This window comes from Miscanthus floridulus, chromosome 1, assembly GCF_019320115.1.
Source record: "Miscanthus floridulus cultivar M001 chromosome 1, ASM1932011v1, whole genome shotgun sequence".
NCBI lineage: Eukaryota > Viridiplantae > Streptophyta > Magnoliopsida > Poales > Poaceae > Miscanthus > Miscanthus floridulus.
In genome coordinates, this window is record NC_089580.1 from 55,468,543 (window position 1) to 55,608,479 (window position 139,937).

General features: G+C 46.5%; 11 protein-coding genes and 2 pseudogenes across 21 annotated transcripts; 8 read left to right on the forward strand and 5 right to left on the reverse strand.

Annotated features, from left to right (window-relative positions):
- Positions 1-14,707: 14,707 nt before the first annotated feature.
- Positions 14,708-16,398, reverse strand: LOC136484333 (small ribosomal subunit protein uS3x-like). The gene is made up of 2 exons (XM_066481586.1): positions 16,251-16,398; positions 14,708-16,161 (listed from the first exon to the last, which is right to left on the reverse strand). Exons 1-2 carry the CDS (start codon positions 16,278-16,280, stop codon positions 15,703-15,705), a joined length of 489 nt encoding a protein of 162 aa, XP_066337683.1. The 5' UTR covers positions 16,281-16,398; the 3' UTR covers positions 14,708-15,702.
- Positions 16,399-16,659: 261 nt separating this feature from the next.
- On the forward strand, positions 16,660-19,922 carry LOC136521942 (AUGMIN subunit 7-like). Of its 2 annotated transcripts, none has more exons than XM_066515813.1 (9): positions 16,660-16,924; positions 17,067-17,152; positions 17,244-17,305; positions 17,471-17,562; positions 17,790-17,915; positions 18,086-18,176; positions 18,580-18,687; positions 18,831-18,929; positions 19,021-19,342. In XM_066515813.1, the coding sequence occupies exons 1-9, from the start codon at positions 16,791-16,793 to the stop codon at positions 19,075-19,077; spliced, it is 855 nt and encodes a 284-aa protein (XP_066371910.1). In that variant the 5' UTR covers positions 16,660-16,790; the 3' UTR covers positions 19,078-19,342. The 2 variants fall into 2 exon arrangements, with proteins under 2 accessions (XP_066371910.1, XP_066371856.1); XM_066515759.1 differs by lacking the exon at positions 19,021-19,342 and adding an exon at positions 19,376-19,922 and having other exon boundaries at positions 16,664-16,924.
- Positions 19,923-28,196: 8,274 nt separating this feature from the next.
- On the forward strand, positions 28,197-37,833 carry LOC136521511 (uncharacterized). Of its 8 annotated transcripts, none has more exons than XR_010775683.1 (13): positions 28,197-28,896; positions 29,090-29,138; positions 30,324-30,432; positions 30,514-30,607; positions 31,347-32,385; positions 32,988-33,072; positions 33,363-33,474; positions 34,215-34,327; positions 35,181-35,278; positions 35,402-35,478; positions 36,017-36,206; positions 36,657-36,719; positions 37,381-37,456. XR_010775683.1 is itself a non-coding variant. In XM_066515290.1 (13 exons), exons 1-13 carry the CDS (start codon positions 28,862-28,864, stop codon positions 37,565-37,567), a joined length of 2,136 nt encoding a protein of 711 aa, XP_066371387.1. In that variant the 5' UTR covers positions 28,197-28,861; the 3' UTR covers positions 37,568-37,833. The 8 variants fall into 8 exon arrangements, 6 of the variants coding, with proteins under 6 accessions (XP_066371387.1, XP_066371453.1, XP_066371583.1 ...); XR_010775712.1 differs by lacking the exon at positions 37,381-37,456 and adding an exon at positions 35,626-35,713 and having other exon boundaries at positions 36,017-36,091; positions 36,657-36,704; XM_066515290.1 differs by having other exon boundaries at positions 36,017-36,091; positions 37,381-37,833.
- A 2,803-nt stretch (positions 37,834-40,636) lies between these two features.
- Positions 40,637-46,395, forward strand: LOC136522082 (AUGMIN subunit 7-like). Of its 2 annotated transcripts, none has more exons than XM_066515965.1 (8): positions 40,637-41,557; positions 41,649-41,710; positions 41,876-41,967; positions 42,195-42,320; positions 42,491-42,581; positions 42,989-43,096; positions 43,240-43,338; positions 43,430-43,726. In XM_066515965.1, the coding sequence occupies exons 1-8, from the start codon at positions 40,945-40,947 to the stop codon at positions 43,484-43,486; spliced, it is 1,248 nt and encodes a 415-aa protein (XP_066372062.1). In that variant the 5' UTR covers positions 40,637-40,944; the 3' UTR covers positions 43,487-43,726. The 2 variants fall into 2 exon arrangements, with proteins under 2 accessions (XP_066372062.1, XP_066371998.1); XM_066515901.1 differs by lacking the exon at positions 43,430-43,726 and adding an exon at positions 43,769-46,395 and having other exon boundaries at positions 40,639-41,557.
- Positions 46,396-47,110: 715 nt separating this feature from the next.
- LOC136522233 (MOB kinase activator-like 1A) lies at positions 47,111-51,337 on the forward strand (annotated as a pseudogene).
- Positions 51,338-51,656: 319 nt separating this feature from the next.
- Positions 51,657-53,038, reverse strand: LOC136484340 (uncharacterized). The gene is made up of 2 exons (XM_066481594.1): positions 52,500-53,038; positions 51,657-52,404 (listed from the first exon to the last, which is right to left on the reverse strand). Exons 1-2 carry the CDS (start codon positions 52,669-52,671, stop codon positions 52,184-52,186), a joined length of 393 nt encoding a protein of 130 aa, XP_066337691.1. The 5' UTR covers positions 52,672-53,038; the 3' UTR covers positions 51,657-52,183.
- Positions 53,039-57,228: 4,190 nt separating this feature from the next.
- On the reverse strand, positions 57,229-66,661 carry LOC136522303 (uncharacterized; annotated as a pseudogene).
- Positions 66,662-69,423: 2,762 nt separating this feature from the next.
- On the forward strand, positions 69,424-73,110 carry LOC136522395 (RNA polymerase sigma factor sigA-like). 2 transcript variants are annotated; one of them, XM_066516244.1, is made up of 10 exons: positions 69,424-69,762; positions 69,899-70,544; positions 70,885-71,083; positions 71,201-71,293; positions 71,382-71,510; positions 71,709-71,762; positions 71,839-71,916; positions 72,004-72,066; positions 72,343-72,455; positions 72,696-73,110. In XM_066516244.1, the coding sequence occupies exons 2-10, from the start codon at positions 69,913-69,915 to the stop codon at positions 72,802-72,804; spliced, it is 1,470 nt and encodes a 489-aa protein (XP_066372341.1). In that variant the 5' UTR covers positions 69,424-69,762; positions 69,899-69,912; the 3' UTR covers positions 72,805-73,110. The 2 variants fall into 2 exon arrangements, with proteins under 2 accessions (XP_066372341.1, XP_066372396.1); XM_066516299.1 differs by lacking the exon at positions 69,424-69,762 and having other exon boundaries at positions 69,769-70,544.
- Positions 73,111-96,614: 23,504 nt separating this feature from the next.
- On the reverse strand, positions 96,615-107,161 carry LOC136522637 (protein HLB1-like). The gene is made up of 14 exons (XM_066516478.1): positions 106,604-107,161; positions 105,727-105,849; positions 105,542-105,611; positions 105,232-105,342; positions 104,907-104,990; positions 99,488-99,538; positions 98,931-98,960; positions 98,752-98,814; positions 98,579-98,644; positions 98,296-98,412; positions 98,150-98,185; positions 97,660-97,779; positions 97,353-97,523; positions 96,615-97,073 (listed from the first exon to the last, which is right to left on the reverse strand). The coding sequence occupies exons 1-14, from the start codon at positions 106,912-106,914 to the stop codon at positions 96,963-96,965; spliced, it is 1,464 nt and encodes a 487-aa protein (XP_066372575.1). The 5' UTR covers positions 106,915-107,161; the 3' UTR covers positions 96,615-96,962.
- Positions 99,547-104,899, forward strand: LOC136522827 (uncharacterized). Its single transcript, XM_066516655.1, has one exon. It carries the CDS (start codon positions 100,234-100,236, stop codon positions 101,233-101,235), a length of 1,002 nt encoding a protein of 333 aa, XP_066372752.1. The 5' UTR covers positions 99,547-100,233; the 3' UTR covers positions 101,236-104,899.
- Positions 107,162-107,578: 417 nt separating the features above from the next.
- On the forward strand, positions 107,579-114,881 carry LOC136522923 (cytochrome b5-like). Its single transcript, XM_066516749.1, has 4 exons — positions 107,579-107,735; positions 107,873-107,976; positions 109,527-109,593; positions 114,460-114,881. The coding sequence occupies exons 2-4, from the start codon at positions 107,890-107,892 to the stop codon at positions 114,708-114,710; spliced, it is 405 nt and encodes a 134-aa protein (XP_066372846.1). The 5' UTR covers positions 107,579-107,735; positions 107,873-107,889; the 3' UTR covers positions 114,711-114,881.
- A 666-nt stretch (positions 114,882-115,547) lies between these two features.
- Positions 115,548-118,625, reverse strand: LOC136522551 (rab GTPase-activating protein 22-like). The gene is made up of 5 exons (XM_066516388.1): positions 118,152-118,625; positions 117,932-118,067; positions 117,803-117,852; positions 117,294-117,347; positions 115,548-117,054 (listed from the first exon to the last, which is right to left on the reverse strand). Exons 1-5 carry the CDS (start codon positions 118,298-118,300, stop codon positions 115,764-115,766), a joined length of 1,680 nt encoding a protein of 559 aa, XP_066372485.1. The 5' UTR covers positions 118,301-118,625; the 3' UTR covers positions 115,548-115,763.
- Positions 118,626-121,840: 3,215 nt separating this feature from the next.
- Positions 121,841-122,832, forward strand: LOC136484349 (uncharacterized). The gene has a single exon (XM_066481600.1). It carries the CDS (start codon positions 121,938-121,940, stop codon positions 122,487-122,489), a length of 552 nt encoding a protein of 183 aa, XP_066337697.1. The 5' UTR covers positions 121,841-121,937; the 3' UTR covers positions 122,490-122,832.
- The last annotated feature ends 17,105 nt before the right edge of the window (positions 122,833-139,937 follow it).

Genomic DNA, 139,937 nt, shown 5'->3' on the forward strand with positions numbered 1-139,937 from the left:
CTCAAGTCTATGCAGGTCAGGACCCCTGAGATGGTTACAGAGTACAAGGGTGCCACCATAGAGTTTCTAGCATATAACATGGCACAAAGGATCAGGCATAGCACTCCACAAGCACCCGCTCAGCCTAGCCATAGTCCAGATGTTCCAGAGTCAGCAGCTCAGCAGGACGAGATCATAAGAGGCATAGCCGCTACTGAGAAGGAGTAGTTTGAGGCACAGCAGGAGGCGATAGAGTCTAGTGATAGCTCGGATGACGACTATCTGTCGGTTCCTCAGATGCCTCTATGCAGACATGATGCAGAGGCCGGTAGTTCTAGCTCAGCTCCTCCTGCACCACAGACGGACCCCGCCTTGATTGCTATTCTTGAGTGGATGCAGCAGGATTAGGCACGATAGGCTCAGGAGACCGCTGTCAACTTTACACAGTTTCAGGCTCGTCAGGATGAGTTCTAGTGGCAGCAGCCGCTCCTTCAGTAGTAGCAGCAGCAGATGCATCAGCAGCAGATACATATGCAGTAGCAGCTCATGGGATTTATGCAGCATGTAGTAACAACTCTTGGGGCCCCACAGCCACAGCTTTCGCCCAGCTTGCTCAGCCTGCCACCACCACGACGACTCCAGCAGTACAGCCCAGTGGGCTTTAGAGTTAGGGACAGCCTCCAGCTCCTTTTGCTTCACCCACAGTTCAGGTGTCCCAGTGGTTGTTCTCACTAGTGGTAGCCCCGCAGTTCACTCCATATCATACGGGCTTCTCACCGGATCAGTCTTCCTCGCTTTTTGTGCCTGACACTTCAGTCTCCAGGAGTCTTGGAGCATCCTTCAGTGAGTTGACCGGCATGCCTACACCGCCTCATATGCATGCCGCCGGTCCTTCTACAGCAGCTCCAGTTGTCATGACTACTCAGAGGCTCTCCTCGTCTGTCGCCTCATCAGATCCTACGACAGACGTCCTAGCAGCATCACAGGCAGCACCTGCCCTAGCTCAGACCCAGACCGCTTCAGCGACACTTCCTGCCATAGAGGGTCAGTCAGTACAGAGCTCAGGGTCAGATGATGATGGCACCCAGTTTCATCTTGCTCCACGTACTTCAGTGCCCGGCTCATCCGCTGCAGCCCCGCCGACCGACCCTTAGGTTTTGGTGTTTGACGCCAAAGGGGGAGAGGATTCGAGTATGTAGACTCAGGGGGAGCGACATTTGGGGGCGCTAGTTATCTAGTATTAGCTTATTATATATATTTAGAGTTTTATCTGTGTGATACACTATTACTATTATGCATTCGTGTGTTACTTTCATGCATATTATTATATCTATGTGATAGTGATATCTACGTGATTGTGATATATGACATGTGTGCTCTCTACTTTACATTATTTATATGTCATATCACTTGTGTTATGCTCATTTGCCTTTGCTTTCATGTTTATACTCCGATGCAAATGAGCTTTGTTACTCGTACTCATGCTTAATTCATATCCTTTGAGTACATTGTGTTGGCTTGGGTCATATAAGCATGACTAACACTTTTGTTCTTATCAACAAAAGCTTATATGAACCAAGCCCGTCAAAAAAACCTCACTCTTTCACATACTCGAGGTGGTATTGTCATCAATCACCAAAAAGGGGGAGATTGAAAGCATCTAGGCCCCTAGTTGGGTTTCAGTGATTAATGACAATACAAGATTACTATGACTAACGTGTGTTTTGCAGAGACAATTAAGTTAGGTCATGGTAATGGAGATCAATTGGGCAATCAATGTTGTCATGCCCCTACGATGGAAATCGTTTTGATTTTCAAAGGATGGACGACAAGGTTAAGGATGACTAGTTTTAAGTGTCGATTGGAGTCGGAGAGACACTTAGAGTAGTTTAGGACTTTATTTTTTCTTTGTCCGTACTATTAAGGAGGGTATGGATGGGTAGCTTGACCTAGGTGAGTCTAGTGAGTTAGGTGTGGTGCACACTTGTTAAAACTAGCTCTAGGTAGCTCCTACGAATGCCTAAGATCCTTTGGAGCAAACTTTATTCACATATGATCGAGAGTTGGAAGTGAATGGAGGGTCAAATGCTGACCGGACGCTGGCTCCGGTGTGATCGGACGCTGGCCGCAGGGTCCGGTCAGTTCATTTGATCATCAGACTGCGTTCGGTGTGACCGGATGCTGGAGAGGTCAAGTGACCGGACGCTGAGAGGCAGCGTCCGGTCAACTCCAGTAAGGTTCCAGAGAAGGGAATCTGTGACCGGACGCGTCCGGTCAGTACTGACCGGACCCTGGGGGTTCAGCGTCCGGTCGAGTACAGTAAGGGTTTAATGCAACCGGACGCGTCCGGTCAGTAGTGATCGGACCCTGCCAGTGTCCGGTCAATACATTTTCACTGGTTCGCGGGTTGAACTGACCGGAGCGTCCAGTCAGTACGACCGGAGCGTCTGGTCACCCCGCAGAAGCTCATAACGGTTCGTTTTTCAGGCTGCCTTATAAATAGAAGCTTCACTCGTGTGTGGAGTTACTTTTGCTCATTCGAACAGCTGAGAAACATGTTTATGAGTGCCAAGAAGGGCAAGGTCCTAGTGAGGTGATTGAGATTTGAGAATCCAAGAGAGTAGCCTCATTAGTGAATCAAGAGTAGCAAAGTGTGCATCAATCTTCTCATTAGGCTTCGAATGGTCAAGTGAAAGTTCGTGCTTGTTACTCTTGGTGATCGCCATCATCTAGACGGCTTGGTGGTGATTGGGAGCTTGGTGATCACCCGACGGAGCTTGTGGGTGACCAAACTCAAGTTGTGAGCGGCTTTGGGTGATTCGCCGCGACGGAGTGTCGAAGAATCAACCCGTAGAGAGCACTTGATCCTTGCGCGGATCAAGGGGGAGCTACACCCTTGCGCGGGTGCTCCAACGAGGACTAGTGGGGAGTGACGACTCTCCGATATCTCGGCAAAACATCGCCGCGTTCCTCTCTCTTCATTTACTTTGAGTATTTACTTTGAGCAATTCAATACTTGTCTTTACATTCATAGAATTGCCATGCTAGAGTAAGTTTGGAACATAGGTTGCAAGTCCGTTGTGCGTTAGTTTGATAGAAACACTTTTCTAGGCACAAGGGATTAATTGGGCTATCCGTAGGATTTGATTATTGTAGAAAAATTTAGAATTAGCCCAATTCACCCCCCCCCCTCTTGGACATCTTGATCCTTTCAGTTGAAAAATCGGGACTAAAGGGGTTTCCTAACTGGAAGTACAGCTTGTTTCTATACTAGTGGTACGTATACGTACGTAAAATGATGCGTCGAATTAAAGTGGTTTGGTTTTTGTTGGAGGGAACTACTAGCTAGGGAATTGAAGCATGCATGCATATGTATGATGGCTTCCTTTTATAGTTCGTTACCCCATATGTAATGTGTTGTCTGAAAAAGTACAGTAACACAACTAAGGACCACTACCGGAAATAGCAGATTTGCCGAGTGCAAACGTATTTTGTTCTCAGTTGAAGCCAAGCTACGTTACGTTGTTTTTAAATTTTAACTGTCGTTGATCACCGCGGTCCATATTTGAGTTCAATGCAATTTCCAAAGTTTGAAGTCGATGCAATTGTTCTAACGAAAGCTTATATATATGAACTAAAATTATAAGGTGCCTAGTGAGCTAGACCATGTCATATGAACATCCATAACTACTCTGGTCCGACCGTGAAACATTGGTTTAATTTCCGCCTTTCACTACGAACGAGTCCCACGGAAATGGTTCAGATAGATACTCATGCATTGCCATGTTGTTTGGGTCAAAAATTGTGAATTCTCAGTCGATCTCGGCTACTGGTTGGACCGGTTCATTCGTGAATGTTTTGTACCTTTGAACGGTTCGGGTCGTATATAGTGATGAGTCCCCGCGGACTGATGATATTGATCCATCAATACAAGTTTATATATTATATGCGGCGGGCTTATAAGTTATATATATGCTGCTCTGATTTAAATTATTTATATTATTGTGGTATATATGTACGTAGCTTCCTAGAACATAGACTCTGGTTTTGTCTCCTTTATGTGAGTATATAAGCGTAAAGTGTGAGCACCATTTCTTAGTTTTGGACATTGAGGTCTTTTTTTAGACGAAAGAAGTATTATATTAGATTATAGTTAGATACATCATTACGTTACAAACACTCTGTAATACACTATATGTCCAGAAACTGATTTTCATCTAAATTGTACCCACATTGTGCATAGCTCCAAATCTCAAATCCAAACCTGCATAACGCTTCGATGGTTGTATAGGCAAACACTAGTCAAAAAGACTGAGAACAGATGCCCAACGAACGACGGCCAACGTTCCTGCAGGCGAACTTAGAAGGTTCTTCTTTCTTGTGTATTCGTTGTTCTTCCTTCTGCCACCGAAAAATGAGGAAGACTGATCTGAAACTTATTCTCCCTAGTCCTTCATCATGGCCAGATCTAACCACAATAAAACGGAGAAGAGACCGGAGAAAATTATTCTATGGCGGCGACATCATCTCCGCCTTGATGTCACTGTTTGGAAAGAAAAGTCTCCATGTTGTCATGCCTAGGAAGTTGTTGACACCGTAGTTGTCGCCCTCATCTTCAACAGAGCTGCCATGGAGAAAACGAATCCATCATGTCTCCTCGCCGTCGTTGAAGAGGAGGAGATAAATCCCCAATACCAAGAAATTTTATAGATTCTGGACCACGGGAACTCTTTCTTTTAATCTGTATCTTTTTACCAGTAATAGGAATTGGTATTTATCCAGATTTAGTTCTCTCTCTATCCGTTGATAGGGTAGAGGTTCTATTATCCAATTATTATACTAAATAGGATTTTCTTTTTTAACCAGTCCGCTCTATATTCCAGAGTGGAAAAATAAAAAATTCAGAAAAAAGTAAAAAAGTCAACTTGGTATGAAGAGACTCTAACCCTAAGGACTCGATCTAATAGAAAAACTTATTAAAAAACAATGGTTCGCCCACTTCCTTCGGCCTCTAGCGAGATACTGGAGGGGAAGCGAGGGGGACCAGCGGTGATGGAGGCGTGGGGGGGGAGGCTAGAGGTGGCTCAGTTTTGGACATTGAGATCTAACCATAGTTTTGGACATTGATTTCATCAAACTATACATGTTACAAATACGGACATGTTTATGAATTTAATATTGAAACGAGAAAATCTTTTTCCTAGGATTTTCGTCTGTTGCCTAGCCCACTTATCAGCCTAATCACCGCCTTGCCTTTTTTCAATGTCCGTCAACCCAGCCTCCCGCTCGCCCTTTCTTCTTCGGTTCTTCCATTGGCACACTCCTAGAGCTGCGGTCGGATAAGCACAACATGCCCAACCAATGCAGCCTCTCATGTCTTACTATTAGGGTGTGTTAGGGTTGAACTGGGTTAGTTGGATCAGGCCCTTTTTTAGAGGTGTTTGGTTTGGATTCCAAATTAAGGGTTGAGTTCATCCCAGTAGGGAAAATGCCCTTAATATGCGGGTTCGTCTGATTCCTCCAAAATGGAGAAACCGATCCAACCCACTTCGTTTTCCTCAAACATATGGGTAGGTGCTTTAGGCCTGAGCTACGAGGTCGAGGTCGAGGCAGAGTTCCGGAGGCGATAGCGGTCGGAGTTCGGCGGCAAGGTCGGGCGGAGCTCCGGTGGCGAGGGCGCAGCGGATCACCCCAGGCGGTGTATGGGAGCGAGCTCATGGTGGAGCGGCGACGGTGGTGCTCGGAGCCATAGTGTCGGGGATGAAGCAGGCAGCACGTCATCTGGGCGGAGCGGTATCGGGCGAGGAGCCGGCGGCTTTTGTGTGATTGCGTCGGGAGAGAAGAAAGGTAGGGGAAGAAGGAAGAGAAAGAGAAAGGCAGGGCCCACATGCCAGAATCCGCAACCCACATCCATTTGCCTTCAAACCAAATAGAAATCTAGGATAACTCCATCCCTCTAACCAAACATGAGATGGATACAACCTAACCCAAAAAGGTGAGGTGAAACCAACCCATTCCACTTGGTTCCAAACCAAACAATGAAAAACAAGGCGTGTTTCCGCGCTCGCCTAGGCACGCCTAGGCGCAAGGTGAAGCCTTCCCACGGGGCCTAGGGGTGAGGCGCACCTCTAGGCGTTGGGCGCGCCTCCGCGGCGCCTGGGCGGCGAGTAGGCGGCGCCCAGGCGGCGGGAGTGCGAGCGTGTTTTGGCGGGCGGGAGCAGGCGGGAGCGCACGCGCGAGAAGCCAGGTACGCGGGAAAGGAAGCGCCCGCACAGGAAGAAAAGAGCACGAGTGGTAGAGAGGATTAGAGAGAGATACACACAGTGAGAGAGTCAAGACCCGAGCTCGCTCGCCGGCCCCTTGCCTCCGACCCCTTGCCTCCGACCCCATCCACCCCGTCCGCCGGCCCCGTCTGCCTCGTCCGCTGGCCCGCCGTCGCCCCTGGAGCTCCCGTGTGGCCCCTCCTCGCCGGGCCGCCACCGGTGGTGACCTTCTCGCTACCCCTAGTCCCACCGCTCGGGAACCCCAAGGTAAGGTGAGGCCGTGAGGTCCGCCCGCCCCCTGCTCCTCTCTCCTCTGCTCGGCTGTGCTCGTAGTTAGTTAACTGGGTTGCAGCCCTGCTGGGCGTCCGCTCAAGTCTCAGCTTGAGGCTCTACCAACTGAGCTATTGCTTCAACACAGCCAAGTTTTTTCATAAACTAGAGCACTGATGTTGTTTTACTTGTATATTCTGTATAAATGACGAGAGTGTTTAGCTGAACTTGGTGTGCTACCATGACCTGGTTATCAATCTTAGGAGTACAAGTTATCTTCTAAACTGCTGGATTAGAGAGTTTTCATGAGAAGGGGAATGAAATACTCAGTGGCTTTTTATCAGTGGCTTTTTATCTAAATTTATAAGTAGTGCTGCAGGACTAATTTCGCATGCCTCTGCTGCTCTTCATGTAGAATGTCGGTCCAACAATGTGCTCCTCAAACTGAAACTGGTGTTACATCTCGGGAGGAGATGAATGTCCTGAAAAGGAATTCAGATGATGTTGGATGGAAGTATGGGTTTCTAGTGGATGCAAACAACAAGGACAAGGTGGAGTGCAAATTCTGTGGTCATCGGAGCCAAGGAGGGGTCCATCGGTTGAAGGAACATGTGGCCAATGTTGGAACAAATACGAAGAAATGCAGGAAGAGCACACAGGAGGCTAAAGACAAGTGCAAGAAATCACTAGAAGATTCAAAAAGGAAGAGGAAGGAGCAGGTTGTTCGTGAACTAGAGCTTAGAGAAGACGTGAATGTTTCTCGGGTTGGAACAGAGGATGATGAAGTGGACTTGTGTTGGAAGTTCAGAGCCTCACAAATTAGGACCCATTGATAAGTGGACACGTGCTATTGATCCTAAAGCAACAAAATCTGAGTCTTTGAAGCAACAGAAGCTGAACAAGGAACTTTGGAAACAAAGAACACATGAGGTGCATAAATATATTGCAAGATGGGCATATACACATGGTAATTTCATATTATGCATTTCTGTTTTACATTTCAAATTTGAATACATGCCTGAACTACACACTAATTAGTTAATTACACTTTTTTGTATCATATGTAGCCATACCATTCAATGCTTGTGACAATGATGAGTTCAAGCAAATGTGTGAAGCAATTGGACAGTTTGGTTCTGGACTTGAACCTCCATCTCTACGTGATCTGCGAGAGAGTTTTCTAGATGAAGAATATGCAAGAACCAAGAGTTTGCTACAAGAACGTGAGGCTGAGAAGGTGAAGAATGGGTGCTCTGTCATGACTGATGCTTGGTCAGATAGAAAGAGGAGAAGTATAATGAACCTGTGCACTAACTGTGCTGATGGATCTAGTTTTGTCAGCTCAAAAGAGATGTCAGATGTGTCACACACAAGTGAAGTCATATTTGAACTAGTGGACAAAGCAATTGAAGACATTGGTCCGGATGATGTGGTGCAAGTAGTGACTAGACAATGCTTCTAACAACATGGGAGCAAAGAAGCTATTGCTTGAGAAGAGACCAAACATCTTTTGGACCTCTTGTGCAACTCACACAATCAATTTGATGCTCCAAGAAATTGGCAACATGCCACGGTTCAAGAAGGTGATTGACCAAGCAAAGGCATTAACCATATTTGTCTATGGGCACACAAGAACATTGGAGTGCTTGAGACACTTCACAGAGGGGAGAGAGATAATAAGGCCAGGAGTGACTAGGTTTGCTTCATCTTTTCTCACTTTGAACAACATACTAGAGAAGAAGGACCAACTAAGAAAGATGGTGGTTCATAATAGGTGGGACACATTGAAGGATGTGAAGTCAAAAAAAGGGAAAAAATGCAACAGCAACAATATTGAGTCCAACCTTTTGGAAGGATGTGAAGCTGTGTTTGAGTGTTTTTGAGCCATTGGTCAAAGTTCTTCGTTTGGTTGATGGGGATGTGAAGCCATCAATGGGTTTCATATATAGAGAACTACTGAAGGCAAAGAGAGAATCAAGGAAGCCTATGGCAATGTTCAGTCCCGCTACAACGAAGTTATTGCTATTATTGACAAGAAGATGAAAGGAAGACTTGATTCTCCATTGCATTTGACTGCCTATCTGCTGAATCCATACTACAGCTATGGCAACCCATCAATCTTTGATGATGCCACAATAACAGTAGGTTTTATGAGCTGTGTAGAGATTTTTTATCATCATGATGAGGACAAGCAAGATCAGGCTGTCAACACTGAACTACAGAAGTTTCAAAATAGAGAAGAACCATTTAACAAGAAGCTTGCAAAGACTTGTGAAAAATTTGAGTACAACCTAGGTAACTCATATTACATGGCTGTTATAGAGTTGCTGCTATCATTATCATTATCTAGTGCTATTACATGGCTGTTATATAGTTTCTGCTCATTTATTTCAGCATCTTGGTGGCGGCTGTATGGAACTGAAACGCCCGCTTTACAGAAGTTGGCAACAAGGATCCTATCTCTGACATCAAGCTCTTCTGGTTGTGAAAGAAATTGGAGTACATTTGAAATGGTTAGTCCCTATCTACTGTCCTAGATTTCAGCAGTAAACTTACAGGAATGAAAATAGTTATATGCTCTCATGTTTAATTTGTAGATACACACTAAGAAGAGAAATAGGCTTACTACAACCCGGCTCAACAAATTGGTCTTTATTCAATTCAACTCCAAGTTGATTAATAAGAAAGAAAGGATAGCGTCAAAGAAAACCACTGATGTTCTCTTGTCTAGTGAGACAACTGAAGCTCAAGGTTTTCTGTATGAGGATGGAGATGATTGTGCAATAGTTGTCTATAGAGATGAGGAAGATGAGGAGATGGAAGGTACAGGGATACCTTGGTCTGTTATTGGAGAAGCAGTAGGAGCAGACCAACAACTTGAGCTGCTGTAGAAGTGCAAGAGTGAGGCAGCTTTATGAAGGAGAAGAATTTGACTCCGAAGAAGAAGAGTTTGATGAAGATGAGGATGAATATATGGAACCCTATTGAAGAAGATATGGCAGTGGGGCTTTATCATGTCATGTTTATCTTTTAATTGTATCTTTAACTTATGAACTTGAAACTCCTACAGTCTGTGTGCCTGTGTTCTGTATTTTAAGAACTGAATTATGTGTTGTTCTGTACCATTTAATTTTCCTTGCTGCTACTGTTATCCCTACATGTTTGTGGTTTCAAATGGCTATCATTTGCTGCTGATAATGTCTGATGGATAGGAAAGGGCTAAGATCATTGAGATAAGTACCTAACCCTACTCTTTCCTATTTTTGTATAACTTGTATTGTTCATATGGTCTGCTGTCCATTTATATTTAACTACTGATATGGTTTGTTCTCCACTTGTATTGCTGCAGGACATCACATTTGTATTGTATCAACTATCAACTATGAACTAAGCATGAACATCGCTTTTCTATCAACTAAGATATGTCTATTGGACCTTTTCTCTTTTTATAAAATTCACTCGGCTACTATATTTATATAATTTATTTAGCTATATATGCTGAGATAAAAAAAATGTCAAAACGCCTAGAAAACGGGCTGCCTAGGCGTTAGGCGCTAGGCGATGAGTCACCGTCTAAAAACCGCCTGCCGCCTAAAAAAACATTGAAACCAAACACATGCTAACTGAGCTGCGAGCTCCATGGGCCAACTAGTCTCTCTGGGTCGCGCGCAGATGACATGATGGCATTAACGGTAGGCACTTCACTTGAGAGAGGGTTTTAGATGTATTCTTTTTCTATCGTAGTCCTACGAGGATAAACATGCATGCTCTATTAGAGCCTGCAATTATTAATAGTAAGGAAAAGAAACAGAGACAACGAAATATCATCTTTTTCAATAAAGACATTAAATATTTGGAGAAAGAATACAATCATAGGTGCAATTGGGACCTTTATATATTATTGTAAGCCTAAAATCTAAGTTGTTGCCTTGTATCACCAAGCTAATAACTGACGGTGCAACAACTTGCTGATTGCAAGTCGATCTATGTCAGAGGTTGCTTTATTCTCGCAAATTGTCTGTTCTAACTAAACCAAATATCTTATCGTCAGCGATGTTCTGCGTGTCTTTGGCTTGATATTTTACACAACTTCCTTTTCTTTTGCAGAAGAAGGCCGTAGCAACCTCACATTGTTCCCAGCCCAACACGATCGAGTATGACTTGGCCTTAGAATGGATGCTTCTTCGGGAAAGGCAAGACCAAAGTTTCAGAATACTTCACAAGGTAGACAGTTCTGTTAAAGATTTGTATCAGGAATAAAAAGCACTGATCAGGACGATTGCTGCATCAGAAGCTAAAATCAGCAGAATTCCTCAACAACGCGGGGCATGTTGGGTTGCAAGGGATTAATTCCCCAAGTGGAACCAATCCAGGGTGGGATTGAGCCATGGGTATCTGCTTTCCATGCAGAGTAAATGCGCAGCCAATCTTATCTTACAGGGGAATGCAGACCAGGCCTCCCATGCATGCCATCTTGTAGATTTCAGGCAGGATTTGGTTCCACGACTCACTCTAGAGAAGTGGCTTGATTCCAGGCGGCGGTGAGGGGGCTTCACAGGGAGCTGGTGGAGAAGTGGTCTAACTGAACACGCCGGGAGAAGTGGGCTAACTGAACTCGCATTTTAGGGAGGAAACCCAAAACCAAGGTGGAAAAACAAGGGTTCAGCAGAGCGGAATAGGACTCCCCACAGTGGCACTAGCATGGCCGTGATTGCTGAACGCAGAATATCCCCTAATTAGGGCCGATCCCCAGCTAGAGCAGCGGATCAAGCTGGGGAGGGAGTTCCCCGATCCCGCAAACCCCGCGCGTGCGAGATCTCAATTCCAGCAGCAACGGCCTGGATCCCGCCGTCCCGAACCCACGGGCGCCAAGCCAGGGACGAGGGGGGTAAAAAAAGCAAAGCGAGCAGAGCGAAGAAGCATGTGTACGATACGATCGAGATCGCGCGAGCGCTCACCGCCCAAGCCCGAAGAGACTCATCCCTCCTCCTCCGCCTGCCCTCGTTCGATCAGGCGCGCGGCGGAGCAGTGGCGGAGAGTGGAGACGGCGACGGCTGGACCTGCTGCTGCTGCTGCTGCTGCTTTTGGCGAACGCAGCGAGGGACTGCGAGGAGCCGAGAGGACGGAGCCCGAGGTGGGAGGGCTGGGTTGCTCCTGACGAGAGCGATTTTTTTTTTAATTTTAACCCTTTTTTAATATAATTTTAAATCTAACATTGATGATTTTTTAAAAAAAAACTAACACTTTTAGCCGCGCCTATTGCCCTGACGCGGTCAAATGCCTATGCCGCGTCATGAATGGTGGCGTGGTACAGGGCTGACGTGGCGTGGGGCGGCCGGGGGGCCGCTGACGTGGCCGGTCCTGCCGCGCCACCCATCATGGCGCGGCAGTGCCGCGCCGTGTTGCGTGGCGCGGCTGGACCAAAGATACCGCACGAGCACCCACACCTGCCGCTGCGCCCGCCGCCGGCCCGGACTACCTGGATGGCAGAATCGAAACGCGTCGCGCCAGTATATTGTTGAGTTTTTTCACGGCCGAATAGAGAATTTGATAAGCCAATGATTAGTTTTTTGTCTTTCATAATACTGTTACGCACCATTTTAACTAATCAATTACGAAAAATTGCCACCGGTGTCTAGATACGCCGGGACTGCCGGTTCCCGAACGCAGGGTACTTAATCTCGCCGGCAGTGCTGCGGCGACTCAACGAAACGAATAAGAAGCAAGTTGACAAGATGTCACATAATATATTCATTGTTTTGACATAAGTTTGACATAAAATAACCAAATAAACCAATAAGATTCGGATGTCACTATTTGATTGACCAAAACAAACTAATACCCAGGACTGTAAGGATCCCTCGAACACCTCTGTCTCTTCGGATTTGTTGGCAACACATTGGGAGTGTAGCCAACGTCGGTATGGTCACGTCGACGGTGCGTACGGCTCGTACCCTGCAGGTATATGATACGCACGATTACTTATAATTCTTTATGATCGTTAGTTTATGGAGCCTACGTACTGAAACAAACTATCTTTGTTAGTACCTGTGAGGCTCCTTGGGTGCCAAACGGGGCATCACCTAGCTGAGACATGCCGATCTCGTCCTGCGGTCATTCGTCCCACTGGCCGTGCTGTCCTTGGAAGCCCGGGGGTTCATCGTCGTCGTCATCGTCGTCCTCCTCATCCTCGGCTGCAGGGTCCTTCCCAGCGCTAAGATGTGGTGGTGTACGCACCGTGGAAGTGGCACCCTGCGTCATCGTCTGAGAAGAGCCGGCTGGTGTCCTCAAAGAGGCTGAAGACGTGCCACCCGACCACCCGGGGAGTGGCGGTTACTCATAAGGGGTGTCCATACAGCTCAACTTCTGAGCTAGCTTCCTGCAGCTCTTCTTCACCTTCTGCATAAATAGACGTTAAAGTTAGTTCATTAGCCAAACGCATATACAATAAAGAAATATTTTCGAAACGGACAGGTTTATATTTACCTCCACAAAAGCCGCGAGAATGTCTGGCCCTTGCCCTCTAGACTCATGAAGCCAGAACGCTGCTTCGTTAGACAGCCTTGACAATTGTGTCACCTGGGTACAGAAACGCGGTAGGACAGTTTTAGTATACATACTTAATACCAAAAGGATAACAAATTGTACCATTCAAGTATCTTACCACGTATCTTTGAAGCGGGGCTCTCTGTAGCTGTGTGTCCTCCCTAGTGGTGACGTCGTACATATCTTCGATGACATCTTTCTCCGAGTCCTCGTCAATCGCCACATCAGTGTACGGGGGCTTGATATATGTCCTCGTAGACCTATGAAGCCACCGCAGGTACTAGTCGAAGGTGTGCTGGTCGTGTGGAGAACCCTCAAGGACCGCATGTGGTACCCTGGTCTGCCACAAATAGATGTACAAGCTGTGTGTCACGCGCCAATCCTTGGTCTTATACCTCTTCCTGCGATCAAACCTACAACAAAACGATGTTAGTTGTACCAAACACACCTCTAATTGTAGCATTGTTATTAATCGATAACGCACCCGTGCAATTCTTGATTGGTGGAGTACAGCGGTGGTGGGCACCATGTCATTCTTCCGAACTGTCTGCAGACCCGGATGGGCAAGTGAATCTCGACCACATGGAAGAAAATAAGAGGGATGTCGCAGCGGTACTCGTGTGACTCGTCCCTAGTGATAGGACTCAGATAGTCCTGGAGCTCCGGAGAATCCCAAGAACACCAAAACATCTGAAAATTCGTAATTGTGTTAGGTTGTGATATAGTGTACATCGAAGAAGACACTGCTACGATAGTATAGAGAGCATAACCTGGTGCTGTGTCAGGACGTCGAGACCGTCCGTATACTCCATGTACTTACGCCACGCATTCTCTCTAACTAGCTATGCTTCGGTCCAGATATACAGAGCTGTAGGGAGTGTATCATGCCCGTTCCATTGCTGCATTGAATACGATAGCTGTGAAATGATTGGGCTCGCTCGTTAGAGGTGGCGTGGGCCGACGCAGCGAGGCGCGGCGGGAGCGCCGTCGAATGGAGGGGACTGAACGGCGGATGGAGGCCGCCTAGCTGGCATCCATCATCCCCCAGGCCCTCGAGTCAGATCAAGATCCACTACTCCTGCAGTCCTACGTCGCTGTTGCAGCTCGCCACCGCGTGAGTCACGGCTCCTGCCACGTGCTCTATGCTCTCTAGGCTCCCTCCTCCCACTGTAGCACACTCGTGCACGGGTGCACCATGAACATGGACCATTACCTTTTTTTTCCAACCCCCTTCCGCGCCTCCCAATTACTATCGCTCTCTGATGCCTTCAATCCTCATGTACGAAACTTTTGGCCTGATGGTCAAATAATATGCACCGGATGCCCAACCTATTTGGTTGTATACTCAAGGGCATATTGTTTCAAAAAAAATATACTCAAGGGCATGTGTTGGTTGCACTGGGGCAACTTGCCACTGCCAAAAAAGTCCGGCAACTTTGGCCGCTGCTCGGTTGTCGTGTAAATTTGAGCCGCCAGCTCCCGTGGCTTGTCGTTTTGTCCGTAACGAAGGTGAGACATGCGGCGGTCATTCTTCCCTGCCACACAATTGTGGCGCTGCTGAAATGACGTGGCTAGCCATGGCGTGTAACCAAACACGTCATCAATCTTATCTTGATCCATTGTATTATATTCTAGACACATATATAGACACTAGTATTTCTGTCTAATGAATAGAAATGGGGTTAATCTCGGATCGAAAAAAATACTTCTAGATACATGTAAAGATATCTATGTATACTCTAAATATCACCCGCGACTATAGTAACAGTGTTGCAAAAAACAATAATTTTATGGTCGGATATGAAGTCATAGGCCAAAAAAAACAATAGAACCACATTTGTCATAGCTCAATCTATAAGGAATTTTGTATATATCTTGGAACGGAATATTCCTATATCAAAGTATTCCAAGGTTGTATGGTTGAGCTGTTTTTTCTATTATAATAGATAAAGAAAATCAAGTTTTTATTCTAATCATATAATAAAATTCAGAAGCTTAGAGCTACTCCTCCGTACTGTAGTATAGTGTATTATAGCTTTTAAATTTTTTACTGAAATATAAAGCACTCTATGTGGTGCCCATACTCAAGTCTAGCAAAGTTTTTAAAAAAAAGGAAACCATAATTTGATGATAAAGGCCCCGTTCGCTTCGCTGAAAAAATAAGCCGAAACATTGTTCCGCCTGATTTGTTGTGAGAGAAAAACACTGTTCCAGCTGAAAAAACAAGCTGAAAAGTACGGATTATAAGAGAAACGAACAGGGCCAAACTCCTTAACCAGGTTTAATGCATGGGTACAATGCGTCATTGAGTGTTCGTTTAATAAGTTATCTTAAATGTTTTAGAATGCATTGTGCTATATAACGGGTGGGTATATATGTCGTATTAAATGTTTTGGAATACACTACCTTATAAAACAGAGGGAGTAAGTGTATTCGCTTCTGCAATGCTATTTCTGGTCCCCTACTGCCCTCTACCTCTTTACTCTCTCTCTCTCTCACTTAGTCATTGCTTTCACCAAGTGCTACTACGTAGGCACCGTTGGTTGGCTCTTTGCCTTGCCTGAGCACGGGCAAGCCCTTGAAGATGTGACGTAATTATGGAGCACTTTATTCGCTTCAACGCTCTCCTCAGAGGCTACCTCAATCAGGCGAGGGCATCTTTGTCTCTGCAAGCATACCTAACGTCCTGCGAGATTACCACCAAGTGATATGACATGGTTGCCGAACGCAGACGCGAAAGTTGGGGCGGTACGCGAGGGTGAAGCATAGGTAAGCCCTCAGACCTCCGGACGGCAAGGCCTCCGAGGAGCTTGTAGCGGAGGGACTCAGCCTGCGCGATGGCGCAGAGGCCGCGGTTGACGACCTTCTCGGCGTAGAGCTTGACGCCGTTCTCGGGGAAGTTGAACCTCTTTTGGAAGACGGAGGTGAGCTCCCTGATCCTACGTCCCTTCTCGCCAAGCACATTCTGCGTGCGCGTGGCGTGGATGATGATCTCCGTGCGCATCGGCGTGACGCGCACCTCCACGCCGAAGTAGCCGTCCTCCGCCAGCTCCCGCATCAGCATCTCGTTGAGCTCGGCGTAGAACACACCGTCGCTGACGAACTACGCACACGAGCACCGCGGTCGGTCAGATCCATCGACGCAGAGGGGAGACGGGAGGGTAGCGCAACAGTTAGGAGGAGCTCGCGTACCTTCTTTTTCTTGCTGAACTGGGTCGCCATGGTTGACGGAGGAAGATGGGGAGCTCGCTCCGGCGGCGGCGGCGAGCGGGCGAGAGCGCTAGGGTTTTGGGCAAGTGGTCGGGAGGGGAGTGGCGGCGCGAGAGGAGGCGGCGAAGGGGGAGGATGTCATTTATAGGTGGGCGCGGGGGTAGGGTTTGGATGCGCCTTCTGGCTGGGAGAGGCAAGCGGAGAGCGGTAGGCTTTGAGGCCCATTTGCGGATAATGGGTCTGACTGCGTGCCTTGCACCTTGAGGCCCATCATTGTAAGGCCCATCATTGTGAATTTTAGCCCAATTAGCGGGTTCCTTATGAATCCTGACAAGTGGGATCCGGATGAAACTAATTGCGACAACCCTTTCGTCGAATTTTGAAAGGGATCGGGAGGAAAAATAACATTTGGGGAATTATCAAACGTCTCGCTCGTTGGTGAGTCGCCGTCTGCCCAGTACCCACCATCCCCACCAACGGCCGGACGCCGCGGCGGAGCGGAGCAGAGCAGAGCGAGCCCCCATGGCGTCGAAGCAGATGGAGGAGATCCAGCGGAAGCTATCCCTGCTGGAGTACCCGCGGTCGAACGCCCCCGCGCAATCCCTCCTCTTCGCCGGCGTCGAGCGCTACCGCCTCCTCGAGTGGCTCTTCTTCCGGTACGCGCCCGCTCACCCGCGCCGCATTTCCTTTCCTCTCCGCTCGTCTGGGAGCTGTGATCTCTCTGCTGGGTTTGGGCTTCGATTTCGGGATTCGGGCCGGGAACTGACGGTCTGCTCGTTTGGTGTGTGCGTTCCGGAGGCTCCTAGGCGACAGATCGCCCTTCACGCAGCAGAACTGGCAGGGGGATAGCCTGGACCGCGACGAGGAGAACAACAGGATTCAACGTAAGGTTTTGGTTTCATCATTAGGCTAAAATGCTTTCCATTCCTGGGATCGCGCGTGGTGCTGATCTCGCGGTGGCGTGTGGTTCTGCAGACCTGGCGGAGATAGCTAACTTCCTGGGCATCACACCTTCGGTGGACACCGAGGCGATTCAGGTGATAGAAATGGCTGGCCTGTGTGTGTTATGTGTTACATTTGCTGGATTTTATGGTGCTATAGTCATGCAAGATGCCAAGATGTCAAGCACAGCACAATGGCAATTGCAAACTGAGATGTATGGTGTGTCATCTTTCATCGGTTCATAACGGTCGTTGTTGCAGGGTCGAGGTAGCTATGAGGAGCGGGTGGAACTGCTCCATCTTATTGTCGACCTCGTGGAAGCTAGTTGCTACGCTGACAATCCAGAATGGAGGTTGGGTTTACACACAATTATTTGTATCTGAAATAAAATGTACCTACTATGTTGATTATACAATAGATATTATACATAAAACTTGTGCAGCTTGTGATAAAACTTTCTTCCAAAATCGTAATGTATGATGCCAAATGAAATCTGTTTACACAGAAAAGTATTGTGTTAATTTGCATATGAGGTGGGTACCTAACATAAAGTACTGAGAACAATTTGTACTGTTGTAGTGTTGATAAGCAATTGGAGAAGGATGTGCAACTCGTAGATTCTATTGCTGAGAAACAAGCCCAAATTTTTTCAGAGGAGTGCAAACTTTTCCCTGCAGATGTCCAAATACAATCAATTTACCCCTTGTAAGTACTTCCAATTTAAATCCATGCCAAATGTACTGTCTAGCTGCTCCATGTGCCTGCAGAATTGCTCCAATGGTCTGAATCTTTGTGGACGCCCTGTGATCCTCAAATAACGAAATTGTTCAAATCACCTCAAATTTTCTAATATGAATTCAATTCGGGTTTCGTAGGCCTGATATCGCTGAATTAGAGTTGAAGCTCTCGGAGTATACCAAAAAGATGTCCAATCTGCAGCAAATGGTTCAGGAATTAGCATCGAAGGTATAATAGAATATACAACTGTACATATGTTTCAAGTTCAGGAATTAATGCTGGTTTATGTTTGAATGGAAACTTGGAGAAACTTTTTCTGCACTAGCTTCACAGTTTTCTTCCTTTTGAATTTTATAAAGGTTGAGCATTAATTATCAAAGGCAGAGCTAATTGTGACCTCTTGTCCGTTTCTTCACACCCCAACCTGCATGCTAAAGTTTTTTTTTTTGATATTTTCACAGTTGTATGTTATCTTTCAGAGCATGCAACCATTTAGCTTAATTTTTATAATGAATTACTTTCTGATACAATACATTCTGATTTTTTCTGTGTATATGATGCTGTTTGTTGTTCTTCCCTTAGTAGTCAGTATCATGCTATTTTAAGTTAACTGTGTAGTTGCTTGTGACAGTATGATTATAATCCAAATGAAGACTATGCCGAGACAGAGTTGAAGTTGAGGGAACACTTGAAATCATTTTTGGAAACGGTTGAATCCTTCAACACAATATATACTAAGGTGAATATCTTATGCAGCAATTCCTATTTTCCCCATATCTTGTTTATATACACTGGATATGTATAATATTTTCTGTTGGTGATTATTAATTTTAAGTGCTGAATATCTGTATAATAAAGGTGATTTGAATTACCATGATATAGGAAATCCATCCTTGGACCCACATGATGGAAGTGCCACAATTGCATGGCTTCGGTCCAGCTGCTAACCGCCTCTTGGAGGCATACAATACCCTTTTAAAGGTAATTTTGGAATGTCCACTTCACTAATTGGTCATGTTGTTCATTTCTTGGTACTTTACTATCACTGACCTGCATACTGTGACATGGTTAGCCGATGGACAGTGTAACCAACAGGAATAAAACAGAATGTGTTTCTGCTGGAAATTGAGAACTAATTTGACCTGCTTTGAATAACTACAGCTCCTGTGCAGTTAGTGAGCATTGAGCACCATATCTCTACAATACTATATCTCTTGAAATGCCCTGCCTTGGAATTGTATGACCTCGTGTAATTCTGCTCCATCTTGACAATACCGTATCTCTTTACCGTTAGTGGGCATCTTCTCAGGATCTTTCATTCCATGCTCTCTCCAATTAGATAGCGCACTGTGTTGTGTCTTTTGGGTGCCTGTTTCTAACCCACAGAACATGCCTTTTGACCTAGTTATTTATCTGTGACTTTTCAGTTCCTGGGAAATCTGAGGAGTCTCCGAGATTCATACACTGCAATGGCTGCTGGTTCACTGTCGGCTTCTAATGAGCCTTCATCTGTGACCAAGATTATTTCAGACTGCGAATCTGCACTGACCTTCTTGAATCACAGCCTTTCCATCCTTTCCACTTCTGTGGCACGTGAGCAGGGGGAAACACTATGAGTATACAGTATTTGGATACCAAGATATAGTTTCGAGGAATTTATGTATGTAACCTTGCAGTGATTCAGTTGTTTGCTTCCTATTAAAAAAATCAGTCATTTGCATTTTAGTTTCTTCTGATGCATACACCCTCCATTCCAAATCATAACTAGTTCTGCCTTTTCTAGATACATTGTTTTTACTATGCATCTATAGGCTATGTCTAGATACATAATAAAAGTTATTTATCTAGAAAAAAACAAAAATGACTTATAGTTTGAAACGGAGGGACTAGTAAAGCTTTTGACCTCTTGCGAGTCTAGTTTGTAACACTTACTAAACATCATCCTTGATAAGTTGTATCTAGAGTTCTTCTCGAGTTTGTGCCGTTTCTGTATATGTATGTGCTTTTATCCTTGATAAGTTCTCTTGTTGATCGAATATTCTGGATTTAAAGAGAATTCCATATATTATATTTCTAGTGAAATTCACTTTGTCTAGGAACACTCCGAAACATAATATTGCAGTTGTTCAAGATTTTAAGGCCGCTTATATGTGGCTCACAGGCTTAGCAAATACAGTCCGACGTTTCAAGCAGTTTGGTTTACAGTTTTCACCTAAATGTGACACGCACTAGTCTAGCCAAATTTTGGCAAATTTTGGTCACCAGACTATGGTTTTGATCAACTTAGGCCACCAAAATGATTTAAGATGGCCAAATGGAAAAACTACCAAGCTAAATTTTGGCATCAAACTCAATGGAATCCCATTTTGGTCAAAGTAGCCAAATTTTGGTTTGTATCCTTGGGTACATATGGGTAACCAACCACACGCACCCGAGCATGTCCCGCCTACGGGGCCATTTGAGGCTTGCACTATTGTTTACGATTATTATGCTTATAATATAGTTATACTCCCTTGGTCCTCAAATAAACCAATTCCTAAAATTCGTGCCAGTCGAATTATCTTAAGTTTGACTAACTTTATATAAATTAGTAATAACATCTATGACATAAAATGAGCATGTTATGAAAATATATTCTATGGTATATCTAATGATACGAGTTTTTCTAGAAATTTGGTCAAAGTTTTAAAAAATAATTTAAGACCACTCTACGAATATATTTATTCACGAACAGAGCGAAGTATTAGAACATCGTCCCCGTCTAGGCACAGATAGAGGAATCCGAAACGGACGCACATTTACACAAGTTTGTCCTTAGACATTACATCGACATCATAGGTTGTACTAACTTTAATCCGGTGAGCGGCTCATGTCTGAGGGCTTACCTATGCTTCACCCTCGCGTACCGCCCCAACTTTCGCGTCTGCGTTCGGCAACCATGTCATATCACTTGATAATCTCGCAGGACGTTAGGTATGCTTGCAGAGACAAAGATGCCCTCACCTGATTGAGGTAGCCTCTGAGGAGAGCGTTGAAGCGAATAAAGTGCTCCACAATGACGTCACATCTTCAAGGGCTTGCCCGTGCTCAGGCAAGGCAAAGAGCCAACCAACGGTGCCTACGTAGTAGCACTTGGTGAAAGCAATGACTAAGTGAGAGAGAGAGAGTAAAGAGGTAGAGGGCAGTAGGGGACCAGAAATAGCATTGCAGAAGCGAACACACTTACTCCCTCTGTTTTACAAGGTAGTGTATTCCAAAACATTTAATATGGCATATATACCCACCCGTTATATAGCACAATGCATTCTAAAACGTTTAAGATAACTTATTAAACGAACACTCAATGATGCATTGTACCCATGCATTAAACCTGGTTAAGGAGTTTGGCCCTGTTCGTTTCTCTTATAATCCGTACTTTTCAGCTTGTTTTTTCAGCCGGAACAGTGTTTTTCTCTCACAACAAATCAGGCGGAACAATGTTTCGGCTTGTTTTTTCAGCGAAGCGAACGGGGCCTTTATCATCAAATTATGGTTTTCTTTTAAAAAAAACTTTGCTAGACTTGAGTATGGGCACCACATAGAGTGCTTTATATTTCAGTAAATATTTTAAAAGCTATAATACACTATACTACAGTACGGAGGAGTAGCTCTAAGCTTCTGGATTTTATTATATGATTAGAATAAAAACTTGATTTTCTTTATCTATTATAATAGAAAAAACAGCTCAACCATACAACCTTGGAATACTTTGATATAGGAATATTCCGTTCCAAGATATATACAAAATTCCTTATAGATTGAGCTATGACAAATGTGGTTCTATTGTTTTTTTTTGGCCTATGACTTCATATCCGACCATAAAATTATTGTTTTTTGCAACACTGTTACTATTGTCGCGGGTGATATTTAGAGTATACATAGATATCTTTACATGTATCTAGAATTATTTTTTTCGATCCGAGATTAACCCCATTTCTATTCATTAGACAGAAATACTAGTGTCTATATATATATGTGCAGAATATAATACAACGGATCAAGATAAGATTGATGACGTGTTTGGTTACACGCCATGGCTAGCCACGCCGTTTCAGCAGCGCTACAATTGCGTGGCGGGAAGAATGACCGCCACATGTCTCACCTTCGTTACGGACAAAACGACAAGCCACGGGAGCTGGCGGCTAAAATTTACACGGCAACCAAGCAGCGGCCAAAGTTGCCGGACTTTTTTGGCGTGGCAAGTTGCCCCATGCAACCAACACATGCCCTTGAGTATATTTTTTTGAAACAATATGCCATTTAGTACACAACCAAATAGGTTGGGCATCCGGTGCATATTATTTGACCATCGGCCAAAAGTTTCGTACATGAGGATTGAGGCATCGGAGAGCGATAGGAATTGGGAGGCACGGAAGGGGGTTGGAAAAAAAGGTAATGGTCCATGTGCACGGTGCACCCGTGCACGAGTGTGCTACAGTGGGATGAGGGATCCTGGAGAGCGTAGAGCACGTGGCAGGAGCCGCGACCCGCGCGGTGGCGAGCTGCGACGCGACGTAGGACTGCAGGAGTAGTGGATCTTGATCTGACCCGGGGCCCGGGGGAGGATGGATGCCAGCCTGGCGGCCTCCATCCGCCGTCCGTCCCCTCCATCCGACGGTGCTCCCGCCGCGCCTCGCTACATCGGCCCATGCCGCCTCTGACGAGCGAGCCCAATCATTTCACATCTGGCTCTCGTCAGGAGCAACTAAAGATGTGCATGCAGCCCGTGGGCCAAAGGCCCGGCCTAAAGCACGGTTATTGGGCCCGACCCGAGCACGGCACGGCCCGAACCCTAATCGGGCCCGTGCCGGCCCAAAGCCCGTAGCAGGCCGAGCTTGGGTTGAGGCCTCGGCCCGCCGGGCGGCACGGCCCGACCTGTTTTACAATGGCCGGCCCGGTGGAGGCTCGGCAGCTGGAGGGGCTATATAAGCCCCCCCGCCCCGGCGGACCCCCACGATCCCCACCTCACTCCGCCCGCAGCCGTTCCCCCTCACTCCGCCTGCGCCCCATAGCCATTCGCCCACCACCCTTGCCTCTGAGCTCTGAAACCCTAACCCTAATCCTCACCTCGCCTCGCCTCTCGCCGCCGGTCGCCGCCCACCGTCGACCACCTCCCAGGCTACCGCTGCCGTCGTCCTGCACTCTAGTGAGGTCTCCACCGCCGGATCTTGGAGATACCTCGCCGAATCCCACCACTGCTGTCTCCTTCATCTTCATCTTCCCCGTCTCCGACGATGATGGTGACCGCCAACACCGGATGTTGAGATCTCCTCTTCTCTGATCTCTCCCCCCTCCTCGTCTCACTTCTTCCTCGCTACCTCTCTGACTAGTTCGACTCTCTGTCTCTCTCTAACCAGATCTTGGGATCTCCTTTTGTCTCCCCCCTCTTCTCCGTCTCGTCTTCGTCTTCTTTTCCATTTCTCCGGCGCCGGGCTCCGTCTCCATGCAGGCAAGTACCTCTAACCCTAACCCTAACCCTAGATCTAGTAGGCAATCACACGAACCCTAATCCATTTCTCGATGTTTTTGGTTCGCAGGTCGCCGGTGTGTAGCTGGTGCCACAGGAGGCGTTGAGGGACGGTGCCGGTTGGGTGGGTGCCATCTGCCATGGCCGGCTCTGAGTCCACTGATGGTGACGATGGTCCAACCATCAACGACGAGCTCAGGGCCACAAGGCAGATCCCCGATGACGAAGACGACATGGAAGATGCTGCTCATCTCTTGTTCGGTAGGAGTGCTGCTCCGACCAACCGAGACGATGCAGCGGCTAGTGCTGCGGCCACCAGCGATGCAGCATCTCTAGCTTCGTCCACCACTAGTAAGCGCCGATCCCCTGTCTGGGCTAACTTTGATGAAATCATAGAGACAGTGGACGGTGAGGTACGTGTTGTTGCTATTTGTAAGCTATGTAAGTCTCGTTTGTCTGGTAAATCTGCTAATGGCACTGGTCATTTGAAAAGACATATGCTCTCATGCAAGAAGAAAACAGAACATGCTAATTTGGTTCAAACTAGGCTTGCTTTGAATCCTCATGGGTCTTATAGGAACTGGGAATATAGTCCTGATGTTGCTAGAGCTGAGCTTTGCCGTTTGATTGCTAGATTAGATCTGCCTTTATCTATTGCTGACAATGATACTTGGGATGATTACATTCAGCGTGCTCACAATCCTAGATACAAGAGAGTGTCTAGATTCACCACATCTAGAGATCTTTCTAAGCTTTTTAATGAAAAACTGCATCACCTAAAAAATGAAGTAATGTATGGTGTGTCTTCTATTTATTTGACATCTGATATCTGGTCTGGCAATGCTAAGGAAGATTATATCACTGTTGTTGCTCACTACATTACTTCTGAGTGGGAACTTAAAAAGCTGTTATTGGCTTTAAACTGATTAAAGTGACTCATAGTGGTATTAACATTGCTGAAATTATTACTGGTGTGCTTGGAGATTGGGGCCTACTTAACAAAGTTTTCTCTGTTAGCCTTGATAATGCATCTGCTAATACATCTGCTATGCTTACTTTGAGTCCTCTGCTTGCTGGTTACTTGGGTTATGATATTGATCCATTGAATCCTAGTAAAAAGATCTATCATGTTGTGCATCAGAGATGTGCTTGCCATATAATTAATTTGATTGTTAAATCTGGTTTGAAAAGGCTTAAACCACACATAGAGGTTTTTAGGACTGCAATTAACTTTCTGAATTCATCTAATCATCGCATTGCACAATTCAAAAACTGCTGCATTGCTAAGGGTATGAGGCCTCGTAAATTTGCTTTGGATATGGATGTTAGATGGAACTCAACCTACCTTATGCTAAAACATCTCATACCATATAGATCTGTGTTTTCTGTGTTCATCAATTCTCAGTCTGGCTATCCTCTATTGAATGAACAACATTGGTACATTGCTGACAAGGTGTTGCAGTTCCTTGAGTTGTTCTATGATTCAACTGTTGTACTTTTCTGGTGTTTATTACCCCACTAGTCCTTTGGTACTGCATCACATACTTGAGATTGCATCCCATCTGCATGAATTTGAACATGATAATACTCTTGCTGCTGTAGTTGTGCCAATGAAGAATAAATTTCTTAAGTATTGGAAGAATATACCACTGTTATACTCTTTTGCATTTATTCTGGACCCAAGGGCTAAGTTGAAAGGTTTGGGAAATGTGCTTGACTTGCTTGCTCTAAGTAATAATATGAGTTACATTGATTACTTTGCTGAGGTTAAATCTGAGTTGCATAAACTCTATGACAAGTATGAATCTAAGTTTGGTGCTGCTAGGCCAGCTAGAACCACCCATCCATCTGGACTGACAGGTAAGAGAAAGCAGACATGGGGCAAAATTTTTGGAGGATCAGTTTCTTCTGGTCCTTCAAGTGCATCTGCAGGATCTACTATGCCTCATGGTGAAAGCTCTAGTTTGGTTTTGGTGAATTGATGAAACCGTAAGTGCTAACTTAGTTTATCAAGTGCTCATAACATAGGTAGCACACTTCAAGTAGAAGAAGCTAATGAAGATCATAGCATGACAATGATGATGGCATGGCGATGATCAAGGGCTTAAACTTGAAATGAAGAAAGAGAAAAATAAAAAGCTCAAGGCAAAGGTATAAATCATAGGAGCTATTCTGTTTTAGTGATCAAGACACTTAGAGAGTGTGATCACATTTAGGTTTGATAGCCGTACTATTAAGAGGGGTGAAACTCGTATCGGAATGCGGTTATCAAAGTGCCACTAGATGCTCTAACTCATTGCATATGTATTTATGATCTAGTGGAGTGCTAACACCCTTGATAACATTTGTGAAAATATGCTAACACATGTACACAAGGTGTTTGCAGGGTTGAGATGGGTTTGGGATTCGGTGCTTTTAGAAAAATGAAATATCTATTTTCTATTGCGCCGGATGCAAAATTCTTGGTGGTTGGCACATTTGAGCAAGGGTGAAGAAGTTAGAGTTGAAATGGAGTTGGTCGAAATGATGCTGGCGTCGGTCTACTGACCGGACGCTGGGTCACTCAGCGACCGAACGCTGAAAGGCTGCGTCCGGTCGAGCTGTCAGACGGCATAGTGTGTAGGGTTGAGCACCGGACGCTGATCTGCGTCCGGTCAAGGTGGACCGGACGCGTCCGGTCAAAAAAACATGCCTCGGGGAGCTTACTAGAAACGACCGGACGCTGGGGCTTCAGCGTCCGGTCAGCTTCGTAGCCGTTGGAATCTGATGAACAACGTTTAAAGCTGGTGACGCGTGGCGTCCATCGGGCGACCGGACGCTGAGGGCCAGCGTCCGGTCAGTATGACCGGAGCGTCCGGTCAGAGCGCGTTTTGCCCAGTGAAGAGGTATAACGACTCTATTTGATGGGGGCTCTATTTATAGCCCCATGGCCGGCTCAAGGGATAACTCTTGCACATTTTCATTGACATAGCAACCTTGTGAGCCTAGCCAAAGGACTCCCACTCATCTACATCATTGATTCATCATCATAGTGAGATTAGGAGTGATCCAAGTGCATTGCTTGAGTGATTGCATCTAGAGGCACTTAGTGATCGTGGTTCGCTGCGGATTTCACTTGTTACTCTTGGTGGTTGCCGCCACCTAGATGGCTTGGAGCAGCGAGGATCGTCGAGGTGAGATGGTGATTGTCTCCGGCTCCGATCGTGGTGATTGTGAGGGGTTCTTGACCTTTCCCCGGCGGAGCGTCAAAAGGTACTCTAGTGGATTGCTCGTGGCTTGTGTGATCCTCATCTTATGTTGGTTGTGTGGCACCCTATTGAGGGTTTGGCGTGTGAAGCCAATTAGCGCGTGAACCTCCAAGTGAGTGAATCGCCACAACGAGGACTAGCTTGCCGGCAAGCAAGTGAACCTCGGTAAAAAATCATTGTGTTCATCATTGATTCCGAGGTGATTGGTCATCATTGTTATTCATCTTCGTGATTGATTATTCATTCATCTACACGGCGGTATAACCCTCTTGATCACTCCTTTTACTTTACCGCAAACTAGTTGACAAGCTCTTTAGTGTAGCTAGTTGTGAGAGCTTACATGCTTGGTTGGTGTGGCTCTTTAGTTAGACTTTGAGAGCACACTAACATAGGGTAGTGTCATTGCTCTTATGTGAATTGACACTATCTAAACTAGAATTGTGGTAGGTGGCTTGCATTTTGAGTAGGCTAGCGCAACACTCGCTTCGCATCATAATTGTCTAACCATTTGGTTAAGTGTTGTTGTAGAAATTTTTATTAGACTATTCACCCCCCTCTAGCCATTATGACCTTTCACATGGTCTCTTTGAGCTCACTGTTTACATTGACAGTGACAATATTGTGGCATATGATGATAACTTTGATATCATCGATTGGTGGTATGAGCATAAACTAACCTATCCAGTGCTCTGTACCTTGGCTAAAGATATTATGACTGTTCCTGTATCAACTACTTCTTCGGAGTCTACCTTTAGTCTTACTGGCAGGATCATTGAGGAGCGGCGACGACGATTGGGCGCAGACAACGTGGAGATGCTAATCTATGTCAAAGACTGGGAGCTAGGTGAAGCTGGTGGACAGCACACTGTGGAGGACAAAGAGCTAGAAGAGTACTTCAAAGAGCAGTACCTTGATGATGAAGCTGCTGGATCATCTACTGCTGCCCTGCTGGCGATGGTTGACTGCTGAGAGCTGAGAGCCTGAGAGGCTGTGAGTGCGACTTTAGTTGTGAGAGTTGAGACATTTGAGCTAGCTGGTTTGTAATAACTTTGAACATTTTGAACATTTTAATTTATTGAGCTGGCCGTACTCTTTTCCTTTCTAGGGTTTTATCTTACGAGATGTGAGTTTTATCTAGAAAGGTTTTTAATGAGGCGGCATTGCACAAACAGCTTAAATCTTTTGTCATCTGGTGTTTCTGTGATTGTTGAATATGAATATGTGAACCTGTGATTGTGCTGTTTGAAATATAGTGTTTACTGTGTAACATGCTATGGGCTAGCCCGATGTACCAGTGGGCCGCGGGCTTCACGGGCTGGCACGGCCCGATATTCGGCCCACGGACCGTGCCTGGGCCATCCACCAGACACGGTGGACTATTCAGGCACGGCCCGGTGGCCCGACGGGCCAAAAGGGCCCAAGCCCGATCAGGCCGTGCCTGGCCCAGGCTCGGGCCGTGCCGGGCGTGCTGGCCCGTTGCTCATCTTTAGGAGCAACCCAGCCCTCCCACCTCGGGCCCCGTCCTCTCGGCTTCTCGCAGTCCCTCGCTGCGTTCGCCAAAAGCAGCAGCAGCAGCAGCAGGTCCAGCCGTCGCCGTCTCCACTCTCCGCCACTGCTCCACCGCGCGCCGGATCGAGAGAGGGCAGGCGGAGGAGGAGGGATGAGTCTCTTCGGGCTTGGGCAGTGAGCGCACGCGCGATCTCGATCGTATCGTACACATGCTGCTTCGCTCTGCTTTTTTTACCCCCCTCGTCCCTGGCTTGGCGCCCGTGGGTTCGGGACGGCGGGATCCAGGCCGTTGCTGCTGGAATTGAGATCTCGCACGCGCGGGGTTTGCGGGATCGGGGAACTCCCTCCCCAGCCTGATCCGCTGCTCTAGCTGGGGATCGGCCCTAATTAGGGGATATTCTGCGTTCAGCAATCACGGCCATGCTAGTGCCACTGTGGGGAGTCCTATTCCGCTCTGCTGAACCCTTGTTTTTCCACCTTGGTTTTGGGTTTCCTCCCTAAAATGCGAGTTCAGTTAGCCCACTTCTCCCGGCGTGTTCAGTTAGACCACTTCTCCACCAGCTCCCTGTGAAGCCCCCTCACCGCCGCCTGGAATCAAGCCACTTCTCTAGAGTGAGTCGTGGAACCAAATCCTGCCTGAAATCTACAAGATGGCATGCATGGGAGGCCTGGTCTGCATTCCCCTGTAAGATAAGATTGGCTGCACATTTACTCTGCATGGAAAGCAGATACCCATGGCTCAATCCCACCCTGGATTGGTTCCACTTGGGGAATTAATCCCTTGCAACCCAACATGCCCCGCGTTGTTGAGGAATTGTGCTGATTTTAGCTTCTGATGCAGCAATCGTCCTGATCAGTGCTTTTTATTCCTCTGGCAGGAACCAGAAGACATTCCGTCCCAAGAAGAGTGCTCCATCAGGCAGCAAGGTAAGAATTTCGACTTCCCAGTTCCCTCTTTAAGTACTAGTTATTACTAGGTACCAGCAACAACTGCCTGTACTTGTGCCCATTGTTTGGCGTGCTGCGTAGCATGCAGAGTGCGTTTCATGTGTGGTGGCCGTTGCCTTGCTGCTCTGGATCATCAATCAAAATTTGATGTGTCCAGGTGATCATGCATCAGAGCCACCTGGCTAAGCACTATTGTTGGGTAGGACCATGATTGATGACTGAACATGCGAGCAATGTATCTAGGTGCCAATTTGTTGCAATCTCTAGTGATTTGTTTGGCCATGCTACATCCAGGATTTTAATCAGTTGTCATGAACTGTTTAGGGGGCATGCAGATGCAGGCTATTCTTGTCACTGAAAAGTATGCGATATAGCTTGTCTGCTAGTGCAATTAGTCTGGTTAGAACTTTGGGTTAAACTTCAGGAGTATGAATTGGTGATCGATCTTATCAGAGTGTTCAGGAAGTAGACAGACTTTAAGTTATCTGTTTTGGCTTTAGTCTTTCTGTTCTGGCCATGTCCAGAACTAAAGGATATCTTGCTCGGTTGACATTCTTATTGGCTATTGCGAAGAGCTCTGTTTATCACTGCACATTTGTTAACATAAGTGACACAAGCAGTTTTGTTGGATTGCTTTATTCTTCCATCTATTCCAAGACACTCTGTACTAAACATTTTGAAACATTGATAACAAGATTCCCTTTGCTGCTTATCATGTGTCAATTAAATCCAGTACACAAATACTTTCAGTGAAAGGTCTAACAAACATTGCTGTCCCACATCTATGGTGGTAGTATTTATATAGCCAATGAATCCTTTGCGAAACTATGTAGGATGCTTATTTAGCATTGAGTGGTGTTAATGAAAAATTTGCAGCAGTTATTTCTAGCACATTCAATCTTCAGTACATGCCATGGCTCTTAAATCACCTGTGATGAGCAAACTTTCTAGATTTTCCTATACACTGTCTTCAAATCTTGCACTGTCTTCAAATCCTGAACCTTGATTGCTTCTGCTGGGTTTCAACTCTAGCCTACCCCAACTTGTTTGGGACTTAAAGGCTTTGTTGTTGTTGTTGTTGTTGTAGAAATAAGCAGGCATCGAGTCATAAATTACAATGTGAATAGTGTGATGCTTAACTTGACCTTTTCTTTCTGTTTGCAGGGAGCGCAGCTCCGAAAGCACATAGATGCCACTCTCGGCAGTGGAAACCTTAGGGAAGCTGTGAGGTTGCCTCCTGGAGAGGATATCAATGAATGGCTTGCTGTGAATAGTAATATTCTTCCCTTTCGTTTGCAGTTTTCACCTAACTCGGTTGTTCCATTGAAGCTAGCATGTTTGCTTTGCTTTGCAGCTGTGGATTTCTTTAACCAAGTTAATCTGCTGTATGGCACACTCACAGAATTCTGCACACCAGAGAGCTGCCCGACAATGACAGCTGGCCCAAAGTGAGCCTTTACAAGTTTTCATACATTCTATTCTTTTGGATTGTCAAAATACAACATGGTGAAAATTATCCAAAAAGTTTGTCAGTGACTAGTTTATTTGAATAATTGTAATTTTGTGTACGGTGAACTGTTTCACCAAGGCTGCTATTGAATGATGACTCTTAGAGGCTAAGTGTCTCCTTGCTAAGTTGCTATTTGCTATTATATCTTGACTAGTGACTCATTTTTCTGGCTTCATAGGGACATGAAGTCTTTGAAACCAATTAATCTCTTTTTGTAGAAGACTAGAAGCTATACATAACTATCAATTGTTAGGGTGTCAGAGCTTAGAATTATGATGATGTACTAGCTCAAAAGTTCAATATTAGTGTACCTAAAAAATGTATGCCTCATGGTTACCTTTTCTTAATTGCACTTGTATTTCTCTGCAATGCAAGGCCATGCTCATTTTCACATGCTGTTCTAGTGTAATATGAATCTTGATAATGGATAGTCCAGGTTATGCCTCTTTTTGAGAGAAGAAAATTTTGAAAAAGGACTTTGTTTGTGGCCATGCCTATTGTGGTGCTAAGCATTTAACAAGTTAGCATATTCTTGGAAACTAGTTTTTATTTAGATCATATCATGACAGACAGACAGAGCAAACATGAGGTTTATGCAGGAGGTCCACCACTGGTGCTACTTGAGTGAAACCTCACCGAATACTAATATTGGTCAATTTCCTGGTGTTTTTGGGCAGCAGCAAAGAGGCAATGGAGAGGGTTTCCGGCACAGAGTGCAGAGTGGGCAAGGCTGTTATGAGCAACAAGGAGGAGGAGAAAGAATGCCAAATAACCAAAGAAGAGAAGGGACGGAAGAAGGGGAAGAAACATAAGGACAAGGGTCGGGGTGGCGATTGTGAGGGCAAGGCTGTTATGAGCAACAAGGAGGAGAAAGACTGCCAAATAACCAAAGAAGAGAAGGGACGGAAGAAGGGGAAGAAGCATAAGGACAAGGGTCGTGGCGGCGATTGTGATAGCTCAATTCATTCTGGTGACAGGAACCATAGCATTGAGATGGAGCAAGCTGATGTGTCAGCCACGATGGCTGAAAACCCCTGCTTGGAGCATGCAGAGGGTGCTATGAGCAAAAGCTCTGTGAAGAAACATAGGAAGAAAAAGAAGAAAGATAAAGAGGTTGAAACTAATGGCCAGACTCAGGTACTTGATGCTGATGAAAATGTTGTGTCAGAAGATGCGGAGAGGAACAACGGAGAAAGAGAACATGATAGGAAGTCGAAGAAGCGCAAACGAAAGCATCAGGATGATGAGACTGCCTCGAGTGGTTCTTCTGGTAATAAAATTGTTTTAGGGAAAGATAAGAGGAGGAAAAAGGAGTGTTTGGTTACCTTGGACTTGGAAGAGGGCAATAAATCTGACATGTCAAAGATTGGGAAGAAGACAGAGAGCAAGAAAAAGAGGAGAAAGGAGAGAAATAATATTGGTGTTGACCTAAGACAAAATGCACCAGCTGGAGAGGGTAAGAATGGTAAGGGTATCAAAGAGAAAAAAGTGTGTGAGGATGAGAATGATGGCGATGAAAGAGAAAAAGAAAACATGGCAAAGCGAAAGGACAAGGGTAGACGAGTGAGCTTCACTGATGATGTGGAGGTGTTTAATATAGGTGGCAGTGATGATGTAGAGGATGATGGGAGTGGTGAAACTGAACTTGTGCATGGACGACGGTTTACCTCTGAGGAAGATGCGAAGCTAATGGAAGCCATGGTGAAATATGCAGAGGTTTCTTCTCTTGCTTTATAGTTTATATATTGCTGGGTTTCACAAATTATATGCATTCTATTTAGTGCCTTTGCTTGCTTATAAGTGTATGTGGATTACTATTATTTGTTACTAAGTGATGTGGATTATTATTCTTTAACTTACAAAGATGGACGTTGACAATTCTTTTCCCAATTTTAATGTATGTACTACCCGATTACTGTCTGTTGTCTACTGAAATGTTTAACATATTGATGAAATGAACTTTTCATTTTGTACTTGTATTTTCATGTACTGTTTGTATAAGATACTTCAACTCAGTATTTTCAACATTCATGTAATAGCTATTGTTGTACTTTTTATCTCTCCTTTTTTGCATTAACTTTAATGGGAGAGTTCAGAATGTTCTTTACATAGGCTTAACCTATATTTTTAGGTATTCTCATGTTCTATATTTTATTAGTAACCAGTATTACATATATTAATTATTTTTGGAGTTTCGGTGCTATATCATGTTTCTACTTGTTCTGTTTACCAAATAAATAAATCGGTGGTTGGTGGCTATAGTTTACGTGCTCACCATGGTTCACACTTCACTTCTTTTAATGCTTTCCTCAATATAGATGAAGCAATTAGGAGAGAAAGGGTTAGAGATGATTGGAGATTGTATTAAACATCCAGAGCTCAGGGGTTGCTGGGTTGAAATAGGTAAGCCATAAACATTTGGAGCTATCTATTTTACATTCCCCCTCTTATACCGGCTTTCCCTTTTGTAATTAGTATATCAGTTACACATGTAAACTTGTAAGCACAAATTGAAATCAGTCTTTAGGCTCATATGCTGAAATCAATAGTTTGATTGCAAATTTTATTCTTGCCGAATATGCACTTAGCTGATAATTTAGGAATTTGGCTTGTGAATACTGTAAAATGAATCTTGTCAAAGTCTATGTTTTCCTGATCTAGTTAGCAGATGGCTTACTAAGTATTTGTTGCAGCAAAATCATTACCTCATAGACCCGCAAAAGCCGTATACAAACGTGCACGGATCTTACTTCAAAGGAGTGCTGAACGTAAATGGACTGAAGAGGAGTACGAGATAGTTCGACGGTAACATAAAATCCTCCTACTGAGAATTTTGAATTTTAGTTTAGTTTTCCATTATATATACTAAGTTTACTTCACATTTCTACATTTTAGTTTTAGTTGTAGAGCTCAACCAAAAGGTTGGATTACATGGAACACTAGTCCTTAATTCTATCTTGATTCTGTGTAGTATATTAATAAATGTGCTAAGAGATGACGAGATAGCTACTAGCATCCCTGCATTACTGAAGTTAGATTAACTACTCCCTCCGTTCCAAATTGTAAGTCATTTTGGCTTTTCTAGGTACATAGCTTTTGCTATGCATCTAGTTTAGATATAAACTAGTAATAACTATGAATCTAGAAAAGCCAAAACGACTTACAATTTTGGAATGGAGGAGGGAGTATGATAGCATATTAACTGTAATGTGCTATATCGTTCTGATGCTCTCTGCCTCCCCCATTTCTAGCCTTAAAGACATTATTGACAAACTTAGCAAAAAATGCAATATTTAGTTTGATACTGTGTTTAAGATTAGTAATTTCCTTTAAGTAGAATTTTCTTTGTAACTGATGATTTTTTCTTGGATATGATATCCTATCTCTTTGCGTCACTGTATATCCTATACTTGCTGCGTAATATAAAGCCTAGCTGTCATTCACATCGCAGCATACTTTCTTGGCATTTATTGTGAGAAGTAATGTTAGGATCTTATTTTATGATGACTGGCTTCAGGTGATTAAGATTGCCATGCATGACACAGATTTGTTGAAAAGAATGGCAGAAATTGGAGGGTATTAGCAAAAGAACTTGGAAAGAATGAAATCCATGTAAAAGATACTTGGAGACGAATCAAGCCCAAAAATTTGAAAAGAGGTGTCTTCCACTGTATAGCCTTTAAGTTTATCACAAGTTAGCTAATTCATTAGCCAATATGCATTTTCATCATTACAACTGTACCTCCTTTTTCATTGTTGTGTTTGGTGTACAATCTATCAGAATGTTTTTTCTTGCATTAGTTTAATGGCACTCATTTGGGTTAATAAAAAACAAGATTATGGGGATATAAAATAGACTTTTACTTTAGTTTATTTCAGTTTTGTTCCGTAACTTATGTTATATTCCGCAGAGATATTTGCATAGCATGTGTTCATGCTTTGTCATATATCTAATTTGAAACTCGGTATGAGCCATACAGGGTTCACAATAGTTACACCTTCATCTTTAGAGTAGGTACCCCTTATTTTGGGTGCAGATGGTTAATTTGAGCACACTGTTAAAAAGTAGAGGCATGGCAAATGGCAACAACCACGAATTTCATTTGGTTTGTGTCAACTTTGAATGACAGGCACCTGTTTGGAGAAAATGTCAAAGCATTAGTACTTCTGTATAACATGGCTAGACTGCATGTGTATTTGTATCTTCAGTTACAATGTGTTGAGTCAGTTAAATTTAACCAGGTTATAGTTTCAAAGGATGTACAAATTAGATTTTGTGAAAGACCATAAGTTTTAAAGGATTTACTAATTAGATTTTGATGTAAACAGGGTTTCACAATGCAAAGGATGTGTCCTAAGTTTTTTCTACCGTGAATTGATGTTTCATTATGTAATATAGAAAGATAATACTTTGGTGTGCTAACTTGTCCATTGTGTTTCGGTCCTCCTCCCCCCCCCCCCCCCCCCCCCCCCCCCCCCCCCCCCCCCCTCTTAATTGGTGAAATGTTCAGGGCATTGGACTCAGGATGAGTACCAAAACTTATTTGATTTGGTAAATTTGGACTTGCGTGTGAAAGCCCATCAAAACTTCGATCCTGGTCACCGTCGGGTGTGTAGTTCTTTATCCTTGTGCATATTTTATATCAGTTTTATGTTTACCATCTTCCATTAGTGCTCTTTCACATTGATGTATCCTTTATTCCATATAATCAAGTGTACTCATTTGTGACAGATAAAAGATAACATTTCTTGGGAGGCTATCAGTGATAAATTAACCACTCGTAATAACCACGACTGCTGCAAGAAGTGGTTAGTGTTGCCAGCCATTTAATGCATAACATAATTTCCTCCTTGAATATGGGCCTAATTCTGTATATTTCAAGTTTTTCTGCATTTTCTTTTTTGTTGGTCTGCCTTGTCGTCCTCAAACTGATTGGGTATCAGTTCTGTTCGTAGAAGTGCAGTGCGTGGACGCGTGGTATCTCTTTGGCATATTTATTGTTAAGACATTTTCTAGTGAGGCTGGTGCTGATACCTGGCATTGGTACAGACTCTATTGCAATGTGAATTATTTTTCACATTGTCTAAATCTATTGCAATATGAATTATTTTTCACATTGTCTAAACTAACATGGTTTGGTTGTATCGAAACTCTTGTAAAATGATTAATAGCTTCAAAAATGTTTGAGATTTTATTATAGTGTCGGTTTGGCATGCTTTGATCACTGAAACCCAATCCTTTGTATTGCTAATTTTGGTTTGTTTGTCCTAAATTTTCAGCTTATGTATGAAGATACTATCTTCGGACATATGTAGTCATTAAATGAAATTTATTCATACATAACAGGTACCAGCAATTAGCATCACCACTGGTTAAAGAAGGAATCTGGGCAGATACAGATGATTATCTGTTAGTGGAAGCGTAAGTTTCTATGGGTTACCTATCAAATATTGTAATATTGTCATAACAAAATGTCATCTGCTTGTCGTTGGGGTTATGATTGTGATATGGCCTGAAAGTGCCTCCGAACTTTGAGGTATAAATCTATTATTTCAATAAGGAAAATTTGTGTATTTGATCCCTCTGCTTTTGAGTTAATGCAACTTACCCCTTATACTTTTAAAACCAGACAAATTATCCTTTCTTCTTCTATACCAATTCAAAATAGGTCTAATATCAGACATGGAATTTTATTACCCTTCCTTTTAATTTACTCTTGTTTTCATGCACAAAATCTGAACGAATAGAATGAAATGCAAGTTCTTTTAGATGAAGGAGGTGTGTACCTGAACAATATTTACCATGTTCACCATGATAAACTGATAATGTGTGGCTGATATGTTTGAATTTTAGGCAATATGCCTCCTGTTAATGTTGCTTGGTATAGCATTGTCTTGTTGTTTCTTGGTAGCATTTTTCTTTTCTTTCTTTGTTATAACGATACATTATTTGTTGCCTGCACTAAATTTTCTTAACAATAAACCAGGCTTCAAAATGTTGATGCTGTTTGTGTTGAAGATGTTGACTGGGAGAACCTTCTTGAGCATAGGTGAGTGTTGATTGCTGATTGCTGACTTAGCTTCAATCTTTCAACATAGCTTGTTGCTAGAATTTTGTAGTTTTGGTATATGGCTCCCATTTTCATTGTTTTTTTAACATGAAATTTAATTGAGTTGATCCAGTCCTCTGTGATTTCAGCGAACTACAGATCATTTAGTGCTATTCCATCTGATCCGATGAATGTTAGATTGCCTCTTCCTTTCTGAGGGGGAAAAAACATTTGTTCTGAAAGGGCATTAGCATTACAACACTTAACAGAGAACCTTTGAGCTCTTGGGGACCATAGAGTGACTGCCTAGTTCATATGCCATTAATTCTTTCTTGCTGAGGTCCTTGCTTGTGTTGCCTTGTATTTTCCTGTGCTTGAAATTTGAAAACCTTGCAGATGACCTAGATCTTCCTTTTAGTAAAGATTCCAGCATTATGGAGATTGTTTTTTCCTACCAAGACTACTGTGTAGCAAATCGCCTATTCGGCTAAACTTGCAATATTCTGTTTAATAGATAGATAGATTATAAAATTAGTAACAAACTGTACTCATTAAGCGAATTTTTTCAAAAAGAATGGAATGCTTTCCATATATCAAAGCTAAGTGTCATCGGACCACTTTGGTTAGTGGTTACAGTAACAGGGTGTTTTCTCTTACTTAGGTCTGGGGAGCTCTGCCGTCAAAGATGGAACCAGATGGTCCGCGTGATCGGTGGCCACAGAGATAAGCCTTTCATTGAGCAAGTGGAAGTGCTTGCAAGGCGGTACTGCCCAGAAATGCTTCCGTACAGGAAATCAAAAGCAGGTGACTTATCGGCCGACGAACTTGTTGGAGTCTCTGACTTGTAATGGCTAGCATAACCCCTCAGCATGTGCTGTTGTAAAATTGTTTAGCTTTTGTAATACGGTACAGTATGGGGATCTGTAGAAATGTTAGCAGCATATATATGGTTCTAAAGCTTCAGTCAGACCTTCAGTGCACACTGCCAAGGTGTCAGCACTGTGACCTCCACAAACTCTGGTATTGTCGAGGGCTTCTGTATCTGGATTTGAAATGTTGTTGCTCCACTGAATTTAGTTCTCAATGCTGAAATGACGGATGTTTTGTCGTCCAACTAATCACGATTAAGGGTTAATTGGTCCCCTGACCTTTGATTAGGCACTAAGACTCAGATTAGACCGACTAATTGTCTGATTGGGTGGTGGATGACTAGTGATGCAATATGAGCTTGTGCCCTGTTTGCTTGGTTTATAAGCTGTACTTTTTTAGTCAACGAACAATATTTTTCTCTCATAATAAATCAGCCAACAATACTTTTAGCCATGGTTTATCAGTAAGTGAACAGGGCATTGGCAGTTGTGCAGTGTGCACTTCCATTTGTCCTTGAGTGAAAATCTTGCCGTCTTCCCTTCTCCCTTCACAGCTACCGGCGGCCGCCGCCTCGCCCCTTCCCAGCTGATGCCACCTCCAGCTCCGCGGGATGTTTAGTGTTGTCCTCCTCCTACATCATCCTGTCTTTGCTCTACTACTGCTCTGGGATGGATTCGACAGTTCTGGACCAAAACCAACTATACAACAGTACAGTACTATATAGCTAGGCATTTAGGCCGGACGACTGTGCTGCCCACTAGGACCAACTAGGCCCGACTAATCGAGTTGGTCCACAACTAATCATTATTAGTCGATTTTGGTACCATGGCGACTAGGGGCGATTAGACAAGTACTGTAGAAAACTTTGGTGCTGGTGATACAACATGTTGGAAGTGTTGGTGGATTTTGAGAGATAGATGTAAATGTTTTATCATTTTGGTGCCGATTGAATTGCTTTTTTAGAAGGGGGTAATATAGAATTTCCTACTCATCTGCCATAATTTCAGGCTTGGCCGCCCATTCTGTACTGTGTACGGACAGACTATGGAGCCAGGAGCCATGCATCCACGCTGGCATAAAACACAGAAAATCCAGTGGATGAGCTTGCCAGTTCGGCTGATACATAAGCTGACTGATAAGCCGGTTGAAGCTGTTTTGTTATGAGAGAAAAATAATGTAGATTCTAGCTATTATATGGTGTCAGAAATGGTGAGTGTGTTAGATCCAATAGACAATAATTTTATTACATGGAATGGAACGCAAAGGAAACGGAGGGTAATGAAAAGAGACATGCAATCTCAAGAAACTGCGACATGCCATCCCAATCAGTTATATACACTATTCATTGGTGACCTTCAAGCACAATAATTTTTTTTACACACAAACACTCATGTACGCATGTACACTCTTCTTGTAGTAAGCATCTGCATCATGAATTTGTCCAAGTTACCAAGTACACTATCCAAATTATGGCCATGTTTGAAACACCTTAAGCTTTACAATAAGCTAGCTTTTTTGACAGCTGCCCATACATATGGTTTGTTGGAGAAGCTCATGCTAGATGCAGTATTTAGGCTTTTTTACTACTTTTTTCAAGGAGCATATCTGTAAAGATCCGTATGTCAAAAGGCCACCATGCCTGAAGTGAGAGGGGCGCCATCATCGCTAGGAAAGGAGGGCCCTTAACATCCTTGTTTCGGAAAGAGAACGAGAACATGGAACAAGAACGGAAACATGGAGCTACACATTATAATGTAATTGTACTATGTGATGTTCTTGGAATGGGAACATAATTGTTTCTGGAAAGGAATCATGACTATTCTTTAAACAAGGAACGTCGCTATGTTTCACGTTTCCACCTGCTAAAAGAGAGGGCCTCCGTCGCAAGGAAGAAGGGGCGTCGCTCATTGGCAGAGGCCTCATTATCTCCATCCTCCATCTCCATGTTAAGATCAATCTCTGTTGGATCCATAGTGACCTGGCAAGCACAAGGGGTTCAAGCGGCCTAGGGGCACAAGGTCACCGTTGGCTGATTGGAGTAGTGGGCAATGCCGCAATGGTGAAGCTGCAGCAAAGAGGACATTTACCTTATGACTTCATAGACTTTGTATCATATAGGGATACATATATGATGGAAATTTAGTTGAATTCATTTTTTATTTTTAAGGGGTGCATATGTTACTCCATTTGTCCGAGATGCAGAGGCGAACGTGAAAAATAGACTATACGAGATGTGCCTATGTGTTTGGCATGGCATTAGTTTTTTTAATGAGACGCAGGTGAAGAAGACTAGTGATGTAAGGCAGGTTACCCGTAAACCCACAAATAGGTTAAATTTTTGCAGGTTACTTGCAAATCAGCAAAAATTTAGCTTATTTGCATGTTCATGAACAACTCTCCTTGCATCTCTAAAAAAGACTTCTCGTACACGAAGCGCTAGCGCGTTTAGGCATGACATTAGTTTATTTATCAATGAAGTAGAAAAAAATACCATTAAATTATGGTCCATAATACTAGACCACTTCTTTATAACACTTTGTTTTTTTACTTTGAATTGAATTATGTGGAGTATTGGCGTTTTTTTTATGACTGTCGGCTTGGCACCCTTCTCCTAGCTAGATCTGATCAAACATCATGTTAGACTGAGAAAAATGGTCAGGTCCAAATCTTTACCCCGAGCTTGATCTAACATGCTGGCAGGTCGGGCCATGCTATTTCTCAAGGTTTTTTAAGATTTCACACTGTGTGTCAGGTTTTTTAGGTTATATCATGCCATAAAAAAATCATGACCCCTATTCCGTCATCCTCCCCTAATAATGTTAACTTTTATACCAAAGGAAAAATATGCCCTTGTGATTTTGCCCCTGGTTTTTAGGGCTATTTGTGATTTTACCCCTAACTTGGAATAAGACACATATATTGTATTTTGAAAAATTATTTGCTTATTGTGATGGAATATAATACACTTTTGTTTTTTATTTTCTTTTTCTCCTTTTCTTTTTTAATTTATTTTCTTTCTCACTTATTTTTTTTTCTTTCTCCTCAATCCAATCCGGCTGGGCAGCTTCTCCACGGGTTCCTCTGAAAAATATCTCCACAGGAGCGGGAGCCTTATCCACTGCACGCAGCTTCTCGCTGCAATGGCCTGGGCAAGTCCGTCCCGCCTGCACGCCGGGCCAAGCGGCGCCGCCGCACTGCACGCATCGCCTCAACCAACGCGCGATGGAGTCCGTCCGCGTGCCTCCGTGCCCGCGCGTCCGGCTGCGGCAAGCCGAGCGCCGAGGAGACAAAGCACAACAGAGCCCAAGAACAAGAAAGTGTATTTCATTCCCACATCCCAATCGATCGAATACAGATGAGAAGCGGGAAGCTGCTCCGCAATCTCCTTCCGTCCCTGCCCAAATTTACCGATACCCCCCGCCCAAATCCGCCAGAGATCACACCTTTCCACCAAATCCGGCCAGGATGCGGCGCAATCGGCGGCCACGGACCCAGCTCGCACGGCCGCAGCGCCCGGCCAGCCGCGCCCCCGACGCGGCCGCCGCACCCACCGCAGCGCCTGCCTTGCCGCGCCCGCCCAGCAGCGCGCCTGCGCACCCACCGCGCAGCGCGCCCGCCGGCCATGCCGCGACGCCTGCCCAGCGGCACCCGCCGCGCCGCGAGCTCGCACGGCCGCAGCGCCCGCCCAGCCGCGCCCCCGTCGCGGCCGCCGCACCCACCGCAGCGCCCGCCTTGCCGCGAACCCGCCGGCCGTGCCTCCTCGCACGCCCTGCCCAATAGGCACCGGTGGACACGGTGCGGATGGGATAACTGTGATAAGGGCATTTCAGTCATTTCGCATATGATTTTATGTGTTTTATTTTTTGGTGCGTGCGTTCCGGAGGCCCTAGGTGACAGATCGCCCTTCACGCAGCAGAACTGGCAGGGGGATAGCCTGGACCGCGACGAGGAGAACAACAGGATTCAACGTAAGGTTTTGGTTTCATCATTAGGCTAAAATGCTTTCCATTCCTGGGATCGCGCGTGGTGCTGATCTCGCGGTGGCGTGTGGTGCTGCAGACCTGGCGGAGATAGCTAACTTCCTGGGCATCACACCTTCGGTGGACACCGAGGCGATTCAGGTGATAGAAATGGCTGGCCTGTGTGTGTTATGTGTTACATTTGCTGGATTTTATGGTGCTATAGTCATGCAAGATGCCAAGATGTCAAGCACAGCACAATGGCAATTGCAAACTGAGATGTATGGTGTGTCATCTTTCATCGGTTCATAACGGTCGTTGTTGCAGGGTCGAGGTAGCTATGAGGAGCGGGTGGAACTGCTCCATCTTATTGTCGACCTAGTGGAAGCTAGTTGCTACGCTGACAATCCAGAATGGAGGTTGGGTTTACACACAATTATTTGTATCTGAAATAAAATGTACCTACTATGTTGATTATACAATAGATATTATACATAAAACTTGTGCAGCTTGTGATAAAACTTTCTTCCAACATCGTAATGTATGATGCCAAATGAAATCTGTTTACACAGAAAAGTATTGTGTTAATTTGCATATGAGGTGGGTACCTAACATAAAGTACTGAGAACAATTTGTACTGTTGTAGTGTTGATAAGCAATTGGAGAAGGATGTGCAACTCGTAGATTCTATTGCTGAGAAACAAGCCCAAATTTTTTCAGAGGAGTGCAAACTTTTCCCTGCAGATGTCCAAATACAATCAATTTACCCCTTGTAAGTACTTCCAATTTAAATCCATGCCAAATGTACTGTCTAGCTGCTCCATGTGCCTGCAGAATTGCTCCAATGGTCTGAATCTTTGTGGACGCCCTGTGATCCTCAAATAACGAAATTGTTCAAATCACCTCAAATTTTCTAATATGAATTCAATTCTGGTTTCGTAGGCCTGATATCGTTGAATTAGAGTTGAAGCTCTCGGAGTATACCAAAAAGATGTCCAATCTGCAGCAAATGGTTCAGGAATTAGCATCGAAGGTATAATAGAATATACAACTGTACATATGTTTCTAGTTCAGGAATTAATGCTGGTTTATGTTTGAATGGAAACTTGGAGAAACTTTTTCTGCACTAGCTTCACAGTTTTCTTCCTTTTGAATTTTATAAAGGTTGTGCATTAATTATCAAAGGCAGAGCTAATTGTGACCTCTTGTCCGTTTCTTCACACCCCAACCTGCATGCTAAAGTTTTTTTTTTTTTTTGATATTTTCACAGTTGTATGTTATCTTTCAGAGCATGCAACCATTTAGCTTAATTTTTATAATGAATTACTTTCTGATACAATACATTCTGATTTTTTCTGTGTATATGATGCTGTTTGTTGTTCTTCCCTTAGTAGTCAGTATCATGCTATTTTAAGTTAACTGTGTAGTTGCTTGTGACAGTATGATTATAATCCAAATGAAGACTATGCCGAGACAGAGTTGAAGTTGAGGGAACACTTGAAATCATTTTTGGAAACGGTTAAATCCTTCAACACAATATATACTAAGGTGAATATCTTATGCAGCAATTCCTATTTTCCCCATATCTTGTTTATATACACTGGATATGTATAATATTTTCTGTTGGTGATTATTAATTTTAAGTGCTGAATATCTGTATAATAAAGGTGATTTGAATTACCATGATATAGGAAATCCATCCTTGGACCCACATGATGGAAGTGCCACAATTGCATGGCTTCGGTCCAGCTGCTAACCGCCTCTTGGAGGCATACAATACCCTTTTAAAGGTAATTTTGGAATGTCCACTTCACTAATTGGTCATGTTGTTCATTTCTTGGTACTTTACTATCACTGGCCTGCATACTGTGACATGGTTAGCCGATGGACAGTGTAACCAACAGGAATAAAACAGAATGTGTTTCTGCTGGAAATTGAGAACTAATTTGACCTGCTTTGAATAACTACAGCTCCTGTGCAGTTAGTGAGCATTGAACACCATATCTCTTGAAATGCCCTGCCTTGGAATTGTATGACCTCGTGTAATTCTGCTCCATCTTGACAATACCATATCTCTTTACCGTTAGTGGGCATCTTCTCAGGATCTTTCATTCCATGCTCTCTCCAATTAGATAGCGCACTGTGTTGTGTCTTTTGGGTGCCTGTTTCTAACCCACAGAACATGCCTTTTGACCTGGTTATTTATCTGTGACTTTTCAGTTCCTGGGAAATCTGAGGAGTCTCCGAGATTCATACACTGCAATGGCTGCTGGTTCACTGTCGGCTTCTAATGAGCCTTCATCTGTGACCAAGATTATTTCAGACTGCGAATCTGCACTGACCTTCTTGAATCACAGCCTTTCCATCCTTTCCACTTCTGTGGCACGTGAGCAGGGGGAAACACTATGAGTTTACAGCATTTGTATACCAAGATATAGTTTCGAGGAATTTATGTATGTAACCTTGCCGTGATTCAGTTGTTTGCTTCCTATTAAAAAAATCAGTCATTTGCATTTTAGTTTCTTCTGATGCATACACCCTCCATTCCAAATCATAACTAGTTCTGCCTTTTCTAGATACATTGTTTTTACTATGCATCTATATGCTATGTCTAGATACATAATAAAAGTTATTTATCTAGAAAAAAACAAAAATGACTTATAGTTTGAAACGGAGGGACTAGTAAAGCTTTTGACCTCTTGCGAGTCTAGTTTGTAACACTTACTAAACATCATACTTGATAAGTTGTATCTAGAGTTCTTCTCGAGTTTGTGCCATTTCTGTATATGTATGTGCTTTTATCCTTGATAAGTTCTCTTGTTGATCGAATATTCTGGATTTAAAGAGAATTCCATATATTATATTTCTAGTGAAATTCACTTTGTCGACGAACACTCCGAAACATAATATTGCAGTTGTTCAAGATTTTAAGGCCGCTTATATGTGGCTCACAGGCTTAGCAAATACAGTCCGACGTTTCAAGCAGTTTGGTTTACAGTTTTCACCTAAATGTGACATGCACTAGTCTAGCCAAATTTTGGCAAATTTTGGTCACCAGACTATGGTTTTGATCAACTTAGGCCACCAAAATGATTTAAGATGGTCAAATGGAAAAACTACCAAGCTAAATTTTGGCATCAAACTCAATGGAAGCCCATTTTGGTCAAAGTAGCCAAATTTTGGTTTGTATCCTTGGGTACACATGGGTAACCAACCACACGCACCCGAGCATGTCCCGCCTACGGGGCCATTTGAGGCTTGCACTATTGTTTACGATTATTATGCCTATAATATAGTTATACTCCCTTGGTCCTCAAATAAACCAATTCCTAAAATTCGTGTCCATCGAATTATCTTAAGTTTAACTAATTTTATATAAATGAGTAATAACATCTATGACATAAAATGAGCATGTTATGAAAATATATTCTATGGTATATCTAATGATACGAGTTTTCCTAGAAATTTGGTCAAAGTTTTAAAAAATAATTTAAGACCACTCTACGAATATATTTATTCACGAACAGAGCGAAGTATTAGAACATCGTCCCCGTCTAGGCACAGATAGAGGAATCCGAAACGGACCCATATTTACACAAGTTTGTTCTTAGACATTACATCGACATCATAGGTTGTACTAACTTTAATCCGGTGAGCGGCTCATGTTTGAGGGCTTACCTATGCTTCACCCTTGCGTACCGCCCCAACTTTCGCGTCTGCGTTCAACAACCATGTCATATCACTTGGTGGTAATCTCGTAGGACGTTAGGTATGGTTGCAGAGACAAAGATGCCCTCGCCTGATTGAGGTAGCCTCTGAGGAGAGCGTTGAAGCGAATAAAGTGCTCCACAATGACGTCACATCTTCAAGGGCTTGCCCGTGCTTAGGCAAGGCAAAGAGCCAACCAACGGTGCCTACATAGTAGCACTTGGTGAAAGCAATGACTAAGTGAGAGAGAGAGAGTAAAGAGGTAGAGGGCAGTAGGGGACTAGAAATAGCATTGCAGAAGCGAACACACTTACTCCCTCTGTTTTATAAGGTAGTGTATTCCAAAACATTTAATACGGCATATATACCCACCCGTTATATAGCACAATGCATTCTAAAACGTTTAAGATAACTTATTAAACGAACACTCAATGACGCATTGTACCCCTGCATTAAACCTGGTTAAGGAGTTTGGCCCTGTTCGTTTCTCTTATAATCCGTATTTTTCAGCTTGTTTTTTCAGCCGGAACAGTGTTTTTCTCTCACAACAAATCAGGCGGAACAATGTTTCGGCATGTTTTTTCAGCGAAGCGAACGGGGCCTTTATCACCAAATTATGGTTTTCTTTTTAAAAAAAACTTTGCTAGACTTGAGTATGGGCACCACATAGAGTGCTTTATATTTCAGTAAAAATTTTAAAAGCTATAATACACTATACTACAGTACGGAGGAGTAGCTCTAAGCTTCTGGATTTTATTATATGATTAGAATAAAAACTTGATTTTCTTTATCTATTATAATAGAATAAACAGCTCAACCATACAACCTTGAAATACTTTGATATAGGAATATTCCGTTCCAAGATATATACAAAATTCCTTATAGATTGAGCTATGACAAATGTGGTTCTATTGTTTTTTTTTGGCCTATGACTTCATATCCGACCATAAAATTATTGTTTTTTGCAACACTGTTACTATAGTCGCGGGTGATATTTAGAATATACATAGATATCTTTACATGTATCTAGAAGTATTTTTTTCGATCCGAGATTAACCCCATTTCTATTCATTAGACAGAAATACTAGTGTCTATATATATATATATATATATATATATATATATATATATATATATATATATATATATATATATATATATATATATATATATATATATATATATATATATATATATATATATATATATATAGAACTACTGTTCTGTAGCTGGCCATAGAATAACTTATTCTGTAGCCACTTTGAGTTACGATAACTACTATGTTAATTTACTAAGTGGTTTACTATAACGTTATGGTAAATATCTCCATGTGTTATAGTAACCCAACTATCGTAAATATGTATTGACATTATCGTAAATTAGTGTATAAAATTATAGTAAATGGAGGTGGCTATAGAATAACTTATTTTGTAGCCGGCTACTGAATAGTCTCTCCCTATATATATATATGTCCAGAATATAATACAACGGATCAAGATAAGATTGATGACATGTTTGGTTACACGCCATGGCTAACCACGCCGTTTTAGCAGCGCTACAATTGCGTGGCGGGAAGAATGACCGCCGCATGTCTCACCTTCGTTACGGACAAAACGACAAGCCACGGGAGCTGGCGGCTAAAATTTACACGGCAATCAAGCAGCGGCCAAAGTTGCCGGACTTTTTTGGCGTGGCAAGTTGCCCCGTGCAACCAACACATGCCCTTGAGTATATTTTTTTGAAACAATATGCCATTTAGTATACAACCAAATAGGTTGGGTATCCGGTGCATATTATTTGACCATCGGCCAAAAGTTTCGTAATTGAGGCATCGGAGAGCGATAGGAATTGGGAGGCGCAGAAGGGGGTTGGAAAAAAAAGTAATGGTCCATGTGCACGGTGCATCCGTGCACGAGTGTGCTACAGTGGGAGGAGGGATCCTGGAGAGCGTAGAGCACGTGGCAGGAGCCGCGACCCGCGCGGTGGCGAGCTGCGACGCGACGCAGGACTGCAGGAGTAGTGGATCTTGATCTGACCCGGGGCCCGGGGGAGGATGGATGCCAGCCAGGCGGCCTCCATCCGCCGTCCGTCCCCTCCATCCGACGGCGCTCCCGCCGCGCCTCGCTGCGCCGGCCCACGCCGCCTCTGACGAGCGAGCCCAATCATTTCACATCTGGCTCTCGTCAGGAGCAACCCAGCCCTCCCACCTCGGGCCCCGTCCTCTAGGCTCCTCGCAGTCCCTCGCCGCGTTCGCCAAAAGCAGCAGCAGGTCCAGCCGTCGCCGTCTCCACTCTCCGCCACTGCTCCGCCGCGCGCCGGATCGAGGGAGGGCAGGCGGAGGAGGAGGGATGAGTCTCTTCGGGCTTGGGCGGTGAGCGCTCGCGCGATCTCGATCGTATCGTACACATGCTTCTTCGCTCTGCTCGCTTTGCTTTTTTTACCCCCCTCGTCCCTGGCTTGGCGCCCGTGGGTTCGGGACGGCGGGATCCAGGCCGTTGCTGCTGGAATTGAGATCTCGCACGCGCGGGGTTTGCGGGATCGGGGAACTCCCTCCCCAGCTTGATCCGCTGCTCTAGCTGGGGATCGGCCCTAATTAGGGGATATTCTGCGTTGAGCAATCACGGCCATGCTAGTGCCACTGTGGGGAGTCCTATTCCGCTCTGCTGAACCCTTGTTTTTCCACCTTGGTTTTGGGTTTCCTCCCTAAAATGCGAGTTCAGTTAGCCCACTTCTCCCGGCGTGTTCAGTTAGACCACTTCTCCACCAGCTCCCTGTGAAGCCCCCTCACCGCCGCCTGGAATCAAGCCACTTCTCTAGAGTGAGTCGTGGAACCAAATCCTGCCTGAAATCTACAAGATGGCATGCATGGGAGGCCTGGTCTGCATTCCCCTGTAAGATAAGATTGGCTGCGCATTTACTCTGCATGGAAAGCAGATACCCATGGCTCAATCCCACCCTGGATTGGTTCCACTTGGGGAATTAATCCCTTGCAACCCAACATGCCCCGCGTTGTTGAGGAATTGTGCTGATTTTAGCTTCTGATGCAGCAATCGTCCTTATCAGTGCTTTTTATTCCTCTGGCAGGAACCAGAAGACATTCCGTCCCAAGAAGAGTGCTCCATCAGGCAGCAAGGTAAGAATTTTGACTTCCCAGTTCCCTCTTTAAGTACTAGTTATTACTAGGTACCAGCAACAACTGCCTGTACTTGTGCCCATTGTTTGGCGTGCTGCGTAGCATGCAAAGTGCGTTTCATGTGTGGTGGCCGTTGCCTTGCTGCTCTGGATCATCAATCAAAATTTGATGTGTCCAGGTGATCATGCATCAGAGCCACCTGGCTAAGCACTATTGTTGCAACCGGTAGGACCATGATTGATGACTGAACATGCGAGCAATGTATCTAGGTGCCAATTTGTTGCAATCTCTAGTGATTTGTTTGGCCATGCTACATCCAGGATTTTAATCAGTTGTCATGAACTGTTTAGGGGGCATGCAGATGCAGGCTATTCTTGTCACTGAAAAGTATGCGATATAGCTTGTCTGCTAGTGCAATTAGTCTGGTTAGAACTTTGGGTTAAACTTCAGGAGTATGAATTGGTGATCGATCTTATCAGAGTGTTCAGGAAGTAGACAGACTTTAAGTTATCTGTTTTGGCTTTAGTCTTTCTGTTCTGGCCATGTCCAGAACTAAAGGATATCTTGCTCGGTTGACATTCTTGTTGGCTATTGCGAAGAGCTCTGTTTATCACTGCACATTTGTTAACATAAGTGACACAAGCAGTTTTGTTGGATTGCTTTATTCTTCCATCTATTCCAAGACACTCTGTACTAAACATTTTGAAACACTGATAACAAGATTCCCTTTGCTTCTTATCATGTGTCAATTAAATCCAGTACACAAATACTTTCAGTGAAAGGTCTAACAAACATTGCTGTCCCACATCTATGGTGGTAGTATTTATATAGCCAATGAATCCTTTGCGAAACTATGTAGGATGCTTATTTAGCATTGAGTGGTGTTAATGAAAGACTTGCGGCAGTTATTTCTAGCACATTCAATCTTCAGTACATGCCATGGCTCTTAAATCACCTGTGATGAGCAAACTTTCTAGATTTTCCTATACACTGTCTTCAAATCTTGCATGTTTTATTTGCCACTAGAAATAAGCAGGCATCGAGTCATAAATTACAATGTGAATAGTGTGATGCTTAACTTGACCTTTTCTTTCTGTCTGCAGGGAGCGCAGCTCCGAAAGCACATAGATGCCACTCTCGGCAGTGGAAACCTTAGGGAAGCTGTGAGGTTGCCTCCTGGAGAGGATATCAATGAATGGCTTGCTGTGAATAGTAATATTCTTCCCTTTCGTTTGCAGTTTTCACCTAACTCGGTTGTTCCATTGAAGCTAGCATGTTTGTTTTGCTTTGCAGCTGTGGATTTCTTTAACCAAGTTAATCTGCTGTATGGCACACTCACAGAATTCTGCACACCTGAGAGCTGCCCGACAATGACAGCTGGCCCAAAGTGAGCCTTTACAAGTTTTCATACATTCTATTCTTTTGGATTGTCAAAATACAACATGGTGAAAATTATCCAAAAAGTTTGTCAGTGACTAGTTTATTTGAATAATTGTAATTTTGTGTACGGTGAACTGTTTCACCAAGGCTGCTATTGAATGATGACTCTTAGAGGCTGAGTGTCTCCTTGCTAAGTTGCTATTTGCTATTATGTCTTGACTAGTGACTCATTTTTCTGGCTTCATAGGGACATGAAGTCTTTGAAACCAATTAATCTCTTTTTGTAGAAGACTAGAAGCTATACATAACTATCAATTGTTAGGGTGTCAGAGCTTAGAATTATGATGATGTACTAGCTCAAAAGTTCAATATTAGTGTACCTAAAAAATGTATGCCTCATGGTTACCTTTTCTTAATTGCACTTGTATTTCTCTGCAATGCAAGGCCATGCTCATTTTCACATGCTGTTCTAGTGTAATATGAATCTTGATAATGGATAGTCCAGGTTATGCCTCTTTTTGAGAGAAGAAAATTTTGAAAAAGGACTTTGTTTGTGGGCATGCCTATTGTGGTGCTAAGCATTTAACAAGTTAGCATATTCTTGGAAACTAGTTTTTATTTAGATCATATCATGACAGACAGACAGAGCAAACATGAGGTTTATGCAGGTATGAGTACAGATGGGCTGATGGTGTGCAGATAAAGAAACCCATAGAGGTATCCGCACCAAAATATGTGGAGTATCTGATGGATTGGATTGAAGGCCAGCTTGATGATGAATCCATATTCCCTCAAAAACTTGGTATGTTGCTTTTTATTGTGGAATCGTGGAGCTCTCTTAGTTTCTTGTGAACACCTGACATCGGATGCAATCGAGCATGTTATCTGATTTGGATTTCGTTTCCCCTCTGTCAAGGCACACCATTCCCGCCAAACTTCAAGGAAGTAGTAAAGACAATATTCAAGCGCTTGTTTCGTGTCTATGCCCACATCTACCACTCTCATTTCCAGAAGATTGTTAGCCTTAAAGAGGAGGCCCATCTCAATACCTGTTTCAAGCACTTCATTCTGTTTACAAATGTAGGTCCCATCATTCATGGCAATTGCTTTTTATACAACACAATTACATACCTACATTCTTGGCCAGGAAAAAAGGAAAATGGCAGCAGTTAACGTTCTTTGGTGTTTGTGCTGCAGGAGTTTGGCCTGATTGACAAGAAGGAGCTGGCTCCACTACAGGAGCTCATCGAATCCATCATCGTTCCTTACTGAGAATACGCTGTACTAAACATGGATACAGAGCTCTCAATGCTGATGGCTGTGAAATTTAGTCTGTTTGCGACAATACTTCACTGCATAGAGCTTATTGTTCCAGTTATTAGACATAAAAGGGCATGTGACATTGCTAATGTTATATATGTGTTTGTACCTGTGTGTTTCTTCCTGATCATGTATTGGCCATGTAAGTGTGCCTGTTATCAGCTATAGAACGGTGGTGATGATGTACTGCAGAAAGAAAAACACAAGAAAGCTGTGTTGGATTAATGTATGCAGTGTTTGTTTCCTCCTGGTTATGTGTTACCGTCAGTTTGTCAACTTATTTCCAAAAACTCCCACTGGCTAAATTGTAGACCGTTTCAATTTTGTCCGAAGTCAAAACTTCTTCAATTTGGAGTTCATGGACAAATATTGTTGACATTTACAAAACCATATAAATAAATTGTCAATGCATATTTCAAATTTGATTTAATGAAACTTTTTTGATGTGCTAGATGTTGATCAGATTATGTTAGTTTGGTTTAGGAGAAAAATAAAATGACATCTGATTCGGATCTAAAACTTCCTCAGAACTATAAACTTCTCAATTTGGAACTATTAAGCAAGTATGTATCGTTTCCATAATCTGAACCTTCATCTCTGGTAGAGAATCCAATGAAAAACGACATGGAAGCTGACAATCTAATGAAAAATGACATGGATACTGCAATAGAACACATGAAAGAAATGCCATGTTGCTGTAACAAGACATGCCATTTCTGCTCTGATCACAAACATGTCATTTCTGCTCTGATCACAATAACACAAACATTAGGAAGACATTAGGATGATCACAATAACACAAACATTAGGAAGACATGTCATTTCTGCTCTGATCACAATAACACAAAAATTAGGAAGACATGCCATTCTGATCTGATCAAAATAACACAGCAGACACCAAGGTTCATACTAGAGGCAATAACACAACACATGGCATGGCACCACAGAAGCTTCGATTGGTGCAGATGGTACTACTGGTGCTACCACGAGGTGCGGTAGGCGGGAGCAGAACGGACGAACGCGACGCTGCTTCTCCTCCTGCTGAACACAAAAACTACTGATGGAGCATGGCGGCGAAGCACGGGGCAGGGGCACTAGACGCGGCCCTCCCAGAGGCAGGGCTGGTCATCGGTGCAGAGGGCGAGGAGCGCCGGCGGCGGCGCGAGGCCGAGCGAGGAGGCGCGGCGCCAGCGCTGGGCGCGGGTGACGCCGAGGCACGGCCCGTAGCGCATGTCCATGTCGAACTCGCGGGCCGCCCGCTCCCGCTCCTCCTGCTGGAGCCTCGTCGAGTCGGCGCCGGCGCCGGCGCCGTGATCTGCGGTGACGAGAGACGAGTCAAATCGATCGATCTGACAGTGGTGCCGCGGAAGAGGAACAGCGATCGGGGGGATTCGGGACCGGGAATAGTACCTGGTGCCGGGTGGACGTGAACGGCGGGAGCGGCCTTCTGGTGGTGTTGCGCCGCCGCCGCCGCCGCCTTCATGGAGACGCCGCCGGTGGGCTTGGTTGCGGCCCCGGCGCCGGCGTGCGCCTTCTGCTGACGGAAGAAAGACTTCATGTCGCCTCCGCCGCCCCTCGTCATGGCTCCGACGGGCGATCTCTCTCCTGCGGAGCTGGTGGTGGGGTTGGGATGAATGGGGATTGGAATGCGGCGGCAGAGGAATGAATGGGGGATGACTGGATGGTGAGGGGGTTGCTGTTTATATACGGGATGCGAATGGCTACACGAGACGGCGCTGCGGCCGTTGTGAAAGGCGATTCGAATTTTTTTGAATTTTTGAAACGGGCGTGCGGGCGTCGTGCCATACGGTTCCTTCTCCGAGAATCCACTCACATCCGGCCGGCCGTCCGTGCATCGTGGGCTCGTGGCTGCAAAGTGGAACCACCTGCTCGCTGCTGCTCCAAGAGAATCCTGTTCATACTGTTCCTAGTTTCTGTCGACATTGTACATTGTTCAGCTCATACAATACTCTATCTGTTATTCGATAAATTGATTTTTAGAGTTATTTTAAAGAAATATTTAAAATTTAACCGAATTTTTAAAAAACATACAAAGATTTATGATACTAAATTAGTATCATAAAATATACCATAAAATATTTTTATTTGATGTTACTTCTTCTATAAATTTAGCCAAATCTTAAAAGTTGACTTTAGATAATGGGAAAATGGTGTTTTTGTCCCTGTCCAGAAGTTCAATTATGATTTTACTTTTATTTTTTCAACTTTGTGATTTTACCCCTGTTATTTTGAAAACGAAGGAGCAGTTTGTTCCTGATTTCGATGTCCGTTATTTAGAGGCTGATTAAACGATTTAAAAAAATAAAACATATAAAATCAGATGCGAAATGGCTGAAATGCCCTTATCACAGTTATATCCGCACCGTGTCCACCGGTGCCTATTGGGCAGGGCGCGCGAGGAGGCACGGCCGGCGGGTTCGGCCTTGCGAGCTCGCGGCGCGGCGGGTGCCGCTGGGCAGGCGTCGCGGCATGGCCGGCGGGCGCGCTGCGCGGTGGGTGCGCAGGCGCGCTGCTGGGCGGGCGCGGCAAGGCAGGCGCTGCGGTGGGTGCGGCGGCCGCGTCGGGGGCGCGGCTGGGCGGGCGCTGCGGCCGTGCGAGCTGGGTCCGTGGCCGCCGATTGCGCCGCATCCTGGCCGGATTTGGTGGAAAGGTGTGATCTCTGGCGGATTTGGGCAGGGGTATCGGTAAATTTGGGCAGGGACGAAAGGAGATTGCGGAGCAGCTTCCCGCTTCTCATCTGTATTCGATCGATTGGGATGTGGGAATGAAATACACTTTCTTGTTCTTGGGCTCTGCTGTGCTTTGTCTCCTCGGCGCTCGGCTTGCCGCAGCCGGACGCGCGGGCACGGAGGCACGCGGACGGACTCCATCGCGCGTTGGTTGAGGCGATGCGTGCAGTGCGGCGGCGCCGCTTGGCCCGGCGTGCAGGCGGGACGGACTTGCCCAGGCCATTGCAGCAAGAAGCTGCGTGCAGTGGATAAGGCTCCCGCTCCTGTGGAGATATTTTTCAGAGGAACCCGTGGAGAAGTTGCCCAGCCGGATTGGATTGAGGAGAAAGAAAAAAAATAAGTGAGAAAGAAAATAAATTAAAAAAGAAAAGGAGAAAAAGAAAAGAAAAAACAAAAGTGTATTACATTCCATCACAATAAGCAAATAATTTTTCAAAATACAGTATATGTGTCTTATTCCAAGTTAGGCGTAAAATCACAAATAGCCCTAAAAACCAGGGACAAAATCACAAGGGCATATTTGTCCTTTAGTATAAAAGTTAACACCATTAGGGGAGGATGACGGAATAGGAGCAAAGTGGTGCTTCGTTTTGAATAAGCAGGGGTAAATTCACAAAGTTAAAAAAACAGGGATAAAATCATAATATCGATATAAAATAGGGGTATGGATGCAAGAGCCCCCTAAATAATTATAGAAATTGATTTATTCGAAGAGAGTGGCTAGGAGTAGGCTTACTCATGGACCTGACTGTGGGCCATGATTCTTTCTATGGCATGATATAACCTAAAAAACCTGACACATAGTGTGAAATCTTAAAAAACCTTGAGAAATAGCGTGGCCCGACCTGCCAGCATGTTAGATCAAGCTCGGGGTAAAGATTTTGACCTGACCATTTTTCTCAGTCTAACATGATGTTTGATCAGATCTAGCTAGGAGAAGGGTGCCAAGCCGACAGTCATAAAAAAATGTCAGTACTCCACATAATTCAATTCAAAGTAAAAAAACAAAGTGTTATAAAGAAGTGGTCTAGTATTATGGACCATAATTTAATGGTATTTTTTCTACTTCATTGATAAATAAACTAATGTCATGCCTAAACGCGCTAGCACTTCGTGTACAAGAAGTCTTTTTTTAGAGATGCAAGGAGGGTTGTTCATGAACATGCAAATAAGCTAAATTTTTGCCGATTTGCAAGTAACCTACAAAAATTTAGCCTATTTGTGGGTTTACGGGTAACCTGCCTTGCATCACTAGTCTTCTTCACCCGCTTCTCATTAAAAAAAACTAATGCCATGCCAAACACATAGGCACATCTCGTATAGTCTATTTTTCACGTTCGCCTCTGCATCTCGGACAAATGGAGTAACATATGCATCCCTTAAAAATAAAAAATGAATTCAACTAAATTTCCATCATATATGTATCCCTATATGATACAAAGTCTACGAAGTCACAAGGTAAATGTCCTCTTTGCTGCAGCTTCACCATTGCGGCATTGCCCACTACTCCAATTAGCCAACGGTGACCTTGTGCCCCTAGGCCGCTTGAACCCCTTGTGCTTGCCAGGTCACTATGGATCCAACAGAGATTGACCTTAACATGGAGATGGAGGATGGAGATAATGAGGCCTCTGCCAATGAGCGACGCCCCTTCTTCCTTGCGACGGAGGCCCTCTCTTTTAGCAGGTGGAAACGTGAAACATAGCGACGTTCCTCGTTTAAAGAATAGTCATGATTCCTTTCCAGAAACAATTATGTTCCCATTCCGAGAACATCACACAATACAATTACATTATAATGTGTAGCTCCATGTTTCCGTTCTTGTTCCATGTTCTCGTTCTCTTTCCGAAACAAGGATGTTAAGGGCCCTCCTCTCCTAGCGATGATGGTGCCCCTCTCACTTCAGGCATGGTGGCCTTTTGACATACGGATCTTTACAGATATGCTCCTTGAAAAAAGTAGTAAAAAAGCCTAAATACTACATCTAGCATGAGCTTCTCCAACAAACCATATGTATGGGCAACTGTCAAAATAGCTAGCTTATTGTAAAGCTTAAGGTGTTTCAAACATGGCCATAATTTGGTTAGTGTACTTGGTAACTTGGACAAATTCATGATGCAAATGCTTACTACAAGAAGAGTGTACATGCGTACATGAGTGTTTGTGTCTAAAAAAAATTATTGTGCTTGAAGGTCACCAATGAATAGTGTCTATAACTGATTGGGATGGCATGTCGCAGTTTCTTGAGATTGCATGTCTCGTTTCATTACCCTCCATTTTCTTTGCGTTCCATTCCATGTAATAAAATTATTGTCTATTAGATCTAACACACTCACCATTCTGACACCATATAACAGCTAGAATCTACAGTATTTTTCTCTCACAACAAAATAGCTTCAACCGACTTATCAGTCAGCTTATGTATCAGCCGAACTGGCAAGCTCATCCACTGGATTTTCTGTGTTTTATGCCAGCGTGGATGTATGGCTCCTGGCTCCATAGTCCGTCCGTACACAGTACAGAATGGGCACCAAAATGATGGCAGATGAGTAGGAAATTCTATATTACCTCCTTCTAAAAAAGCAATTGAATCGGCACCAAAATGATAAAACATTTACATCTATCTCTCAAAATCCATCAACACTTCAACATGTTGTATCACCAGCACCAAAGTTTTCTACTGTACTTGTCTAAACGACCCTAGTCGCCATGGTACCAAAATCGACTAATAATGATTAGTTGTGGACCAACTCGATTAGTCGAGCCTAGTTGGTCCTAGTGGGCAGCACAGTCGTCCGGCCTAAATGCCTAGCTATATAGTACTGTACTACTGTATAGTTGGTCTTGGTCCAGAACTGCCGAATCCATCCCAGAGCAGTAGTAGAGCAAAGACAGGATGATGTAGGAGGAGGACAACACTAAACATTGGAGGAGTTTACCTTCGTAATCCCGCGGAGCTGTAGGTGGTAGCAGCTGGGAAGGGGCGAGGCGGCGGCCGCCGGCAGCTGTGAAAGGGAGAAGGGAAGACGGCAAGATTTTCACTTAAGGACAAATGGAAGTGCACACTGCACAACTGCCAATGCCCTATTCGCTTGGCTGATAAGCCATAGCTGAAAATACTGATGGCTAATTTATTGTGAGAGAAAAATATTATTCGTCGGCTAAAAAAGTACAGCTTATAAGCCAAGCGAACAGGGCACAAGCTCAGATTGCATCACTAGTCATCCACCACCCAATCAGACAATTAGTCGGTCTAATCTGAGTCTTAGTGCCTAATCAAAGGTCACGGGACCAATTAACCCTTAATCGTGATTAGTTGGACGACAAAACATCCGTCATTTCAGCATTGAGAACTAAATTCAGTGGAGCAACAACATTTCAAATCCAGATACAGAAGCCCTCGACAATACCAGTTTGTGGAGGTCACAGTGCTGACACCTTGGCAGTGTGCACTGAAGGTCTGACTGAAGCTTTAGAACCATATATATGCTGCTAACATTTCTACAGATCCCCATACTGTACCATATTACAAAAGCTAAACAATTTTACAACAGCACATGCTGCGGGGTTATGCTAGCCATTACAAGTCAGAGACTCCAACAAGTTCGTCGGCCGATAAGTCACATGCTTTTGATTTCCTGTACGGAAGCATTTCTGGGCAGTATCGCCTTGCAAGCACATCCACTTGCTCAATGAAAGGCTTATCTCTGTGGCCACCGATCACGCGGACCATCTGGTTCCATCTTTGACGACAAAGCTCCCCAGACCTAAGTAAGAGAAAACACCCTGTTACTGTAACCACTAACCAAAGTGGCCCGATGACACTTAGCATTGATATATGGAAAGCATTCCATTCTTTTTGAAAAAATTCGCTTAATGAGTACAGTTTGTTACTAATTTTATAATCTATCTATCTATTAAACAGAATATCGCAAGTTTAGCCGAATAGGCGATTTGCTACACAGTAGTCTTGGTAGGAAAAAACAATCTCCATAATGCTGGAATCTTTACTAAAAGGAAGACCTACGTCATATGCAAGGTTTTCAAATTTCAAGCACAGGAAAATGCAAGGCAACACAAGCAAGGACCTCAGCAAGAAAGAATTAATGGCATATGAACTAGGCAGTCACTCTATGGTCCCCAAGAGCTCAAAGGTTCTCTGTTAAGTGTTGTAATGCTAATGCCCTTTCAGAACAAATGTTTTTTCCCCTCAGAAAGAAAGAGGCAATCTAACATTCATCGGATCAGATGGAATAGCACTAAATGATCTGTAGTTCGCTGAAATCACAGAGGACTGGATCAACTCAATTAAATTTCATGTTAAAAAAACAATGAAAATGGGAGCCATATACCAAAACTACTAAATTCTAGCAACAAGCTATGTTGAAAGATTGAAGCTAAGTCAACAATCAGCAATCAACACTCACCTATGCTCAAGAAGGTTCTCCCAGTCAACATCTTCAACACAAACAACATCAACATTTTGAAGCCTGGTTTATTGTTAAGAAAATTTAGTGCAGGCAACAAATAATGTATCGTGATAACAAAGACAGAAGAAAAATGCTACCAAGAAACAACAATACAATGCTATACCAAGCAACATTAACAGGAGGCATATTGCCTAAAATTCAAACATATCAGCCACACATTATCAGTTTATCATGGTGAACATGGTAAATATTGTTCAGGTACACACCTCCTTCATCTAAAAGAACTTGCATTTCATTCTATTCGTTCAGATTTTGTGCATGAAAAGAAGAGTAAATTAAAAGGAAGGGTAATAAAATTCCATGTCTGATATTAGACCTATTTTGAATTGGTATAGATGAAGAAAGGATAATTTGTCTGGTTTTAAAAGTATAAGGGGTAAGTTGCATTAACTCAAAAGCAGAGGGATCAAATACACAAATTTTCCTTATTGAAATAATAGATTTATACCTCAAAGTTCGGAGGCACTTTCAGGCCATATCACAATCATAGCCCCAACGACAAGCAGATGACATTTTGTTATGACAATATTACAATATTTGATAGGTAACCCATAGAAACTTACGCTTCCACTAACAGATAATCATCTGTATCTGCCCAGATTCCTTCTTTAAACCAGTGGTGATGCTAATTGCTGGTACCTGTTATGTATGAATAAATTTCATTTAATGACTACATATGTCCGAAGATAGTATCTTCATACATAAGCTGAAAATTTAGGACAAACAAACCAAAATTAGCAATACAAAGGATTGAGTTTCAGTGATCAAAGCATGCCAAACCGACACTATAATAAAATCTCAAACATTTTTGAAGCTATTAATCATTTTACAAGAGTTTCGATACAACCAAACCATGTTAGTTTAGACAATGTGAAAAATAATTCACATTGCAATAGAGTCTGTACCAATGCCTGGTATCAGCACCAGCCTCACTAGAAAATGTCTTAACAATAAATATGCCAAAGAGATACCACGCGTCCACGCACTGCACTTCTACGAACAGAACTGATACCAAATCAGTTTGAGGACGACAAGGCAGACCAACAAAAAAGAAAATGCAGAAAAACTTGAAATATACAGAATTAGGCCCATATTCAAGGAGGAAATTATGTTATGCATTAAATGGCTGGCAACAGTAACCACTTCTTGCAGCAGTCGCGGTTATTACGAGTGGTTAATTTATCACTGATAGCCTCCCAAGAAATGTTATCTCTTATCTGTCACAAATGAGTACACTTGATTATATGGAATAAAGGATACATCAATGTGAAAGAGCACTAATGGAAGATGGTAAACATAAAACTGAAATAAAATATGCACAAGGATAAAGAACTACACACCCGACGGTGACCAGGATCAAAGTTTTGATGGGCTTTCACACGCAAGTCCAAATTTACCAAATCAAATAAGTTTTGGTACTCATCCTGAGTCCAATGCCCTGAACATTTCACCAATTAAGGGGGGGGAGGACCGAAACACAATGGACAAGTTAGCACACCAAAGTATTATCTTTCTATATTACATAACGAAACATCAATTCACGGTAGAAAAAACTTAGGACACATCCTTTGCATTGTGAAACCCTGTTTACATCAAAATCTAATTAGTAAATCCTTTAAAACTTATGGTCTTTCACAAAATCTAATTTGTACATCCTTTGAAACTATAACTTGGTTAAATTTAACTGACTCAACACATTGTAACTGAAGATACAAATACACATGCAGTCTAGCCATGTTATACAGAAGTACCAATGCTTTGACATTTTCTCCAAACAGGTGCCTGTCATTCAAAGCTGACACAAACCAAATGAAATTCAAGGTTGTTGCCATTTGCCATGCCTCTACTTTTTAACAGTGTGCTCAAATTAACCATCTGCACCCAAAATAAGGGGTACCTACTCTAAAGATGACTATTTGAGCACAACCCGGCCCCCGCGTCGCTTGGCCTGAGCGACACGGGCGGCGCCGCCGCCTCCACCAACCCCTCCTCCCTCCCTCCCCATGACTCCTTGCCGCCGCCGGAGCGTGCTGCTAGAGGCCGCGCAGCCGCGATGATGGTGGCGGCGGGGCCTTCCTCCATCCTCCAACCTTTCTCTCCTCCCGGTGCCCGGTGATGGGGGTGGCTGCTCCGGCGGCGGTGGTGGCTGCTCCAGCGGCCGGCTCACGGATCCGCGGCCCCGGTGGCCGGATCCGGCTGAGGGTAGATCGACCTCAGCGCCTGACTGCTGTGCATGGAGCTGTGCGGCGGCGAGGAACCGGCGCCCCACGCCATGAATCTACGGCCGGCGCCGTGGTGGCGTTGGTGCTCGCCGGCGTTGCGGGCTCCAGCACGGCGTGGAGTGGGCGGGGCGCGGTGTCGGCGCGGCAGAGACGCGATGCTGGGGCCCGCGGCCAGATCCGGCGAAGGTGGGGACCGTCGGGGCTCCTGCCCGAGCCTGGGGCGGCGGCGGCCAGCCGGGCCGGCTCGTGCACGTCTGCAGGGATCAGGCGGCGGCCGGTGGCCGGGCAGGGGCCCGTGCCCGCGCTGCTGTACAACTGCGCGGTGCTGGCTCTCGGCGAGCTCGGCGAATGGCGGCTGCAGCGACCGTGGTTGGAAGGATGGGCGGGTGATGCGACGGCGAGCTCGACGCGGCCGGATCTGGAGCTTCGGTACCTGGACCCGACACTCTCTCGAAGGGCTGGCGAGGACGGTGGCTGGCCAAGGCGGAGGCGGCGGCGACAGCAAAGGGTGTCGGCACCGGTGCTCTACTACCGGTTCTGACGCCGCTGGGCAGGGGGCGGCGTCCACAGGGGTGGGCGCGCGTGTCTGGTGGTGGCTGACGTCGGATCGTAGCGTCGACAGCACGTGCCAAGAGCCGGCGACAATGGCCGCCTGAGGCGTTGGTCGTGCGGCGGTGTTTTCGCGAGCAGCGGAGTTAGGTCCGGCTCCGCGTTGCCCGGCCGGAGGGGGTGACGGCCGACGCAGCTGTGCGGCTGCTGCGTGCAGCCGACGCGTCGAGGCCCCTCGGAAGGGGTTAATGTGGAGCGGCAGGACAACGGTGTAGGCAGTGACGGATGGCAAGGGGCCTTGCTTCTTGGCCCGATGTTCGTGCTTCAGGACTCCTTGGGCGAAAGCCTAGCGACGGCGACACCTGTGGGTGCCGCTTTCCCTGTTTGGGGTGTCGTGTATCCCCTCTAGCACTATCATCCAAGGGTGAAAGCCCGGTCCACTTTGGACGTGCGACGGTGGCGCCATCGACGTCGCTACCTTCCTGAAGGCGTCGCGTTTGGATTTCGTCGTGGCCTCGATGTCTCCTCGGTGATTGTTCTTCGCTTCTTGGCGCCTCGATGACGCGTGGAGGTGGGTCTTGCTGCGAGAAGTCGAAGCTGCTGCGTCAAGGACGTGGCTCGGCAACGATGACACGCGGCGAGCACCCTCCTTCATCGTTGGCTGGGGTCTGCTAGGGGTCGGCAAGCGCTGGAGGCGAGGCGGGTGGCCGTGATGGGAAGTCGGAGCTGCTCTTTGCGGGGTACTAGAGCTTGGCAACGATGACCGGTTGCGGCCGCTTGCTTCGGGCTCATTGGTGGGTGGCTTGTGTGTGGACTGCCATGAGAAGTCGGAGCTGCTGGCGTCTTCTGCCATGCTCGGCAACGATAACCCATGGTAGTGTGCCGTGTTCGTGCTCAGCTGCGTCGTGTGGGTTGGTTAGCCTTCGGGTGCCCTTTTGACATCCCGTTGGCTAGTCCTCTTGTACATAAATTCTTTCTGTCTTAATTGAGCGGCAGAGCTCCTGCCTTTGTTTCAAAAAAAAAAAAAAAAAAACTATTGTGAACCCTGTATGGCTCATACCGAGTTTCAAATTAGATATATGACAAAGCATGAACACATGCTATGCAAATATCTCTGTGGAATATAACATAAGTTACGGAACAAAACTGAAATAAACTAAAGTAAAAGTCTATTTTATATCCCCATAATCTTGTTTTTTATTAACCCAAATGAGTGCCATTAAACTAATGCAAGAAAAAACATTCTGATACCAAACACAACAATGAAAAAGGAGGTACAGTTGTAATGATGAAAATGCATATTGGCTAATGAATTAGCTAACTTGTGATAAACTTAAAGGCTATACAGTGGAAGACACCTCTTTTCAAATTTTTGGGCTTGATTCGTCTCCAAGTATCTTTTACATGGATTTCATTCTTTCCAAGTTCTTTTGCTAATACCCTCCAATTTCTGCCATTCTTTTCAACAAATCTGTGTCATGCATGGCAATCTTAATCACCTGAAGCCAGTCATCATAAAATAAGATCCTAACATTACTTCTCACAATAAATGCCAAGAAAGTATGCTGCAATGTGAATGACAGCTAGGCTTTATATTACGCAGCAAGTATAGGATATACAGTGACGCAAAGAGATAGGATATCATATCCAAGAAAAAATCATCAGTTACAAAGAAAATTCAACTTAAAGGAAATTACTAATCTTAAACACAGTACCAAATTAAATATTGCATTTTTTGCTAAGTTTGTCAATAATGTCTTTAAGGCTAGAAATGGGGGAGGCAGAGAGCATCAGAACGATATAGCACATTACAGTTAATATGCTATCAAACTCCCTCCATTCCAAAATTGTAAGTCGTTTTGGCTTTTCTAAATTCATAGTTATTACTATGTATCCATACATAGTTTATATCTAAACTAGATGCATAGCAAAAGCTATGTACCTAGAAAAGCCAAAATGACTTACAATTTGGAACGGATGGAGTAGTTAATCTAACTTCAGTAATGCAGGGATGCTAGTAGCTATCTTGTCATCTCTTAGCACATTTATTAATATACTACACAGAATCAAGATAGAATTAAGGACTAGTGTTCCATGTAATCCAACCTTTTGGTTGAGCTCTACAACTAAAACTAAAATGTAGAAATGTGAAGTAAACTTAGTATATATAAGGGAAAACTAAACTAAATTTCAAAATTCTCAGTAGGAGGATTTTATGTTACCGTCGAACTATCTCGTACTCCTCTTCAGTCCATTTACGTTCAGCACTCCTTTGAAGTAAGATCCGTGCACGTTTGTATACGGCTTTTGCGGGTCTATGAGGTAATGATTTTGCTGCAACAAATACTTAGTAAGCCATCTGCTAACTAGATCAGGAAAACATAGACTTTGACAAGATTCATTTTACAGTATTCACAAGCCAAATTCCTAAATTATCAGCAAAGTGCATATTCGGCAAGAATAAAATTTGCAATCAAACTATTGATTTCAGCATATGAGCCTAAAGACTGATTTCAATTTGTGCTTACAAGTTTACATGTGTAACTGATATACTAATTACAAAAGGGAAAGCCGGTATAAGAGGGGGAATGTAAAATAGATAGCTCCAAATGTTTATGGCTTACCTATTTCAACCCAGCAACCCCTGAGCTCTGGATGTTTAATACAATCTCCAATCATCTCTAACCCTTTCTCTCCTAATTGCTTCATCTATATTGAGGAAAACATTAAAAGAAGTGAAGTGTGAACCACGGTGAGCACGTAAACTATAGCCACCACCCACCGATTTATTTATTTGGTAAACAGAACAAGTAGAAACATGATATAGCACCGAAACTCCAAAAATAATTAATATATGTAATACTGGTTACTAATAAAATATAGAACATGAGAATACCTAAAAATATAGGTTAAGCCTATGTAAAGAACATTCTGAACTCTCCCATTAAAGTTAATGCAAAAAAGGAGAGGTAAAAAGTACAACAATAGCTATTACATGAATGTTGAAAATACTGAGTTGAAGTATCTTATACAAACAGTACATGAAAATATAAGTACAAAATGAAAAGTTCATTTCATCAATATGTTAAACATTTCAGTAGACAACAGACAGTAATCGGGTAGTACATACATTAAAATTGGGAAAAGAATTGTCAACGTCCATCTTTGTAAGTTAAAGAATAATAATCCACATCACTTAGTAACAAATAATAGTAATCCACATACACTTATAAGCAAGCAAAGGCACTAAATAGAATGCATATAATTTGTGAAACCCAGCAATATATAAACTAAAAAGCAAGAGAAGAAACCTCTGCATATTTCACCATGGCTTCCATTAGCTTCGCATCTTCCTCAGAGGTAAACCGTCGTCCATGCACAACAGCACAAGTTCAGTTTCACCACTCCCATCATCCTCTACATCATCACTGCCACCTATATTAAACACCTCCACATCATCAGTGAAGCTCACTCATCTACCCTTGTGCTTTCGCTTTGCCATGTTTTCTTTTTCTCTTTCACCGCCATCATTCTCATCCTCACACACTTTTTTCCTCTTTGATACCCTTACCATTCTTACCCTCTCCAGCTGGTGCATTTTGTCTTAGGTCAACACCAATATTATTTCTCTCCTTTCTCCTCTTTTTCTTGCTCTCTGTCTTCTTCCCAATCTTTGACATGTCAGATTTATTGCCCTCTTCCAAGTCCAAGGTAACTAAACACTCCTTTTTCCTCCTCTTATCTTTCCCTAAAACAATTTTATTACTAGAAGAACCACTCGAGGCAGTCTCATCATCCTGATGCTTTCGTTTGCGCTTCTTCGACTTCCTATCATGTTCTCTTTCTCCGTTGTTCCTCTCCGCATCTTCTGACACAACATTTTCATCAGCATCAAGAAACTGAGTCTGGCCATTAGTTTCAACCTCTTTATCTTTCTTCTTTTTCTTCCTATGTTTCTTCACAGAGCTTTTGCTCATAGCAGCCTCTGCATGCTCCAAGCAGGGGTTTTCAGCCATCGTGGCTGACACATCAGCTTGCTCCATCTCAATGCTATGGTTCCTGTCACCAGAATGAATTGAGCTATCACAATCGCCGCCACAACCCTTGTCCTTATGCTTCTTCCCCTTCTTCCGTCCCTTCTCTTCTTTGGTTATTTGGCAGTCTTTCTCCTCCTTGTTGCTCATAACAGCCTTGCCCTCACAATCGCCACCCCGACCCTTGTCCTTATGTTTCTTCCCCTTCTTCCGTCCCTTCTCTTCTTTGGTTATTTGGCATTCTTTCTCCTCCTCCTTGTTGCTCATAATAGCCTTGCCCACTCTACACTCTGTGCCGGAAACCCTCTCCATTGCCTCTTTGCTACTGCCCAAAAACACCAGGAAATTGACCAATATTAGTATTCGGTGAGGTTTCACTCAAGTAGCACCAGTGGTGGACCTCCAAAATGGACCAAACAAGGGGGCTGACTACTCAATAACTATCATGTTTGATACTTATGCTTACAACAGGAAATAAACTCATATAATCATGTAAAATTGGTGATGATAGTAAATGTAAAAACATTTTCAAAAAAAACAATCACATGCATATATATAGATAGAACTAAATGATGCACCTGAGCAACAGATTAATTCTGTGCCAATTGGGTTTATGTTTCTAAACTTTTGGATCTTAACCATGGGAGAGGCACTAGCTACAGGACAAGGACCTGTGGCTTGCTCCCTGGATGTTGGAGGTGGAGGGGAACGCTGCTGCTGCTGGAGCCTCCGTGCTGGCCTCGACCTGCTTGGGGCCTGGCCACTGCTGTGCTGCGTGCAGGGCCACTGGGTGCCTCGCCTAGCTACGTCTCTGCAGATGGGGACTGCAGGGCTGGGGATGAATGGGATTGGGAGGACGCTACCAGCCGCCGTATACCAAAGACGAATCGAACCAAACATCGGCATGCAAGCTAGGGCTAGGCCTTCTTCCCTAGGCTGTTGATGGGCTAACATTACAAGCTGGTAGTGACTTCTACTTGGGCTGGTGTTTTTTTAGAAATCACAGTACGCCAGTAGCAAGAGCAATCCTAGTACCCATTCCGTGAATTTAAATTTTAGCCAGTTGATTTTCTAGCAGTTGAGTGTGCCATCGAAATGCAGTGCAAGAGATGGAAGCAAGGAAGGAAAAAAATCTAATACACATCTAAACTCACCCGCATCATTTCTATTAGAAAGGGTTTAGGAGAACTACGAGAACACGCATCGCGGCCTCGCGGGTATCAAGGTATGAGTATAGAAACCCTAAGCAGTAGGAGAGGAGTTGAGGGGCGCACTCACATCACGGTGGATACCAAGGAAGGAAGATGAGGTGGAGGTCGCCCTAGGGGATGCGGAGGCGGCGATGCGGAGGCGGCGGCGGCCGAGGTGGAGGTGTCGACGACGCTGAGCGAGATGTCCGGGGCGGAGGAGCGGCGCTGAGCCGCCAAGACGGGGAGGCGAAGCGGTGGCGCCACGACGGCACTACAGTTACTTGGGAGGCGAGTCGCGAAGGGTTATGGACTGGGCTTGGCCCTGGCAGAGAAATGGCTTCAACCTTTTTGGATTGCCATTCTGCTCTGTGATTTCCATTGGATACGAAAAATCTGATGATTAATTTCTGTTTCTTTTTTTTTGAGCAAAGATTAATTTCTGTTTCTTGAAAAATATACGAGAGAAAAAAACATCAATAGCTGCACAGGCCGGCCACCGCTGGTGGGCCATCGGGCGCCCCACGAGCCCACGAAGCTAGAATAGAAGGGAAAAAAAGGACACGAGGAGAAGACGAGGGGGAGCGTCGTGTGGTCCGCGTGCCGCGTGGAGGCAGCACGATCCTTTTGGTGCCGCCCTGGCGGATCTCGTGGCGGAGGCACGACTGCAGCAGGGAATTTTACATATTTACTATTATTAAGGTCGTCACTCATCCGTTTCTCATCCTTACGATGACTCTTATATATTTAGCATCTTTAAAAATCGTGCGTCTTCGTTTTGCCACATTTGCTCATCTGGCATGCCACGACGACATGACACGGTGGCGCAAAGTCAGCAGGGCGCAGCAAAATGACCTGCCTGCCCCTAGCTATTTGGAAGAAGGGAAAATAGGCCGGGCCAATCGCTCGCTCGCCCATTTTCTTGTGCGAGCAACGCTGACGCCCGACGCGTTCTCTTCTTCCCCCATGAACACCGTCGCCACCTGCTTCTTCTCGGTCCACTTCTTCTCTAGCTCGCCAACCGCCGCCACGCCTGCTCCCCTCTGGCTGTCCCTGAGCCACGGCCGCTAGCTGCTGCTCACGACGGATCGAAAGTACGTGGCCCCTGCCGCCCCCTTTGCACCCACATTCCACAGCATTTAGGGTTAGGGTTCATGGGTGTACGCATGGCGGGCAGCCCATCCTACGCCCGCAAGCGCCGCGTCCTCGTTCGTGGGCTTCTGGGGGAAGGGGCGGCCGTATTCAGCCGCGTACATAGTGCGTCCTTTGACGCGGCAGCCGCAAGCCTGCAATCCTGTTTGTGGCCACTGCCCGAATAGAAACGAGAAGCTAGAAACGAGAAGCTAGTGATTGGTTGTGTACGTCCGTGTTCATTTTTTAATGTACTTCACAAAATTTTCTAGTGATCCGTACGTTAGCTAAAAAACATACGTAAATTACAAAAAATACTATGTATCATTAGGAATATGTGTCTGATTTTTTTTACATTTTTCCCCATTCATGAGCTATCAGAAAAAAAAATGCAAGTTAGCATCTATCAACATACATACAGATAAAAAATCATAACTTGTTTTGTTATTGTTGAAGAAAAAGAACCAAGAAGAGTAATGTTCAGGTTGGGAGGAAGAAAGCAAACAAATGTGCTGCTGGTGATGAAGCAGTCACTCCAAAAACCAGAAGAGCACTAGCAAAGGAAGCTGTAGCAAAAGCAAGGAGGGATGTTGAAGAAGCTGAACTCAAGGCTGCAATAGCAAGACAAGCAGCAGAAGCAGCAGCTAGGGAAAAAATTGAGGCTACAAGAAATGAGTTATCTGCAACTCATGCACAGGAAGATGTCCTGGAAGCCTTGGCTTTAGAAGTTGATGTCCCAGAAACTACAAAAGCTAGGAGGTATGCTATTGAGTCTATAGCTAGGAGTTTATGTCCCTTGCTGTACCATGACTTTTATTGTTTTGAACAAGAACATATTCTCATAAGATGAACTACAAATTAAGCCTGTCAAGAAAATGGCACCTAGGAAGAAGAAGTTAGCAAAGAAAGTGAGAAAGAACTAAGGATGAACTGAGAACTTAAGATGAACCGGAACATTGCTTTTATTTTGCTAAGAGCTTGAACTCTTGATAATATGTGTAATTGACCAGAACTTTTATTTTGCGTGGCCTTCTATTGTAATTAAATGGGCATAACTATCAGCATGCTGTCGTGTGTAATGGGCAAAGGCCAAAAACTCTATATGTATTGGAGGAATGCTGAAGGAATTTGTGAGAGAAAAACACTGTTCCGGATGAAAAAAGAAGCGGATCAAGCCGGGTTCAAGGGCACGCCCCGTTCGCGTGCCCTTAAATCCGGCTTGATCCGCTTCTTTTTTCATCCGAAACAGTGTTTTTCTCTTACAAATTTCTCCAGCATTCCTCCAAACCATCCAAATTCCTCCAGAATTACTCCAAGCGAACAGGCCCAGGTTGTCAGAAACAAGTACTTTATGTAGTGATCTTAAATTTTCCATAGCTGATATGCCTATCTTATTTGGTTGTCATATGTGATACTATGTAATGTGCATCTATTACTTTGCATGGACACAATGTGCCTATCTTATTTTAGATGGCCATAATTTGCCTCTCTTAATTAGCATGGCCAGAATGTTCTTATTTTTTTATTGCCATATGTTTCATTCAAACACAGACAACATGACAGTTTCAGGCCTGGGGAAAATAGAATGGGCGAGCGAGCGCCTAGGCCGGCCAGTTTTCCTGTCTTTGAGCGGGCGAGCAAATGGGCAGGGACAGCCAAGTCTTTTTGCAGGGCACTGCTGACTGTGTCATGTTGCCGTGGCGTGCCAGATGAGCAAATATGACAAAACGAAAATGCACAATTTTAAAGATACTAAATCTGTAAGAGTCATCGTAAGAACGAAAAACGGATGAGCGGCTATCCTAAATATGTAAAATTCCCACCGCAGCAGCAGCGGCGATTGACGACGAGCCGAGCGGGAAAGCGACGAGGGGCAGCCAGAATATCTGCCGCCCACCAATGGCCTCGCGCCCCCTCGCTCCCAGCACCCTATCCTCTCCCTCCCTCCCCGCCTCCGAGCAATCTCCCCCCGCCCCCACCTCCATGCCGCGCGCGCGCGGTAACACCTCCGTCAGTGCCTGCCTGCTCGTAGTAAAAGACTAGCGGACCAGCAAGCGCCTCCCTCTCTCTCCTCGCCTCGTCAGTCTCCGTCTCTCTCCCGGCGGGCGTGTGGTGGTCATAGCTTCTCTGCCTCCACTTGTGTTCTTTGATTCCTCCACTGAGGCCAGTAAGCTCAGTTCAGTTGTTCCTCGCTGCCGTCTCCGCCCGCTTGCTACTGCACGCACTTCTGCTGCTTGCTGTCCCGTGCCGCCGGCTCTTCCTCGTCATTCGCGTTGCTGCCTCCGCCGCCTCGGTCGCGCAGCTACCGAGGTACGGTACAAGTCCGGCGTTCGCTCGCTCGCCTCGCCTGCGCGGGTTGTTTCTATCACTGTCGGAGTTTCGGTAGGTGTGTCATGTGTGCATACATATGTACTCAGTTACTCACGCACGGCCGCGGCGTGCGCAGGTGAAGGGGACGCCATGACCGCGACGCCGGCGGTGATCGGGCTGAGCGCCGGCAACCGCCTGCTCGCCACCTCATTCGGCTCCACCGACCTCGCGCCCCCGGACGCGCACCCGTCGCTGCAGTTCGCGCCCACCGCGCCCAAGCTCACCGTCGTCGCGCACCGCGCCTCCTCCTCCTCCCCCGCCGGCCACGCGCGCGCGCACGCCATCCGGGCGCTCAGGAACCACTCCGCGCCCGCGCTCGCCCCGCCGCTGCCGCTGCCGCCTCCACCCGCGGACCCGGCGCCGGAGCTGGACACGGAGTTCGAGTTCGAGTCCTCGCTCGAGGCCATCGTGCTGCTGCAGCGCTCCATGCTCGAGAAGCAGTGGGAGCTCCCCTTCGAGGACGAGGACGAGGAGGACGAGAGGCTTAGCAAGGCCACGGTGGTGGTGGCGCGGTCGGGCGTCTCGGCGCGCCAGCGGCGGATGAGCGGCCGCCGGCGGGGACCTGGCCGGAAGAACGTCACCATCAGCCCGGAGCTGATGCAGAGCCGGAACCGCATCTACCTCCGGGGCACCGTCAGTAAGGACCTCCTCACGCACAAGCAGGTCATCCAGCTCTCCAGGAAGATCAAGGACGGCATCTGGCTTCAGCACCAAAGATCAAAGTAACATTTCAATTCAAAATGCATGCCCATCAATTGCAACGTAATTAGCATTTGAAAGTTGACATCGTATCTCCCAAAACCAGTGTGTTTGCATTGTTAATATAGCTACATATAACAATGAATGAGTCGGAAATTGATACACATAATTGTCACGCTCATGACACATCACCACTTAAAATGCTCAATAGGCTGAAATGTATGCACACATTACAACTTTTCATTGTTTTTTTTTATTTTCATGTAACATAATTGTGATCAAAGTTGCATGTTGAAGATTGAGTGTATCTAATGGATTCCAATTCCCTAGCTGATTCCCCGTTGTCCCCAATTTTGAGTTCAGGCTGAAGGAGAAACTGGGTAATGAGCTGTCATACAAGCAGCTGGCACAATCACTGTGGATATCAGCTCCTGAACTGCGTGCAAGGATGCGCGAGTCGTTTCTTGCGAGGGAGATGCTGACAATGAGCAACATCCGTTTGGTGATATCCATTGCCCAGAAGTATGATAACCTCGGTGTCGAGTTGGCAGACCTTATTCAGGTGATGACATAAGCTCGATCATTTAACTTGTATCTGGATATTCCAGCTGTTTATTTGTTACACTGTAAATTACTGTACCTGAAATGTTGAAATGTAATGTGTCCATTGATGTTGCAGGGTGGTCTGATAGGGCTACTCCGTGGGATCGAAAAGTTTGATGCCTCAAGGGGATTTAGGATTTCCACCTATGTGTATTGGTGGATTCGTCAGGTTAGAGCAGATTTTCTTGTCCTGCAGCAATTTGGACCTAATCAGATCATAGCTGAATTGAGCCTTCCATTCATTTGCTTGTAACCAGGGCGTTTCAAGAGCATTGGCTGATAACTCGAAAACGTTCAGGCTCCCTACTTATTTGCATGAGAGGCTGATAGCAATTCGTGGTGCAAAGTATGCGTTGGAAGATCAAGGAATTGCTCCGACAGTAGAGGTAAGGAGGCTATATTGATGAAGTTTTGGCCACTTCTGTTCCAGCAAACCGCATAGTATTTCAAGATGCAATTTCCTGATTTATTATCTCGATGATATGGCTGATTTTTTAGTTAATTTCCTATTAATTTTAAACCTAAATAATAAGGAATTTTGAAACATTCTGATGTTCTTTTATGACCTTTCTGGCAATCCTCAGAACATAGCAGAGTCGCTTAATATATCGGAAAAGAAAGTGCACAATGCTACAGAGGTAAAATAACTTAATCTTCATGGTTGAATTTGCCTTTTGACATTTCTGCCATTCTCAAAAGCATTCACATATGCAGGCTGTGAACAAGGTTCTTTCACTGGATCAACAGGCGTTCCCCTCCTTAAACGGCCTACCTGGGGACACACTCCATAGTGTAAGTAGAGTTCTATGAACCATTCCATCTTTTTGACTTGGGCCATGCTAGAAACTAGCACTATTCCTCTTTTCCTCATGTTTTCAGTATATAGAGGATCAAAACGTCGCAAATGATCCATGGCATGGATTTGAGGAAAGGTATCTCAAGGTATGCACACTGATGTTCTTCCAAAGAGAATACTAATGCATACTAATTTCTTGTGACAGAGATATGCCCATTACTATCAAACAGTTGTTATAGCTTCCAATTTGTTGTTTGTTACGATACATGGCCCTATCATAGTAATCACTAAGGAATACTTCATTGTTTTGCTGTTTTTGCAAGTTTGTCATTTTATTTCTGGCGTACCTAATAGCGAATTAAAGATTCTCCTTCTATGATACTTCCACATCTGTTTTAACATAAATACTCTGTTGATGCCAGGAGGAAGTCAATAATCTTATAAATTCAACTCTCAACGAGCGTGAGAGGGATATTATTCGATTATATCATGGCATAGGAAAACAGTGCCATACATGGGAGGACATCAGCAGACAGTAAGTATTCAGTCTTCTTCGGCCTGTTCGCTGGTTGGTTTCTGGACTGGTTTGGGCTGGCTGGTGCTGGTTTATTGTGAGAGGAAAACACTGTTGGCCGGCTGGTTTGGGCTGGCTGAAACCAACAAGCGAACATGGAGCACAGTCTGCCCATACCTTAAGCACAACCATGAGAATTTGCAGGGATTTTTTATTTGGATTTTGATGTTCTAATTCTGGCATGGAAATTATATTCTCCAGATTTGGGTTGTCGAGGGAGCGTGTGAGGCAAGTAGGACTCATTGCGATGGAGAAGCTGAAGCATGCTGCAAGGAGGAAACATTTGGATGCATTGCTTGAGGAATATTGAGTGAGATGTTTTTCATTTGAGTCGGTTCCACAAATGCAGTGGTTGTATATACTCGGAAACATAGGGTACATCATCCTTGAAAAGGCTTTACTGCCACTCACTCTGCAGATAACTATACTATACATGTACATTTGTGACAATTAATAGGCATGCATGATTCAGATATCTATGGCTGCACAATCATCAATGCGACCCAACAAAAAGAGAAGCTGTTTTTTTTTCTTGGGAAGCTTCATAAATTCTGTAATATATGTATATGCAATGTATCATTTAGCACCTTAATCAGTAGAGCAACATTTATGTCCTGGATCTGTATTCTTCTCCAGTTACACGAAAGCAAAAATGCTTACAAGATTATGGTGCCTACAAAATTTATATCTGAAATGTGCAATCAAATAAATCCCAGGATAAATTTCTGAATATCCTGAAAAACTTGGTCGATATAATGATATATGGCCGGAGTATGGTCAAGGCAATTCTGCAAGAATATGTACGTGATGCCTCATTTAGGCCTGATGAATATTTTCTTTCTATCCTAGTTGCAACAAATCAACCAGAAGATTTTGCATGTCTGAAATAGCAATAGTACGGGGGTATTCGCAAATACCTGTGAGAAACTTGAAATCATAGAGCTCAAGAAAAAATCTCTTAAAATTCTGGAAAACTTTTGGTCGACGAGTAGCATGAGTTCTGATCAAGGCAACTCTACAAGAATGTATGCGTGGTGTAATTAAGGAAATGCTTGAAGATGATGATTGATGAGGTCAGCAACCAAGCAACTGAATCGTAAGGTTGGGCCTAGTCTTTTTGTAGGTTGCTCTAAGGCAAGGTTGGGCCTTGAGCCTTTGTAACCGCTAATGCCTGAGTTTGGGCTGCCGTGTCTGATAAGCCCTAAGAGCAACCCAAGAGAGTTTTGCTCCAGTAGACCTCTCAAAAAAGTTTGCATGCATCTTAAAGTAATCTAATATTAATTAAAACATTCTTAAATAATTAACCCATGGTCTTGTATGGCCCAGCCCTATCCATACCAGTTCGCAACCCGACCCATGTCACTTGTTCGTTTTTTCATCCAATCGACAGCAGGGCACAACAGCACGCCGAGAGGCGGCGGCAGCAGGGTTCGGCGGCAAGTGGAGAGGCGGAAGCCGCGCCGCGGCAGGGCTTGCGCTTTCTGCGCGTGAGCGGCGGCCAGCCTGCTGAACCCCACGGCATCTACTGCAGCAATTGTCTACCTAGGTTAGGCTTGAAAGTAGGATGGTCTAAATGGTGCTGCGGGCTGTGGCTGCGCTCATCAAGCTGGCAGCCGCCAGGCAGTAGGAGCTCGTCGTGCCCTGCCGCGGCGCTGAGCTGACTTGCCTCCAGTCCACCCGCGCGCTTAACGCTCACGCCATGCCCCAGCTCTCTGCGTGGCGCACCTGCTGCCGCCGGTTGGAGGAAGAACAAACACGCAAAACAGATCCACAGTAATCGGAGAGGGTGGACATGGCTGGACTCAGTGTGGATATGGATCGGGCCGCCGTGCCCATACAAGACCCATGGGTTAATTAATCAAGAAAGTTTTAATTAATATCAAGTTATTTTAAGATGCGTGCAGATTTTTTAGGTCTACCAGAGCAAAACTCCAACAGAGTTTTTAGAAAGATCCTTGGAGACGCTCTAAGCCCGCCGAATACTCTGAAAAAGTTATTTTGATATGTGCTTTCTGAATTTGTCGAAAAACGGCTGCATACGTGCATGCTGGAGCGGGGTGCACGTGCATGCATCCATACATGGAAAGACCCGAAGGAACCTGTGAGGGAGGAGCGCGGGATAGAGCCGGGGAGAGCAGCCATGCAAGAGTTGGGGGAATCTCCTTTTCTACGTCGGGTAGTCATGGATCGCAAGAAGATTTTGGTGCTGCCGGGTAGACGTTGACAATCCGTATGTTTTAGTTGTAGATATTTTTTTTCCTATGATTTGTCCGATTTTCCTTGAAAGGAAAAAATACCATAGATCTTGGAGCGCTGGGGTGCACGCAATCGGGACGTTAACATTTCCCTTATTGTTGATTTTTCCGTGATCTGTGCTTTCTAGATTTGCCGAAAAGATAAGAGTACTGTGGCTGCATGTTGGAGCGGGGTGCATGTGCATGCATCCATGCATGCATGGAAAGACCCGAAGGAACCTATGAGGGAGGAGCGCGCGATAGAGCCGGACAGAGCAGCCATGCAGGGGTTAGGGGAATTTCCTTTTCTGCGTCGGGTAGTCATGGATCGCAAGAAGATTTTGGTGCTGTCGGGTAGACGTTGACAATCTGTATGTTTTAGTTGTAGAGATTGTGCTTGTGTAGTTGCTCTTAAAATTAGTTAGCTTGTGTAGCTCACTAGTTATCTTCTTGCTTGTATAGCATAGAAGTAGCTCCCTTGCGTGGCTAATTTAGTTTGTGCAACCTTGTTAGTCATATTGCTTAGTTTGTGTAGCTAAGTATTTGCGCTCTCTAATTTGGCATTGGTTGCCATGTTATTGAGCATTGCTAGTGAGCTTAGGTGGCTTTGTGCTTTTACTTACTAGCATGTGTAGGAGCTCCCTCGTTGCTTAAAATACTAGTGGCATAGGTTTGTGTGACATTGCTCCTAATATTGGATAGGTGAGCTCTAGCTAGCCTGGCACCTTTGTCGTCTAATTAGGATATTTATAAGGTGCTTGTGAACTTCGATAGAGGGGTGTAGTCTTGGCTAGATCGAATTATTTTAATTCCGTATTTGTTTCGGTTAGCTGGTAAGATTAAATTTGGAAACGACTATTCATCCCCCTCTAGTCGCCATCTCGACCCTACAAGTGGTATCGGAGCTAGGTCTCTCATTTGTGGTCTTCACTGACCCGAGAGGATATCGTCTAGTGGGCTAGATATTTGTGAGACACATATTTTTTATGGCACAAACTTTGCACTTTAGAAAAATCACATGCTTGAATATTTTCGTGTAAAGGGACCTAAGTTTTGGTGGATTGTCACTAGTTGTCTCACCCATGTCTTGATCATAGAAATTTCACCAAAGCTCAAAGAGTTCTTTATGAACTTGATGCACATGTGTCGGTGTTTTGGACCGGGGGGGTCCTTAACACACTAGTGAATTTTGTTCTGCGTGTTCCCAATTTCGGATGGTGATGCAAAGAGACACAAGGTTTATACTGGTTCGGGCAATTCGAGCCCTACGTCCAGTCTGAGAGATTGATCTTGTATTCCTTGCATCGAAGTGCTTGTAGTAGGGGGTTACAAGCTAGGTGAGAGAGGGAGCTAGTCCTAGGTCTCGGCGGGGAGTGATGTGGGCCGCTTGAGACGTTGCTCTCAAGCGGCAGGGAAGTGTGCGTGTTATAGGGTGTTGTTCTTCGTGAGAACCTGTCTCCTCCTCTAGATGGCCCAAGTCCTTTCCTTTTATAGTTGAAGGGAGGACAATGACAGTACAAGTGCTAACTATACGGCGTCGTGCAAACAGAGGCGGCGTGTCCGAGCCCTGTAGCCTGTTCCTGTGGCGGTGTGGTCATCGGAGCGGTCCGTCCTTAGAGCGCTGGGGCGACATGTTGGTCACATCAGATTCTGCGTGTCATGGGAGCTCCTAGGCTGCCTCGGAACGGGTGCGGTGGTCAGTGTGCGGGTCGCTGTGGATCGACTGTGCGCGAGGTCGAGGCTCGATTGGCGCTGAGGCTGAACCGTGGTGGGGGGTCTCGGCGAATGCGAATCCCGAGATAGCCGAGACCCTGGCGTAGAGTGCCGAGGCCTGGGGGGGAGTGGTCGATCTGGTACACTAATTTGGAGGCGATGATGACCCGAGCCAGACTTCCCATGCCGCGTTGTCTTCGGGGCAGGAATTGCGGGGCATAGTGCGGTGCGAGCGCTGATCGTGGGCACAGCGCCAGGATACAGTGGCTGGTAATCCCCGTCGTGCCCCATCTCAGCCGGCATGGCGCTGATGTGACTTCTTGTCCCGTCAGCCACTCCGTAGTGTTGGGCCGTCGTCCAGCTGAGATTGTGGGAGTGGTTGACGCATTAATAGGACGCGACATGCTGTCGGGAAGACTAGTCGAGACGGGAGCGATGGGTTGTTGATAAGCCGGCCTCGAGCGATACAGAGAATAGCTATCTTATTCGAGGCTGTTCGCACGGGGCCTCGAGCGAGACGGAGATTGGGCTCCTTGCCGAGACCCCTCGCGAGAGGCCTCGCGTGAGGCGGAGATTGCATCAGGGCGCTGAGGCCTCCCGTGCAAGGCTTGAGGCGAGGTGGAGAGCCCGGTGGGCTCGGATGTGGCTGGTGATGAGCCCATGGCTTACCCTCTAGCTTTGTTTATATGGGATTTAAGTGGCCCTTTTGGTGTACGCTCGGGGTACCCCATTCTATGGTACCCGACAGTAGCCCCCGAGCCTCAGGGGGAGTGCGTGCACTCTCTCTGAGGGTTTGTCGAGACTTGGCTTGTAGCCGCTCCCGTAGGGATTGTGTTTTGCTTTTTGAGGTTTCGGTGGGTGCGTGCGAGCGCACCCGCCGGGTGTAGCCCCCGAGGCCCTGGAGGAGTGGAATCACTCCTCTAGGGGCTTTTTTTGTTTTTTTAGTGAGGAGTTTTTATCGTATTTGCCGAGCCCACAAGTGCGAGTTCGGGTCGCGGGGTCTCGGTAAGGTTGCAGGAAGAGCCCCCTAGCTTCTGCATGGAGCAAGAGGTCCGTCAGGGGTTCCCCTAGCTTTTTGCACGACCCTCACGCTTCCTTTTCGCTTAGAAGGAGGGGTGGAATGTGCTAGGCTACCCTCGGTGGGCACGAGCGTTGGCACTTCTGGTGAGCTGTTATCGGGTAAGTCTGAGTGGAGGCCCGTGCGCCGTTCGCTAGGGGATGGCTAGCGGTCTAGAGACGCACTCTAAGAGTACCAGAGGGTTTCTCTAGTGGGTGCTGAGGCCGTTCGCTGGGCCTCGGTGGCTCGGTGCCTCCCTACGGTGGGATCCCATTCGGAGACCTCCCTGCCGGTCTTGGACACGACTTAGGACGCCCCGGGCGGTCGTTTGCTCGGGCCTCGGCCATTCGTGGGCTCGCCCCTAGTCGTCCCTGACCCTGTTGCCCTGGGGCGGCTGTCGAAACCTCAGGGGGCCTAGCCTTCGAACCCCTAGACCGTAACGGGCTTGGTGCCTTTTATCGTATTTGTAACAAAACTTCTAGCGTAGGTTTAGGTCGTTTGTCTTTGTCTTGGGTGCAGGAGGAGCCCCCGAGCCTCTGCCTAGAGCAAGAGGGTGGTCAGGGGTCCCCTAGCTTTTTTGTTCGACCCTCACATATTCTTTTCGTTCGGACGGAGGGTTTGTTTGCCGAGCCCATTCGGGTGCGAGCCGGAGCCGCTGGGTCTCGGCAAGGTTGCAGGAAGAGCCCCCTAGCCTCTGCATAGAGCGAGAGGGCTGTCGGGAGCTCCCCTGGCTTTTTATACGCCCCTCGCACATGAGGGTTTATTTGCCGAGGCCCCTTTGGGCACGAGCCTTGGTCACGGGGTCTCGGCGAGGTTGCAGGAAGGGCTTCCTAGCCTCTGCACGGAGCGAGAGGGCCATCAGGAGCTCCCCTGACTTTTTGTACGACCCTCGCGCTTCCTTTTCGCTCAGAAGGAGGGGTTGTTTTGCCGAGCCCCCTCGAGTGCGAACCGGGGTCGCTAGGTCTCGACAAAGTTACAGGAAGAGCCCCCTAGCCTCTACACGGGGCAAGAGGTCCGTCGAGGGTTCCCCTAGCTTTTTTGCACGACCCTCACGCTTCCTTTTTGCTCGGAAGGAGGGGTGGAATGTGCTAGGCTACCCTCGGTGGGCATGAGCGTTGGCACTTCCAGTGAGCTGTTATCGGGTAAGTCCGAGTGGAGGCCCGTGCCCCGTTCGCTAGGGGACGGCTAGCGGTCCAAAGACACACTCCAAAAGTACTGGAGGGTTTCTCTAGTGGGTGTCGAGGCCGTTCGCTGGGCCTCGGTGGCTCGGTGCCTCCCTACGGTGGGATCCCATTCGGAGACCTCCCCGCTGGTCTCGGACACGACTTAGGGCGTCCCAAGCGTTTCGCTTGCTTGGGCCTTAGCCCCGTATAGGCTCGCCCGCGGTCGTCCCTGACTCTGTTGTCCTAGGGCGGCTGTTGAAACCCCTAGGGGCCCAGCCTTCGAACCCCTAGACCGTAATAGGCTCAGAGCTTGGTTCCTTCATCTAACAGGAATAGGGCGGGGGGAATATCTTCCCCATCGGCTCGACAACGGGTGGCGCGCCTTTTGAGGCGGTTCCCTAGGGAGGCGAAACGATGCCTGCTGCCACAGTGGTCGAGCGCAACGTGGTGGATGGGATGTAACTGTTCCCGCAATTAATGAGAAAGAAGTGGGCGCGTGGGCGGTAAAATCGGATTGTGGTTAACCACGCTGGATCGAGGGGAAACTTCCCCGATTTCATCGCCCGTCCGTTTCGCCCTCACCCTGCATAAATACTCAAAGAGTCTCGCCCCTCCTCACCTTACCTTGCCTACGTTAGCTCTGCCTCCATCGAGCCATCGCTAGAGCAGTGGGTGTCGGGAAGAAGAAGGGAGAAGAGCGAGCCAGGGAGCAAGCGAGAAAGAGCGAGAGAGCGAGCGAGAGAGACTCTCTGCCGCATTCGATCCCTCCACCGCATCCATGGCCGGCGACATCGTTGTCATCGAGGTGGACCCCTGGGATCCATCGGACGTCACCGAGGAGATGCTTCAGTCGCTCATCGACGGCGGACTCCTTCGTCCGGTGACGGACCCCAACAGGCCAGAGTGGATCGCTCCATCGGGCGAGCCGGAGCCGAGGCCTCGTGACGGTTACGTCATGAGCTTCGTCTCTTTTCACGAGCATGACCTCGGCATCCCGATGGATCGATTCATGCGGGCGCTCCTGCACTACTATGGCGTGGAGCTCCACAACTTCAACCCCAACTCCATCGCACAAGCGGCCATCTTCGTTGCCGTCTGCGAGGGGTACTTGGGGATCGCTTCCCATTGGGAGTTGTGGCTCCATCTCTTCCGGGCGGGGCACACCACTAAGCCAACGGGCACGTCGGGCACGAGGAAAGTGATGAGGGCCGGCGGCTGCACTCTCCAAGTGCGCCAGGACCGCTAGCACCTCTACATCCCAGCCCAGCTCGCGTCATCCAATCGCCGATGGTACACGAGCTGGTTCTACCTTCGCAACGACGACAGAGGACTTCCCCCCTACACTGGGCAGATTGTGGGGAGCTGCCCGGAGAGGTGGAAGTATGGCGTCCCGAGGGAGGATCAGCCCAAGCTGTAGCCGCTTCTAGAGGGGCTAGAGAGGCTACAGGGCCATGGCCTTACCACGGCTGTGGTCGTGGCTGCCTTCCACCGCCGGAGGGTGCTGCCGCTGATGGCTCGGTGGCGGCGTCTGTTCGAGATGAGGCCAGGTGAGCCCAATGAGGGCATACGGATGTCCTCCTCCGCCCTTTCCGATGAGAAAATTCTTCGTCGGGTGGGGGAGACGGTAGAGGCGAAGCTGAGGGGCGGCAACTTGACCCCCATCGCGATGCGACCGTCACGGGGGTTCCTCTCACTGGTAAGTCGTGCGTCGCTGTAGCCCCCGAGCCTCCTCCGTTTCTCCTTATCTCTTGTTCCCTTATGCGCGTTCGCCGTTCCTGCAGGGGATGAGGGACGTGCACTCCTCTCTGCCGCCCGTTCCAGAGGACACAAGGCGGCGGGCGATCAACCGGGCGCACGCTGATGCACAGAAAAAACGGAAAGACGCCAAGGCGGCGAAGCGCACGAAGAAGATCCTCGCACGCGAGGAGCTGGACAAGCGCCGCCGTCAACCAAGGAAGGATGGTCTCCTATTGGAGGAATCCCCATCGCCGTCGCTGTCGACGAAGGCCTTGGACGGGGATGACAAGGGTGAGGTGGGGCGAGGTCCCCTGGACCATCTTCCTGACGTAGTGGAGGTGGTGCCTGGGGCGTTGGCAAGTAGCCCGGCACTCCCGAGAGGAGGAGGAGGGGACCTGGGGTCGGCAATTGCCCGCTCCGGGGCCAAGGCCGACACGCCCGAGGCGCGGGCGTTGGGCAAACACGCCGTTAGCCCGGTGGGCTCGGCGGTGGCGGTGGAACAAGTGGCGGTGGAGGCGATGCAACCGCCCCCGTAGAGGACCGAGGGGGCGTCGGGGTCCGTTGAGGACCAACCGGCGCCGATGGACACGGAGGCGATGCCTCTGCCACCGCCGCCGCCTTTGCGGATGAGGGTCGCCATGGCGAAGCGGTTGCCGCCCCGCTCGAGGTAGGTGTATTTTTGGTGGGGTCGCAGTGCCTTCCGCTTGTTCTTTTGTCTTGTACTGACCCCGTGATCATCTTGTCCTTAGCCAGAAGCGACCTACGGAGGTGCCTACCTTGGCACCCCTTAAAGTGCTCAAGGTTAACCCCGGCTCCACCGCCCACTGGGTGGTGGAGGCGCAAGCCGCCCTACATCGTGGCGCGGCGTCGACGAGGGCCGACCCAAAGGAGCCGGCCACTCAAGGAGGGGCTACCGAGGCGGCCCTGACACAGGAAGGGGAGGCAGCGCCTCCGCTCCGCGATGGCGAGGCCCATGGGTTGGATGCGACCGAGGTTCCCTTGGTCGTCGAGACCACCAGGACTGAGGTCCCCGGGGTTTCACAGGCTGGGGTGACAGAGGCTGCGGCGCCCAGGACCATCGAGGCCGCTGCGGCGAGCACCGGAGCCCCTGCGACCGCCGAGGCCACGATGGCGGAGGCCGGAGCCCCCCTAGACCACTGAGGCCACGATGGCGGAGGCCAGAGCCACCGGGTCCACCGAGGCCATGATGGCAGAGGCCGGAGCCCCCGGGACCACCGATGCTGATGTGATCGTGGTGGGGCTGCCGGCCCAGGAAGTGGAGATGAAGGCGGTGGAGGCCTTGGCGGCACCCTTGGTTGAAGGCCCACCGCCGTTGCGAGAGAGCGCTCGAGGGGTGGAAGTTCTTCCAATCTCCTTCGACGATACTTCCCGGGCGTAGGAGATGGCCGGCGCCGAGGTGGCCGGTGTCGTGGACCAGCCGGCTCCAACCCCGGGCGAGGGAAGCTCGGCCCTTGCGTGGGTGCGACCCGAGCCCCACGGGTGGAACCACCCGCGTGTCCTGTGGCAAAGCCGAGATGATCCTGAGGTAGAGCCTCTGTTTGCTCTCGCGGACGTGGCCAAGGGCGGTTGCTGGGACACGTTCGAGCAGTACCGCCAGCTGGTGGAGCGGTCTCTACGGACGGCGCTGTCCGTGGTGGCCAACGATTTGCCCAGAGTTGCCCAGGTTTGTGCTTTCTTTTCCCATGCGGTGGTCTTTTTCTGAGTTTTCTTTGTGGGGATTGACCCTTGTTCTGTTTCCCCCAGGAGCTCAAGACCCGATCTCTTAGGAAGTTGGTCTTCCTCCGCCGGGAGAGGGATGTCTGGGACCAACTTCAGCGGCAGAAGGGCCTTCTTACCAGTGCCAACGAGCTCCTGTCGGCGTAGAGCGTAGAGGTGGAGGACCTCCACCTTCGTTGTGCCGACGCGAAGGTCGAGGTGGCCACGGCCCAGGAGCAGCTCGCCCCTCTGGCGGCGCGGGTCAAGGAGTTGGAGGAGGAGCTCACCCGCGCGGCCAGTGATTGGGATGCCTTCAGGGCTCGAGCTGTTGAAGCTACGGCCTTGGCCACGGCTCTTATGGGGCAGCTAGGGGCAGAACAGAATGCGCACCAGCTGATGAAGGGCGCTTTGGATGAGGCCCTTGCAGCGGCTGAGGCCTCGCGAACCGAGGCTGTGGTTTGGAGGGGAAAGGCCGAGGGTGAGTCCTATTCCCTTCATTTTATTCGCTTTTTCTTACGTTCGTTCCCTAACTTCCTCGTGTGACACAAAGCTGGGGAGTGAAGCTTCCAGGGTGGCCGAGGCTTCTCGGGTCGAGGCCTAGCGCCTGAAGGAGAAAGCCGAGGCTTCCCGAGCCGAGGCCCTACGCTGGAAGGAGAAAGCCAAGGCCTGTCAGGCCGAGACCCGACGCTGGGAGCAGAAGGCCAAGGGTGAGTCCCGTAGGCTTCCGCCCCTAATTTAGGTTGTTTTTCCCCTCGCTCAACCCCGTTCTGTTTTCTGTGGTGCAGAGTCGGAGGCAGAGGTTACCCGGGCAGCTGAGGCTTCTAGCGCGGTGCAGACGGTGCTTGAGACCGAGATCGGGGAGCACGAGGCACTGAAGAGTGCCATCCATGCCGCCTGCGAGGCCCTGGTGGTCAAGGGGGTTCAGTCAGGCAGCTCCCTTGGGAGCCGTCTGATTGTGCTGAGCGGTCAAGTGTGTGAGTGGCTCCGAGGAGCGCTGCATACGGACGTCAAGCGCGCACTGGCCGTCATCGCCTCGCACTACGTTGGTGTCGACCTTCAAGCCATCAGCGATGGCTACGTCTTGCCTGATGATGACGATGAGGCCGATGAGGTGGTGATGAAGCTGTTGGAGGCGGCAGAGGGCCCTGGCACCGCGCTGGCAACGTTGTTTGAAGAGGAGGTGGTCCCTCCCCCGCCATCTGCCGATGCCGAAGGTGCTGAGCCTTGACCTAGGCCCAAGTGGCCATGTAAATAGGGTAGGAATTAGATTTGTATCGTAACGCTTGTGGCCGTCGAGGTCTTTCTTTTTAAAGTACTCATGTTTCTTTAATCATTTGTCTTGTATTTCTGAGCCTCTGCCCTCTTGTTGTCTCCGATCTGATCTCTTTGCAAAAAACCTCTTTGGAGCCTAAGCCGTCCCCTGGGCGAAAGGTGGTGAGGGAGCGCCGTAGCCCGGAGGCTTAGGCTATCTCGCGACTCAACCAGCCTTCTAGCCCTGAGTTGGGCTTTTGGTCCTTGGGTTTTTCGCAACCGATTCGTCAGAGCGTGCTAGAGGGTTTGGCGTAGGAATTTTTTCAAAAAACGACTAAAAAATGGCGTGTGGGACTTTAGGGGGAATCCCCCCTCTAGCCCCCAAGGGAGATTTGGTTCTACGGAGGCAGAGCCGAGTCTCTCTTATAGTGTCATCGTATTGCCGAGACCAACGATAGGTTCGGGGAACTTCTCAAGAATTTAGAACAACTAAAAAACGGGTTTCAATTGTATTCCGAGAAACAATATATACAATGCTTGGAATCTTAAGGATAAAAGTGACATAGCTGTTCTATGTTCCAAGCATTGGTGAAGATTTCGCCCTTTTCGTTGGCTAGCTTGTAGGTCCCGAGCTTCAGCACTTGAGCGATGATGTACGGTCCTTCCCATGGCGGGGTCAGCTTATGGCGGCCCTTGTTGCTCTGTGCTAGCCTCAACACCAGGTCACCTACCTTCAAGTCTCAACCTCAGACGCGTCGGGCCTGATAGCACCGTAGGGTCTGCTGGTATTTAGCTGAGTGCAGCAACGCGACGTCTCGGGCTTCCTCCAGTTGGTCGAGGGCGTCCTCTCGGGTGGTGCGGTCGCTTCGTTCGTTATAGGCCTGTAGCCTTGGGGAACCGTATTCCAAGTCAGTGGGGAGGATGGCCTCGGCCCCATAGACCAGGAAGAAAGGCGTGAACCCCGTGGCTCGGCTTGGGGTGTTCCTCAGGCTCCAGATGACCGATGGGAGTTCGGCGAGCCATTTCTTGCCAAACTTCTTCAACCGGTTGTAAATTCTTGGCTTGAGGCCTTGTAGGATCGTGCCATTGGCACGTTTTACTTGGCCGTTGGTCCTTGGGTGTCCTATGGCCGACCAGGCCACACGGATGTGGTGGTCGTCGCAAAACGTCAAGAATTTTTTGCCGGTGAACTGTGTCCCATTGTCGGTGATGATGGTGTTAGGGACCCCGAACCTATGGATAATGTCAGTGAAGAACAACACTGCCTGCTCGGATTTGATTCGATTGATTGGACGAGCCTCGATCCATTTGGAGAACTTATCAATTGATACTAGTAGATGGGTGTAGCCCCCAGGGGCCTTTTGTAGGGGCCTGACCATGTCGAGCCCCCACACGACGAACGACCACGTGATGGGGATGGTTTGAAGGGCCAGGGCCGGGAGATGTGTCTGCCGAGCATAGTACTGGCATCCTTCTCAAGAGCGTACTAGCTTGGTGGCGTCGGCGACCGCCGTCGGCCAATAGAACCCTTGACGGAAAGCGTTTCCCACAAGCGTCCGAGGCGCCGCATGGTGCCCGCAGGCCCCTGCGTGCAAGTCCCAAAGCAGGGCTCAGCTTGCCTTGGTGGTGACGCATCATTGGAGGACACCAGAGGGGCTTCGCCTATACAATTCATCATTGCAGAGGACATAAGTCTTGGCTCGGCGCGCAAGCCATCAGGCTTCGGTCCTATCAATAGGAAGCTCGCTCCGATCAAGCCAATCAAGGAACGGGATTCACCAATACACGTCTTGGTCGGTCTGGGGAGGCTCGGTGCTGACTTCCATGACTTCGGGCTTGGTCGAGAGAGTCTCAGTGGCAGAGGGGGCATCGAGCACGTCGTGGGTTTGACAGGTGGGCCCTCCTCTACTACCAAGGTGTAGTCAATGGAAGGTTTGTAGATGTCCCTGGCAAAGACGTTCAGGGGGACCGGAGCCCATGCCGAGGCCATCTTAACCAGTTCATCGGCGGCCTCGTTGTACTTCCACGCGATGTGGTTTAGTTTGAGACCATCGAACTTGTCTTCTAGGCGACGTACCAACTTGCAGTAAGCCTCCATTTTGGGGTCGAGGCAGTTTGACTCCTTCATGACTTGATCGACGACGAGCTGCGAGTCGTCCCGGACGTCGAGACGTCGTACCCCAAGCTCGATGGCGACCTACAAGCCATTGACAAGGGCCTCGTACTCGGCCGCGTTGTTGGAGGCGGCGAAGTGGAGCCTCACCATGTAGCGCATGTGTACTCCAAGGGGCAAGATGAAGAGGAGACCCACGCCTGCCCCGGTCTTCATCAGAGACCCGTCGAAGTACATGGTCCAGCATTCTGTCTGGACTTGAGCAGGTGGTAATTGGGTGTCGGTCCACTTGGCCATAAAATCGGCCAAGACCTGAGACTTAATCGCTTTCCGAGGCACAAAAGTCAAGGCTTCCCCCATAAGCTCGACGACCCACTTGGCTATCCTGCCTGAGGCTTCCCGGTTATGGACTATCTCTCCCAAGGGGAAAGATGATACCACGGTCACTGGGTGGGACTCAAAGTAGTGACGCAGCTTGTGCCGGGCCAAGACTACGGCGTAGACCAGCTTCTGGATGTGGGGGTAGCGTGTTTTAGTCTCAGAGAGCACTTCGCTGATGAAGTAAACAGGTCGTTGGGTGGGTAGAGCATGCCCCTCTTCCTGCCTTTCGACTACTATGGCAGCGCTGACCACTTGGGTCGTTGCGGCAACGTAGAGTAAGAGGGCCTCGTCCCTAGCCGGGGGTACCAGGACGGGAGAATTAGTGAGCTGTGCTTTAAGCTTGGCGAGGGCTTCTTCGGCCTCGGGGGTCTAGAAAAAGCGCTCGGATTTTCTCAAGAGGCGATACAGAGGCAAGCCTTTTTCGCCGAGGCACGAGATGAAGTGGCTCAGGGCCGCAAGGCATCCCATGACCCTCTGTACTCCCTTGAGGTCTCTGATTGGTCCCATGCTGGTTACGGCTGAGACCTTCTCTGGGTTGGCTTCGATGCCGCGCTCCAAGACTATGAATCCCAAGAGCATGCCTCGGGGGACCCCAAACACACACTTCTCGGGATTGAGCTTGATGCCCTTCTCTCTAAGGCATTTGAAGGCTATCTTCAAGTCGTTGATGAGATCTTTGGCCTTTCTGGACTTGACCACGATGTCGTCCACATAGGCCTCAACGGTTTGCCCAATGTGGTTGCCAAAGACCTGGGTCATGCACCGCTGGTATGTGGCCCCCGCGTTTCTGAGGCCGAAAGGCATAGTCACATAGCAGTACATGCCGAATGGGGTGATGAAAGAAGTCACAAGTTGGTCGGACTCTTTCATGTTGATTTGATGGTAACCGGAATACGCATTAAGGAAGGACAGGGTCTCGCACCCCGCAGTGGAGTCAACGATCTGATCAATTCGGGGTAATGGGAAGGGAACTTTTGGACAGGCTTTATTCAAACCGGTGTAGTCCACACACATCCTCCATTTCCCATTTTTCTTCCTAACTAACACGGGGTTAGCCAACCACTCTGGGTGGGACACTTCCTTGATGAACCCGGCCGCTAAGAGTTTCTGCACCTCCTCGCCGATGGCCCTATGCTTTTCCTCGTCAAATCGGTGCAGGCGTTGCTTCACCAGTCTAGAGCCGGCCCAGATGTCTAAGGTGTGTTCGGCGACCTCCCTCGGTATGCCCAGCATGTCCGAGGGACTCCATGCGAACATGTCGGCATTTGCACGGAGGAAGTCGACGAGCACGACCTCCTATTTGATGTCGAGGGTGGCGCTGATCCTTAGTGCCCGGTCGTCGGGGTAGGCGGGGTCGACCGGGATGAGCTTGATGGCCTCCGCGGGCTCGAACGCCCCTGCACGATGCTTGGAGTCAGGCGCCTCGCCACTAAGTTGGTCGAGATTGACGATGAGGGTCTTGGCCTCTGCAAGAGCCTCAACGTACTCGATGCACTCGACGTCGCAGTCGTATGCATGTTCGTACGTGGACTCAATCGTGATGATACCGCTGGGGCCTGGCATCTTGAGCTTGAGGTAGGTATAGTTGGGGACTGCCATGAACTTGGCGTAGCACGGCCGCCCCAGGATGGCGTGGTAGGTTCCCCTAAACCCGACCACCTCGAAGGTAAGGACCTCCTTGCGGTAGTTGGAGGGGGTGCCGAAGCAGACGGGAAGGTCGATGCGCCCGAGGGGTCGCGTGCATTTCCCTAGCACGATGCCGTGGAAAGGTGCGGCGTCGCCTCGGAGCCTCGACCGGTCGATCTCTAAGAGCTCCAGGGTGTTGGCGTAGAGGATATTGAGGCCGCTGCCTCCATCCATCAACACCTTGGTGAGTCGGGTGTTGCCGATGATCGGGTCGACAACAAGTGGGTACTGCCCGGGATTCGGAACATGGTCGGGGTGGTCATCTCGATCAAAGGTGATCGCCTCCCGAGACCAGTCGAGGTACCAGGGAGTGGCCACCTTGACTGAGAAGACCTTTTGGCGTTCCCTCTTTTGTTGCCGCGCCGTAAGGCACGCCGAGGGTCCGTCGAAGATCATGAAGGCGTTGTGTACCTCGGGGAACCCGTCGTCCTTATCATCATCCCAGTCACCGGCGCCCTTCTGCTTAGCGTCGTCGTCGGGGAGCCCGAGCCTGGTGTAGTAACACCACAGCATGGAGCAATCCCCGAGGGCGTGCTTTACCGGGCCTTGGTGGTAAGGGCAGGGCTTCTTAAGCATGTCGTCGAAAGGCCTGGGGCCCCCGGGGCCTCAGGGATTCTTGCGTTCTGCGGCCGTGATCATATCGGCCTCGAGGACGGCCCGCTTCCCCTGGCGATCCTTCTTCTTTCTTTTGGGGGGGTGGGGAACCGAGGCCTCGGGGGCCTCATTCGCCTACTTCCCCTTGGCGTCGTCCATGGGGAAGATGCCCCCTATAGCCTCCTCGCCTGAGGCAAAATTGGTGGCGATGTCGAGGAGCGCGGCGGCTGAGCGCGGCATGTTCCGGCCTAATTCTCGGACCAAGTCTTGGCAGATGGTGCCAGAGAGAAAAGCCTGGACGATCTCTGAGTCGCCGATGCTAGGCAACTTGGTGCACTGTTTAGAGAAGCGCCGGATGAAGTCTCGGAGAGACTCGTCTGGTTTCTGGCGACAACTCTTAAGGTCCCAGGAGTTTCCAGGGCGCACGTATGTGCCCTGGAAATTCTCGACGAAGATCCGAACCAAGTCGTGCCAGTCGTGGATCTGAGAGGGAGGAAGGTGCTTGAGCCAGGCTCGCGCTGAGTCTGATAAGAGCAAGGGGAGGTTGCGGATGATGAGCCGGTCATCGTCTATGCCACCTAGCTAACAAGCCAGGCGGTAATCGGCAAGCCAGAGCTCGGGGTTGGTCTCACCGCTATACTTGGTGAGGTTGGCTGGCTGGTGAAATCGGGCTGGAAACTAAGCATTGCGGATGGCTCTACTAAAGACTCGAGGGCCAGGTGGTTCAGGAGAAGGACTACGGTCTTCCTTGCTGTCATATCGGTCGCCCTGATGCGGGTGGTAGCCTCGAGCGGGCCCCTCACTATCGTGGCGTTGTCGTCGGCCGACCACCTCGTGGTCACCCTACGCCTCGCGTCGGTTATCGAGGCGGTCGTGGACCGAGGGGACCCTATCGATTGCCGGCACCCGAGCGGGCTTGGGACGAACCGAGGCCTCCCTATCCTGCCGATGCAGTGCTAAGGGGAGGTCCGAGATGGCACCGCGCCACCGGGAGGCAGAACTCTAGGCCTGCTGCACCGTGGCGGTCTCGAGGAGATCCCGGAGCTCGCCGCAAACCCGTCGTCCTTCCATGGTGGAGGGCTCGGGCATCGCGCGCACTAGCATTGCCGCAGCCGCGACATTCTAGCTAGCACGATTAAAGATTAGGGGACAATCGTCCCCTTCGTCGTCGTTGATGCGGTGTTGCACGTCGTGAGCCCATCGCTGGGCTCCTGCACCATCATCACGGCCTTGCTGCTCCTGCTCGAGAGTGCTTCGGAGCTATTGCAGAAGGAGTCGATCTTGCTCGACCTTGGCCTAAAGCTCGCGGAGTTGCTCCAGGTCGGGGCATCGAAATTGACCGAGGGCAAGATTCTCGTTCCATGCTGCCGGTGGGACAATGCGTGAAGGCGTAGCATCGCCCGTTCCCTGATGAAGCAGAGTGCGGTTGTCTGCCCCCTCGTCCTCGTTGCCCGTGCTTGGCATCCCAAGTCTGACGTGGAAGCACTCACGAGTGGGATCGTAAGTATCTTCATCGTCGGAATTGGAATAGCCAAAGCAATAGTCACTTGCGGCCAAGAAGCGGTGCATGGTTTCGCGGTCTTGGAGGTTGGAGAAATCCGCTCCGGCCCATGCCTCGTCCTCCTCCGAGGAGTCGGCATGAGTGTGGGTCGAAGCGGTGGTGTCGAAGTTGAGAGCGAAGCGCTGGCGGTGCTCCGAGAGATCCGCGTGGGCGGAAGCGTAGGCGTAAGCATAAGAGGCAGCGGCATTTCTCAACCCGAAGGGGTATGGAGATAGTGCCGTCGCCGAGCTCTGCTCCACCGGAGTTGGCTCCTCAGGGAGTGGTGGAGCAGAGCTTGATGTCGGGGCGTCGCCAGGTGCGACCGGTGTTTTTCCCTTGTCCAGGCTCAGGCTAGACAGGTCCCCAACCAGGGACCCCGCGCCAACAACTGGTCGTGGGATACCGGCGGAGAGCGGCGAATCGCCCTAGGTTCGCGTAGCATCGGGGTGATCTTGCTCGCGTCGTGCCCGACAAGCGCGGCAAGAGCAGCCGCCCGGGCGCCGCCTACGCCTAGGCTACCGATGCGTGACGTCGTCGTCGGCAGGCAGGGCTCGGGGTGTGAGAAGTACCATGTCGTACTCGTGCCCTAGAGACATGAACTCCAGGCTCCCAAACCACACCACCATGCCGAGACGTAGCGATCGTACGGGGTCTACCGTCCAGAACTTGTTAGGATGACGAAGCTGACACGCAGAGGCCCCTACCTGGCGCCAACTATCGGTGTTTTGGACCGGGGGGTCCTTAACACACTAGTGAATTTGTTCTGCGTGTTCCCGATTCTGGATGGTGATGCAAAGAGACACAATATTTATACTGGTTCGGGCAATTCGAGCCCTACGTCCAGTCTGGGAGATTGATCTTGTATTCCTTGCATCGAAGTGCTTGTAGTAGGAGGTTACAAGCTAGGTGAGAGAGGGAGCTAGTCCTAGGTCTCGACAGGGAGTGATGTGGGCCGCTTGAGACGTTGCTCTCAAGCGGCAGGGAAGTGTGCGTGTTACAGGGTGTTGTTCTTTGTGAGAACCTGTCTCCTCCTCTAGATGGCCCAAGTCCTTTCCTTTTATAGTTGAAGGGAGGACAAGGACAATACAAGTGCTAACTATACGGCGTCGTGCAAATAGAGGCGGCATGTCTGAGCCCTATAGCCTGTTCCTGTGGCGGTGTGGTCGTCGGAGCGGTCCGTCCTTGGAGCGCTGGGGCGACGTGTTGGTCACATCAGATCATGCGCGTCATGGGAGCTCCTAGGCTGCCTTGGAACGGGTGCGGTGGTCAGTGTGCGGGTCACCGTGGATCGACTGTGCACGAGGCCGAGGCTCGGTTGGCGCCGAGGCTGAACCGCGGTGGGGGGTCTCGGCAGACGCGAATCCCGAGATAGCCGAGACCCTGGCATAGAGTGCCGAGGCCTGGGGGGAGCGGTCGATCTGGTACACTAATTCGGAGGCGATGATGACCCGAGCCAGACTTCCCATGCCGCGTTGTCTTCGGGGCGGGAATTGCGGGGCACGGTGCGGTGCGAGCGCTGATCGTGGGCACAGCGCCAGGATACAGTGGCCGGTAATCCCCGTCGTGCCCCGTCTCAGCCGGCATGGCGCTGATGCGACTTCTTGTCCCATCAGCCACTCTGTAGTGTTGGGCCGTCGTCCAGCTAAGATTGCGGGAGTGGTTGACACATTAATAGGACACGACATGTTGTCGGGAAGACTAGTCGAGACGAGAGCGACGGGTTGTTGACTAGCCGGCCTCGAGCGATACGGAGAATAGCTATCTTATTCGAGGCTGTTTGCACGGGGCCTCGGGCGAGACGAAGATTGGGCTGCTTGCCGAGACCCCTCGCGAGAGGCCTCGTGCGAGGTGGAGATTGCGTTAGGGCGCCGAGGCCTCCCGTGCAAGGCCCGAGGCGAGGTGGAGAGCCTGGTGGGCTCGAACATGGCCGGTGATGAGCCCATGGCTTACCCTCTAGCTTTGTTGTTGATGGGATTTAAGTGACCCTTTTGGTGTACGCTCGGGGTACCCCGTTCTATGGTACCCGACAACATGCTTGTTGTTTTCTATTGGATGCTTTGAGTTTTGATTTGATGAAACATGTAAACATCATGTGAACCACTCATGAGATATGAGAGTCCATCAAGCGCATCTTCGGTGATTCCTCCACATGGGATGATGGCAAGTTCAAGGAGAATGAGCCCAAGAAAGTGGTGCATGAGGATGTTGAGCATGACCACAACTTGGTGATTGTGAAAGATTGCTCCACCTCATGGTCAAGTGATAATGATGATCGATCAACTACAAGTTCACTTAACAAGATTGATGATGATGATTCAAGTGATACAAATGATGATCCAACCCCATGCACAATTGATGGTGATGATGGTTCATGCAAGAGCCATGATTGTGATGCTACTACAAGCCCATCCACTACACCACATTGCTTCATGTCACAAGGTGACACCAAGGTATCAAATAATAATGTGGTTGATCATGTTGATTCATATGATGAGCTTGTGAGTAGACTTGCTAGCATGACCATGTCTTTAGAAAATAAGAAAGCTAAAACATTGAAATTAGACAATAAAAACTCATTTCTAAAGAACTCATGTGAAGAACATAAGAAATTATTTGATGCTCTTAAATCTTCACATTGTGAACTAAAATTGAATCATGAGACACTACTTGCATCTCATGAAGAATTATTAGAACAACATGGTTCTCTCATTAAAGTGTTTACAAAGAAACTTAAAAATAATGAGAGCTCATCACATGGATCAAATGATAAATTGCAAATGTTGCTAACCCTTGTGATGTAGGCAAGAAGTATGTATCCACCTCTTGTGATGATTTATTAGATATGATATGCTCTTCACATATAGATGCTTGTTCTACTTCTATGTCTTGTGAGACTAACCTTTTGAAGGAGAACAATAAGCTCAAAAATGAAGTGAAGAATTTGAGCAACAAGTTAGAGAGATGCTACAACTCAAAAGTCACCTTTGAGCACATGTTGAAGACTCAAAGAAACTATGGTGATAAGTGTGGCCTTGGCTTTAAGAAGAAGATAACAAAGGGCGAAAGAAAGAGAGAGAAAAAGATGAAGAAGCTACAACAAAGAAAGCTCTCTCATACCATGTGCTACCGGTGTCATAAAGCGGGACACCTTGCAAATAGTTGCCATAACATTGAGAAGCTCAAGAAGATAAAAGAAGAAGAGAGGGTCAAGCATATGAAGTGTTTCAAGTGCCACACTTGGGGTCATCTTACCTCATTGTGTCCAACCAAGCAATTGGTAAAGCAACTAGAAGAGCCATAACCAAAGCCATAAGTTGAGCAAGAGAAAACACCCCAAAAGCAAGTCAAGATCTATCATGAATATGGTGGTGACTTGATGACGAAGAAGAAGAAAACAAGATGGGGTGAAAAGGCAAGGCATCGAACATAAACTTAAGATGCCAAGATGATGAGCAAGACACAAGATGAGAAGAAATTCTATACTCACATCAAATGCTTCAAGTGTGGGAATATGGGACACTTTGCCTCTAAGTGTCATACCAATCTTGAGAAGAAGGCTCAAGCAATCTATGAGAGGCAAGGTAATAGGAAGCACCACATGAGTAAGGAAGAGAAGGCTCAATTAAAGAGAAAGTGCTACTTATACCGGGAAAGGGGACACATGGCACATTCATATCCCCTAGATAACACTCCTAAGCCTATTTCAATTAATGATGATTCTATGCTTAGAAAAGAGGGTAATGGTACCTCTATGGTTGCTATTGCAAAACATCTCGCTACTCATACTAAAGATTTGCCTAAGTATGTTGCACCTAACTTGAGAGGATCAAAACTAGTTTGGGTACCATCAAAGAGTGGATGAATGTGTGTAGGTACCATGGCATTGGAGGCTTGATTCAATTGATTTCATATTGATCATCATATGTTGAGTCAAGATATGAAGCCTAGTGCACATCCAAACCCAATATCAAGTGAAAAATTGAGTGAAGTCCAAAAGTGCTACAACATACAAGTGTCATATTCAAGTTGTGGATGCTCTAGACTTATGGTATAAGATGCTGTACAAATTTCATGAGAATTGGATAAGAGATGCTTCGGTTTTGGAGTGGATCTTGTCCGCTATAGTGCAGTAGTTTTAAGCATGTATCAGTGGTGGAAGAATTAAAATCTGGTAGCAATCTAGAAGTCAAATGGAGCTCAAATTTTTATATCTGCTAGATAACTTAGTGAAGCACATCTTCACCAAATTTCATGATATTTGGATTTGTACTTTGGGAGATATGTATTTTTCTTTAAAGAGTACAGAATCTGCCAAAAAAGTGACAATTATTGGATTTATTTGGAGTCACTTTGATTGAAAGATCTTCAAGTTAGAAACCTGTTTACAAGTGTTTGAGGTACCTAAGTTTGGTTTTGAGATGATCTAAAAGCATGACGAGCAAAAAGTACAAGGCTATTTGATTGTGAAGTGTACTTTGCACATAGTTGGCACTCAAATTAGAAGATCAAGATCAAACTCAAGATGAAGATGAAGTTTAAGTTCTAGTGACTATTGAAAATCATTTGATAGAAAGAAAAGAACTTAAACAAGTAAAAAGAAAAAGGACTTAAAGAAGGAATCAAGGTTACTCATCAAATTAAGTCCATGACTTGGGTCAATCAACAAATTTATTTCAAGTGAGTATCAAGGATGGTTCTTTGGAGAGAGGTCACTTCTCCCTAGTGTAGGGGCTTGCCGCCTATGTATAGGTAAACCAAGTATGGTACTTGGAAGGCTAATATGGAAGTGGTGATTCGAGAAACATTTGAGATGCTTAGTTGATGCAATCAAAGGGTTGATCAAGAAAAGCAAGCAACACCTAAAAGAGAGCTAGTCATGGCAATTCAAGTGGTATTTTAAATAGTTCTCTCATGCAAACATTGATCAAAAGATGAAGCAAGTTAACCACAACAAGATAGTGCACATGATCATATTAGTGGTTCTCAAATCATATGGGTGAAGAATGAACTCTATCTATGATGATTGGTCTTCATTAAGCTATTAATTAGACTTCATATTGCTATTAGAGTAATGAATTGAAATCTATGTGACTATCCTCTACTCCAACATAGCAATGGTATCATTATAATGTGCACGATCGTTTCATCCCTTACTAGTATGCGAGTAGTGCATATAGTACATGCTTTATAGGATCATGCATAACAAATAAAATATTTAAATTTATAGTCTACCACTATTGCTTAAAATAATTAGTTGATCTAGTGGTTAGTGTATGAATTTATTCATGAGCTAGTGAACCGAAGTACTTGATTTAATTTGGATTGTCAACAAGTGATAAGTACAGCATTAGAAAGATAACCCTTGTAAGAGGTGTGAAGAAGCTTGTCATTGGTTCAAACCGGACTTGGAAGCTTAGGCAAATTAATTTAGTTCAAGTCAACTTAGAAGCTCATGATAAATAACAAGAGTACAAGCACAAGACTATAATACAAATGGATATCTAGTTTGTTTGCTTCAAGAGGTATCTAGACTCAAGTATTTTATCAAGAATTTACAAGTGATGTCTATATCAACTCACAAGTGATATCTTATAAGTGGTACTCATGGAGATAGCAAATGTTCAAGAAATAGTCAAAATCGACAAATCCAACAAGTGATTCCATGGTAGCAAATTCTTTCAAGTGGTATCACATCTACACGTGATATCAATCATGCAAGATGATGGTTCCACAAGTGATCCTCAACTTTAAGTGATCATCAAATGAAGAATACATCCCTCACCTATAAGAGCTCAAGTGTATCAAATAGATGACCCATGCTATCACATAAGGGGAGGTGTCCCACAAATTGGTATCAAGGTCAAAGATCCTTTGTGTGGTATCTCAAGAAGCTATATAAGTGGTGTCATTCCAACAATAAAGTGATGTTCATAAAAAATACCAGATTTAAGACTCAACCATCTACCCCAAATGGAAACATTTTCATCAATGAGAAGCACATCTTTTATAAAAATTGATGACAAAGGGGGAGAGATTGATTCAAAGATATGAAAGCTTTGGGAGAGATTAAGACAAAGAAGTAGAGGTTGAACATGTATATAGACAAAGAGGGAGTAACATTGAAGAAAAGAGATAGATCATTCTTGGACAAGAGAAGCACACAAATAGGGGGAGCAAGCTCATGAACTTTGATTGGTTGCATTTGATATGTGCATAGTCATGTGCTTGCTTGCAATTGAGACAAAGAAGTAGAGGTTGGACATAGACATGGACAAAGAGGGAGTAACATTGAAGAAAAGAGATGGATCATTCTTGGACAAGAGAAACACACAAGTAGGGGGAGCAAGCTCACGAACTTTAATTGGTTGCATTTGATATGTGCATAGTCATGTACTTGCTTGCATTGCATAAAGTTCTTAAATTTGATATGCATGCTTGTGTGGTGTATTCTGATTATAAAACTTGAATGATGATTCAATAACTAGCATACATAGGATGATAGCTAGACACTTGGTATGCTTTTCAAGTAATACTAGTACATTGCTTTTAATGTTGATCTCACGAGGTATCTAGTGATTTTATTTCCAAGTGATATCTAGCTAACTATGGTGCTAAGAATGAGCTTAAAGGTGCAACTTCGATTGGTATCATGCTTCAAAGGTTTACTCTATACACCTTAGCATCATTTGATAGTAATCACTCTCCCACAATTCCAATCTATGCATATATGCGAGCTTCGAACCAAAACACTTTAGCATATATGTAGAAAGAGCATGAGGTGTAAAAATACTAATAAAAAAACAAATTACAAAATCCACCAGTAAACCGCGGGACGAATTTATTAAACCTAATTAATCCGTCATTAACATATGTGTTACTGTAGCACTTTATCATCAAATTATAGACTAATTAGGCTTAAAAATTCGTCTCGCAAATTAGTTGTAAACTGTACAATTAATTATTTTTTAGTCTATATTTAATACTTCCTACACGTGTCCAAACATTCGATGCATTCAATGTGACAGGGTGTAAAGTTTTTGGGTGGGAACTAAACAAGAGCACAGTAACACGGCCACTTTTACAAAGGAAAATGGACCTATCACCAATCAGTGGAAATTACGAGTTACAAATGAATATATATGATATACCCTACATCTAGGAAAACTGACATCACAGACGGGAGACGTAATAAATCAAATGGGGCATTTAGCTGATAAGGTTGCTGCAGAATCTCCAAAACTTTGCGTCTCTCCAGTGACAGTTTTGCATTTGCAGCAAGCCATTTAACCAGTAATAATACCGGCAAGTACATCGCTCTTTCCTCTTGCAAAAATAGTGTAGACAAGGCGTATGGCGTCTAGCCAACCGTCAAGAGCCTCCCAACTATCGGCAACCTGTCAGGGGAGAGAGAAGAATGGGTTGAATTATGTACTCCACACCATTTATTTTCGCTAGCGGTAGTCAAATTGGCTATACAAGGCATTGCACCACATTTGCTGCCCATTAACTTCAAAAGGGTTGACTGTTCAGTCAATTTATTGAAGAACAAGCAGATTTAAAAGTGTAACCTATGCCCAGATACTGAAGAACAAATGTTATCCATTTCAATGGAATAAAATAATATCCAAAAAGATGAACAAACGAGCTGTAACAATAAACTGGCAGGCACATACCAAGAATGTAGGACCATGAATAGTTTCTATACAGAGGCCAGCACCACTTGGTAAAGTTAAATCAGCACATGCTGACACTGAAATAATATCTGCAACGCTTATTCTGACAGGTTTTCTGCCCCTGTCCAAATGCCCAGGGGATTGTGATGGAGGCTGGTCAGAAGCATCAGCCTATAATTCACAGCAACACTAGTCAACTGGATAAGGCCATGACAAAAGATATTGGAAACACCGGTAACTTCAATCTAAACAGAGTATCAATGGAGATAAGTATGCAAAATGAAAATGATTAACATTGGCAAAATACCTGCTGGAGTCCCTCATGATTCAAAATGAACTGTGATCTCTCCCAATCTTTGTGTGGTGCAATGGCATTGTTAGCTGGAGGAGCAGTCAAATACCCCACTTTGAGATATGGCAGAGGTAACTGCATGGTATAAGATGCAATAAGAACAGAAGAACACTGCCATAATGAAGAATTAGACAAGAGAACATCTGGAGAACAGAAAAATGTGCTAAAAAGAAGACCAGGACACTGTGTCATTCAGAGAAACAAAAATTAATAAGGTTTGAAGACCTTGAGGGTTGTCAGTTCTTTTCCCTCAAGAATATGGGTTGCAAAAGAGTTCAACATACACATGGATAACTGAACTGAAAAGCAGCTATCATATCCCAGCTACATGAACTTTTAATTATTACTAGGTAGCTTCCAACAATAAGGTCCAATACTATTAGGTAACAATATCAAACAGAATAAACTAACACAGTTCATTAGAAACAGAAAAAATGAATTATACCATTGAGCGGACTAATCGCAAAGCACTGCGATAGACCTGCATTTGACAAAAGATCACACTGTCAACCAAGGAAGTTTGCAGGGAAAAAAAAAAAAGAAAGGTCCAAGGCATATGGTAGAGAAAGTAAAAGATGCATATATAGATACCGAGTAATTTGGCTTCAGAGCATGAGCAGCTGCAACATAGATAGCAGACTGACTGTAAAGCTCATTAGGGGAGACATCTGGCTTCCCAGACCTCATGGTATCCTCAGCTAAACCGTACTGCAGCATTATAAAACAAAATGTGTGGCATTGTCATGAAACTTAAACTGTAGAAGTTATAAAATCTATTAGAATTTTATACATAATATACTAAAACAAACTCATTATTTTAGTCTAAGAAAAGTATATATCATTCAACAGGTGAGTTATGAGGCAGGAAGCACACCAAGACAGTTCCGAGGTTGTATATTGCCCGATGGAAATCAAATTGCAGCTGAATTGCAGCACGGAACTATGAATACAGTAGAAACGGGTGTCAGTGGTTCATCAAAGATAATTTTTACTAAGCAATACCATAAAAAATAATTCCTAGGCACAGTAATGGGATAGTGTATCTACCTTGCTTATAGCTGTTTTTATGATGGTCTGTTTATCCCGGGCAGGAACAATTGCACTCAGCTCCTGCATTGCAAATTCATACTCAATAAACTGCTAGCATAGGCAGGTGCAACTCAAGAGCAAATAGTTAACTAAACTTCAGGGAATAAGACTAAGAAAATAAAATTGATGAGATGTACCTGTAGCCCAAGACCCCAGTTATTGAGAGCCTGCAATCGAAAAGAAAGGCAATTAAGAAAGCAGCAACACTGGCTATTAAAAATTCAAGATTAGAAGTTTCAAGTTGAAGTGATATCAGAACATCTCTTTTCATGGATTTGGTCAAATGCTGGTGGAGAGAAATGGACCCGAAAAAACAAGATCCTTTCATAAAAAATATTTCTTTAGATTAGTTTATAAAGAATTTCGGTAACGAAAGATCACAGGAATTTAAACAATAAGGATAAGCCATGGCAAGCTCTGGTTTCTTGACCAGCAACAAGTTTTTTCTTTCTTTAATCGATAAATTAGAACAAAAAAAACAGCTATCACTACAAAAGGATGGCATTCTTATTCTTATTGTTTAAACATGTGTGCAACATTACTAACGAAACTCTACTGAACCATGATGGTCTTCATATCAGTTATATGCGCACATCAATCGTCCACTTAACTCAAATTGGAGCCTTTTATCTTTTTATTTTATCATATAATCTGCACTCAAGAACTCAGATAAATATAAGGATTTAACACTAACCTGTGGGCTATTCCAATTAAGCTGGACAGCCTTCTCATAATTCAGTATTGCCTGCCAAAGAAAGAGAAGTGTAAATAACAAATGCAATCAAATTTAATCATAAACTTAAAACTGTTAGATATAGATGTATAGGTGTCTTTGCTATTTCCTCTTTGTGTAAGGGCTTCTATGCATATATGCCCATGTACATGTTTGGGCTGAAGCCCACCGGAATGTATTGAGTTCATTCACTCCAAACATGGTATCCAGAGCCGGTGTCTAGGTTTACCTCGCTGCCGTTGCAGGCGTCGCCGGCATCGTTGCCACCGGCGAGTGCCCCTGCTTTGCTCCTCCCGTGCGCCGCCGCGCTCGTTTGCGTGCTCGTCCGCGCGCCATCCGCACGCCGTCGCGACCCGTGGCTGCAGCTTCTCTTCCGCGCCGTCGCACCTATCCGTCGCGGCCCGCGGCTGGCTGCGTGCCGCCGCAGCTGCTGGTGCTGCCCAGCCACAGCCGTCGGGCGGCCGCGTGTGCCCGCTCCGGCCTGCTGCCGGCTGGCCGCGGCCTCCCCTGGCTGCCGCACCTCCCCTGGCTGCCGCCTGCTGCCCCTCCCCCCGCCGGGCGCGGCCCTCTGGTTGAAGCCGCCCCTGCTTTGTTTTGCTCGGGGACCAGGCGCGGCCCTCTGCTCTGCTCTGCTTTCGCTTGGAGCAGAGGAGAGCTCCGTTTTCCCCCCCTTTTTTGGTTTGGTTCTCTTTGCACTCTGAACTAGGATGGCTTCAAGTTCAGATCCTCAACCGGTTGCTGGTCTGCTTTCTCAGTCTAATGGGGGTCAGATTCCACGATGTCCAGTAATTTTCAATGGCACTAATTATCGTGTTTGGGTTTCTCGCATGCGTTGGCATATGCGTGGTCTACGGCTTTGGGATTTTCTCACTGGTGAACTGCCGTGTCCACCTTTACCCACTCCTCCTGTGCAGCCAGTCTTTCCTCCTGCAACTTCAGACGATGATAAGAAATTGCGTGATGAATATAATGATGATGTGGCCTCATACATGTCTCAGTTTGCAGCATATCGGACTTGGTTGGATGAGGATGCTCGTGCAGGTGCTATTCTAACTGCTAGCATGGAGGAACATTTGACTGCCCATATTGTAGAGCTTGACTATGCTTCTCAGATGTGGGCTTTTCTTCGCCAGCGTTATGAGCCATCTGGTCAGTCCACATACATTGCGGCTTTACGCCAAGAGCAGTTGTTGCAACAGGGTGATGCTACAATTGAGGAGTTCTTTAACCAGCTCTCTAGTGTGTGGCGTGAGCTTGACACTCTGAGTCCTCAGCTGTCCCCTGCCACTTGTGAGTCCTGCAGGAAGCAACAGAGCCACCTTGAGCTTCGGCGCATCTACGATTTTCTAACCCGTCTTCGTGCTGAGTTTGAGCCTCTTCGTGCCCAGTTACTAGCTCGTGAACCCTGTGTGTCCCTGATGGATGCTCTTGCAGCTGTTCGGAATGAAGAGATCCGTCTTCGTTCTGCTAGCTTGCTGCAGTCAGCTGCCTCGTCAGTGCTGGCTGTTCGCTCTGCACCTCCATCCATGACAACTTCTGGACGTCCTACACCCCTCCCTACAGCACCTTCGTCAGCGGTGTCCTCCTCTGGGAGTGGTAGTACTGATGGACTTCACTGCAACTACTGTGAAAAAGATGGACATGTTGAAGATTATTGTTATAAGAAGAAGGAGAAGGCTCATTCACCCCGAGGTGGTCGTTCCTCATAGGGTTCTGATCGTTCTACTGCTGGACCCTCTTCGAGTAGCTTGGCTGGTTCTGAGACACAGGAGATACTTATGTTGCTTCGTCGGCTAGCTCCCTCTGTGCCTGCTGGAGCTGCTGGTTCTGTCACCCCAGTCTCTGCACCTTTGGTTTCTGCTGTTGCCTCACAGTCTTCCACTGGGGAACCACCTTCACTTCAGGTACTTTGCCATGGATTCTTGATTCTGGTGCTTCTTTTCACATGACCTCTGATTGTATCAGTCTTTCTTCCATTCGTCCTCCTTCTACTCCTATCACTGTTCAGACCACCGACGGCTCACCTCTCCCTGTTCTTGGACATGGCACTCTTTTGTCCTCCTCTTTTCATGTTCCTACTGTTTCATATGTCCCTAATTTGACCATGCAACTTATTTCCGCTGGCCAGCTCACTGATCATGGTTGTCGTGTTATTTTTTATTCTGACTCTTGTCGTGTCCAGGATCTCAGCATGGGTCTCCTGGTTGGTACTGGCCCTCGCCGCCGTGATTCTCAGCGTCTTTGGGAACTTGACCGGCTTCGTCTTCCTTCCGCTACCTCTGCCAGTCTTGTGGGCTCTGCTTCTCCTGCATCGGTTTCTTCATCTTTTGCTCAGTGGCATCATCGATTGGGACATTTATGTGGTTCCCGGTTATCCACTCTTGTCCGTCGTGGTCTTTTGGGGGAATGTTTCTGGTGATGTTTCTTTAGATCAGTGTCAGGGTTGTAAGCTTGGCAAACAGCTCCAACTTCCATATCCCTCTAGTGGGTCAGTGTCACAGCGTCCCTTTGACCTTGTTCATTCTGATGTATGGGGTCCTGCACCCTTCGTTTCAAAAGGGGGTCATCAATATTATGTCATATTTATCGATGATTTCCCTCGCTTCACATGGGTGTATTTCATGAAACATCGTAATGAGGTGTTATCCATATATAAGATATTTGCTCAGATGATTCATACTCAATTTGACACTCCTATTCGTGTTTTTCGTGTTGACTCTGCTGGGGAGTATCTCTTGTGCGCTTTTCGCCAATTTCTTTCTGAGCAGGGCACTCTTTCTCAGTTTTCTTGTCCTGGTGCGCACGCTCAGCGTAAACATCGCCACCTTCTTGAAACTGCTCGTGCTCTTATGATTGCTTCCTCTGTTCCACCTCATTTTTTGGGCTGATGCGATATCCACTGCCACTTATTTAACTAACATTCAGCCTTCACCTGCTCTTCAAGGCGGAATCCCATATGAGCACCTCTGTGGCAAGCCACCAGATTACTCCAGTCTTCGCCTTTTTGGGTGTCTTTGCTATGTCCTTCTTGCTCCTCGTGAACGCACTAAGATGACATCTCAATCTATTGAGTGTGTTTTCCTGGGCTATAGTGCTGAACAAGGGATATCGTTGTTGGGACCCTGTTGCTCGTCGTATGCGGATTTCTCGGGACGTTACTTTTGACGAGTCTCGCTCATTCTATCCTCGGCCTACCTCTGATGTTTCTCCCCAGACCGTTGTTGAGCCTCTTTCCTTCTTGATCTTTCCTGATACACCTATCTCCACTGTGTTTCTTCCTCCACCATCTCCTCTTGCACCCTCTCCTTCGCTGCCTTCTCAGCCGCCTTCACATGTTCCTTTTAGGTCCATTTATGATTCCAAACCCCCTGGTTGAGACATCTTCGGTTGCGGATATTTCCTCTCAGCCATCCTCTCGTTATGATCTTCGTGATCGTGGGTCGCTAAAGCCTACAAACCGGTATGGTTTTGCTGGCATTGTTCTTTCTGAGCCGGCCACATACCATGATTCCATTTGTCATCCAGAATGGCAACATGCCATGGCTGAGGAGATTGCTGCTCTAGAGCGTACTGGCACTTGGGATCTTGTTCCACTTCCTTCTCATGCTCGTCCCATCACGTGTAAGTGGGTTTATAAGATTAAGACTCGCTCAAATGGCTCTCTCGAGCGTTATAAGGCCCGTCTTGTTGCTCGTGGTTTTCAACAGGAGCATGGTCGCGACTATGATGAGACCTTTGCTCCTGTGGCTCACATGACCACTATTCGCACTCTCCTTGTTGTGGCCTCTGTTCGTGCCTGGTCCATTTCTCAACTCGATGTCAAAAATGCCTTTCTTAATGGTGAACTCCATGAGGAGGTCTACAGGCGACCACCTCCTAGGTATCTTGTTCCTGATGGCATCGTTTGTCGTCTTCGTCGCTCTCTTTATGGACTGAAACAAACAAGCTCCTCGCGCTTGGTTTCAGCGCTTTTCCTCTGTGATCGCGGCTGTTGGTTTTTCTCCGAGTGCTCATGACCCTGGCTTGTTTGTTCATAATTCATCTCGTGGCCGCACTCTTCTTCTTTATGTTGATGATATGCTCATCACTGGTGATGATTCTGAGTATATTGCATTTGTGAAGGCACGTCTCAGTGAGCAGTTTCTCATGTCTGATCTTGGCCCTCTTCGTTACTTTCTTGGGATTGAGGTCTCTTCAACCTCTGATGGCATTTATCTGTCCCAAGAAAAGTACATTCAAGATCTTCTTGATCGTTCTTCCCTCACTGATCATCGCACTGTTGAGACTCCCATAGAGCTTAATCTTCATCTTCGCACAACTGATGGTGAACCTCTCACTGATCCCACTCGATATCGTCATATTGTTGGGAGTCTTGTCTATTTAGGTGTGACTCGTCCTGACATTTCATATGCTGTGCACATTCTTAGTCAGTTTGTTTCCGCTCCCACTCACCTCCACTAGTCATCTTCTTCGTGTCTTGCGTTACCTTCGTGGGACCATTACTCAAAAGCTTAAGCGATTAGGAAAAGGTGGGCAATCCACTAATACTTCACAACACTCCCACTCACGTGCAACTAGAACAAGGTGCAAACGTGGAAATAAAGAAGGGAGCAGAGGACTTAAAAGATGCCTCTACCAGGGCTCGAACTCAAGACCTCTGGCTTTGATACCATGTTAGGTTTCATGCATCAACCAAGTGAACCCAAAAGCTTAAGCGATTGGGAAGAGGTGGGCAATCCACTAATACTTCACAACAAAAACAACATTAGTATGTTTGGCAAGAAAACATGGTAACTTTTTAGCTTAATGGCAAGGAATAGAGATGTGTGGATTGTTCAAACCCCTAGGGATTTATTGTTCCCCCAAATGCTAAGGTTAAAATTTGAAATTCTTGATGAAACTAAACATTGAGCAGAGTTGGATGTACCAAGGTTTTCAAGAAAAGATAAGAAATAGTGTCATCACATAGCACAAAAGGTTCACCAGCTATCAGGGAATTTTTTGAAGAAAAAGAAAATGGTGACGAAACATGCTGCTTGCTACCTGATTTGCTATTGGATAACTTGTGAGCACTTATTTATCCATCCAAATTCACGAAAGAGACAGTGAAGTATTATATATCTTAATAGATAGGACAAGAACAACTTAATATGTGCAACATATATTGCGAGCTCATGTTTATTCAATATATATATATATATATATATATATATATATCTCACAAACCCACAATTGCATACTCGCATTACAGGCACCACAAGGAAACCAAAACAAAATTCAATATTTGACAAAACCTGATTTACTTGCATTACTCGCATAATAATAATTTGGTGTTCAACATAACCAAGCTTATAGATGTATGTGAGACATCTCACTAAACCTGCTTCCAGAGTTCTTCGGCTTCTTTTGTCCGACCTCGCATTTTAGCCCGATCAGCAATAGCAATAGCCCAGTTATAATATGCCTAAAAAAAGAGAATTTGTCAAAGGAGCATCAAGATATCTGAGACAATTAGAATGATCAACATTGAGCACTATACGTTAGAACCATGAAGTCATATTCTTAGATGTGATGCTTTTCGTAGACTATTTGAAAAGGTGATTGTGATACTTTTTATTCTTTTTTTCCGAAAGGGCCAAAAAGCACTGAAAAACCTTCTGTAAATTTGAACTATTCTGATCAAACATATGAAGTGAGGAACTTACATCATAAAGAGTTGGACAAAGTCGGGTAGCTTCAGCATACTTTTTGCAAGCCTCCTCAAGCAATGCATCTTTAGAGGAACTAGAATTGGGATCCACATTGTCTGCACTCTCCTGAAATAATATTTCAAAAGAATAAGATACAAACTTGCCTAAAATATAAACAACAATTTTGCAGCCCATATGTAACATGCATGCTATAAACAACAGCATTGAATTATGCATTGATCACAGCTATGCGTTCACTATATATTAACACGTATAAAAGACCATCACAAAAAAAGGGAGGTATAAAAGGAATGTAGATGTGTACCTGGAGGACAAGAGCCCAATTATAATATGCATCAGGGTCATCAGGATTTCTTTCAATTGCATTTACATACCTGCGTAACAGAACTTTAAACTTGGCAGCAACAAGTAATTACAGGGAGAACTACAAAATGTGCAAGCTAAATGTAGCAATAAAAAACAAAGTTTAATCAGGCATGCTAAGCAAACCGTTTGGCAGCAAAAGAAAGAATCCTTTGGCGAGAACGTCCTTCCTCATCAACTCCAGTTACACTATTTATCAAGTCCATCGCTACATCATGGTGGGATGAAAACTGTTGTGTGCTATCTTGGCTGAAATAAATAGAATAAATCAATTAAACTTACTGTTTGAACCATTTCATTAGGAATTTGTGCATAAGCCAATACAAATAAATGTGAACTAGTAACGCTGCAGCAGCTGTGAACTAATCGGATACAAAATTACAGAATTTAAGCAGATATAATGATTAATGCATTTACTAAAAGGTAACAACCATCTGATACCCATTATTCGTTATAACGGAAGGAGAAATTGTTCACAGCTTTTCATAAGAAGAAAGGTGCTTCCATATCCATATACCTAATAATATAACAGTCCTACCTTACCAGAAGATGATTATTCGTTATAACAGAAGGAGAAATTGTTCACAGCTTTTCATAAGGACAAAGGTGCTTCCATATCCATATACCTAATAATATAACAATCCTACCCTACCAGAAGATGAGCTGTAGTAGGTTCGCATTAACACCAATTTTGCTTTGTTGAAGAAAGATCACCAAAATACCACAATCCATGGTAACAATTGTGCTTGCACATAAGCATTCTAATGCAACCAGCATTCGCAGCTCAAATATGACAATACAACTCCACTAAGGCAGCAGCTAAAGCACCAAAAGTAAGCAGCAGCTGCTTAATTCACGTAGCCAACACAAAATTCACGTAGCCAACGCAGATCCGACGCGAAGTCCAAAGTGTACGGCTAAAAAACGCAATGCCACAAACCTAACCAAACCACAGTGATCCAGTACATGCAGTGAGATCTAAATAACGCGGATAAGCACAAACCTGTAGGACGAACCCTCAGCATCAGCGGATCCGACGCCGTTCCCATCGCCGAAGGCAGATCTCGCGCCGCTGCCGCCGGCCGCCGTCTCGCCGTCCTCCTTGAGCTCGCCGAGGAGCTCCCGCATGGTGAACGGGCGGGACCCCTCCGACCCAAGCGCCGCCTTCGCCTCCTCCTGCTTCGCCGTCGCCGATCGCGGCGGCTCCTCCTCCACTTCCTCCTCCTCAACCTCCGGAGGAGGCCCCTCCGGCTCTCGTGCGTCGTTCGCGAGATCCTCCGCACCGGCTGGCCTGGTCTCCGTGGGCTCCTCCATGGTCACTCCTCGGGGCTCGCTCGCGCGCGCGGCGGGATCTGGGAGCGGAGCCGGGTGCCGCGAGCGCGTGGTGGTCACTGGTCTCGTCTCGTCTCGCGCCCGCACGGCCGCGTGGTCAGTCACTGCGCGAACGGAAACCAGCGCGGGCCGAGGCGGGCGTCGCGTCAGCGGAGGGGAGGGGGAAAGCTTACGTGTCAACGCAGTAACAGCCTCTCATGGTACTATGGGCCGAGCCGGGCCTGGAGGTCCAACACGGGATGGAAAAAAAAAGGCCCTGTCCAGCAGCTGGCTAAGCCATAGGAATGTATGGATCCTAAACCCAATATTTATAGCATAGTTCACAGCCGAACCACTTTGAAGAATCAACTATGATATACCAGATTCGGCCACAACAGAGCAATAATCACAGAATTTTGACCGAATCAGGATCTCACTTGGCAGAAAATTTATAGAAAAAAATCCACTAATGCATAATCACCAAGCCTTGGTGCTGCAAGAGCTTCAAGCATTATAAGTTTATAACAAACTATATTGGCAACCCAGATCGGCCAAATGAATAGTAAACTCTATGAAGACAGCCGATTGCTCAAAAAAAAAAAAAGAGCAGCTGGCTCTCGAGGGGCATTTTGGGAACGTCACCGCCCGCGGCGTGCGGTGGGGTCTAGGGGAATGGGATGGGGCGCACCGGGCTCAAATGCCGCCATGCCGGCGCCACCGAGGGCGGAAGCTGTCCAGATCGCGTGATTTCGCTTCCCGTTCGCGAGCGCGACACACGCTGACCTACCCGACGGCCTCCACCTCCGTCTTGAGGCGAAGCGCAGGTGAGCCAAACAAAGCCCATCGGCCAACCACTAGCAGTCCAACTGCTTTCGCTTCAACGCTCCATGGCTCGATTCAGTACGGTTTCGGAATTTTTGCTGCGAAGGGCTAACTCTTTCGGAGGGGGATTTTGTCTCAGGTGCGTAGGAGTCTGCCATGGCCGGCGAGAATAAGGTCTTTCGGTTCGAGGAAGTCGCCAAGCACAACGTCACCAAGGACTGCTGGATCATCATCGCCGGCAAGGTGCGTTTTTTCTGCTCCCCTCCCATCCTCGGCTCCCCTTTGTGGTGGCACAGGATTTTGGATAGCTGGTGGCATGCCTCTGGTGGTTTCATAGGGTATGGTTTGTGAAATTGTTTGGTGTTCTTGTTGGTGGAATGGTAATTCCTTTCGTTCCCTCTTGATTGCAAAGGTTTTACGGCGTAAGGAAAGCTTACGACGCTATCTGTTCGATGATAAGGTTTTATGGAGAATAATTGATGGTAGGCTTGGTTTCTTGCAGCAGCAGAATTGAATCAGTTGTGCATTTATCTTCGGTACATGTGGCCTTCAATACTCCGCGACTCTTGCAGAGTTTTTCGAATCAGATTTTCTCATTTGCTGAAACTAAACTGCCGTACTACGATGTTTTGGATTGTCAAATAGCAGTTGTAGTTATTCATCAGTGGGTGACTCAATCCAGGTCCAGAAACCGCCTTTTAGATCTACTCCATGTTCAATGATGAGTTGGGTTGATTTGATCGAGGACGAGCCACTGCCTTTAGATCAACTTCATGTTGCTCTGTATGCTTGGATGATTATAGGACAAAAGCTTATTACAACCCACTCACATCGCATGTTCAGAATTTACCACAAGGATAGTGCTTTAAATTGAGCACCTTTCTATATATTATGGTTTGTTTTATCCTGCTTTTTTTGGTTCGTGGCAGAATAAAATGATTCGGTAAAATATATAATTCCTCAAAAAAGTCTGAAATATAAATTACATAAATGATGATTCATGGTTGATATTTTCATATCTGACCAAGTAAATGGTGTGCTTACGACATGTGGGTCATTATTATTTTTTTTCTGTTTTCAATTATATGCCCTTGGATGTACTAGTATGCCCATATATTATATAGGTTTCCGCTGCACCACATATATTATATAGGTTTCCGCTGCACCACAAAAGTAAGAAGTTGTTACTCTAGAATCAATATATTTTCTTAGATCCAATGTTTTCCATTCAGAAATTTTCTAACTCTTTTCCTGTTTTCTCCTATATACAAATCCTTTAAGCTATTATTATCTCAAACATTCTGCTGGAAAAATGCGTACCATGTGCTAATTCCACTGAAGTTGATTATTTTTATTTAAAAAGAAAATAGTAACTTGCCTTCCATTTGTTTGTGACAAATGTTTTGTTATTCTCGGTGTAGCTAATGCTTAATGGGCATGCTATTTTTGGAAGTAGGACTTTTGACCCTAAGTTTACTTTGAAGTCAACCACTATTCTTGCCCTTGTAGTGTTGTTACAAGACTTAAACATCCGCAGAGCTTCCTGACATAAGTTAACGAACTGTGCTGGCTTGTTTCTTCACCTTTTGCATAAATTAAGATTGGTAAACTATAAGTAGATGTGGTGGTGTAAGATGTTGAAACATCGAAACCTATGCTTCTGCTCTGTAATGTATGTTCCTTGTTTCTTTTATTAATCTCATAAAATGGAATAAATCATTGAAATTTTCTGTCATCTATTTTCCAATATGTGTTTGACTAGAACATTTCCTCTCTTTCTATTAACATTTCAGGTGTATGACGTCACTCCATTTATGGATGAGCATCCTGGTGGAGATGAGGTTTTGCTAGCTGTAACTGGTAAGCCATACTGTAGAGAGGTAATGTACCGCACGCCCAATAAGGGGGGGTGGCCTTTCATATATATAGCCGAGAAGGCTTGGAGTACAAGTATATGAAGTACAATACAAGTCAGGCTATACATATCTATTTATATCTCTAATACCCGCCCGCAGTCGCAGCGGGATGATCTCGGACGCAAAGACTGGACCTAAAATCAGTAAACAACTGTACAGGCAAGCCTTTGGTCATAATGTCCGCGAACTGGTGGGATGAAGGGACATGGAGGACTCGAACCTGTCCTAGAGCAACCTTGTCGCGAACAAAATGAATGTCAATCTCTATATGCTTCGTGCGGCGATGATGAACAGGGTTACCCGTCATGTAGACTGCACTGACATTGTCACAGTATACAATCGTCGCCGAAGTAAGAGGAGTGTGAAGCTCCTGAAGTAGCTGACGAAGCCAACAAGTCTCAGCAACAGCATGGGCGACAACACGGTATTCAGCTTCCGCGCTGGAACGAGAAACTGTAGTCTGCCGTTTGGAGGACCAAGACACCAGATTGTCACCAAGAAAGACACAGTATCCAGACGTAGACCGCCGAGAATCAGGACAGCCAGCCCAATCAGCATCCGGGTATGCTGTGAGTGTCAAGAGACCCGGTACCGAGGTGAAGACCTGTAGACAGTGTGCCCTTGACATATCGCAAAATCCGCTTGAGCAGCGCCAGATGAGGTTCACGCGGAGAATGCATAAAGAGACAGACCTGCTGAACTGCATAGGCAATGTCGGGACGAGTCAATGTGAGGTACTGTAAACCGCCGGCGAGACTCCGGTATTGTGTTGGATCGGCAACTGGTGAGCCATCGGTGGTAGACAGTTTGGCGCGTGCATCGACTGGGGTGGCTGTAGAGTGACACTCAATCTTACCAGCCCGCTGGAGAAGATCAACTGCATACTGCCGCTGTGACAGGAAAAGGCCGTCAGCAGAACGAGTGACAGAAATCCCGAGGAAGTGATGAAGGTCCCCGAGATCAGTCATGACGAACTCTGAGGCGCTCAGTAATATGTCGAAGAAGAGAAGGCGAGGATGCTGTGAGGACAATGTCGTCGACGTAAAGCAACAGGTAAGCAACACTGGTGCCCTCCTTGAACACAAAAAGAGAAGTATTTGACACTGAAGCGACAAAGCCCAAGGTCTGAATGAAAGTTGCGAATCGCTGGTGCCATGCCCGGGGTCCCTGCTTGAGCCCATACAAAGATTTCTGTAACAAGCAGACATGGTCAGGTGCAGCCGGGTCGACGAATCCAGGTGGTTGCTGGCAGTAAACAGTCTCATTCAGGTGACCATGAAGAAAGGCATTCTTGACATCCAACTGATGAATTGGCCAGGCACGAGACGCAGCAATGCTGAGAACAACCCGAATCGTAGCTGGCTTAACAACTGGACTGAAAGTCTCTTCGTAGTCGATGCCATACTGCTGAGAAAATCCTCGAACAACCCACCGAGCTTTGTGACGAACAAGAGAGCCATCAGAGTGATACTTATGCTTGAAAATCCACTTGTCGGAGACAATGTTGGCACGAGGAGGCCGTGGTATGAGTCGCCAAGTGCCATTGTCAACAAGTGCCTTGTATTCGTCCACCATTGCGGCCCGCCAATTTGGATCAGCAAGGGCGCTGCGATAATTTGCAGGAAGCGGTGAGGCATGCGTGGCGGAGTAAGTCAGGCGTTCCGGCGGAGGCGGGAGCGTTCCAGTCTGTTGTCGTGTCACACGGCGCAATGGAGCAGCAGGGACCGGCTCAGGTGTGTGAGCCGTCTGAGACGCCGGTGGAGGAGCCGGTGGAGGAGGCGCGACTTGTGCCTGGGGCACAGGTGACTGTCGAGGACGCCGGCTGTACTGGAAGAGCACCGGCGGGCGTGATGCAGCAGGGGCCGGCAGACGTGCTGCTCTCTGAGCAGCAGGCAGGACGTCAGCAGCAGAAGACGCGCCAGGGGCTGCCGGTGTAGGGGCAGCAGGACCCTGAAGGACCGGACCGTGCCAGAGGATGGCCGGGTCCAATGCCAAGGTGTCGTCGTCGTCGAAGGTCGGCTGAGTAGAGAGCCGGCCCGGAGCACCAGTAGGAGGAGCTGGCACAGGTGCAGGAAGACGATCCTGTAATAAAAAATCAAGTGACTCCGTAGGTGGTTTGGCAACCGCAAACGGAAAGTGAGTCATCAAAAATCACGTGACGGGAGACGATGACTTTGCGAGTGGAGAGATCGAGACAACGATAACCCTTTTGTGAAGAGGGATACCCGATGAACACGCAAGCTGATGAGCGAGGAGCCAATTTATGAGGTGTCGTGGCACTAAGATTTGGGTAGCATAAGCAACCAAAGACTCGAAGCAAGGAGTAGTCAGGCATCTTGTGATAAAGGAGGTGATAGGGAATACCATTATTGATGGAGGAAGACGGTCGCCGATTGAGTAGAAGAACGGCGGTGGCTAAGGCTTCGGCCCAGTAAGCTGAAGGCATGGCGGCATGAATCAAGAGGGTGCGAACGATATTGTTTAGCGTGCGCAATATCCGTTCAGCTTTCCCATTTTGAGCAGACGTGTAAGGGCAAGAAGTGCGAAGAAGAATGCCGCGGCTAGCAAGGAAGGTAGACGTGGCATTGTTGATGAACTCAGTGCCGTTATCCGCCTGAAAACACTGGACAGGCAGGCTGAATTAGGTGTAAGCATAATTAGTAAAATCAACAATATGTGCATGAACCTCTGATTTATGCCGAAGAGGAAACGTCCAGCAATAATGACTATAATCATCAACAAGCACAAGATAATATTTAAATCCAGACACGCTAAGAACTGGAGACGTCCAGACATCACAATGAACAAGTTGAAAGGGTGCTGAGCAGCGAGACGATGAACTAGTAAAGGGCAGCCATGTGTGTTTGCCAAGTTGACAGGCATGACAAATACCACGGGCTGCATTATTACAAGAGATAGCTGAAAGTTTATTAAGTGTAGCTATGGCTGCAGGTGTTGGATGACCAAGACGTGAATGCCACAATGAGGAGGAGATGGCGGCGACATGACAGGCTGCAGCAGGCTGACTGGAATGTGGAAAGGTGTAGAGCTCCCCGCCACTATTGCAACGCAGAATCTCGGTCTTGGTCTGCAGATCCTTAACAGAGAAGCCAAAAGCATCAAACTCAATGGAGCAGTTATTGTCGCGAGTAAACTGACGAACAGATAACAAATTTCGAACAAGATGTGGAGCGACAAGAACATTATTGAGTTGAAAAATATGATCAGCTATAGGAAGAATGGAAGTGCCACGACTAGAAATTGGAATGGAGGACCCATTGCCGACTGTGATGAAGGACGGCGAATGAGGTAGATGGGAAAGAAGTATACCGTCGTGGGGGACATATGAGATGTAGCTCCTGTGTCGAGGACCCAGGGGCTGGCGCCTCCCTGCAGTGCCATCTGGTTGAGGGAGGCAATGAGAGCGCCCTGATCCCAGCCACCGAACGTAGAAGGCGGTGCGAAGGACGTGTGGGCCTGCGGCAGAGGTGCCATTGGAGGACGCCACTGCGGCTGAGGAGCCCACGGAGAAGGACCAGCCCACGGGTTCATGCAGACCCAAGGACCAGTCGGCTGGACGCCGGGGCCGGGACGCCCGCCCAGGAGTCCCGGGGACGCTGCTGGTGGCGGCTGCCACCGCCGTTGTTGCCTCCACGCGCACCATAGCCGCCCTTGCCCTTGCCGCCGCCTCCACGCGCACCATAGCCGCCGCCGTTGGGGTTGGTGCCGGAGGACGAGGAGCGGCAGGAAGGGGAAGTGTAGGCTGTGGTCGTTGAAGTCGTGGACGGGGCGACGACAGTAAGGGCGGTGTCGGAGGAGACCTTGGCGTCGTTGGCGAGGCGGATCTCCTTGAGCCGAAGGGTGTTGTGTGCGGAGATGAACGACGGAAGGACCGCCGCATTGGCGAAACGCGGATTGAGGCCGCGAAGAAGGTTGAGGACCAGCTGGGGCTCGGAGACGGTGTGGCCAACGTCGCGGAGAGCGTCGGCCGTGTGCTTCATGCACTGGGCGTAGGCGTCGATGGACAAATCACCCTGGGTCATAGAGTGGAACTCTTGACCTAGGACGACGGCGCGTGTCTCCTGGTTTGCCTGAAACAGATTGGTAATGGCAACAAAGAGATCACGGGCAGTCTGCTCAGGTTCCATGGCGAGGTCGACGACGCTGTCGTCGATGCAGCCATACATCCAACTTCGGACGCAAGCATCTGGCTGTGACCATGTGCGATCAGTAGGACGTGCCGGGATGGAGCCGTCGATGTGGCCAAGTAGACCGAACTTGCCGCACATAGCGGTGAAGAAGGCAGACCACTTGGTGTAGTTCGGCAGCTTGAGATCAAGGGTGATCGGCACATGCTGGCGCACGTTGATGGTCGCGTAGGAGAAGATCACAGGAGGAGGGGCGTCTGTCATGGCCGGCATGGATGGGGATCCAGAGATCCCGGAGGTCGCGGTCGAGGAGGATCCATTGGTGGCCATAAGAGGGGGGGGGGGGGGCGCCGAGAGAGGGGGTAGGGGGGGGGGGGGGCGCCGGGAGAGGTAGGGCTAGGGCAGCGGAAGAGAGGAACCCTAATTGGCCCGGTCTATGATACCATGTAGAGAGGGAATGTACCGCACGCCCAATAAGGGGGGGTGGCCTTTCATATATATAGCCGAGAAGGCTTGGAGTACAAGTATATGAAGTACAATACAAGTCAGGCTATACATATCTATTTATATCTCTAATACATACATCAATTGTACTTCATAGTTACAGCCTTGAACCATGACGTTTAAATATTGAGCTGATCTCTACTCTTGAATGTAACCAGGGAAAGATGCTACGGCTGATTTTGAAGATATTGGCCACAGTGATTCCGCAAGGGACATGATGGAGAAGTACCACATCGGGCAGATAGATGCTTCAACAATCCCAGCAAAACGTACTTATGTGCACCCCCAGCAAGCGCCCAGCCACGCAGACAAGGATAATGACCTCCTCATCAAGATCCTGCAGTTCCTTGTGCCCATTATGATCCTGGGCCTTGCATTTGGTATACGGCAGTACACCAAATCAGAGTAGTATACTATTCTTAGAGACTTGCCTTTGGAATCTGTTTTATGGTCATGGTTGGGATGAAAACAGTTCAATAATTGCTTATAGTGTATTTGTCAGGTGGATGTTATCTCATCGACCATATGGTACTCTGTATTATGGACATCCATGTGTTGCCGAAATGTGCTCTTTTCTCCATGACCCCATGAACTGAGGCATATAAGATGGATTCTGACTCTTCATGATAGAAGGGTGGGCCTGGTGCAAGCGGTAGAGTCTTACCGCCTGTGACCGGAAGGTCCTGGGTTCGAGTCGTGGTCTCCTCGCATTGCACAGGCGAGGGTAAGGCTTGCCACTAACACCCTTCTCCAGACCCCGCACAGAGCGGGAGCTCTCTGCACTGGGTACGCTCTTCTGACTCTTCATGATAGTTGATATCAGGTTATTGCAGTTATGTTTGTTTTGTGTGTGCGTGCTTGGACGGTGCAATAAACAGAACCAGACCATAAACCATCTTCTTTAGTAGGGTGTACTTTTTGACCAGAAAATTGGCAAATAGTTCTGTTTTCCCCCATATAACAAAACAAACTTCAATGATCAATACAGCCATGGATGGTAGCATTGCTGTGGACTGTGGTTTTGGACCTGGGATCAAAAGCAGATAAGTTTGATTTTTTGCGTGTACGTAGTCCAGATACAGATAGCCATAGCCGAAAGGTTTGGATAATACACAGCCAAGAAGACCAGATCCACCAATTTGCACCGAACCCCCATCACATAACATCCACCATCACATAACACCACCATCACATAACATCCACATAAAAGTGCAGTATGTAACGAGGGTGCAACAGAAACAAAACAGGTTGCAATACATCAGAATGGTAGGCAATGATATGATTCAAGGGGCTCTTTGCCCACGTCCAGTATGCATGCTCAGTTCAAAAAATTACTGGCATTGCTACCTAGCTAACTCCATCATCGTGTTCTATTCACTGTCGGTACGTACTACATACAAAGAGATTGGGTATAGTGAAAGTATGGTAATGTGACAAATAGCGCAAGCAATGAAGACCACAGCTACTCAATCCTATCGTGAAGGGCCACCACTAAATCGTGCGCATCGTCCAGGAGCTTCCAAATGTCCAGCTGTCCAGCCATGCTGTTACACTCCCTTATGATCTCATCCATGCTGCTGTAGCTTTCTATTATCTGTTTCCGCTTCTGCAACACACTAGCAGCAATTGCATACAGTAACAGGTCATCTGTTGGAGGTGCTCCCAACTGCAATTTTCGCCAGGATGATTTTGCAATCTCAGCGCGGTTTGCTGCCTGATCAGCCCACATCACCTCCCAGAGACATAGGGTCTGCTCGAAGGTGAGCTCCTTCCGGAACATCACAACTACCATTCTGTAAACAAAAAGGCAGTCTTCGGCTTGGAGCATCTCCAAATGTCTGTATAGATGGAAGTCCTTGTATTTGATTATCCTAGCCACCATATTGAGTTGCTGGCGTATACCCACTTCATCAAGTCTAAAATTGTGGCGGGCTTTCCTCATAAAACCAGCAAAGCACCAGAAGGCTTCGTCATCTTCCTCTAGAACAGCAAGGAGAGGTGCAAGCAGGTCACTCATTCCCTGGCAATATCCAATTTCTTGGTCATAGATTGCATAGGCCTCAAGAATAGCAACAAGGCGTGACGCATGATGGATCCGATATGGTTCTAAGTGGTCATAGTCTTTGAGAAAAACAGCTTTAGCAGATTCAATTGCCCTCTCCTTGGAAACTGAAGCTTGGGATGGAGAGTAGGAAACCCATTCATCGTTAGCACGGACTGCATCCAAACGAATAATCCGTTGCCATGTCTCAAAATCCTCGATTGCCCGTGCAGACTTCACAGGGCGGGCAGCCTTAGATAACAAAACATCATCCATATTTCCTCCTGTGTTCAAATATCTCGGTATACTTTCTTGTTCATCCTCAAATGAGGACTCACAAACTGACGCCAAGTTCTTATGAGATGCTTCTACATGAGCCACTTCACTTTTTTCACTCCCTTCCTCATCGGAGGAACTAGATGAAGACTGATTTTCTTTCATCTGCTCTGGCTTTGTTTCAGAAGTGTCATCCTGCACTTCTTGTTCTGCACTGAGACATGGATTTCCTTCCTCAGTTATAGCCTCTTCCATGCTAGGACTTTCAGGAACTTCTTCAGATTTAACAGGACTAACACAATCAGACTCATCACCTTTTTCAGAACTATTCCTCCCTTTATGGTTAACTTCAGCTGTTTTAGTTGACTGCTTGCTCTCTTCCATGCTGTATGCTGATTTACGCAGGCAATGCTTCCTCAATAACAGATATCCCTTCCTACAGAAAATATGCCACCGAGTGTCATCATCTTAAGCCAATCAGGACAAACAACATCTAAAATTCAGTGTCCTTTAACAGGCAACATTCCTGCACTAAATAAGAAAAACAAACACCGCTGTATATAATCGGTGGAAAGACCATGGGAAACATGTTTTGATCAACTTAACTCGGTCATTTTCATACAGGAAGAACAGATGTATGATAAAGAGATAAAATATACATGCTGAAGATTGTACCTGTTCTGGGCCTTAACCACATCTCTTTGTGCTTCAGAACTGTCAAGGCTATAACTGTATTGAGAGTTCAAATCCAAATTAGTCAAGTCTATCATACTGAACACAGACACATGCATTCTAAAGTGCTTATGAAATCTGACCGCACGTTATTTCCTACTATAACTGTAAATCTGGTTGAGCTGTGGCAAAATAAAGAAAAAGAACTAATATTACTTGTTCATTTGTACAGCTAGCAAGCAAATTCACGAATTTTGTCATGTCCATTTAACAGTCCATAACTGCTTAAGTTCAGTCTGATGATATAAACTACAGGTCTTCCTAAAATGCAGGCTCATCCATCTCCATGGACCATAGTTAATGTTATTGCAATTACAATAGAATCTCTTCCTAGAAAGTAGTACAGGATATTAGCATGCACATATCTTGTTCCAAAGTATCTTGTGGATTCTAACTGTACATCTCCAAGCATGACAACAACAGTTTTGCGATCAACACTCAAGATTACTTACACTCCCAGAAGGAACGGCCAGACTTGCGCTCTGATACTCGGTTCAATCCCCTGTCAGAGAAGCACATGAATCAGCCTCACAGCTTCAGAGGCTGCATACCAGCATCATTCATGAGTTGCCGCAACTTACTCCGCTCCGAACTTTCTTCAGAAGCTTCACTCCGCCGTCCTGAAGCTTACCCTCCTGCGTGAACAGGTCGCGCCACTCCTGGGCCGTAAGCGGCGCCTTCCTACGCCGCCGCCACCACGGAGACTTGAGCCCGCCTCTGCATCCAAGCACGCGTTGAGGCAGGCGTACGCAGAAGCATAAGCGATTCCAGAAGGTGTGGGATATGCGGGGACCGACCGACCTGCGGGAAGAGACGACTATGGCGACGAGCGCGAGGCCCGCGGCGGCCGTGACCCCGACGGCGACGGCGGTGCTCCAGCGGCCGCCGCCGGCGAGGGGGCCGCCGAGGAGGCCCGCGGCCACGCGCTCGACGCAGCCCCACGCCCACATCGGGCGCAGATGCCCACCGGATCGCTCCACGGCTCCCCTCCTGTGCTACTACCCCCGCCGCCGGTGGTGCCCTCGATCGAAAGATTCCGGCCTCCCTGTTGCTTTTCCCTTTCTGCTGTCGGGTGGCATCACGGAGATTTCCAGGAAGTGGTGCGTGGCTGCGTGCCGTGCGTCACCGACGGGCCGCGTACGTGGCCTTCACGGGCTAACGGAAGGGCCGGTCGGTTGCGACACGTCGTGGTCTTCTGGCTCGGTCGGGCGTCACCAACCCACAACTCACCAGGAATGCTCGCTTGCGGTCTCCGTGACGTGATTGGCCAACCGGTTCACTAATCACCTACATTAGTCATTTAGTCATACAAAAAATTTTGGACTTCTATTAAAGAAGCACCATGGATTATAAAATCTTTAGTTTTAAGCGCTATAAAGTTTCTGGATGTAACAAATTTATAGTTATGAATTAATGAAACCGTAATCTTTTTTGGAGTTTTATTATAAACCATGGTTTTATATGTTTGTGGGTTCTATAATATTATATGTGTCACAACTTTGTCTGGTGTTGACGCCAATTAGCGTCACACGCCAACAAGGCTAGCACACTCGATGTCGCAAAGGTCCTATCACACGCATCAAGCAACTCCAAAACCAGCAAGATCGATCAAAGGATCAGTTAGGCCGATTTGAAGCTCGTCTTTCGCCGCAAGAACTTAGGAACACCTCCTCGAGGAGACGTATGCGGGAGGTTGTCCTAGAGTCGGTAAGTTCACCTAGAATGCCGTTGGATCTCGTTGAGAGATGCAACGAACAACCAGAGATTGAAAAAAAAAAGTAATAAATGTAATCGATTGGATGTTGGATCCCTCAATTGGTCGTGATCCTTTGATATATATAGAGGGGGTGGTCTTATCCTAGTACAAACTAGCGTAAATTGTGATCTCCATGTTTTCTAAAAAAAAATCTAAAACTGATTTTGAAACAAATTGGTTCGGACTAGGGCAAGAAAACCGGGCCCGACGCAGGCAGCCCAGGCGACTTTACAAGGAAGGCGGCTTGGCTGTGTCCCAAACCAGCCAGGCCAGTTCTGTCGGGCCCAGGGTGGCCAGCCACAGTGCGGCGCAAGGAAACCGGCCTAACCGGTTCTGTAGACTGGACGCCGGTACTTTTTCTTTCTTCGTCTTCGATCCGGACTTCACATGCAATGATGCAATATATTTTCCGTGATTGTTTTATTGGCAGAAACATTACCACGAAGGAGCTATTAATATGTGTGAAGCGAACTAGAAGGAACTATTAAGCGTCATGTTCGTTTGGTTGATAAGTCATGGCTGAAAATACTGTTGGCTGATTTGTTGTGAGAGAAAAATACTATTCGTTGGCTGAAAAAGTACGGCTTATAACCCAAGCGAACAGGACGTTTCTATTTGGCAGAGCTCCACTAGCCGTTTCTAGGCTAGATCAAGAGTTTGAACAGTTTTTTTATAGAGAATTGATTATGTGCTTATTCTGTGAAGCGATAATTCTCTAAAATGAATTAGGAGGCTGGATAAAGAATTAATTTTCTATGATTCACTTCACATACAGAAACACTTTTTACATTGAGCTTATCTTAGAGAATCACATATAATCACTTTCAGAGACACATAATCACTTTTCTAAAAAAAATAAACTTCCACATAGAATTAGGTACATGAGGAATTATATCCAAGAGACTCTTCTTAGTTCTCAACCTTTTAATTTATTTTAGAGAATCAATTTACATAATCAGAAAAAATAATCATTTCTCTGTAATATATTGTTTGGTAGAGTTATTCTGCATTCAACCTAGAAGTTGTTTACAGAGCTCAGCCAAATAGGCCATAGAGTCGGCACGAATTTTATGGTCTCCGAAAACCGTCACGTTCATGAAATGGAGCTTGCCAAAGATCCTGAGAGCGATGTGCTGGAAATTATAATATCAGGGCCTGTTTGGAACGCGGGATTTTTTCCCCGTTCCTGCGTTTTTCCTGTGAAATTGAACTGATTCCTGTGAAATTCCTGTGTGATTCCTGTGAAATTCCTGCGTTCCAAACAGGCCCTCAATGGCTCTTTCTTTCCTGATAAAGTATTTATGGCTCCTTCAATCATGAAATGGTGGATAGGGTTTCATCATGTTGGGATAGCACTAGAAATGTTGTTGGGGCAGGTACTAGTCACACGTCTTTTATTAATTTCTTGGGGAGCTGTAGCAGAAGCTTGCAGGCACGCTCTGAATTTAGTTCTGCAGCTTGGCATCCAAAGGATAGTTCTTGAATCAGGTGTTTCATTTTTCAAATTACACAACACTGATGTATACGTCTATAGCCACGTACACTCACTTTTAAAAATATACACATATATAAATCATATCTTTATGAGCATCTTTGAAAAACTAAACCATTAGATCTCGAAATTGACAAAATCACTACGAACATCGCACAGTCGACATACATATCATCTAAACTGAAAAAATAACATCGTTAAATTGTATAGTAAATTTAAGAAAATATGAACATACATACCAAATCGAGAAAATCACTATGGACATCGCACAGATCAGATGCTTTTAACATGCACAAAAGCACTCCAGGACGCCGGCGTCATGATATCTCCCCGTACGATGGAGAGCAATGTGACAGTGTCCAAAGAAACTCAGTTGTTGTTTTCGAAAGATGTATATCTATTGCCGCGTCGAGCGTGTAACGAAGCAGCACAGGTGCTAGGGCGCAGGTATTCGTTCGGGTTTGGCACTTTCAGAGAAAAATACTGTTCCTTCGCGCTGAAAAGTACGGCTCATAAGACAAGCGGACAGGACAATGCTATAACCACATCTTTTTAGAACATATTGGCCCCGTTCGCTTGTCTGAAAAAAAAGAAGCCAAAACACTGTAGTGGCTGGTTGTGTGAGAGAGAAATACTGTAGCGGCTGGTTGATGAATAGTGCCGCTGTGAGGATGGCCCAGCCGGCTGGTCTGGAAACCAGACCAGTGAACGGCACCATTGTTAGATTAATTGTAGAATCTAGTTTTACAATAAATCTACTTGGAGATGCAAATATTGATAATATTTTTCTATAAATATGTCCATTTACGAAATTTGATTTAGTCTAAGGATTATATTCTTTTTTGGACCGAGGAAAGTAGAGGAGACGGCGTTTGATCTTCAGGAAGTCATGTTGTACTGGATTGTAGTGATTGTGTAGCTTCAGAAAAGAAAATAATGACGCGCCGAATCGAACTCGAAAGAGAAACCCTGGGGAGGCCATCAGGTCTGGTGAGCATGTCCTCGTGGTCGTGGACGACACAGCCGGCTTCCATGTGGAAGGCGTTTAGGTGCACCCATTCGGCGCCAAACGTCGTGTCGGCTAGCTTGCGCTTTGTTGGTCAGCTAATAACAGAGCAACCCCCAACGATCTGACTGACCAGTATCTGTAGCTCAACGGCCAACCAGCTTCTGTACTCACTCCGATCCTGTACTTCCCCTATAAAACACCCCTCCCGCGGCACTCACTTGCACCACGCAAAACACACTCCTCCAAGAAAAGCCCCCGCACGGTCCAGAGATCGAGCCATCGTCCCCCAAATCACCCGCTAGCTAGCAGTAGCAGCGCGACGCGTACGCGATGGCTTCCCTCACCGTGTCCACGGCGACCGCGGCGGCCGGCGGCAACAAGAACAAGGCGGAGCGCGAGGGCGCGGAGATCATCACGGGCGCGGAGGCCTGCTTCGCTCACTCCAAGGAGATGCTCAAGGCGCTGGGCTTCCCCGGCGGCGTGATGCCGCTGCGGGGGCTGGAGGAGTGCGGGTGGGTGCGCGAGACCGGGTTCGTGTGGATGCGGCAGAAGGCCCCCTACGAGCACTACTTCCGCGGCACGGGCACGCGGGTGCGCTACGACGCCGAGGTCACCGCGTACGTGGAGGACGGGCGGATGAAGCGCATGACCGGGGTGCGCAGCAAGCAGGTCATGCTCTGGGTGCCCATCGTCGAGATGAGCCTCGACGGCGAGAAGCGCGACAAGATCTACTTCAAGTCCAGCGTCGGGATCGGCCGCTCGTTCCCTGCCTCCGCCTTCCCTGACGAGGACGAGGAAGCGGGGCCGAAGAAGGAAGAGCAGGAGGAGAAGAAGGAGAACGGCGACGACAAGCCAGCCGCCGACGATGCCGCCAGCAAGTGAGACGCGCGAGCGCGCGCGTGTCGTCGTCGTGCCGGGCCGTACGGTGCGAGTTCTGTGCGCGCTTTGCACGCACGATTGCGCGACGCAGCTCGCGCGTGACCACGCGTGAAGATGCATGTATCGTCTTTCTTTGCGAGTTTGTATTGCTTGTCCTTTTTTTTCCCTTCTCTCTGTTTCAAAACGTATTCGTCACCATATTCGTTTGATCGTATTAGTCATGCTTATTAATCATGATATAGTATTTTTCTAACATAATAAAATAATATCAGTTGACTTATAAGCCACAGAAACGATCAAGCGAACAGGATGAATATTATTGCTTATATCTATTGTTGCCTGTTTACCGCGTTTGATACGCACGGGAAGAATAATCGAGCAAGTTGATGTTTACTCACGAAAGGAAATGTTAGGCCTCCATGGGTGCCGGAGTTGTGAGTAGTTGAGCAACCAACCAGCTGCGGACCTAATTCTAAATTACTCTTTTCATTCCGAATTGTAGGTAGTTTGGCTTTTCAGGGTGCGTTTGTTTCGAGGATAGAATATGGCGATCGATAGATATTAGGATAAGGATATCCATGATGCACGTTTGGTTGGTTGGATATGATGAGCTATTTTTCTTTTTGGTTGGATAGACGAAAGTGGATAGGATAAGAATAGTTGACTAATTATATCTATTATTTAAAAATAATAACAACTAATTAGACATTAATAAATATGTACTAATACTATTTTTGTCATAATAATCACTAATTAAAAATAAAATATATTAATTAGCACCACTAAATATCCTAATTAGCACACAGAAAATGCACTAATCAATATATTAACACTTATCAAAACTAATCCTACCATCATATTACTAAGTATTAAAATAACATACTAATAATCTTTAATTTATTTACTAATGACAAAGATTATAAGACATGGATAAGCTGGTCCGTCAGATTTTTTCGGACCACGAAATCCAGCATCTAAGTGGAATATTCTCTATCCATGGATTTTCTTATCACAATGATCCACCAACCAAACACGCCCCATTCATGGATGGTCTCATCCCATCCATGGAGATTCAAGCAACCAAACACACCCTCAATATACATGGCTAGTCTACATATATAGTAAAAACCATAAACTAAGAAAAGTTAGAACAATTTATAGTTTAAAATTGAGAAAGCAAATTATAAGATATTTTAGTTTTTTCTGTTTTAGGTACGAGATACAGTGTATATGTAGGGTTCCGTGTGGTATGGATTTTGAGACAACTCTTGGAGTAGTTTTTGAGCTCCCTGTACCAAACGCCTTGACAGACTGTGGCTCCGTAGGTGAAGTCCCGCAAATCCCGCTGACAGAAGATGCATGTGGATCTAGGAGCTGAAAAATGTGGTTTCACCCGCTCCATCGTCAGATCCGCAGGGTGCCCTAGGGCAAAATTGCCCCTAGTGTGGGCGCAGAGACAAAGGCGAGTCCGAGCGCTGTCGCCGGTGGCGCGGAGGAAGGGACCACGCACTACTACACAAATGATTTTGCAAGACGGTGCCATTTTATTAACGGATGCGGTCATAAAATCCAACCGCCACGGTTAATGTCTGCGATTAACGGAGGCGGGCATTTTTTATTTACCGATACGGACACTTTTGCTCATCTTGGAAAATCAATTTACGGAGATGGACGGCTTAAGACAACCGTCTCAAAAAATGGCCTTTTTCGGAGGTGGTCGTCTTATGATGCCCGCCTCCGAAAATCACTATAGGGTTTCTTCACTCCCCTCTCTCTCTCTCTCTCTCACCGCCTCCCTCCGAGACCGTGAGCCTCCCTCCGAGTCGGCCCTGCGCGACCCTCTCCGACACCGCGCGCCTCCCTCCCCACTTCGCCCTACCTCCCTCAGCCCTCTTCACTTTGACCTCCCACTCCTCTCCCTCTCCACTCCGGCATCCCTCTCCCTCTCGCGGTGGCACGCGGGGCAGCCACACCTAGCGGCGGTGGCGGCGCTCCTCCCCCACCCTAGCAGCAGCGGCGGCGACGCTCCTTCCCCACCCTAGCAGCGGCGGCGTTGGATGCGGGGCCTCCGGTAGCGGCGCGTCGGATCCGGTGAGCTCACCGGTGTGCCCGCCCTCCGGCGACGGATCGAGGGCTGGCGCGGGCGAGGTGGCGGCGTTCCTTTTCATCAGGCGTCAATCCGGCGAATACGGCGGCGTGAGACGACGAGCGGCCCAATCCGGCTGCGGGAGGTCGAATCCGGCAATGGGCGGGCCCATCTCGGCATGCACCGGCGAGCAGCTAGCGGCGGCATCGGCCCATGGATGGGCTCGGCGGGCCCGTGGATGGGCTCGACGGGCCTGTCTACGGGTTTTTCTTTTTGTGTGTTTGATTTACAGAGACGGGCAAAACAACCGCCTCTATAGGTCACGGATTAGCTGTGACCTTTGATCGGAGGCGGTTCCAATACCCGCCTCCAAGAATAAAAAACCGCCCGCCTCCAATAAATATTCTGTAGTAGTGCGCCTAACTGCGACGCGGAGGCTGAGGCAGAGGCGGCCCCAGCAGCTATCGGGCAGAGTAGACGAGGCGCAGGCGGTGCGGAGGCGAGGCAACGGTGGTGTGTCTCGGGGATGCGCCGGTTGACGGTGGCATGTCTTGGTGATGACTGATGGCAACATGGACCGTGGCCTAAGCCCCAAGGAGCTGTCGGGGCGGAGTAAATTGGGTGCCGATGGTGCAGAGGCAGGGCTCGGGGGAGCAGCCGGCGTCGAGGCCTCGCGGTCGTCGAGGAGGCCGGTGAGGCACAACGCTAGGCGTGTCGTGGTGGAGTCGTGGAGGTTGGAGAAGAGGCATGTAATGCATTGAATGTTGAAGAAGATACGTGTGGTGGAGGTCCGTGTTGGCGTGAAAGAACAGATAAGGTAGAGAAAGAGGGGGAAAAGAAAAAATATAAGGGCATAATGGACATTTTTATCGTTTTGAACCACCAGGTGGTGAACGAAGCCATAACAAGCTGTTTTGGCTGAAGCCGGACTCTACCAAATGGGCTCTTAGTGGCTCGTTTGGTTTATTTCCTTTGACCGCAGTCCACACTTTGCACTCCACATGTAAATTAAGAAGTTGATTAAATCACTTCAATCTATACATATAGAGTTTCTATTACGTCCCCTTGCTTCGTTTGACAATAAGGCGTCGGCAGTCGATGATAGGGACAATGAGGACTTGGTATGGGCCTATGACATAGTAACATGCCTCATCTTACTCTTATTACACATGTCATAAGCCTCGGTTCTCTCATCCCATGCCTTAAGGTTGTCTGTTCATTACAGATTTGTAGAAAACCATAAGATTTCGAGGCAAAGGCCAAACTCCCGGTCTTCGCTTATTTTAATTTGAAATAAAACAGATACTACCACAGTACGAGAGATTGTCAAGCACACAATCATAATATGAAGGATAAGGAAAATAAGATCTTTATGATTTGCATGTAATAATTGGTAGTTATCTCAATCCATTACTTTATTGCTTTTATTTGCATTTGAAAGTGTTTGAGATGAGATGGATTTTTAATGTACATATTACTCCCTCCGTTCCTTAATATAAGCCATATAGATTTCTAAAGAAAATTCCAAAATATAGGTATGTATCAGCTTCCAAGCCGATTAGTTTGAAAACATTCCCACCGTACATAGCACATGCCCCAGCCAATCCCTTAGATTTAGGAAGCAATCTGATTGGGAGAGAGAAGATGACCTGGTTTTTCTTTTTTTTCTCGGTCTCACATCCTTCCCCAAGCTGTGCATTAATATTAGTGCTAAAAACTATATGGCTTATATTAAGGAACGGATGGAGTATTGTTTTTAAATTGATTAATACTTTGATGTTTCTATTAAATTGCTCGCTATTTTTATGCCCCGTTTGGCTAGTTGGATGGGTTCCGATTCTATATGGAAACCAGAGAAACACTGCCAAACGTATTAACCGTGAATTCATCCTCGAAAAACGTTTCCATCGTTTCTCGTTTTTTTGCCAGGCCAAGAGAAATGGTTTCAACTTGGTTTCACTAGATTCTCTTTCTAGTTTCTCCGATACATCAGCGACAATATTTTTTTCTACTTTTCTTTTTAAGTGTAACAAATTAAAATCGGGTTGTATTTAGATTATTCTTCATCCACAAAAAGTTCTAGAGTTTTTTAAGAGTATTTTTATTTATATGTATTTTTATATATTTTTAGAATCAAAATCCAATCTACCAGCCAAACGGTTTCAAAAAAGTAATTCTGATTCATCCCTTGAAACATTTCTCGAGATAATCTAGATTTAAAATATTTTACCGGAATCTGGATCCCTACCAAACAAACCTCTAATTTCACAGTAAGCCACAAAATTCTCTTTCTTTATATAGACCGGCCCGCTAGCAGCCTTATCTCTCGGAGGCGTTGGTGTGTGCGTGCGTCTATAATAACAAGTGTGTATGTGAGTTATATTGTGTTTTGGAAAAAAAAAAGAGTAAACAATAATTAATAATCAAGTGGCTATATATAATATAATAAATAAATTGGCTAAAATTGTGTGAATAGATACACCTGCTAAAAGCATTGAGCACGTATGGGAAGTTGAGGCAATTTCATTTACCGATCTTTCATGGATCGAAACCCGTAGTCTGAATTATTTTAGAGACGTCCGTCACGCTGTAGTGCAATAGTAGTTATCAATTATCAGATCTCCTTCTTCAGAACTGCACTTGTCATCAATTGATTGCTCTCCGATTCCAAGTATCAACTGTTTATTTACTTATTTTACAAACCTCTCAAATCGATGAAGATTAATCAAGTCCGATGCTCTGCACAAAGAAAGCCGTTGGGTGTGCATGGCTGGTCGGACTTGAGTGGTTGAGCAATCATGACGACCAACCAAATCTCTACAGTTTCATCTTATCATCCTTTTGTTTTAGTATGTTGCTATTCATTTCAGTATGTTGCTCCAAATTGATATAAAAATGAGAAGAGCTACCGAAACCGACATATGACTTATTTATAATGTGCAACACGTCGCATCTTCTTCCCCAGCCTCTCACCTCCTATAGCCGGCCTCCAACAACGCCCAGCGCCTAGGCTGCCGGCGACCACGCGACCCACCACTTGCCGCTGCCACCCTGCCCTTCACTAACTCCACAATAATCGATCGCCCCCAGTGCCGACCTCGTCCACTAGTTGTCCTCCATCGCCTGTCCCATAGCGCCACCGTTGTCGCATCTCACCGCCCTCGAACCGCACATCGCCACCTAGCCAGCTACCGCCCCAGGCATCCCTCTAGGTCTAGAGGACATTGGAGATTTCTCCAAGCATAAAACCTAACCATAAGCTCACCCACGCTGCCACCGCTAGCCTCGTTCACTGCATCGCGGTTGGCTGTGAGCACTTCGCCGCGGTGCTCTGCCCGCCTCCCACTCGCCCGTGCTCTCGCCACCCTCTCTTAACCGAGGGCTTGAGGAAGATGATGTCGTGCATTGGTACTATTGCCAACACACACACATTAATCAAAGATTGGGACATCGACATACACATCATAAACAAGAATCCCTTGCCCTCTTTCAAAAAAAAGAAGAATAAATGGAGAATCACCTTGCTCCATTGATCTCAGCATTGGATCCAAGAAAAAAATCACCAGCAATGAACTTTCTACTACTAGTTTGGATTATAGAGGAATTATGATGGTTAGAATCAGTCCCAACCAGTACAGTTAGAACCAGTCAGAACCAAGTAATAATGGTACTGTGCCCCGGGTACCGTAGCACAGTTAGAACTGTGTCAGAACAAGCATTGTAGTGACATTACTAAAGCTCAGGTATTGTAATGTTGTTATTGTAGCATGGATGGAACTAGTCCCAATTGGTATTGTAACTCATCGGTACAACCTATGGTGCTTCCCCCGCATAGTTCTGAAGGAACAACTACAACAACTGATTTCCTAGCCAATGACAGTCCGATATCACATGCAACCTTACCGGTCATGCTAATGTCCATATAGTTGGGAACACTGAGAACATCTACATGAATCGACCTAAAATGGCTAATCTCATTGCCTATGTAATTATATATGGTGACATGAACTCGCGTGTTCCAGTTAAACTCATCCATGCACCATCCTCATCTGCCTCTTGTTCATATGAATCTTCTAACTCATCTCTGCCTCTTCTTTCATCATCTCGTCCTTCGCCATGCATGATCACCCTATTCTTCAAAAGTATCTTCTCCCTCATATCCTTCTCTTCTTCCATCATGTCCTCCTTCGTCGTCGTCATCACCATCTAGGTTTTCTTCTTCCTTGTCCAAATCTTCCGAATTCATTGTATCATAATCATCAATCTTAGCCTCCTCCCCTTTCTCACACTCCTCATGCTCATATGTACCCACATCTAAGTCATTGTTAATGAGGGCATTTGCATATAACCTACAATCCTCCATGGCCACTAGAGTACACATCAATGACAAAGATTCAATGGGTATGTCCTTCAAGTTGGTGTCTTCACCTAGGTTATCCATTACCTCAACAACATACCCCACCCGTCTTTCGTTAACTCCAATACCATCAACCGTTTGCAAATGCTCCTCTTTATGGCCATTCTCAACAACAACCTCAAGACATGATACATTGGCTCCTTGAACTATCTTTTTGTAGTGCTCCCAATGTGCCTCGTTAGACAAACTCACCGACACATGATGTGCCCTACTCTTCCCACAATTAAACCTACCCTTCATTGTCAAATAACCGTCAAACTTCTCCCTAACACGGCATAGGAGATCTTTAAGGCTAGGCGGCGTGTCTAAATATTCGACCTCATCTTCCACGTTCTCAAACTTCCCATCTTCTGTCACTCATCCTCCATGAAATAAACGAACTAAACTATCCATCCACAAAACAATTTAGAGAAAACTATATCAACTATTTCCAAAACCTTGAGAAGAGACGAATACGCAACTAGAGCAGCTATTCAATCTAAGCACATAAATGACATGCAACTAAATGTACACGTACAAATCGCAGGAAAGAACCTAATGTGACACCCTCGGTGTTACACCGTAAATCATTTACTAAAATATGTCATGAGCATCATGTTTATGTATTAATGCATGTAATAAAGTGTGTAGATTAATTTCTGTAACTCGAAACGATCAACTAAAATACGAAACGAAAGTCGATTCGATAGTCATGTTATATCACTTAGGGTTTAAAACTAATTTTTATTAAGCAAAAATGCTATAGAACATGTATGTGATACTTAAATAAAGTTTGAAGTACAAACTTTATAGATGACAATGAAATACTTGCGGTCGAAAAATAATATTACGAGCTAATATTTCCACTAGCTTAGAAATCGTAAATGGAAATCAAATTCAGCTCTAAAACTTAGAAATTTTGTAAGTCTGCCGACGGTTAGACATTGCTATGTTTAGCAATTTATTGTGAGAGATGGGGTTAAGGAGTGGTGTAGTGTTATAGCTCGATTTGGTAGTCTTATGTGCCATCTTGAGCATGGTGAAGACGGTTTAGGTTTAGGAGCAACCGTTTGGTCATGTTGAGCGCTTTAAAATTCATACGTGTCACGGTTTCGGGCTTGTTGGTCGCGTGGCCGTGATCACCGCGCTCAGGCGCTTGGTGTCGCCGCGTTGGTCGCGCGTGTGCGTCCGCGCGCTGCCGCGCGTGGCCACCTCTAGCCTGGCCAGGTCTCGACTGCCGCTGGCCCCGCCGCGCGGAGCCGCTGCCGCTGTTGTCGACTACCCCACACGCGCCGTGATGGAGCCACTGCCGGCGCCATCAACTCATCGTCGCGTCCACACTACTGACCCGCCTCGCGTCGCGACGCTGCCGCTATCAACGCCACTACGACGCTATGTTGTTGTTGCTTGCCTTGTCCTAGTTCGCACGTGGGCTGCTGTGGGGGTATGGCCCCCGGTATCCATAAGACAAGATATGGGCCGCACCCCACAAGATTAAGCATGCGGCGCACGACACTGGTTGACGTGCACCGCAAGGCTACAATAAGATATTGTATAATACCAAATACGATATTTTCCTTGTAATCCTACCCCTCCAAAGCATATAAAGAGGGACAGGGATCCCCTAGTCGATATCCCCATATAGATCCTAGGCTTAGCTTAAGGCATCTGATGACACACAATATTATACGATAGCCAATACAATCAAACAGACCACATGAGTAGGGTATTACGTCGCGCTGACGGCTCGAACCTGTCTAACTTTTATATCTCTGTTGTCTTCTTGTTCTTGATTATGTGTATCTCTGCCGATCAATCTACCTTCGTGGGATACCCCTCGAAAGACTGCTGATGATATTCTATCGACAGCTGCCCTGCGTCATCGTCCCGCCTTAATGGCGCTGCGGCCACGCCTGCCGCGCCCCCACCTGCCTCCGTGTGTGTGCACATGGTTTAGCCACATTGTCGTGTAGCGGGTGCGTAGATGCCGCCTTAAGTCCGGTCGGCCGTGTCCCACCAAGGCATGGACGAGGCGAACCCACTACCGCGCCCCATCTCTCTCTCCCTCTATTTTTCGGCGTCGTCGGGTCATGTGACGGTGAGCCAGAGAGCGAGCACCTCTCATCAATTCCTCATGCTCATGTCTCTGCCTTCACGCCCCCTCTCCAGCTAACCCCACCCCACCTTGACTCACGTCACGCCGAGCTCCAATTTTGGAGCTTTGCCCACCATCGTGCCGTTAAGGCCCGTCACCGCCCGCGTCGTGGCTAGCCTCCACCACTTCATCATGCGCCAATTCCTCTACACCACTAGCTAGCCTTGGCTCCCTCTTCGTCGTGCGCATGCTAGTCGTAGATCTAGTGCCGCCTCCTCGCCACTGACATGGTCGTGCCTTTGCGGTCTGTCATTCACCTCGCAGCGCGCACGTGGCCAGCCTCGCTTGGGTCATCTCCGACCGAGCCAGCTTCTCAGTAAGGTCACTGGTGAGTTGTCGTTACTCACCCGCTACCCCTACCACCTTGTTGTTGCTGCGGCTTGCCTGAACACCGTTGTCATTGCCACAGCATGCCCGCCATAGTGGAGAGGTCCTTCTACGGCATCTCGGCTAGTGCAACCACCACCCATCGTCTCACGTCGAACCCTAGGTGAGCGTCGGCCTCGTAGATAGGTCAGTGGGGGTCCCATGTGGCCAATATAAGCGCCAGTGCCACCGCTCACCGCGCGAAGTGCACGGGGATGGCCGAGGACTTTGCCGTTGAAAAGAGGAGAAAGATCCAAGGGTTCCGTTGTAAAGTTGTTGTCTATAGAAATAGTAACGTGGACTGCGGGTTGTTTTGCTCATAGTCCAGGGGCATTTTCACTAATGTGCCACAGCGCGCAGACTTCCTCGCCATGGGCCGCCTATAATTTTTATAGCTTTAGAATAGACTTAACATAAGGGTAGTTAAATGCTCTTTGTTTCAAATATACATTAAATCATTAGTAGAAATAGAGATATATCCTTCAATTGTAAAGCTATGTGTTTGCTAGTTGAACCCAACACTTTACTTGATGAAGATGATAGTTAGCTTAGTATCTTAGTCATTAGAGCTAGCTTAGTAGTTTACCATGTGTATTCTTAATTTATGAGCTGTTGTTGCTAAAATACTAAGTGTTGCATCGTCATCGCATGCGTGTAGAGAACGAGTTGGCGGAGATTGTGACCATCGGAGACCATGAGTTTGAGGAGGCGATCGAGGAGTACGAGGAGGAGATCCTGGTGCAGGAGGATGTCCCAGAGCCACCACTAACTAACTGAGCTGACACCGCGCCTGCCCAAGGCAAGCCCTGGTGCATAACCCTTATTTTGAATGATCACTGGATATATATATATGTGTGTGTGTGTGTGTGTGTGTGTGTGATGTGCATTTATGTTATAGGATTTTATATTGAAACTACATGCATAGATATACCTACCCAGGAGTCCTACTAACATAGGTCGAGTAGCTGCTATGCTTAGGCTATCGGTAGTGTGAGTAACCTGCCGTTACTCACAATAGGTGATTATTATTATCACTCTCATGATAAAATAGTGAAAGGAAATGAAGACCGGGTAGGGATATGGTACGAGTATTGGTGGGTGTAAGAGGTTGTGTTCCACGGCCAACGAGCAAAGCTTGGTTACACTATTTTCCATGTCCGTGTCGGTTAAGGACTGGTCGTTGCATTAGATTCTCGTCAGGCCACAAACTTATTATCTTGAGCACATACTTGTTTATGGGAGTAGGGAAGGCTCATTGCTATCTTATCGTGGGTTCTGGCTCTTTTTGGACTAACTAATTGGAGGCGGAGATGGTGGAGGTCTAAGCACCACACTGAGTCTGGGACTCAGGAGTGGGGGCTTAGAGTCTAAGTTTGGACGGGGACCTGGACCCCTTAACAGGAGAGTGGTGGGTTGGTCCTGCTTGTGCCTGGGGTACAAGCGGAACGTGTGTTTTGGGGTACTCTGCTGGGCTACATTGATTTGTGAATCGTCGTGTAATATGGTACGACTTGTCTACGATCTAGCATCATAGTAAGAACTGAAAGATGAAAGGTGGTGAAATAGATCTGATTGCTCAACTCTTGCTTGAAAATAAAACATGTGCTTACATAGAATGGTTAGCTAATGAACTAATCATGACTGCTAATAAAACATATACATAACTATTCACTATTAGTAATGTTTTTTACAAAAAGGAAACCCAGCAAACCATAAAGCTTATCATATCCTTGGGAGTCGGGAAAGTATTCCCACTAGTCGGGTAAGTCTTGCGAGTACATTGTGTACTCAAAGTTTATTTACTCCTGTTGTAGGTGCAGCTTGAGGAATGACCGATATGTGGAGGATTCTTTTGGTGGGAACATACTAATTCTTGTATCTTATCGTTAGATATTTATTTTAATTCCGCACTCTGAACTTGGTATTGTAATAATGTATTTCTGAGAACTCTTGTTGTATGAAATGAACTAAGTATTGTAAACTCGTTCTCATTATTGGATCCTAGAGGAAAAACATGGATTATTCGAGTTCTCCCTTGGGGTGTGTTCGATGGAACCGTCCGATGTAGCCAGTTTTTGGGGTGCTTAGTGTCTGGTGGAAGACGAGCGCCTCCAGAAACATGCTATTTCGGGCGGTTCTGCCACACCTAAGTACCACTAGATAACTGATACGACCTACATAATCTATATTCATTACCAAATATATTAGAACTAGCAACAAAACCCTAGCTTAAGGATCTCATCTAAAAATCAACGAAATGGAACCATGAAAGCGAAATCAGGGTGCGAGAATACCTTAAACTTGCTTGGGGGTTGTCTCCCAATCGAATTCGGGCCCAAATCGACAGATCTAGGCTAGGATTTGACTAGTGGTGGGGAACGATGGTTTTGCTACGCGTGGGTGTGAGGAGGAAGAAGGGAGAGATAAGGGGACCTGATGCATGACCCTATATGCGCGATTGTTGTGCTAGTGTGGGTTTGATTGCCATGTTGGTAGTGGTAGGGCAATCATGCCCCATGCACTAGCGCGACTGTTTGTTTCTGTCGCACCAAGTGCAGTGACGTAGTCATAGGGGTTATGTTTAGAAATAAGAGTGAAGTGGTTTACTATTAAAATTTTATTTAAAATATATTAAAAATAACAAATCTCATTTATAGAGCAAAAGCGAGTGAACTCGTTTCTTTTGTATATGCAACATATGGTTGACTAGTTGGACGAATAGTTAACCATTGAAATTTACCCCAAAAAGAACATAAAGTTCAAGAAGTTACCTTCTAGTCTCCCATATGTATGCATGTACTCAACATGCCAAAGAAGTTGAACAATTGAATCAATTTTTTTTGAAAAAAGGTCTAATTTACCTTCTTCAACTATGACACTTGTCGAGTTTTCTTCGTTTGCTACAAACCACTTTTGACCTCTTCAACTCTTAAAATTGTTTATTTTTGTACCTTGGGTGATTTTGATGGTGGTTTTACCGATGTGGCGTCACGTGAGAGGAGTTTAAATTAGACTAAGTTGGAAGTTTAGGAAGACAAATCGGAGTAGAAATATTTTGTTAATAACTATTCAAAAAATCATAAAAAATATATTTTTTAAAAATATCTAAATTAGTATAACGCCATTAGGAGTACATATGTGTGATAGGGTGGGCGCTGGTCCTCTGCCCTAAAGTAGCCGTGTTAGGTTGCTTAGATGCATGCACCTTGGCACACATATGGTTCTGACCACGCTCCACTAGCGCTTTTACGTGGTAACATCGACTAATCTACCATATGTACCCTTAAAGCAGTATACCATCGCCCCTGCCTCAATTCCATATAGATGAACAGTAACTCCACTAGAACCGTCCGATCCTTTGGACTCCCTACACCTCCCTGTCTAGTACTGTCCACGCGTCCACCCTTCCGGAAACAACGACTTCACTCGCCTCTCTCCCCTCTAGCGTTCTCTCATTCGCTCCTCAACATTCTCCTCCCGTCTCGCACTCTTCGACGCTCCAATGCAGGGCCAGCGGAACCTCTTCCTCTGGCATCGGTCTTCCTCTAGCGCCACCCCCGGCACTCCTCCCACAAACCACCTACTGCGGTGCGACGCAGGGCTACAACGGCGCTGCCTCGCATGTGCCCTCGGCGAACATCACGACGGGTCCCCTTCCTCCGGCAACGGCCTTCCTTCGACGTCGCCTAGCACTCCTCCCACATCCCCAGACCCCAACGGTGGCACGATGGGCTCCACAGCAACACCGCCCCGCCAGTGGCTACCTCCCTCGCGCGTGAAAGCCCTTGCTTGGTTTTGGCTAATTGATGAAACCTAGTGTACTAACCCTTGTCATTAAGTGTTGTGATTGAGATAGGGTGGTACACACCAAGTGATGGAGCTAGATGATGGTCATGGTGATGGTGGTGACCAAAAGAAATGATCAACTGCTCCAACTTGGAAATGAAGAAAGAGAAAAATAAAAACCAAGTGTTGATCAAGGCAAAGGTATCAAATAGGTTTTTGTTTTGGCACTCAAGACACCATGAAGGGTGTGAGTGTATTTAGGATCAATAGCCATACTATTAAGAGGGCAAATCTTTGGTTTAGCGGTTATCAAGTGCCACTAGGTGAAATGATTCTTGCATATGCATTAGTGACCTAGTGTGCTAACATCTAACCCTTGAAAAATGCTTGGAAAAATGCTAACACACGTGCACACGGGTTATACACTTTGTGGTTAGCAACTTGAAAGCAAGGATGAAGTGTTTGAGGAGATAGAAAAAGAAAAGTAGGCGAAGGTGCAGGATCGGGCCCTGGCTCGGCTAGGACCGGACCCTGACAGGCCGAGTCCGGTCAGGTACTTGTGCTGTGGCCAAGAGGGCCAAGCAATGATCGAACGTTGCAAGAAGGACCTGACTCGTCGCTGTGAGTCCGATCATATCGAGCAGAGGTGGCGCAGCTCAGGTTGATGATCGGACCCTGGAGGGGTTACGCGATCGGACGCTAGAACACTGTTCCAATGTCCGATCATGGCGCTATGGTGCGTAGAAGAAAGGTAGGTGAGGATCGAACGCACTGGCGCGTCCGGTCATGTGCGACAGGACACGCCCGGTCGTCGAAAAACCTCTCTGCGTAGTTTCTGGACTCGACCGGACGCACTGTTTTGTGAGTCCGGTCATTTCATCATCGAGTCCGGTCTAAACTTAACCCTGTGCATAGTCAGCCGACCATTGGAGATGAACGAGCGAGGTTCAAAGGAGGGACACATGGTGTCCATTGGAGGACCGGACGCACCCGGTGTCCATCGGAGGACCGGACGCTGGGGTGCGTCCGGTCAGCGGGTCTGGTCGCGCTTGCGAGTGCCCAACAGCTATTTGAGCCTTGGGGCTCTATAAATAGAAGGGGCACGCCTTGGGCTCACTCTTTTGCTCATTTTTATCAGTGATACATCCTTGTGAGCCTAAGCAAACACCTCCCACTCATCTCCATCATTGATTCATCATCTTTGTGAGATTGAGAGTGATTCCTAGTGCATTTGTTTGAGTGATTGCCCATGTTTTAAAGGTGGCTAGGCGTCCAGGTGAGTGCTTGGTACACCTGGACGCCTAGGCGACAAGGCGCCATTGTTTCCCAAGGCGAGCTAGGTATGCCTGGACACCTACCTAGGCGACGCCTTTAAAACATGGGTGATTGCATCTAGTGGCACTTGGGGATCGTTGTGCCTGCTGATTTCTTTATTACTCTTGGTGGTTGCCACCACCTAGATGGCTTGGAGCAGCGGAGTTGCATTGGCATGAGTTGGTGATTGTTCGTGGCCATCTCTCGGTGATTGTGAGGGGTCTTGTACCTTTCCCGGCGAAGAACCGAAAGGTAACTCTAGTAAATTGCTCATGTTATTGAGTTACCTCACTTGTGGGTAGGTTCTTGCGACGTCCAAGTGTTGGACTAGGTTTGTGAAACACCTATTAACCATTGAAGCACCTAGTGTTGGTCGATACAACGGGGGCTAGCGTGCCGGCATGCACAACTATTAAGAGGGCAAATCTTTGGTTAAGCGGTTATCAAGTGCCACTAGGTGAAATGATTCTTGCATATGTATTAGTGACCTAGTGTGCTGACATCTAACCCTTGAAAAATGCTTGGAAAAATGCTAACACACGTGCACACGGGTTATACACTTTGTGGTTAGCAACTTGAAAGCAAGGATGAAGTGTTTGAGGAGATAGAAAAAGAAAAGTAGGCGAAGGTGCAGGGTCGGGCCCTGGCTCGGCCAGGACCGGACCCTGACAGGCCGAGTCCGGTCAGGTACTTGTGCTGTGGCCAAGAGGGCCAAGCAATGATCGGACGTTGCAAGGAGGAAGGGCCGGACTCGTCGCTGTGAGTCCGGTCATATCGAGCAGAGGTGGCGCAGCTTAGGTTGACGATCGGACCCGGGAGGGGTTACGCGACCGGACGCTAGAACACTGTTCCAACGTCTGGTCATGGCGCTGTGGTGCACTGAAGAAAGGTAGGTGAGGATCGAACGCATCGGCGTGTCCGGTCATGTGTGACAGGACGCGTCCGGTCGTTGAAAAACCTCTCTGCGTAGTTTCTGGACTCGACCGGACGCACTGTTTCGTGAGTCTGGTCATTTCATCGTCGAGTCCGATCTGAACTTAACCCTCGTGTGCATAGTCAGCCGACCATTGGAGATGAACGAGCGAGGTTCAAAGGAGGGACACATGGTGTCCATCGGAGGACCGGACGCTGGGGTGTGTCCGGTCAGCGGGTCCGGTAGCGCCTGCGAGTGCCCAACGGCTATTTGAGCCTTGGGGCTCTATAAATAGAAGGGGCACGCCTTGGGCTCACTCTTTTGCTCATTTTTATCAGTGATACATCCTTGTGAGCCTAAGCAAACACCTTCCATTCATCTCCATCATTGATTCATCATCTTTGTGAGATTGTGAGTGATTCCTAGTGTATTTGCTTAAGTGATTGCTCATGTTTTAAAGGTGGCTAGGCGTCTAGGCGAGTGCTTGGTACACCTGGACGCCTAGGTGACAAGGCGCCACTGTTTTCCAAGGCGAGCTGGGTACGCCTGGACGCCTACCTAGGCGACGCCTTTAAAACATGGGTGATTGCATCTAGTGGCACTTGGGGATCGTTGTGCCTGCTGATTTCTTTATTACTCTTGGTGGTTGCCACCACCTAGATGGCTTGGAGCAGCGGAGGAGCATTGGCACGAGTTGGTGATTGTTCGTAGCCATCTCTCGGTGATTGTGAGGGGTCTTGTACCTTCCCCGGCGAAGAGCCGAAAGGTAACTCTAGTAAATTGCTCATGTTATTGAGTTACCTCACTTGTGAGTAGGTTCTTGCGACGTCCAAGTGTTGGGCTAGGTTTGTGAAACACCTATTAACCGTCGAAGCACCTAGTGTTGGTCGATACAACGGGGACTAGCATGCCGGCAAGCACATGAAGCTTGGAAGAAAAATTGGTTGTCTCTTGTGCATTGGATTTCTCCCTTGAGATTCATATTGCGATTGATCTTCACTTGTCACGTGCGGTATACCTATCTCTATCACTTGTATTTACACTTCGATATCTTGTGTAGTGGTAGAAGTAACTAGAATTGCTTAGCTGAGTAGCTAGAAGTAATTAGGAGTAATTCTTGTGCAAGCTAGCTCACTAGTGTAGAATTAGCAATCTAGACCTTTGTGTGCCATAGAGAATACAATTCACTAGAATTGTTTGGATAGGTGGCTTGCATCACTTGGTAGAGCTAGAGCAAAACTAGCTATCGCCATTTGTTGTACTAATCATTTTGCTCTAGTGATTTGTAGATTTTTAATTAGCCTATTCGTTCTCCTCAGCGTGGCACCTCGCTCTCGCCATCCCCGCAGCAGCAACGTTCGCGGCTCCGCCCTCTCCCTCGCATGGCAACACCAACGCCATTCCCCTAGAGCCCCAACCACAGGTATGCTCCGCCTTCTCTCTTTTTATTATGTTTTCATTTTTTTTGGGAACGATATGGAGAATGTCGACGCAATATACATTCAGTTAGATGTCGATAGCAGTACGTTACACAGTGCCTTCTAAATTTTCGTTCCAAAATTCCCGTGCTTGCCTGCTGTTAACTGCAAATTTCTGCAGACTCTGTGCTCCTCTAAGGTTCAGATGCTGAAATTCAACTATGCAGTTTCTTCGTTGACGGAGTAACATGCACCTCAAACGTTGCCGTTCATGTTTGGCAACGTTTTCCTCTGATGACAAAGTAACACGTTCGCGACCACACTGTAAGATTCATTTCGTTTCATGTGCTGTTGCAGGACCATGTAAAGAAAGATATAAGCAAGCCTAGGTCAAGAGGGATAAAGGTTCTTATTAGAGATAGAACTGCGACTACCTGAGGCTCAGGCTGGTGTCAAGGTAACACTAAGTGCATGGGTTTTATACTGAATTCCGGATGATGCTATGAGTCACCTCCCAAATACATGTGCTCAGTTACGCAGCCATAAGAGAAGGGTCAGCATGGCCATGGAGATACTGATAGAGCCTGGGTTGCTCATCGTAGATGAGCTCGTCATTGGTTTGAATAGGTGTGCACTTCTATTTCATCTCTTTTGTAGGCTACCATTTGTTAGAGCGACTTATTTGCAACAACAAAAATATGTATGCAGTCCGTCGACACTGCAGGGGTTGATGACGAAGGATGGCCGAACAGCCATAGCATCAGTCCATCAGCAAAGATGAATCCATAGTGGGAGTTTTAGTACTTAATTCATTGTATTGACTAATAGTCCTGTGATTTAAAAAAGACAATTACAACATACTACAACTTCCAGCCCTTCTTTTTTTAGAATGCAAATATCTGTGCTAAGCTTTTTCTGAAATAAATATATGTACTAAGTTACCAATGATTTTTTCCAAATTAATTATATACTCCCCCGTTCCAAATTATAAGTCTGACTTTTTTGGTACATCCAAGT

Coding starts and splice junctions, on each gene's coding strand:
- LOC136521511 (XM_066515290.1), top strand. CDS start 28,862: ATGGCATGCATGGGAGGCCTGGTCTGCATTCCCCT. Junction 32,386..32,987: donor CCATGGTGAAATATGCAGAG/GTTTCTTCTCTT, acceptor TCCTCAATATAG/ATGAAGCAATTAGGAGAGAA. Junction 35,479..36,016: donor CACGACTGCTGCAAGAAGTG/GTTAGTGTTGCC, acceptor CATACATAACAG/GTACCAGCAATTAGCATCAC.
- LOC136522637 (XM_066516478.1), bottom strand. CDS start 106,914: ATGGAGGAGCCCACGGAGACCAGGCCAGCCGGTGCGGAGGATCTCGCG. Junction 105,850..106,603: donor GCTGAGGGTTCGTCCTACAG/GTTTGTGCTTAT, acceptor TATTTATTTCAG/CCAAGATAGCACACAACAGT. Junction 97,074..97,352: donor TTCATGGTCCTACATTCTTG/GTATGTGCCTGC, acceptor CTCCCCTGACAG/GTTGCCGATAGTTGGGAGGC.
- LOC136484333 (XM_066481586.1), bottom strand. CDS start 16,280: ATGGCGACCCAGTTCAGCAAGAAAAAGAAG. Junction 16,162..16,250: donor AGTTCAGCAAGAAAAAGAAG/GTACGCGAGCTC, acceptor TCGTGTGCGTAG/TTCGTCAGCGACGGTGTGTT.
- LOC136522827 (XM_066516655.1), top strand. CDS start 100,234: ATGGCTTCAAGTTCAGATCCTCAACCGGTTGCTGGTCTGCTTTCTCAG.
- LOC136522395 (XM_066516244.1), top strand. CDS start 69,913: ATGACCGCGACGCCGGCGGTGATCGGGCTGAGCGCCGGCAACCGCCTG. Junction 72,067..72,342: donor TTGAGGAAAGGTATCTCAAG/GTATGCACACTG, acceptor TGTTGATGCCAG/GAGGAAGTCAATAATCTTAT. Junction 72,456..72,695: donor TGGGAGGACATCAGCAGACA/GTAAGTATTCAG, acceptor TATATTCTCCAG/ATTTGGGTTGTCGAGGGAGC.
- LOC136522923 (XM_066516749.1), top strand. CDS start 107,890: ATGGCCGGCGAGAATAAGGTCTTTCGGTTCGAGGAAGTCGCCAAGCAC. Junction 107,977..109,526: donor GGATCATCATCGCCGGCAAG/GTGCGTTTTTTC, acceptor TTAACATTTCAG/GTGTATGACGTCACTCCATT. Junction 109,594..114,459: donor GGTTTTGCTAGCTGTAACTG/GTAAGCCATACT, acceptor GAATGTAACCAG/GGAAAGATGCTACGGCTGAT.
- LOC136484349 (XM_066481600.1), top strand. CDS start 121,938: ATGGCTTCCCTCACCGTGTCCACGGCGACCGCGGCGGCCGGCGGCAAC.
- LOC136522551 (XM_066516388.1), bottom strand. CDS start 118,300: ATGTGGGCGTGGGGCTGCGTCGAGCGCGTGGCCGCGGGCCTCCTCGGC. Junction 118,068..118,151: donor ATAGTCGTCTCTTCCCGCAG/GTCGGTCGGTCC, acceptor GCTTGGATGCAG/AGGCGGGCTCAAGTCTCCGT. Junction 117,055..117,293: donor GTGGTTAAGGCCCAGAACAG/GTACAATCTTCA, acceptor TATTTTCTGTAG/GAAGGGATATCTGTTATTGA.
- LOC136521942 (XM_066515759.1), top strand. CDS start 16,791: ATGGCGTCGAAGCAGATGGAGGAGATCCAGCGGAAGCTATCCCTGCTG. Junction 18,177..18,579: donor TTCAGGAATTAGCATCGAAG/GTATAATAGAAT, acceptor TGCTTGTGACAG/TATGATTATAATCCAAATGA. Junction 18,930..19,375: donor CATACAATACCCTTTTAAAG/GTAATTTTGGAA, acceptor GTGACTTTTCAG/TTCCTGGGAAATCTGAGGAG.
- LOC136522082 (XM_066515901.1), top strand. CDS start 40,945: ATGAGAAGCGGGAAGCTGCTCCGCAATCTCCTTCCGTCCCTGCCCAAA. Junction 41,711..41,875: donor TGGACACCGAGGCGATTCAG/GTGATAGAAATG, acceptor TCGTTGTTGCAG/GGTCGAGGTAGCTATGAGGA. Junction 43,097..43,239: donor TCAACACAATATATACTAAG/GTGAATATCTTA, acceptor ACCATGATATAG/GAAATCCATCCTTGGACCCA.
- LOC136484340 (XM_066481594.1), bottom strand. CDS start 52,671: ATGACGAGGGGCGGCGGAGGCGACATGAAGTCTTTCTTCCGTCAGCAG. Junction 52,405..52,499: donor TCACGTCCACCCGGCACCAG/GTACTATTCCCG, acceptor TCGTCACCGCAG/ATCACGGCGCCGGCGCCGGC.